The sequence below is a fragment of the Pogoniulus pusillus genome, chromosome 18 (assembly GCF_015220805.1).
Source record: "Pogoniulus pusillus isolate bPogPus1 chromosome 18, bPogPus1.pri, whole genome shotgun sequence".
Lineage (NCBI taxonomy): Eukaryota > Metazoa > Chordata > Aves > Piciformes > Lybiidae > Pogoniulus > Pogoniulus pusillus.
In genome coordinates, this window is record NC_087281.1 from 14,607,617 (window position 1) to 14,751,795 (window position 144,179).

General features: G+C 42.6%; 1 protein-coding gene across 1 annotated transcript; it reads right to left on the reverse strand.

Moving 5' to 3' along the window:
• Positions 1-12,106: 12,106 nt before the first annotated feature.
• On the reverse strand, positions 12,107-113,578 carry GALNT2 (polypeptide N-acetylgalactosaminyltransferase 2). Its single transcript, XM_064158507.1, has 16 exons — positions 113,382-113,578; positions 58,623-58,713; positions 53,107-53,260; positions 46,449-46,547; positions 45,783-45,850; positions 44,200-44,265; positions 40,448-40,569; positions 34,354-34,441; positions 30,388-30,475; positions 29,191-29,294; positions 28,115-28,241; positions 24,272-24,364; positions 24,004-24,087; positions 21,424-21,550; positions 16,933-17,052; positions 12,107-15,155 (listed from the first exon to the last, which is right to left on the reverse strand). The coding sequence occupies exons 1-16, from the start codon at positions 113,508-113,510 to the stop codon at positions 15,000-15,002; spliced, it is 1,716 nt and encodes a 571-aa protein (XP_064014577.1). The 5' UTR covers positions 113,511-113,578; the 3' UTR covers positions 12,107-14,999.
• Between the last annotated feature and the right edge of the window lie 30,601 nt (positions 113,579-144,179).

Consider the following 144,179-nt stretch of genomic DNA (forward strand, 5'->3'; position numbering starts at 1 on the left):
CTTGCCCTATTTACTGTCTCTATGGACCCAGTCTCTAGGTGCTGACAAGATACTTTAAGTTGCTCAGGTAATATCAAACAAGGGGAGGGTAGGAGATTCTGGCATGCCCAGCACTGACGAGCTCTCAGAAGTCTTTTCAACACACGGGTGGACAACCCTTGATGTTCTGATCTGAGAGACGTTTTAGAGTGATCTAAAAGACACTCAGGATCCTTCACACAATCGTTGTCTGCAATAAACAGGGTCTTTTTCTCCCATTCCTTGCATTGTCTAGAGGAACCCACAGGTTTCTACTTCAATAGGTCACATTCAAGATCAAAAATAGAGCAAATCATATTGCTTGCAGCACACAGCAGAGGCTGGAAACATTGAGGTGCATCATCAGCCTGATGGATTAGCATGAACACACCCTGGGTGGTTGCAGAGCTTCCCAAAACGCAGCCAGCTGTGTGCAGCAAGGCACCTGCACCCACAAGTGGCTCATACATCAGACAGAGGCAGGAGGGACCTAAGAAGATGATGACCTGCAGCGAGAGCAGCCACATCCCAGTCAAGATAATTAACTATGTCATAAATCAAAGGAGAATTTCTCTGAGTTCACTGCCATGGTTTGGGGGGGATCACCCCTAGCAGCACCCTTGTCCCTGGATGTGCTGTGACCAGCTAATGCTGTGTGTAATCAGGCTACATGGTCAGGAGTTGAGAGAAGCAGCACAAACCATCTTTAGCACACTAATTGAATGAAACAATGAATTTAATTTGTGAAATTAGGGAATCCAGGATCTGATTAACACCAAGACACCCACACACAGGCACACAACCTCAGCGCTGCCACTTAAAACAATGCCATCGATTCGAGCCAGGCCAGGGCATGCAGTAACTCAGCCTCCCAGGAAATTATTCTCAAGAGAATTTACAATTAATAATTCCAGCAACGAAGCCCTTCTTAATTAAGAAAAACTTAACATTCCACTTTGCAGTGTTTTCAACTTTCCCCTTCATCCCTGTGGAGGCACAGAGAGAAAACAGTGCCTAGTCACAGACACTGCAGAGAAGAATACACCCGGACATGACTAAGGCAAAGCACAGGCACTGATAAAGTGTCTTCATCCCAGACTTGAAAGAGCACTTCACAGGCAAGCAAGGAATGGCATCATCTCATCACACCCCTGCAAAGCAAAGCGTGGCAGCTCACTTCAGAAACTGTCCCTGCACTTGGGTCTCCTTAGATTTCAGCACAGGATTAGGTGCACAGCCAGCCACACTTTGAGAATGAGGGTTTAAGAAAACAAAAGGTGATATGAGAAGCCAGAGACCTCTCTCCCTCTTCTGCTCTTCCCACTTCCCCAGATGAGGGCTTGGACAAGACTCCCAAGGAATACCTGCACCAGAAATAATGGCACAGGATTCAGGTATTGTACCAGTTGCACTTAATTTTTTTTATTTCCTTGCTTCATTCCCCAGAAATCTGTTTCCTGTTACAGGTTTTGCCAAGGAACCTGCAGTCCTTCCTTCACTCAAGAAGCAAGAGCAGCAGCAAGGCAGGGTCTCATGCTCATGGGGAACTTAGAATCATAGAACAGAATCATAGAATCGGTCAGGGTTAGAAGAGACCACAAGAATCATCTAGTTCCAACCCCCCTGCCATGCCCAGGGACACCCTACTCTAGAGCAGGCTGCCCACAGCCTCATCCAGCCTGGCCTTAAACATCTCCAGGGATGGGGCTCAACCACCTCCCTGGGCAACCCATTCCAGACTCTCACCACTCTCATGATGAACAGCTTCCTCCTCACGTCCAGTCTGAACCTCCTCACCTCCAGCTTTGATGAACATTTCTCTGATTGCTTCCCAGCAGAGTAGCCTGCAAGAGTGAGGACAAGGCAAGCTCTGAGCAAGGGAAACCAGGTGCCTGTCAAAACTGGGCTCTAAAGGAGCTTGCCTGCTACATCCTGTGGTGCTGGAAATCCTGTCCTGCAGTTATGTAGTTAGGGATCCAACCTCATGCCTTCCTATCAGGCTTAGCCACCAATTATCTGTGCCGTCACAGCCAGACCCTACTCCTCTGTCCATGTGCTCACTCTGCCTGTTATCTCAGTTTTATGGCTGCTGGTCCTGCTTTCATGCTGCAAAAGTCCGAGACACTTTGATGCTACGCAAAAAGGAGACAACAAGAAAAAGAGAGGAAAGAAGAGGGAGAGAGGGAGGAAGGGAGTGGGAGAAAGAGGCAGGGAGAAAAGAAGAGGGAGGAAAAGGGAGGGAGGGAGAGGGAAGAAGGAGGGAGGGAGGAGAGAGGGATAAAAGAAGAGGGAGGAAGAGAGAAAGAGAGGAAGGGGAAGAAAGAATTTCCTCCTGCTGCTGCTTTCCAAACCACAAAGAGCTATTTATAACATGATTAAGTTCATTATTGCAAGACAGCAGTGCCCTTTCCCAGCTGACAGAGCTTCCCTAGCAATGACGGCCTCACGGCAGCCTGCAGGATTTTATTGCTTGAGGCTTAACCCAGTTTCTCATGTGATTAATGAAAATCAGCAGTGGATGAGACTTGCTATTGCTGCTTTTGTTCGGGACCCTACACAAAGGTTGAAGCACTCAAGAGCTCATGAGCAGCTCTTACCTTTTTAGAGCAGATTGACTTGAAAATGGGTGGTTGCAAAGTCATCTTCCTTCATTGAAAACAAAGCACAAAGTCTGATCCAGAGCTTAGGGGATTCACAATCAGGTTCAGAGGTTGCCCTTCCCTCCTTTTGGCACCCCGGAGCACTGAGGGGATTTGTGTGCTGCCTTCCCCCCCCCTTCCCATCAGTTAGAAGCTCCAGGATGCCTTCACCCTCAGTAGGCGCCCAGGGGCAGCCTCTCAGTTTGGAGCAACACAACTGAGGCAGCAGTAATGGGGCCAGTGTCACTTGTACCACAGGGATGCACATCAGCACAGTACAACTGGAGGGCTCACTTCTGCTCTGCCCAGATTTCCCTCCAGTGCTCTGCAAGTGCTTGCTTCAGCACACCTAGTGGATGCCTCTGGCCAAGCAGCTCATGTGTGGCCCAAGGAAGTGGGAAGAACGAGAACAGCAGTTTTCTAGGTCTCTAAGCTGCTCAGAACAGTGGGGAGAAGATGAAGGAGGAGCATTTTAGGAAAAAAAGTGATCCCTACCATGAGTCATTTTGGACCTTTGTACTAGTTTGAGCCTAGCTGGAATATTTTGATGAGAAGAATTAGATGATAGGCTGTGAAAAGGAAACAATGGTGATGTCTACTGCACTCACAGGCTTGCTGAGATGGATAACAAGAACACAAACATAGATAACAGAGTTGTTCTCTGGTTTGGCTGCCTGCACTTTTCTCCCTAACCCGCTGTCTATTCAACTAATCCTTCTGCTTTCTAAGGCCCCTGGCCAACTCTCCAAACTCACCTTGCATGTAAGGCAAAGTCTGAGATAAGGTAGAGGGGGTGGAAAGGAGGTGGAAGGGTGGTTGGGAGCCCCTCCAAGGGATTCTGGTTTCTGGGAGGGCTGTTGTGTTTCTGTATTACCTTTACCTTCTATATTCTGTCTATAGCTGTATATACTGTATATTCTGTAATATTAATGTAATAAATAATACAGGAATTATTTCTGTAACATTACTGTAATAATACTGAAATTAATCCTGTGGTATTAATGCAATAAATAATGCAGAAATGAATTCTGTTAATATTAATGTAATAATACAGAAATTACTTCTGTAATATTCTGTGTATTGTAAATAGCTGCTTGTATATTGTGCTAAGCTGTGAACATAAAACTTCATTCCTTAACTTCCAGCCAGCTGAGTCTAGTCTAGGTGATTTCTTAAGAGTGGGAAGGGTCAGCTAACACTCAAACCATCACAACCAGTGGCACCTTCACATGGGCCTTGAGTTTCACAGGAGTATCCCTGGATAGCCCTCGAGCCTTGATGGTGTAACTATGGCCAGAGAGCTTTGCTTCAGTTTTGTAGCACTGCTTGTTAAAAGCTGCACGAGTTGTTAGGCACAGCTGCCAAAAGTTAATTGAAACAGCAAAAATGAGCTTAAGGAGAGGGCTGTGCATATGACAGTAGCCATCAGTTGAATCAGGTAGAGCTTGTGCTTATTATATGCATCAGGGCAGATTCTCTGCAGTGAGGTTTCTTTACCTTTCCATCTCCTCGGGGCTAAATTTAAGAGCCCATTATAAGTCGGGGGGGGTGAAGGAAACTGGAACGAGGGAACCAGCAGGAAACTTTTCCCACTGCCATCTCTGGCTCCCTTACAGAGAAGTTGTGCTCCGGGGCACCCACTCAAAGTAAACAGCTGCCAGGCATCTGAGAGGCTCTGTCTGTAAGGAGAAAAACTGGGAGATGACAGAATCAAACTTTCAGAAGCTCTGATAAAAGAATAATATTTAAGGAATGAAAATTAATTAACAGATAAAATGTCTGGGAGGCAAAATTAGGCATTCACTCTGGAACCACTCACTAAAACAAACTTGTGTAGGAATGGCAGGCATGACCATGAGATCAGCTGAAGCCTATCTCCTAATTCTCAGATCCATTGCTTGCCCAGGATGTTTAACAGCCTAAACTGAGTGCTGGAAATCTGTCCTTAAGCACTTCTGGAAGCTTGTGCTGGTGTCGCGGATGGGTTTCTCAGTGCCTACGCCCGATTTGGCGGAGGGGGGAAATTAATTAATGCGAGAGGATTTATTAACTTCCAATATCTCAACTCTCGCCACCCCCAACCACTGAACTTTGATAGTACAGGGTTCTTACACCGTTATGAAGACATTCTAGGATACAAATCTACAGCAAGCTTATTAATAACTAGCGAACATTCAACTATGAACAGAGAGATTGTTTCCCCGTGGCTCAATGCCACCTGAGGTCTTATACTGTTTGCCCAGCAGAGCTGAACTGAAACTGCTCTCTGCTTTATAGCAGCGGCGATAGAAATGGCAGAGGCATCTACTCACAATGCTTATCAATCATCACTCACCCTCCGGGGCTGCGCCAGCCTATTGCAGGCGTCCAGTTCTTCAGAATCTGTCTGTGGACTGAGGCTGGAATCCTCCGGTGTCAGGGGAAATGGCAAGCTCTGCTCCTTGCTGCTGCTGGATCCTGCTGGCTGCTCTCGACCTCCAGGTGCAGAGGCAGGGCTCCGTGCAGGCTGGCTTCTCAGGCCGATCGAGCGCAGGCAGGTGGGTCTGCTCCCGGCAGCCCACGGCAGTGTGCACACAGGCACTCAGACAAAGGCAGGCAGGCATGTGGCAGAGCTGCAAGCCATGTGGAGAAAGCCTCCAGGTGGGCCCGTGCACCCCTATTCAGCAACTGCGGGCAGAGAGTTGATGGCCTCATTGGCCACTCGAATGAAGCAATCAGGTTGGCAGCCAGCCCAGCCCTACCGCACTGGGTAACACCCACAGGTCTGCACTCCAGGTATGGGAACCACATGGGTCCTGCAGACCATCCACAGCAGCTGGTTTGAGGGGTTCCTACGGATCACCACAGAGACAATGTCCCATCCCAGGGGACTGACCTGGTCATCCCCAGAAATCATAAATATTAGAATCATAGAATCAGTCAGGGCTGGAAGGGACCACGAGGATCGTCCAGTTCGAATCCCCCTGCCATGGGCAGGAACACCCTACCCTAGAGCAGGCTGCCCACAGCCTCAGCCAGCCTGGCTTTAACACCCCCAGGGATGGGGCCTCAACCACCTCCCTGGGCAACCCAGTCCAGGGTCTCACCACTCTCATGCTCAACAACTTCTTCATCGCAGCCACTCTGACTCTCCCCACCTCCAGCTTTGCTCCATTCCCCCCAGTCCTGTCACGCCCTGAGAGCCTACAAAGTCCTCCCCAGCGTTTTTGTAGGTCCCCTTTCAGATACTGGAAGGTCCCCTGGGAGCCTCCTCTTGTCCAGCCTGCACAGCCCCATCTGCTGCTATCACTTTGTAAGCGGGCAGCGAAGCCGAATCCTTCTCCTCTCTCTCCCTTTTGGCTCCGGCAGGGACTCTTACCTGGGCAGCTGCAGGGGGCCGCAGTGAATTTCCTGCTGCGCAATCAGGCCTGCTGGGGCCTCGCGGGGGATGGTGCCGGGGCCGGGGAGAAGGTGAGCGCTGGGGTCTGGGTGCTTGAGTCTGGCTGGGAGGAGGAGCTGGGGGGAATTCTCACGTGTTCCATGTCTGTGTTTGGTGTTAAGGATTCATCTGTGTCGTTTTTTTTTCCTTGCTGTACATCTGGTCTGGCTGGAGAGCAGCCCTGAGGAGAGGGACTTGGGGGTGCTGGTGGAGAGGCTCAACGTGAGCCAGCAGTGTGCACCTGCAGCCCAGAGAGCCAACCAGAGCCTGGGCTGCAGCAGGAGAAGTGTGGCCCTGCTACTGTGCTCTGGTGAGACCCTACCTGGAGTACTGCATCCAGTTCTGGAGCCCCCATTACAAGAGGGAGAAGGGCCACAGGGATGCTCAGAGGGCTGCAGCAGCTCTGCTGTGAGGACAGACTGAAGGAGTTGGGGCTGTGCAGGCTGGACAAGAGGAGGCTCCCAGGGGACCTTCCTGTGGTCTTCCAGGATCTGAAGGGGCCTCCAAAAAAGCTGGGGAGGGACTTTTTAGGCTCTCAGGGAGTGACAGGACTGGGGGGAATGGAGCAAAGCTGGAGGTGGGGAGAGTCAGAGTGGCTGCGATGAGGAAGTTGTTCAGCATGAGAGTGGTGAGAGCCTGGACTGGGTTGCCCAGGGAGGTGGTTGAGGCTCCATGGCTGGAGGTGTTTAAGGCCAGGCTGGCTGAGGCTGTGGGCAGCCTGCTCTAGGATAGGGCATCCCTGGGCATGGCAGGGGGGTTGGAACAGCCTGGCCCTAAACATCTCCATGGGCTGACCCATGTGGAAGCCCACACTGAAAGCGGGCTGGTGATTAGCTGTGTTTTTGTACCCAGTATAAATGGACAAGGGATAAATAGAGCAAGAGTTTCTGCCTTGAGGGTTCTGCCTTGATTAATTCCTGTCTTGAAGGCGCTTCTGCCTTAAGAGAGTGCCTGGCCAGATAGGCTCCTGCTGTGACTGGACTGTCCCTGCTTTTGGATGGCTCTTGGTTTTATCCTGTCCCTGCTTTGGGCAGTTCTCCCCACTTGTGCACCCTTTGTGCAAAGCGGCAGCCTTGTGAAGCCTGGGGTCCTTTGAGAGTCACCAGCAGACCTCCCTCAGATCCTAGCAGTGGCCAGCGTCCTGGCTGCCTCCCGGACTGGGGACCCTAGCAGTTTGGCTCTCCCCTGCTGTTGTGAAGGCAGCATCGTCCTGCAACCATCCCACTCAGGAAGAAGTGTTTGAGACATCTCCAAGTTGGCGGCTCTATGACTTGTCTTGGACTTCTGTGGCGTGGATCTCTATTATTGGATATTGGCTGCAACGTCAGAAGGCTGCTCCTGCAGAAGAATCCAGTAAGGGATCATTGCCCAGTGGCCATCTCACCTTTGTGAGTAGCTTTTCCCTTAATCTTCTACTCAGCCTGATTGGTAGTGGGGTAAAGCTGTGTTTGTAGTTTAGCCTTTTCTATTTGCTGACTTCCTAAATATCTAAAATTATCTATAATATATATATTTTTAAAAAGATATTCCCAATCAAACGGAATCTGCTATTAAACTGAATTAATTTTGTATATAGTTTTGGGGGCAGGGTTCCAGGAAAACAAAGTAATTATATTTTTAATATTTCCTGACTGGTTGTGATGGTTTGGGTGTCCCCCCCCACTTTGGGAATCACCCAGACTAGACTCAGCCAGCTCTGGAAATTTGAATGAAGCTTATATTTACATCTTAGCTCAATATACAAGCAGATATTTACAGTATATACAGTTATATACAGAAATATACAAGGTAAAAGGTAATACAGAAACACAACAGCCCTCCCAGAAACCAGAGTCTTCAGGAGGGGCTCTCAACCACCCTTCCACCTTCTCCCACCCCTCTCAACCTTACCCCAGTCCCAAGGAAGAATGGAGGTTCAGCCAGGGGGTTAGGAAGCAAAGTGGATTAATCAGAGAGACAGCAGAGAGGCTAGAGAGAAATGCAGCTCAGGCAATGCCCCAAGAAGAAGTGCCTTATCTACGTTTGGATTGTTGTTCTATATCTCAGCAAGCCTATGAGTGAAGTAGACATCACCCTTGTTTGTCTTTCACAGCCTGTAATCTAGTTCTTCTCACCAAAACTTTCTAGCTAGCTTCAACCTAGCACAATCAGCCACATTAATTCCCTGCCTCCACAACATACCTCCAGCTCCTTTTAAAAATGAAAACAGAAACAAAGCCCTCAAACAATGTTCCCCCAACCCACACTTCCGAAAAGAGACAAACCTAAAGCTAAACCACATCGACAAACAAAACCCACTAAAAACTGCACACACAACAAGCAAACAAAAAGTCCTCCCTCCCCTCCCCAAAGAAAAGAAACAAACCAACCCACAAAATACCCCAAACAACCCCTCTCCCTCCCCCCCTAAAAAAAACCCCAACAATCCTTGGATTAAAACCATCTGCTGGGTAGAAATAGGGACTTGAAATCAAACGTGTCCCACTTCTCACATACAGAGCAACAACACGCTGCTGTGCTGCAAGAAATCAAATCAAAAGGGTATTTTGCACTCATTCAGATGAGCTCTTGGAAGGCTGTACAGAGAGAACAGCTGTGGACTGACTTTATTCCCAGTTTTTTAAGCTTGATTACTAGCAGATCTTAAAATAGCTCCTAGATGTTAAGCTGTAAATAAAATGTGCAGGCTAACAAAAGATGCAACAGTGACATTTCTGCTCAGCCTGTAATCAGGGCTTATTATCCTAGACTGCTTTGTTTTTCAGTGGTTTCCATTCACTTGCAATCATTCTGCACAGGAAGAAGCCTCTTGCTAGAGCAGTTTATAACAAGATATTGCTCTGAAATGATTCATTGTACTGCAGGCTGGACGAGGGCACAGGTGGTGCACTCATGCAACCCAGGATCACAGAAATGTTATGCAGTATCTGCATTCAATACATGTAAGGCAAAGTAGAAGTTGTATACAAAAGTATAACACTGTAAAAGAACTGAGATTCTGGCAGGAACACCTGGGAGAGCTCAGTGACTCTATTGTCTTCAAATGACTTGTGACAGACCTGATCTGAATAGACAGCTTTGATGGAAATTAATAGCTCTGCTGGCACTTAATAGCTCTGCTGGCCTGGTGGAATGGCTTGACAATGGAAAGAGAATTTCTGCAGAGGCAGGAACTCCTCTTTCCTGATTTTAAAACCGCTGCAACAGCGCCACAGAAAGGCTAATGGCAGACATTGCACTGCAAGACCTTGTGAGGACCAAGGGTGGTGATATCTTTTGCTTCTTAACTTTCTTCACACTAGGTTTCCCTTTCCTTTTTATTCCCATTTTTCCTCTGCTCTGGTCCATTACCGAGAATTTTTACTGGCTGTAACAAACTCCTCTCTCCTGATTTTAAGACCACTGCAACAGCACCAAAGAAAGGCTAATGGCAGACATTTCACTGCAAGACCTTGTGAGGACCAAGAGTGGTGATATCTTTCTTTTGCTTAACTTCGTTCACTCTAAGTTTCCCTTTCCTTTTTATTCCCATTTTTCCTCTGCTCTGGTCCATTACCGAGAGTTTTTACTGGCTGTAACAAACCCAACTCATCAGCTGTTTGCTTTGCTTTACTCCAAAGAATTTTTGAATCTCAGCATGACCTCCCCTGCTGCCCAGGGTTGGCTACAGATGCCAGGACCCAACAACACCCCAGACGGGAACTGGACAATGCTCTGTAAGATCCATTTCAAACAGGACCACGGGCAGATTACAGCCATTTAATCTCTCCCAATATTCAGCTTTCACAGGCATCTTTGAATTTGATAATATGGTTTTGTTAACCTACAAAAGAGGAAAAGGTTAAACATTCCTTTATAAAAGGAGCATAAATATATCTGGTTTTACGCACAGTGATAGGCATTCTATAGAAACTGACTAAAAAGCATGACCTGAGATTCCAGAAGATGAACTACACTGAATGGGAATTTTTTTTTCATGCATATACTTGGGTATAAGGCAAAGGAAACAATGGAGCCATCATCAAAAGTAAAGCAAAATTTGCTAGCCAGTTCATTCAGTCACACTTCAGCTAAGAAGGCCGCCGAGAACAGCATGCACAGACAATGTGTGACCTTGGGGAGAGACATGAGACAAACCCCTGCAGTTAACACTGGGTTAGATTAAAAGCTTCTACTGCCAGAAGCTGTTGTAATTATCTTTAGCAGTACCTGTCTGCCTACAGGTGTTAAAGGGCATTTAAGATGGAGAATCCTCATTTGCCTTCTCAGATATAATCAGCAAGGTTGTTCTTTGTGTTTGCTGCAGTTTGTCAGGGTGTTTTTATTCTTGTGCACAGGGAGAGTAACTCTGCACCCATCAGCTCTCCTTTTCTACAATGTGAAAGCTTAATGGTACTGACAAGATTTTTTGAAGTGCAGATGTGCTTAAATTGTTCCTGTAAATGCTTCTCCAAGTTATGCTGGCTGATTGCATCCTTGGGACTGGCTGCAAAACTAAGTTTCTTAGACAAAGAAACTTACAGAGCGGGGAAAAAAGAACATGCCCCAAGAACATACTTGAGGTGTCTCTGAAGCTGACAAAATTTCACAGATGAGGGTTTTTTTACCTCATTTGTTCTCCCACGTTTGGCTTGCAGCCCACTTCTGCCAAGGTGACGCTGTAAATCAAACACCATGCTCTGGGTGCAGCCCCACTCACAGCAGTAGGACAATCTCACGCTTTCACAGCTATCCATCACCTACCGTGGACGATCTCCTCTCCCCAGCGGTGCTCATGCAAGTTCATTGGCAAGCTCTCTATACTAGTGAAGTGTTTGGCCCACAGAACACCTTTCTAAAACCAAAAACAAACAAAAAAATAAGAATAGGTGGAGTTTTTTGTTGCTTTAAATACGTAGTATTGATCTAGCTTCAAGTGCACCAGAGACATCAGAATTACTACCCCACACAATACAGAGCAGAAAGGCAACCTGAGCAGATCACAGAATCACAGAACTGTAGAGACTGGAAGCGACCTCCAGAGATCATCGAGTCCAATCACCCTGCCAAGGCAGGATCCCCAAGGGCAGTCCACACAGGAACACACCCAGGTGGGTTTTAAAAGTCTCCAGAGGAGACTCACAGCCTCTCTGGGCAGCCTGTTCAGTGCTCTGTCACCCTCACTGTAAAGAAGTTTCTCCTCATGTTGAGGCAAAACCTTCTGTGTTCCAGTTTGTAGCTGTTGCCCTTTGTCTTGTTGCTGCTGACCACCAAAAAGAGATTGACACCCACCCCTCAGATATTTGTATATATCGATTAGATCTCTTCTCAGTCTTCTCTTTTTCAGACTAAACAGCCCCAGGTTTTTTAGTCTCTCTTCATAGGGCAGATGCTCAAGTCCCCCACTTGTCCTCTTGGCTCTCCGCTGGACTCTTTCCAGCAGGTCCCTGTCTCTCTTGAAATGGGGAGCCCAAAACTGGACACAGCATTCCAGGTATGGTCTCAGCAGGGCAGAGCAGCGGGGGAGAACAACCTCCCTAGACCTGCTGACCACACTTTTCCTGACACATCTCAGGATGGCATTTGCTCTCTTGGCCACAAGGGGACATTGCAGGCCCATGTGGAACTTGCTGTCCACAGGCACCCTGACAAACTGAAAGCTGCTGCTGCAGTCACCCTGCAGGTCACAGGAGCCCTCTCAGACTTGGCATGATGGTTTCTGGCGGCAGAGACAGACAGTAGAAGAAGATTCAGCCTACGGGGGCAGAAGAGGGAGTGCCTTACAGCACTGACTGTAATGCTGGATTACAGTCAGCATTAACTCACTCCTAAATGTAAAGCAGCTTTTAAAAGAGGAGTTTCCTCAAATTCACCACATTAAATGCAAACAAACTGTCTTTTTGCAAATGCAGATACACACCCATGGACATACATTTTTAGAAGAGGAATTGTATGAAATAACCAAGGCAACACAAACATTTGAGAACTATTTCCACCTACAAGCTGAAGGCAGACTTCTTGCTTTCACTCAAGTTATATTAACCACCACACATTTATCTATAAAGCATTCTTCTTTATTTAAGTTAAAACAGGTTTTGGGTTTGTTTTTTTTTCAAGGATGGTTTCCATCTATAAAATGAACATAGTACAAGCTCTGTACAGCAGACTTTTCAAACCAACTGATAAAACAGTTTCCAAACTATGCTTTGAAAATCTGCAAAACAAATGACAACACCGTTCTGGCTTCGAAGACAGTAAGAAAAGTTCTCAGGAGACTCCACTGCAATTTGCTTCAAGGGCTCTTATTTTTTCTTTCAGCTGGGTGCATTTCCACATGAAAACCCCCTCAACATCACAGTAAGTAACTTTGGCACACCCTCATGTAAACTTAACCAATGGATACCACTTCTTGGCTGTTCTTTCAAGGAAAAACAAGGTACAGCTCCTATGTCAAACCCCCTATGCACAGCATGCAAAGGGGATCAGTGACAACATTCCTATTTCATATGCTAGCAGTTGACATGAAAGACTTAAAGAGACAGAATACCCTTTTTTTACTCTCAATTCTGATTGAGAGACAAGAAGTAGGCTGATACTCACCCAGAGCTGCAACTGCTGACTGCAGTCTGTGCTACCCTCACTGTAACAGATGTTGCAAATAGAAATACCTCCATGGCAGAAGCTGAGTGGTTAGGGTTTTTTTTTTTCTTTCAAAGTATGCTTTTCAAAACCTCAACCAATGGACATGCTGCTGAGCCCATATGACAGCATTTATTTTTCCAGGATATGAAGAAATCTACCATCTTTATGAACCACATTCTTCAAGTTCTCAGCTAGCTTAACAGGCTACAGATAGCGAAAGACTGAAAGGTGAAGAATACTTTATCCACTCTATGGCCTCTGAAACAGAAGTTTTGGAGGAAGTGGATTGTGAAGAAGCAAGGGAAAAAGCCCAACTATTATTTATTAATAAATAAAGTCAGTTGATGAATGGCAGAAACAGGATTTAATGCCCCCTTTGAAAAGGTATGCAGGTACTTGCAAGTCATAACTTCAGATGCACTAAGTATTTATGGGCACACTGATTGGCACAGCTGAAGCCATTTTGCCCAGAAGAGTACCACCTCTGCACCTAACATACAGATGCAGCCAAAAGGAAACTGAAAAACAACCCAAACCACCTACCCATGCCAAAAAAACTCCCCACAAAAAAACCCCAAAACATGAAAAAAACCCACACCACAAATCAAAAAAGAACCCAAACCCACCCCCAAACCCAGGAACTACTCCCAGGAGCAAAGGAGGAGGGGAACTGTACCAGCATACTGCAGTGTAGCAGAAGATTTTAATTTCCTTATGATCAACCCCCACATGTTTCTGAAATCCACCATCTTACCAAACCCACTTCCTGGCATCCCATGTCTGCCACTGATTTCTGTCAAGGCTGTCTAGCTTATTAGCACTTCTTTGCCTTCCCTTTTAATTTCAAAAGCCCGTTGAAGCATTTGCTCTTAATAAAAAAATTACATCATCTTTGCAAACATAATAAAGGACAGGTCAAAGTTTGGGTTGACTTTGACAGTATTATTATTTTAATACAAAAATAACATCAGCTGGACTGAAGCTGCAAAATGCATGGGTTCTGTGGGTAAAACCACGTAGGTCTGCTGGTATCCAGGCTGATTCCCAGAGCCAAGCCTGAATCCATTGCAAAGCTCCATTTGAAGAAACAACATGGAAGAATATTCCCCAATTACCAGACCTCTAAATTTAGCAAGTGCAATTCAGAGATATTACAGAGCTGCTCATCCTTGCAAATTAAAACTCAGATCTTGTGCTGCCAACAGTGATGTTACCATCTTATCTCTACAACTGAAAAGGGGAGTTATAGACAACTTTTCTCTCATTAAGGCCCAGATGAAACAGCGATGAACTGAAGATCTGTACATGGCTGTACCAAAGATCTGCACTGCTTATAAAATTTTGTAATGAAGGAAAAAGAAAGTTAAAGACAAAGTATCAGAGCAAAAATCAACCCAAGCATCAAGTTTAAGGATATCCAGAGCACATGTAACAAATTCCCAAGTCGCAACAACCAATCTGAGCAACCGCCTGTGCAGACACATGGGCTTATCCTGCTGTTTTCTTTCTCCTCCTGAGCTTCATGATCTCCAGAGAGGGCAAAGTGTTAAAAAGTAGATCCCGTTTGCAAAAGCAAAAGCATCCAGTGTGAGCATGGACGTCGTACTCAGCAGCACAAAACCCACATCTTCAGAAAGGTTTTGCTCTCTTAGCATTTCAATCCAATTTCTGGCTACGCATCTGTCAAATCACTTCTTGGATGACGAAGATGGATATAAATCATTGGGATCTGACAATACAGATGGTTTTATATATTTATATTTAGAGTCCATCATAGAAAAGTTCATTTTCAAATTACCAAGGACACATAGGAGGGAAGAAAAAAAAAAAAGAAAGAAACAAAACTTCAAAATGACAACTTCTGTTTCTGGAAACAACAAACCATAATTTCTAAGCAAATGGAGTTTTCATATGACCTTCTGCTAGTAATTTTTCCCACCCTCCCTCCCATGCCCTGTTCCCCACCCCACAAGTGTTTCTTCAGATCCATTTTTTCCATCACGCATCAGTTGTTCCTAGAGTTTGTTATCTGCTGTGCAAGTACATAACTGAAGACAGTATGGAACCGTTGATGCCTTCACTTGAAGAAGGAATTGTGCTGCAGTCATGTTCAGTGACATCTTTGCAGTGCTCCAAGTCCCCTGGGTCCCTGGTGTCTGCTCCAGCACTCTCCTACTTTCAGATAAAGGTGGAATACTGAGGTATATAAGTTCCGTGGAAAGTTTTAAGAAATACATCAGTAATTCAATCAAAACTTTGCCCAACGTCTATGAATCACAAGAGCTTTATGCATGAGAGTCCTTCTACTGCTGCAGATTGAGTGTGAATTTCCACTGTTGTGACAAAGAAGGACCGCAGATCTCCACGGTGAGACCACCGTTTTTGGCATTTCGGCTGTCCAGACAGAGGTTGCTGCCAACATGCCTCAGTTTAGAGTTGCTTTCAATTTGCTCCCATTTCTGGAAGAGAAAATACGATTATCAGTTGGAAAAACAGGAAAAGGATGAGTTCTTCTGAAGTCATAGAATCAACTATGTTGGAAGAGACCTCCAAGATCATCCAGTCCAATCTAGCACCCAGCCCTGTCCTATCAACTAGGTCATGGCACTAAAGTGCCTCATCCAGGCTTTTCTTAACACTTCCAGGCCCAATGACTCCACCACCTCCCTGGGCAGCCCATTCCAATGTCAAATCACTCTCTCTGTCCATAACTTCCTCCTAACATCCAGCCTGTACCTCTCCCTGCACAACTTGAGACTGTGTCCCCTTGTTCTGGCCTCCCTAGCACCCACTTGAGAAAGCTGTGAAAACTGCAATAATAGAACTCAGTTTAGATGATCCTTGAAAAAGGGTACTTATGGCAAGCACTACCAAAAGAACTGTTTATTCAGCTAGCATACTGCAATAGATAGAGAATATGCCAAATAATTTTCTTCTGCTTCAGCACTTCTCAAATATGGTGCCACACCATGTTACTTGTGTGAAACCTCCAGGCAAGGAAAAAAACCCATAAAAATCACAAATCACATCCACCTTACACTACAAAATCTGAACACCCAAGCAAGAAGCACAACCACTGAAGACAGCTTCACAGAAGTCCAGAAGTCTGTCACACAGATTTCTTTCCGCTATCCAGAAGAAAACCAATCAGTGCTGTCAAACCTCTCTGCCCAAGGTGATGCCAAGGATAGAGTACATCCCAGGACATTCATTTTTGTTGCTGCTGTTGTTGCATTTCTAACATATCGTGCCTTGGCAAGATTATGCTTTGTTCATCAAGGATAGCATTTCATAGAACCATAGAATGACAGGGGCTGGAAGTGACCTTGAAAGATCATCTGGTCCAGTCTCCCTGACAGAGCAGATCCTAGAGCAGATCGCACTGGAACGCATCCAGACAGTTCTTGAATATCTCCAGAGAGGGAGACTCCACAACCTCCCTGGGCAGCTGGTTCCAGCGCTCTGTCACCCTCACAGTGAAAATGTATGATTGCAATATAAAGCAGTATATACAGCTGCATGGGAAACTTTAAGAACACATATATATGGAGTCACTGCAAAGAGTTTCTGGAATCACAGAATCATTGATCTGTCTGCAGAAACTGATATGCAGAAGCAAGGAAACGGGCATATGATCAGAAATGATGACTTGGCAGACAGAGATGAATTGTTATAGGACTAGATCAGAAAGATGGTGACTGAGAATGTGATTCTCCTCAGGCATGGGAAATGATGAAGTCACCATCCTGTATTAATAAAAATTAATCGAAAGAGACTACTACTGTTATAAACAGGTCACAGTTGAAAAGAAGAAAGGAAAGCCAAGCCACACTATTCTGAGACACAGACTACATAATCTTCAAGCTTCACTATATATGACCTTTCAAAAGTACATTGTGAAATATCTATTCTGTATCAGAAAACAGGCATGGCAGCTGAAGAATGTTACACATCAATGCTCTTGTGTGAAACCTTTCATGAGGCCACTGCTGGGACAGAACCTCTTTGTTCATAAAAGATAGTCAGTGGCCTATGGAAAGGAAAGCTCAATAAACAAGCTTATTCCTGCTGCTCTGCCCAGCTATCACACATCCTAGCCTGACACACACGAACGACGGCGAGGCAGAGTGAACTGCAGCATGGACAGCAGATGTAATTACCAGTGCATGTTCGTGGCCCTCATTCACAACCTTAGCTTTCCCCACTGTTTGCAGAGTACTTTCATGCCATACCAACCTGTCTGCTGTCATTTTCCCTACAGCCCTGAAGTTTTATAAGTGAACCAGGCGCTCTGTCCACAACAGTAAGGCACAAATCCATGTGTTTGACTGACTTGTCCTTTGTTAAGGCCCATTCCTAGAAAAAGGAAAGAAAAGAGCATACAAAATTATGCACACTAAATACACACAACGTGCACATGCTATCCTTAAATACACAGCATAGAGTAAAGTCCTGTAGATAACTTGGTATGAGAATTAGAACAGCTCATTGCTTACCTTAGAGGAGGAGAGGAATAAAGGTCTTTTTGAACAGTAATGCCAATTGCGGCAGTAGCCACAAGCCAGCTCAGGGCTGGGCTGGCTGTTGGCTCCCTCTGCTGGCTTCACACAAGCACCGCAGGCAGTCACACAGCTCCTCGAGTCTGACCAAGCGCTTATCCAGCTATATTTTTCTCTCTCTCTTCCCCTGCATGTATTACATTCCCCTTCCACACGCACATACACTGCCTCCATACTTTCGATGTAGGACGGACTTTTATATATATACACATATACAATGCATATATATGTGCACGTATAATTATATAAATAACCCCCCTAAAAGCTTGGTCTGCAGCACCAGTGGCCACCCTACCCACCAGTAAACAAAGCGTTGCGATCACTGTTAGGAAACAGTAGTTATCATAGAATCAACCAAGATCATCCAGTCCAACCTAGCACCCAGCCCAGTTCAGTCAACTAGATCATGGCACTAAGTGCCTCAGCCAGGCTTTGCTTGAACACCTCTAGGCATGGCGAACTCCACCACCTCCTTGGGCAGCCCATTCCAATGCCAATCACTCTCTCTGCCAACAACTTCCTCCTAACATCCAGCCTAGACTTCCCCTGGCATAACTTGAGACTGTGTCCCCTTCTTCTGTTGCTGGTTGCCTGGCAGAAGAGACCAACCCCCACGTGGCTACAGCCTCCCTTCAAGTAGTTGCAGACAGCAATGAGGTCAGCCCTGAGCCTCCTCTTCTGCAGGCTGCACACCCCCAGCTCCCTCAGCCTCTCCTCATAGGGCTATGTTTCAGGTAGAGACCATCAGAAAGTAATATACAAGAGGGTCAAACTGAAGAGTACAGAGAGAAGGCTGCTTCAAATCCACAGCATGCTTTACAACAGAAGTTCCCTTCAATGCATTCAAATATACAACTCTTAAATAGAGAGCAAAGAAATGCTGCTCTCTGTGTACTGTTGCCCAGCTTGTTTGATCTCAGCATCCACCTATGAAATGTCTGGTCCTGCATTGATGTTCAAACTTCCTCCATGACTCTCTCCTCCCAGTTTGGTCTCCAGGATCCAGAGTGGACTTCAATTGTCTAATCATCCTTTGATGAAGGAAGCTGATTTATCAACTAAACTCTTGGTAATCATCCAAATCATGCTTGTATCTACTTAAATGGCATGATTAGCTTTTCTCCAGCAACTAAAGAGGATTCAGAGTTGTATAATATAAACGCCTAGGTACACAGGGCCAAGCCTGGCTGCATTTAAACATTATTTTTGCAAGTAATTAGTGTTTTGAAAAAAATCAAATGACTAATCCCATTCTATTCTTTTACTTTTTCATTTTCTAATACCATATCTGATTTTTTGGGTTGCATAATCACTTCTAAATTCGGAAGATTTAACAACAATTAAAGTCCTTTGAGAACAGATGCTCAGGCGACAGTCAGAACTTCTGACCTGTGTGATTACAAGTAATCACCAGTATATAGGTAGAAAGCCATTAGATGGACACCACATTAAGCAAGTACTAAAGACAGCTATGCAAAACAAAGCAAAGGTAGGGAACTCTGTGATTCACTTCATTTGCCTCCCAACCTCTGCAGATGAAAACTTTTCCTTTCAAGGCTGAGGGAGCTGGGCTTGTTTAGACTGGAGAAGAGGAGGCTCAGGGCTGACCTCATTGCTGTCTAAAACTACCTGAAGGGAGGTTGTAGCCAGGTGGGGGTTGGTCTCTTCTGCCAGGTAACCAGCAGCAGAACAAGGGGACACAGCCTCAAGTTGTGCTGGGGGAGGTGTAGGCTGGATGTTAGGAGGAAACTGTTGCCAGAGAGAGTGATTGGCATTGGAATGGGCTGCCCAGGGAGGTGGTGGAGTCACTGTCCCTGGAGGTGTTGAAGAACAGATTGGATGAGGCACTTAGTGCCATGGTCTAGTTGACTGGATAGGGCTGGGTGCTGGGTTGGGACTGGATGATCTTGGAGGTCTCTGCCAACCTGGTTGATTCTAATTCTATGTTAACCTTTGACCACAGCAAAACTGCCTTCTCAGTTCTGTCTAGCTCATAAGACATCAACAAAACTAATTAATAGCCACTTTTAACAACTTAAAAAGAATTAAGCAAATTATTTTCAGAGCTTATGCAGGAATCAGAAGTGCCCTTAAAACAGATGGCCTTCTTATCAGATATGTACTGAACAGTGACAGGTGAAAATATTAGCAGGAAAGTGGTAAAACCTGTCTTTGAGAACCCTGCAGCCAGAGAAAGTAACAGCTTTGAAAATACTGCTTTATACATCTTCATCCTTCCATCAAAAGGTTGCAAGAGCCCCAGACAACAGAAATGATGTGAGAAAAGGACACATTTAAAAGTCAAAGGTGATGCTTCACAAAAGCTCTGCTGCTGGATACATGTGTGTCAAGGCTCTTCATGGTATGAATGGAGATAAGATGAAGCAAGTCTAACTACACCAGAAGCAAGGATGAAAAGCAAGCATTGTATCTGCTTAGGACACAGGGTGGAGAGACAAATAGTTCTGTCTACCCATTTGAAAACCAGGGCACCTGGATAAAAAAAATCTGTGTCATAAATCAGAAATAAAAAGTTAGTTGAACATCACTAACCTGAAATCTCCCCCTTGCACCCAAATGCATTTGGCTTTACCTTTAGCTCCTTATCGTAACCCTACATGTTGCATATAATCATCAAATACATCACAAATTCTTCAGCCCCCTAGAGATGCACACTTATCTTTTTAATAAGTGAATTTTACCAGCCTGGAGAGTAGTCAGGTGCAGAATCCCATTTTTACTTTAATTCTGCATTTGAAGCTGTGTTGAGCATAAAACAGAGTACTCTCTTCAAATTCCCTGCCCAAACCTGCTAAGAGCAGGTGTGGAACACACAGCACAAAGATTGTGGCTTGTTTCTTATTCCTCTTCTCCCATGCTGTTTATTCCCTCCAATCCAATCTCTGCTTGGACAGTAAACCTGAAGTTGACCCATTCTGCCTCTTCATCTGTCTGAACATCCTTCCACAGGGACCTGTTCAGAGCTGGTTTGTACATTGGTCTCTCAAAGTCAGCCTTACAGAACAAAGCACGTGGAAGAGGGTCAGATGGAGGTGAGTGGATTCCAAAAGAGGAAGACGACTGTGTAGATACAGAGAACACACAACACCACCACCAGAAACTTCCCAGATTTGTGCACCAAGGCAATTCTGACACGTCCACCCTAATGGCTTCTCCTAAAACACACTGTGGTGTTTTGAAAAGCTGAGTGTGCTTTCACAAAGGTGATAGGAACTCCCCTCTATCACAGACACACTCTCTTTAACGACAGGGGTAAGATGTGACAGCAATCCCCTCAAATCCACACAATACACCTTCCAGGAGACAACCTCTTTATTTTAGGCTTTGTGTGATTTTGGCGTTTTCCCCTTCTAACTTAAATTAGAGTGAGCAAAATTCTTATACTCATTCAACAGCACATTTATAATTGGTCAGCCTTCTACTTTAACAAATGCCCTTCAAGTGTTAATCTTAACAATTTATCTTCAGCTTGATTCTGAAAAGAACTTAGTGACAAAGCAGCAGATGACAGTGAGCACATATGCATGTATTTCACAAATGATAACTCAGTCACTGCTGCATAGATTCTTTGAGATACTTAATGCTCTCCTTTACAAATCTGACACATTTGCAATTCGTTTAGGAGTAGGATTAGAAAGGAGTTGTTGAAACACTCCTCTTCCAGTGAGTGAGTCGGATATGACATGTAGGCACCTCTGTTTTTCAGAGGAGCAAAACAGGGATTTAAAGCAGATTTTTTTCTATACCCCACTACTGAAAATTGGAAGTGACTAAAGGCATCACAGCAAAGCTTCTTCCTGGGAAAGGAGTTACTGGCTTCTAGAGTAAAAGCAAATATTAGAGACAAGTGAAGGTGATAATCTGATGCACACTGAATGAATCTGTGGGCTCAGATTCTAATCCTGAGAATACAAATTCATATTTGAGAGAGAAATTATTTAGACAATCTGTTACAACAACTTGATCGGCTGATTTGGGTTCATCTTCCTATCAGCAGCATCAAGTACCTGCTCGAGCTAAACAGTTTCACTTTAAAACAAACCAACCAACCACAAAAAAGAAAAAAATCCAAATGAAACCAATCAATTGCTCACAAAAATAATCACATATTGTGGAAAAACAACAGTAGTATTAAAGGCATACAGACCTGGTTTCCCCCTGCGTTGTGACATTCATAAACTCCAACAACACCATCTGCAAAATGGCCCAATGTGTCAAGGCAATTGCTACCCTGCTGCAAAGCCCCAAAAGCTATATCTTGATGATCAGGCACCCTAAAACAAAACCAGAAATATATGCTGACTTCAGTTTCTTCATTTTTTATTTATCTCCTTGTCTTTACTAAGAATATTTTTAAGAAAATGGGTAAAAGATGAGTGATGGCAGGGGGTTGGAACTAGATGATCCTTGTGGTCCCTTCCAACCCTGACTGATCCCATGACTATTATCACGAAATCTCCATGATCTCTCGAGGAGGGAAGGCAATTATCTGATTATGAAGTGATTAAACTCAAGTAAACTTGCAAGCTTGGGACAGAATACAAAAAGACTTGTATCAGAGAAAGAGCATACAAACTCTGCTCAAAAAGCAAATTAGAGATGACTTAACATCATCTCTTAAGGTCACTGACGCTTAATGCTATCAGTTAAGATCATCAGGCCCTCTTGTTTTTTCAGCTAATCTAGCTTGTGGCAGAAACATGACATTTTACATTTGCTTCTTTTTATTAAGTGTTAGAAGAGGAGTTAGGAATTAAAAAAAACCTAACCAACCAAACCCACACCAATCCTTTCTTGATCCTACTTTTATAACAGTTGTTAGAACCACGGTATGAAAATACCCAGGCAAAACCCTTTGACAAAGTACCACTGTGGGGTGGAGTCCCTCTGTGATTGTCAAACAGTAAAGCAAGGAAGGGCACAGTAACTCCTTTGAAAACTTCAGACTATAGTATGAGCATACAAATTCAACCCAGGAGAATGAGTGTGTGAAAGATGACACAGAGTATCTTGGTTCTAATTTAAATTTCCCAGAGACTCCACTAGAGTTGATAGAACCAATAACAATTTATAGGATGCCCTTCCCTCTTCCCCCTTCTTTCCCAAAAGAAAAGGAATTAGAGGAAAGGTATGCAGACCCAAATAAAGAATCTCACTGCTATCTGGAAGTTAAAACAAGAAAAGTTTAACAAATAAAAGGTATATGAGGTAGGGGAAGTTACAAAGGCATAGGGAAGGGAAAATAAGATGCAAAACATGTAAATATACAACAACCAGATTTGATGGCAATGGGTTTTGTCTGCCTCGTGGGTGACAGCCACGTGGTAGGACAAAGAGCAGCAGGAAACAGGAATGGTGAATTCTGGCAAGCAGGAAGGCAGGAGAGAGAGTGCAAACACTAAGTCCTCCTGCTTTTATGGGTCTTAGACAGGAAGGGGGAGTGGGCTAACCACCATCACCTGGTAGTGTTCAGACCCACTCCTGGGGAGAGGTCAAGACCAGCCGAGGTCAGGTTCAAGCTCACTCCCCCCAGGAGGGTTAACTCTGTACACAGAGCAAAACAACACTGCACTTAATGCCTGCAGGAGCACATTTTCCAGGAAAGCTTGCAAGACATAATTTTACTGACAAATTAAATAAAAATGGGATATCCTCTGGCACTTTTAAGAGGAAATAAAGAATAACTTACTTCCTCAGCATTGTCCTGGTTTATGAGACTCTTTGGTATGTGTGGTTCTGCACACATTTCACTAGGGATGTAACGGCTGGTTGCTTTTGCATTCCAAGCCTTTATGACACCAGCAGTTACCTGACTCTACAGACATGAAATGGCCCCAGGGAGGAAAAAAAAATCCAAGTATTCTTATAAAGCACACACAATATCTTACCATTGTATTGCCAATATTGGGATGGCAGCAGACAAAACTAGTTTAGAGACTCAGACCTGACAGACGTATTTATTAATGGGTTATTGACTACAAATACTTATATTCTTTCAAAAAGTGCTTCCCTGAGGATTTTTCCACTAGTCTGGAAGCATTTGCATTGCAGAAACTGATAGTCATGCTACCTTTCATTTCCCTCTTCTCACTCTCTCCAAAAGTCAGTGATTATCTAGTGACAGAGAACAGGAGACAGAAAGAAGACTCAGCATCTGAAGAGTCTTAGGCATCTACTCTGTCGAACATGCAAGGCCCTTTTGTCTGGTGACTCCCACTACTTGTAATGCACTGAGGTTCTGCCTCTTCACTCAACTAGGCACATGCTTAGGCAAAGGCAAAAGCTTAAGGCACTTTTGAACAAACAACTTCAGGCCCAGGCAAGCAAAATCCTTTCTACACTGATGTCTAAAATACCTGCTACTGCAGCTGTATCATAAGAATCAACCAGGCTGGAACAAATCTCCAAGATCATCCAGTCCAACCTATCACCCAGCCTTATCCAGTCAACTAGACCATGCCGTGTAGTTGCAGCAAGGAGAAAAATGAAAGCAGGTTAATAGGGAGAAATGGATCCTTAAGGAACGGAATTTAGTAAAGAAAAACCACATACGAAACCCCAAAAGAAAAATCCTGACGACAAAAACAAACTGAATAACTGCATGAGGCATTGCTTGTGCAAATAAAACAAAACCTACATCTAAGGAAGAGGGAAGAGAAACTGATGATTTCTGGGGAGGGGGGAAAGAAAATCACTTCATATCATCAATGATTCAGTCAAAACTCACCGTAACTCAGGATAAACATTTTCAAGATACCACTTGAAGGGTTTGCAGCTAAGTCTCCTTCTGAGTTCCATTCGGCTCTGAATACTAGAGAGGAAAAAAAGGAGCAGTTTTCAAAGTCAGGCTGCTGTCTTCACGTATGTTAAGGAATACCCAGAAAACTCAAGAGCTGTACAACTAAAAGAGGTTAACATGTGAGAGCTAGCACTGCTTTCACCTCAGAAGGTGGTGAAGAATAATGGAACACAGTAAAGAAACACTTGAGACTTACTTGCCATAAGGTACATTCCTGGCTGAAGGCACTGCTGCGTAATAGAAGTTTTTATACTCATCCATCCAGACTTCTGCTGCCCTGCGTGTATTTCTAGAGACAAGCATAAGAAACAGAGGTTATATTTTATCTAGCTGTGATTAAGCCATGTCATTGACTGATTTTAATCCTTCCTAGGGCTACACAGTCAGTGGCCTCAAATCCAGACAGAAGGTTCCCTGCTAAAGACCCAAGGAATGGAAAACTGTCAAAGGGTAATACCAATTTCATTCTAAACACAATGATTTCAGTTATGTCTTTCCTACACTCATCAGTGCTTCAGATTTTCAGCCAGAATCTTCTGTAGCCTGCCCTAGGTGATTGTGCTAGTTTGAGTCTGGCTGGAGTATTTTGGTGAGAAGAATAAGATTACAAGCTGTGAAAAGGAAACAATGGCTATGTCCACTGCACTCACAGGCTTGCTGAGATGTATAAAAACAAGAACATAAATATAGATAACACAGTTGCTTGCTCTGGCTCTGGCTGCTTGCACTTTTCTCCCTAACCTGCTGTCTAACTAATACTTTTGCTTTCTAACCCCCTTGGCCAATTCTCCAAACTCACCTTGAACGTAAAGCAAGGTCTGGGATAAAGTAGAGGGATGGAAAGGACGTGGAAGGGTGGTTGGGAGCCCCTCCAGGGGATTCTGGCTTCTGAGAGGGCTGTTGTGTTTCTGCATTACTTTTTTCACCTTGGATATTTCTGTCTACAGCTGTATCTATTGTAAATATCTGCTTGTATATTGTGATAAACTGTAAATATAAAGCTTCATTCTAATTTCCAGCTCAGCTGAGTCCAGTCTGGGTGATTTCATAAGAGTGGGGTGCAGTTAACACCCAAACTATCACAGTGATCCTGCTTTGGCAGGAGGGTTGGACTCAATCTCCTGAGGTCCATTCCAACCCCTCCCATTCTGATTCTTTCTGCAAAACTTCATAGAAGTTGTTAGGGTGTTATTTTTTTTGTGTTGTGGGTTTTGTTGTTGTGGTGGGGTTTTTTGTTATTGTGTTTTTTTCCCCTCTTTTTATAACAGTAACTTCACAGAAGCCAAGTTCAGTGTGTGTTCAACTGGACAAGTGGGCTAACTGGAAACACACACCTCAACAACCTGCAATATTAAATCATGTCTCTTCCCTTTCTGAAAAGATATATGCTAACATATGGAAGACACTTTTAGTCTTCATCCTATTCCCAGCAGCAGAGCACTCAAAGTTCTCAAAAGACATGTTGTGACATTTAAGGCTATGAACTAAGCAAGTCTGCTGCAGCTGAGGTAACAGAGGCGAAACAGTAATTAGGAAACATTTTCAATGCTTTAAAATTTGAGAGAGGTTAATTATTGCAATAAATGTGAAAAAACACTAACTTAAATTCTTTTCTTCTGATCAAACTTACCTGTGACTAAAACTCCTTCATTTATGTAACTAATGTCTTTAGATCTCTTTTTGGACTACAAGAAGGTAATGCCTTTTTTTGATCTGCTGGCTTCCATGTAAAACTTGTTTACTTCTATTGTTTGTAATTTCATTCTAAGAAAATGAAGCCTTATTTCAGTTGCATGTGTCATGCTCTGAAGCTTACTTTATATCTGGCAGTAAATTCATCTAAAGCAACTAGAGTAAATTCAGTCAGCCAGTAACAACTTCAAACGAAAAAAAATACGCAAGATAGAATCATAAAATCAGTCAGGGTTGGAAGGGTCCACAAGGAACATCCACTTCCAACCCCCCTGCCATACCCAGGGACACCCTACCTTCCTTAGAGCAGGTTGCCCACAGCCTCATCCAGCCTGGTCTTTAACACCTTCAGCCATGGTGCCTCAACCACCTCTCTGGGCAACCCAGTCCAGGCTCTCACCACTCTCATGCTCAACAACTTCCTCCTCATGTCCAGTCTGAATCTCCCCATCTCCAGCTTTGCTCCATTCCCCCTAGTCCTGTCACTCCCTGATAGCCTGAAAAATCCCTCCCCAGCTCTTTTGTAGGCCCCCTTCAGATACTGGAAGGCCACAAGAAGGTCATCTGGGAGCCTCCTCTTGTCCAGACTGAACAGCCCCAACTCTTTCAGTCTGTCCTCATAGCAGAGCTGCTCCAGCCCTCTGATGGTCCTCGTGGCCCTTCTCTGGACACACTCCAGCATGTCCGCATCCCTCTTATAATAAGGGCTCCAGAACTGGATGCAGTAAAGTGAATTCTTGTAGGCTGCTGAGGAAAGCAGTTGCAAGACAGATCTCCATTTTTTTTAATTTAAGAACTGTTTTTCCTTGCAAAGATTCTTCAAATTTTTTTGCAAGCAAAATCCCATTCAATCCAGATTAGAGAGCTATTTCAGCTTGACTTCACTTACAGTCTCTCAGGCCTCTGTAAGTGTCAGCCAGCTACTCAGCACCTGCCCCCTCTTTCTTGCTCAGTAATCAGCTTGGCTGCCCACAGGCCAAACACACTTTGGCAACAACCAAAAGATGGAAAAGCTGCAGAAGAGTTGGGAAACTGCACAGTTGATGTATTTATTTTTATTAACCATGCTCCTTTTTATGACATTCTATTCTTAAAGCCTGCTGTGAAAATGAAACAATTGCATCCTAAGCCTACCTGCTGATGCACACTATAAATACAGGAATAGAGATGTGATTTTCATTGCTATATTTCTTTCTCAGAAGCACTACTATTAATTTTCCACTGTAGCATAAAATGGAGATCTCAAAGAACAGAGGACCAGCAAAATCCCTACTATAAATACTGAATGGAACAGGACACTATCTTTATTTTAGCAGACTATTAAACTGACTAGAGTCATCTTGGTGGTATAACAAGAATGCAAGACAAGAATGACACTCTAAGGAGGTGTCTCAATTTAAGATGAAACAGAAGTCCAACTATATTGGCAGCTTAGAACATTCTGAAGAGTTTAAAGACACCTGCACTCTGTATCTGCTTCATGTTAAGCAGAGTTTGAGCTTACCTTTCAAGGGTAAATAAAAAATACCATTTGCAGCTCTCAATCCACAGAACCTTTAGCTGAGACACATACTTCTTTAGCTCCCTGAGCATAAAAACCTACACCTACAAGTGATTCCTCTGTTGCAGCTGGTAAGCGTCTTGATCAAAATATCTGCCATGGACTGGTGCCATAGCTTTAATCACATTGCTTAATCACTATGGGCATGAACGAGAATTGCTTTTCTCATTCCATGTAGGAGAATTTCAGCTACTGCTATACGTTGTACTAACAGTAACATTAATCTAAGCTCTTCATGCTGCAGATTTCTTAGGTCTACAGCAAAAAAAAAAAACATTTTAAAACGCAGAACAGGAAAGGCAAATACGATCTAGAACCAAGCTGCCAACAGACTGACATGAATGCCAGAATCAGGCTATGTAATTGTTTGCTTATCACATTGATCATGGATTAACAAAAAGCAAGCAAAAGATATATTTAACTGAGTGCATTCTGGCTCTTACTGAATGATAAAGCTGTTTCTATAAAAGGAAGATTTATGAGATGGTTCTGAGAATGAAGCCTTCTCTAAAACCAAATAAACAAGTTTTCAAAACTGATAGAATGTCAAACTGAGCCTTTCCTTCTCTATCCAGATCCTCAGGTTGTGTTCTTCTAGACATTTCCTATTTTCACCTCAGGTTCCTTTCAGTCTGTGTAGCTGTCTCAAAGTCATTATTTTCCTTCTAATTAATATTTTTCACGCTAGATAATATCGCAAATACTTTAAAGGAAAAGATTGTTGAAACGAAGTTACTGCCACCTGCTGATCGTCTGAAGAAATCCCAGACCTTGCTATCCAGTTACCTTGCAAACACAGTACCACTCCCACCAGGAAATGTGTAAGGATGCTGCTTGCGGAATACATGACCCACTCTGCTGCAAGGGATGATTTCCAGGCTCCCACCACACTGCCACACTCTGAACGAGATCTCTGAAACAAAAACACGAATCAAGGACCAATATCACAAAACACTGTCATTTTGGAGCAGGCTATTTACAGAGGGCTTTTAAGTGATTACTGCTGAGAAAATCAGACTTTAGGATAAGGAAAAAGGCATAGCTAAGCATTTACTGTTCTCTAAACTCGAGAGAAATAAATCTTCTATCTGAGGTTACCAGCATTCCCCACGTTCATAAACCATCCTGCAATTGGATACAGCAATTTAGGTCTAACTGTACTATTGCAATGCTTTAGAAAACAGACTAGGCAACAGGGGATACAGGTAAATTAATGGTTAAGCCTATTAAAACCCAAACATTTTCAGCTAAAAATAGAATAGCACAGTGGGGAAAAAAATTAAATCAAGGTTTGAGCTGCTAAATTATTATGGCAGATAACCAAACATTCCCCAACACTGGAAGGAGTTCTATCGAGTCAGTCTTGATTTGAAGATGTGCATTCTGTAAAGTGAAGGTTAGGGACTGTAGAATTACTAGTCAATCTTGTGAGTAACCCAGGAGAGAAAAGATCAAGTAATAATGTACATCTTTCTCAACTTCGAACTTTGACAGATGAAGTCACCTAGTGCTGAAAGAGAATTTTTCCTCATTCGTTCCAAATAAACACAGTAGGAAGGATGCTTCCAGTAGCACTGTTTCAGTTTTGATTATTCCTCCTTTTATAGAATCATAGAATCAAGCAGGTTGGAAAAGACCTCCAAGATCATCCAGTCCAACCTAGCACCCAGCCCTGGCCAACCAACCAGACCATGGCACTAAGTGTCTCATCCAGGCTTTGCTTGAATATCTCCAGGGACAGTGACTCCACCACCTCCCTGGGCAGCCCATTCCAATGCCAATCACTCTCTCTGGGAAGAACAGGCCATGTGAAACCTGTTTTCTTTCAAGATGAATCTGAAGGTAAAAAACAATATACATACCTAAGTTTTCTCCACCCCAAACATCCATCATCATATCATACTTTCCCAGTTCTTCAAAATAGGATTTGTCCATCACAAACAGTCCACCAGCTATCATGGGTGTCCTAAACAGACAAGAAAATGTACTTACAGAACCATGAACAGGGAGGTAACTGTTTGCACCTCAAGGTTGACACCTCCTTGAAAAAATCTGCAATGCCACTGAATAATTTTGCATCTATCACTTCAGATGTTGTCTGTACACATGTCTGTGTGATGGGTAGTGCTCTGACCACCTTCTGAGGCAGCTTCCAAATCTCCATTTTTGCCTCACAAGTTCCTTATGCAAAGGGTGACAATTTCAGCCAAGAGCAAAACATTTAAACTGATGCTGTTTTTCAACCTTCAAAACCTTTCAACATCAAATAAAGTAACACCTACTTTTTTTCTTTTTAAGGTGTGCTAGTTTGAGCCTAGTTGGGATATTTTAGTGAGAGGAATTAGATTTTAGGCTGTGAAAAGGAAACAATGCTGATGTCTACTGCACTCACGGGCTTGCTGAGATGTATAAGAACAAGAACACAAACATAGGTAACAGAGTTGCTCTCTGGTCTGGCTGCCTGCACTTTTCTCCCTAACCTGCTGCCTATTCAACTAATCTTTCTGCTTTCTAACCCCCCATGCCAATTCTCCAAACTCATCTTGAATGTAAGGCAAGGTCTGGGATAAGGTAGGGGGGTGGAAAGGAGGTGGAAGGGTGGTTGGGAGCCCCTCCTGGGGACTCAGGTTTCTGTGAGGGCTGTTGTGTTTCTGTATTACTTCTTAACTTGTCTATTTCTGTCTATAGCTGTATATTCTGCAAATATCTGCTTGTATATTGTGCTAAGCTGTAAATATAAAGCTTCATTCCTTAATTTCCAGCTTGGCTGAGTCTAGTCTGGGTGATTTTCTTAAGCATGGGCAGGGCAGGTAACATCCAAACCATCACATAAGGTTGAATAGACTGCTAGTGTGCTTTAAAGCACTTTTTATATATATATAAATAAAATTGATAATTTATTTCTGAGAGTTTCATAATGCTATATATACATGAACAAAAATTCCGTATTAATGAAAGCTGTAGTAAAGATTCCCTTTCAGACTCCGAGAAGGTAACTTTAAACTTCCTTTAGTTACTAACTACAAACTGTAGAGGGCAAAGTGGTAATGCAGACATACTTTATGGGAGCAACTGGATTTCCTTGCCGTGCTCTTCTTTGCTCTGGTGTCATGTAGTCCCACTTGAATACTAGGTTCCAATCAAAGCCTTCAAGAAGAAAAACATCAAGAGTACAATGTTAAAAAGACTGAGGTCATCATTCAACTTGTAATAACACAATGTTGATTGAAAACACTCAGAACTGTAACTTAAATGAAGAATTTAAACTTGTACTAACTTAGGGGTAGGAAACAAACAAGCAGGATGCCAGATGAAAGGTGAAGACATTGACAGGACAAGTAATCTCAAATACAAAGTAACTTAGATTTCTCATTTCCACCTATCACACAGAACTGAGAAAGCCAATCAACAAATGACAAAAGCCTTATACAATAACCCCATGTCTCATGGCTTTACATCAAACAGAACATCATATGAAGGTCTTCCAGCCATTACAAATGTTTCCAACAGTCTTTACCATACAACTGCATTTCAACTCCTGCCACACAATCACATATTTCTATTCACATAGGCTTTGTTATACTCTTGGTGCTCCTCTAACAGTAGCAGCTCTCCACCATGAAGATCACATCAGGTTATACAGCTCCCACTTATCTTATTAACATTCATTCAACTTCCTTCTTTCCCACTGCATGCTTCTAAGGGCAACAGTTTTTTAACCCAAGGCAAATGCTAGAGCACCGACACCTTACTTCCCTCATGTGTGTACACAGCAACAGCTGGTCTGGTCCTTTTGTGGGTTAAGCAGAGAAGCACATAAAGATCACCAGAACAGGCAAGGTGAACCTTACAGCAGCTTTCAACCTGACAGTTATTTGAATTACCTCCTTGCAGCAATGATACACTAAGACAAACTTCCTACGGGGAATACTTTCATAGCAGTTTTTGAGCTCAAAAGCTTATGCTCATAAGTACGAACACCTATTAAATAACTACACAAGGTCCACAGTCCTCTCCCAGTACACCTAGCAAATCAGCCTGATACAGACTGTCTGCTGCCAAACACATTTAGATCCCATGAAGTCATGTAATGAGTAATTTCCAGATTTCTGGTGCACAGATGTCAATACTTTTCTTTCTCCAGCAGAAAAGATAAAGCAACTACTCTGTGGGGAAGTGGGGGAAAAGTACAGTAAACAGACAACAATTACAGTCCTATAAACAGTCTGTCTGCATCTGTAAACTTGCATAGTAATGACTGATGAGGAGAGCTGGAAACTACAGAGTTTTCGTTTTAACTCTCAAGATACTTATCACACACTCACACAACACAGACCTTTTCCTGAACAGCCTGTACAACCAGCATGCATGCCAACTCTCTCTCCACATTTCAGTTACTTCATGAAGTGCACTCTAAAATGAAAGCCTCTCTAACTGATCCAAAGCTCCCAAGTATCAAAACAGTAAAACGCCTACAATCAATAGCACTGCAAAGCCTCCAGCATGAGAAGTAAAACGAGCCTCAAATATTTCCAAGCAGCTCAAGAGCCACATTTCATCATCCATACCCAGCAAAATTACTTGCATCTGAGAGAGCTTGAAAAAAACCCAGAACACCACAACATACCAACCCTACTGTTCTGCAGCAGAAGTGATTGAGTTACAGATACTGCAGTGAACACAAGGGGTCTCTTTTGGAACACCACACTCGAATGAACTTCGAACAAGTGCATGAATTGTCTACCCACAAAAACTGGTTTGCCATCTCCATTTTCACTGACTCTGGGAAAAATATACACTCAATGAGATAATATCAGTAGCTCTGTAAAAGGAGTATTTTTAAACACAAGTGCATATTCAATATGAAATTCTATCCTGTGTAAACTGCATCACAGGCATACTCTAAATGACTAGATCTCAGTTAACCACGCTTTAGTCCAGTAATTAAAGGACTTCTCAGAGCAGCATAAACACTTTTGCAAATCCCCCCTTAAAAAGACCCACAATTGTACTATGAAGTGCATGGATTTAGTATTGGCCAGACTTTTGGAATTATTTCAGCCCTCTCCTCTTCAAAACGTTCGTAGCATTTGCAAGGTTGCTTGTCTTGGGTGATTAAGTCCTTTCAAAACAGATCAGGCAAAAATGCTGCCCCAGCTGTCTCAAGTCTCTATGCTTCAGACACGCAGATATTGTATCTAAGGTTGAAAGCATAGTTTGGTTTCCATGTTTAGATTTGGCCCCAGTGAAAGTGTCCCAGGATGCCAAATGCTGTAGCGCCTCTAAAATGGTAATCTGTCTCTGAGCACTGAAAAGAAATACGTTATTCACATTTGAACAGACCTCAGAATAGATTTCAACAGTGGTATGTGCAAAATTTGGATTCTTAACATTAAAAAAGAAAGATAAAGACAGCTTCTCACTGCTCTGTCCAGAAGTACAGAGTCTCCATGTAATCTTAAAAAAAAAAAATATCTACCCCTATTGTTTATGAGGTGAGAAAATGAGTACTGGAGAAAGAAAAAAAGAATTAAATCAGGAAACTTAGTTCCAAAGATGAAGCATGAAAAGAAGCAACAAGTTAAATGATCTCTTAATCTTCTCCTGCTTCACTTGGGAAGAATTACAAAGCATGAACCCTGAAGGAGCCAATCAAAGGTTTCAATGAAAGAATTCCTCCTCCTGCTGCTGACAACAATAAAAGCCACATAATGGTAGAGGGATTTCCATACTCGAGGTATAATGAATAGATTGGTTTTAATAGAGCTGGAACACAGAGAATAGCACAGAACTATACATTAGCATAAAGTGAATATATGCACTGTAGGTGTTATTCCAAAAGGTTAATTAAAAGGACATAGAACCTCTCACCTCCAGTTCACTGCATTTATTTTAGGTTACTAGAACAACACCTGGTGGCCAGTTAGAGACTGAAAGAACAGGCTTGAAACTGGCTTGTTTTTTTTTTCCTTATCTTTCTTGCTTAAGAAGATCTATTCAGATTCAGAAGAAAGCTGAAACACTTTGGAAACAGCACTGTGTAATTTCTATATCATGGCTCATTTATGTCTTTATGAGGACGCTTTCTAGGGTTGTGGAACAACTGCTTCAATTAAAAAGGGGGATGGAAAACAGGAGAATGGAGGGCAAAGCATAGCTATTTTAAATGCTAGATTCTTGCTCCCGGTGGAAACAAAATCATTTAAACCTTCTACTGAGTACAGTTTTTGGGTATGGTCACATTTCACCTCCTTGGAAAGGATAAGGGAGCATTTTTTTCCCCTCTATTTTTATTAGAGGGCTTCACAAGATTTTATATTTTCATGGACACTGTCATTTTTTTATATATGTGATATATGATAACATATATGACATATGTCATATACCTGTCATATATTACATATAAAATTACTTATGTCATTTTTATACTGTCAACAGTTTACACAAGATAGACATAGTGAAACTGTACCACTTCTAAACTCAGCTTAATAAGGAAGTTTGCAACAGCAAAATTAGGAATTGTACAAGTTTTCATGGTCGTTTGCTACTCTTGACAGTTACAGATCATGGCTAACAAAAGCAGTTCTTGTTTAAACAACTCCAAAGCTTTCTGCTTATTCAGAAGAGAAAACTGAAGGCACTGGATTGCTGATGGGCTTCTAAGGTAGCCTGTCTTATCTAAAAAGAGAATCATAATCTCTGTCCGTAATCTGCTTCTGACATTTACACAATCCTATAACACTGTAACGAGCCTTGCACATTGATAAAAGGTATCATGAGCTGTTAAGAACTTGTATAATAAAGATGAACTGGTTTAAAGCAGAAGACAATAAAGGCCCATTAAACTCCAAGCCCAGAAACAAGTGACCCACAGAACTTTAGAGCAGACACACCAAAGGAAACAACAGTAAATGAACCGTCCATTCCACAACTGCAGCAATTGTGAGGTTTGATTCTTGATGCCTTTTGAGAGGCAAAGCAAAACAAAAAAGCCAAACCATCTGTATTCCAGGTCAGTTACATACCGCCTTTTAAATCAGCTGACGCCCCCACATACTGGAAGTTGTCCATATTAATTACATCAATAATAGGAGACACAACTCTGGTCTTGTCCTAAAATAAATATTAGAAAGTAATATTGAAATGATGAAATCGATAAAGATAGATTCAGGCAGGATGAGATGTTGAACAGTTCAGCAGGCTTTCATTAGCACACCTCCCCCAGCTCCCCCCTTACTTCAGCTTATGTCTCTGAATAGCCAATGCTGTGAATAGCGTTGCTCTGCAGTGCTTCAGAAAGCAGAAACCACACTATATAGCTAAGAATCCTCTTTCTATTCTAGGCCATTCACATTCCATCTCCCTTCTTTGACTCGCTTTTGAAGAAAGCAGCAAACTTGTAGTTCTAAAGGCCATCGAGCAAACAGCACTTCCATTCTTACTCTTAAAACCAGATCAAAGGAAATAAATACATCCGGGCAGTTCATGTTTCCACAGCAAACCTGCAGCCACACAGTGTACTGTGTTCTTATTATTTCAACCTTTAACACACATGCAGGCCTTTCTGCAATCAGAAAAGTCTTAGGTTAATGCTAACCCATCTCACACTTGAATAATCACATTTCACAATCACACACTTAGATAAGAAGAACTTAAGAACCACCTCAAACTAATGGATGCTATTCATCTCCATCACACAAGATTCCAGTGGCAGATAGAACATTTCCTCTGTCCAGACATGGTCTTGTATACTACTCTGAGCAATGCTAATTACCTTAGCTAAACTATTTCGACAAAAACATTAAGAAAAAACCCAAATCTTTCTGCCAAGGCCACATACATCATTCAGCAGGATCACTGGACTTCAGTGTTCTGAAAAACATCTTAGAATACCATGGTTAAGCCAGTTTATCTCCATGACTCACTAGGGGGAGAGTCACATTTACACACTGAAATGTAGCTTTTATGGTAGTTTGATGGTACATTTTGTTTGAGTTCAACATAAAAGTCTGAGCTCCACAATTTGACATCATTCAGAGATCACAGATAACTTCAGAATCAGGTTAGCACCAAATCTGTAAATGCAAAAAAACCACCCCAAAACCATAAACCAAAACCCTTTAACAAATTCGAGATATTTTTGCAACTCTGTATAGAGAAACAGTTCTCATGGTTAAAAAACCCATACCAACCTAAACATCTCCATTTCAAGAATCTATTTCCTAAGTATACCTTCACACATGCATTTTGAACAGCGGATCAACAACGCACCCTCCCTGCTTATCAAAAGAGTGGAATTGAGCAAATATGCAAAAAGCTAGAGCTCAAAATGGACAACTTAAAAGCAACTCCTACTCAAACACTTGCCCATTAAGAACATTAGATGCCTGTTTTCATTTACTGAATCTTAACTATTTAATTTGTGCTGACTTTAATAAGGCCTAATTACATCATTGGCATTTACTAGGTCATTCTGCCTGAGCAAGCAAAAGGTCACTAACTTCTGTATCAGCTAAAAGCACAATTCAAGTGAACCCAAGAGAATCCAAGCTGAAGATTAAGCTAAAAGTTAAAGACTCATTATTGATTTCTGTATTACTTTTATGTATCACTGCAGCCATACCAACTGCACCAAACAGCTGTTTTTATGAGCGATGCAATATGACCATCTAATCAGGTCTGCTACTAAGCACTAATTAGCTTGGTCTAAAGCAAATCAGAAGCACAGGCAAAAAAGAGCAACTGTCCTATTTCTCCACTAATCACATCTTTAGCTCCTATTTCTGCCAGCACAGTAAGAGCATCTTCACTGCAAAACACTGGTTTTGTGTCCTCTTACACCACTAAAGCATTTCAGGTACACTCATGACCTTATTTTAGGCATTCTACATACAGTGAATAGAACTAGTAAATGCCTTTACTTAAAGACTGATGAGACAGAAGACGTTCAGTCTACCCATGCTCACAATACACCCAGCAGCATGAAATACAAAAATGAAACCAATGTTCTCCTCTTTCTCCTTCTTCCCTTAGCTGAAACTGAGACAGCTTAGACATCTATGCCCAACTGCCTTCTCTGCAAAAATGGTTCTACTCAGCACAGCTGAACCTGGTGGTAAAAGCTGTCCAAGCTATCAGGTATCACATTAGGCAGAGCTTCAGCTAGGCTCCAACTTCTCTCCACTGTGCAGGGTAAGCAGGTAATGCACTGTCTCTAGGCATATGGGATTTCCTCACACTTTTACTGATGATCTGATCAGTTCTTTCAGAATCAGTGTGACATCTCAACTGACATCACTCACCACACTTAACATAATATTTAAATAACTTACAGTTATTTGACATACATTGCTTCCCTCTCCTCTACAAAACTCTCAGGGCATTTCCAAGACTAATCCTTGCAATGCTCTTAAGAGAAAACACAAGCATTTTTCTTCCCAGCATTGTGCCTATTTAAAACTGATTCACAGCAACAGGGGAAAAAGGAATCCACATCTCATTTCTCAATCTCAGTTCCTTCTTCCTTTTACTTAAAAAGTCATAAGTTAAAAGTTTGAGTTTTACTTAAAGAACTTAAGTGAAGAAGAATCTTCCTAAAAATGATACTAGATTTATGGCTATGCTATTCTAACAGATTTTTTCAGTTCTGTATGTGAGGAAAAAAGGACAAAACAGAAAATTCTGATAAGTGAGGTATCATAAGAATGGAACAAAGAGATTGGACACTGGAAATGGAAAAAGCCAAACAGATAAATGTAGTTCATGAAATGCTAATGCTAGTTACCAACGTTTTCAAGGTTGTGTACACTTTTTACTGTTGACTTCTTTGGCAAATCAAACAATTAGGCTTCACTGGCTCCCTGTTTAATCTTCCTGAAACCAATGCACACATGCAAAAATCTAGAAGATGTAAACGATACCCTTAGGGAACCAGACAGAAAACCATTCTCTAAGAGGGAGCAAAGAGAAAATATCCCAGCTCCAAGTTACACAGATTTCTGTACATGTTCTGAAGTCTCAAACATTCACCTTGTATGTTGCTTAGAATCATAGAATCAGTCAGGGTTGGAAGGGACCACAAAGAGCATCTAGTTCCAACCCTCCTGCCACAGGCAGGGACACTCTACCCTAGAGCAGGCTGCCCACAGCCTTGTCCAGCCTGGCTTTAAGCACCTCCAGGGAAGGGACCTCAACCACCTCCCTGGGCAACCCAGTCCAGGCTCTTACCACTCTTATGCTCAACAACTTCCTCCTCATGTCTGGTCTGAATCTCCCCACCTCCAGCTTCGCTCCATTCCCCCTAGTCCTGTCACTCCCTTACAGCCTAGAAAGTCCCTGCCCATCTCTTTTGTAGTCCCCCTCGAGATATTTAAAGGCCACAAGAAGGTCACCTCAGAGCCTCCTCTTCTGCAGACTGAACAGCCCCGACTCTTCTGCCTTAAGCCTCTCCACAATCGCTGAAGAAAAACTAGCACTGTCAGGCTGCTCTAGGAATGTTAAGCAAGCCTGGCTAATAGACAAAGATACTCTAGCCAGGAAATCCATCTCAAAAAAGAAAACCATAGGACAGATCATCCTTCAACTGAAGAGGAGAGCTTGATGCCTCCATCGCTCCTAACTCAAGCAAGCTGTCGAAAGACAGCATCCTAATTACAGCACAACAGTACTGTAGAACTGACTCAATTCAGACTGTTTCTTGGAAGCTAGGGTTTTTTGTATTTAACACACACAGCTAATCCTCTAAAACTCAAACAGAATTAAATGTCAAGTGGGCAATTCTGGAAGAAAAAAGCAAAGACCTTTTACCACGTCTAAAATAGATGTAGCAGCACATCAGAAAATACTGCATTAATGCACAGTCGCCTTGACCTGAAAAAAGCTACTTTTGAGGCCAGAGCAGATGACAGTTCTCATCTATTCAGCTTCTTGTCACTGAGACCACCAAGAAAATGCATTCAATTAACTTCACTTAACATATCATCTGCACTATGAGCAAAATCATTGAATGGTTTAGGTTGGAAGGGACCTCAAGGATCATCCAGTTTCAATCCCGTGCCATAGGCAGAGACACCTCCCACTAGAGCAGGTTGCTCAAGACCTCATCCAACCTGGCCTTGAACACCTCCAGGGAGGGAGCAGCCACGATCTCCCTGGGCAACCTGTGCCAGTGTTTAATCACCCTCACTGTAAAGAACTTCTTCCTAACATCTAGTTGAAATCTCCCCTCTTTCAAGTTTAAACCCATTACCCCTTGTAATCTCTTTAAAGTAACAAAGAGCTATCATACACTATTCACTGTGTACACTATCCAGTGTAAATACATGGATAGTAAATACTCTCCATGCCTTAACTATTTGAACAAGCAGAAAGCTTAGAAGCTGCTTCGTGAAACCCAATCCTGTTGGCTGGGAATCTTACCAGATGAAAGCAAACTGGAACTCCACAAGAGTTATTTAAAGGTACATCAAGCTTTTAAGAACGGAAAAGTGTGTTCACACAGATGAAAACCATGCAATGGCACACATGATTAGCATGGAGCAGGTAACAATTGTGAGAAGCAAGTTTTGTTGATCTAATAACTCATGTGCTGCCATGAAGTGGCTGCTGCACACAGTACAATACACACCAGTTCCTTCTCCCACCAAGTACTCTGCATGTAATGCTAAATGTTCTCCAAATTGCTGGTAATGTAGTAAGAGGTTTTATATTCTATTACAACTGAAAGGTAGCACTTTTTCATACCCCATGAAATCTGAATGAGTATGTACTAGGACAAAGTGTCATAGACAAGAAAAAGGATAGATAGTATAACAGCTGCCTAACTAAAAGCAGAGGGGTTTGTTGGCCATACTACTACTTCTTTTCTGGCTCCTTGAATGGGTAGACACATCAAACTATTTACACAAAAAGTCTTAATAGTAGCCCCCACATTATAGAATCCATTAGTGCTTTAGATGCAAGCATTATCCACTTCCTTCTGAGATGTATTTAATGCCTTCAAGTTTATTTTCCCAGTTAATAATCACAAAGAAAACTCCCCTTATCCTTATGAGGCTACAACACATTACATGGGCACAAAACCAGAAGGAAGTGCTATATTGCTCAATGCTCAAGGGTTTTATAGGCTCTAGGTACTTTAATAGTTTGAGCTGATTAAAGTTACTTCTAGTCCAATGTAGGATTTTAACTGCTAGAGGTCTTAAGGAAGTTGGAGTATTTCTGCAATACACATCATAGAAACAAATAGAATAAGAAAAAAAATCAGTCATAGATTGATAGCTTCTCCAGTGGCATACTGAGTATGTGGGATTTACTTCTTTTTTTCTTCTTCTTCCTTTTTTGGGGTGAAATGCAGAGGAAAGCATAGGGAGAATAAGCAAACAAATGGGCATTAACAGGACAGGGTGGCCTTACCAAAATCATTTTGACCAGCAGCACCTCAAAAGAAAGCCTTTACTGGAAGGGGAGTTTACCAGAAAGGGAACATAATCAGGAATGAAGAAAAGCCCTGCTGTCTTGAGTGTTCCTCATTGCTCTCTGGGATCACATCTGATCGTCTTTTTGCTCAGAACAAGTTCCTCCTGAGTGAGTTAACAAGTACAACCAACCACAGGAGAAAATAATATACTTTCACACTCAATCCTCTCAGACAAAGCATTATTTTCCTAGATGCTGAGAATCTGCAGTCCTTACTAATTTCCATGAGAATATTAGTTTCACACCTCAATCTCCCTCCTATTATCCCACTGAATGTTAATGAAGCACAAACACTCACATAAACTAAATTACATTGAGATGATATTGGTTGAGGAGAACCATACTTTGCTCTGAAGATTTTCACTACTTACTGAGGAGCTCCCTAAAGGACGAAAGAAGCTTATATTTGAATTGCTTGTAAAGATAATAACAAATATTCACATTTCATGTTCCTGTGTTCACAGATTAAATGAACAAGAAGTGGGGTTTAATCACAGAACACTCCAATCATCTCCATCATCTCACTTCAGAGAAAAAGCTTCTTTAGAAAAATGCATAAAATTAATGTAGTATAAAATAGATGACTTTAAAATTTAAAAGCTACTCACTTGGGAAATTACTTTAAAAGAACTCTTTACTAACCTCAGCTACTCTTTCCAAAAGTGGTTCCAGCCAGTGTTCATTACATTCACAGTGACTGTCCAGGAAGGTCAGCACTTTGGCTTGTGCTGCATCTGCTCCTCTGACACGGGAACGCATCAAGCCTGAGAAGTGAAGATTTAAATTCATATTGAGGAAAACAATCAACAGCAGCAACAAACTACCACATTCTGGGTTAGTCATGAATTAAATTAGTCTCAGGCAGGACACACACACAAGTTCCATTACCAAAATGAGATGCTACTTAACAATTCAGTGAAATCACTTCATACCAAACAGTCCTCCAAGCTTCTAACTTACTGCACCCTGGTCTACAGGTTTCAATCTGATTTAGGCAGAACTGCAGTATCTTTGTATTAATGTGCTACATAAGAGCAGCTAGGTCTGCATTATAGTAAGTGATGCTCATACTGATGAACATAAAATATATTAATACTGATAAAAGTAAGTCTTGAAAAGAAATAACTTTCCTACAGTTCTATGATAGAACTGAGAAAAGTACCATCATTAACTTACCCTGCTCTTCTTTTTGCTACACTTCCATCCCATTTCTCACCATAGTCTGTACATTCTTCTATCAGCTTCTTCCACAGTTGATGAAGCCTCCACAATCATGCTTCATCAACTCATGTCTCAAGAGTTTTCCCACCACTTCTTCCCCCTGTCTTTCCCTTGTGTTTCTCACAGCTTTCCCATTTTGTGGTTTGGTGGGGGTTTTTTTGTTTGTTTTGTGATCTCACTAAAGGCAGTACCTTGCCTTCAATCTGCAAACAGCTTTTCTTTTCTGACATAGTAAAAGATCACATTTCATAGTCAGATATACCAAACTACATTTCCAAGTACGAAGGAAATCTCAATTCATTTGTACATGCATCATCCTATGACCCTATAAACATTGATTGTGAAGTGAGGTCCATTGGAGGTCTCTGGGATATCAGTAGGCCATGACTCAGTATATTCACAGGTTGGGATGTCCCTGTTTAACCATCTGTTGGTAAAGCAAACGAAGGAAAAAAGCATCCTGTTGTGATAAGCTGATGAAAGGAATCTCTATCTGAAACAAGAAAACTGTCTGCTTGCAATAAGCCAAGGAAGTGAGACCTGAGTATTCATGATCTCGAGGGTTTTGTGAAACATCCTAGGGATCCCAGGGTGCCCAAATTTATCACCACAAGACAGTATCTTCATTGCAAGTTAACTTCTGTACTTGTATATAGCTCTGTATGTGTATGTAATCTGTTTTTGTTTAGCAAGTTTTGTTAAATCTTATTGGAACTGAATTTACTATAATCAATTACTAATATTTACTGATTATAAGATCATAAGTTACCATAATATCTTCAAATGACTGCTCTCCATTTAAATTGCTGCTATTCCTTTAACTTGCTGCTACGTCGAGTTCACACGAAGCAGTGTTACATTAAAACACCACACTAGAGTCCTAATACTCACATTTGTTCAGTCATAAACCACTGATCAGGTCTGGGACTAAGTGTAGATCTGACCTTATTCTCCAAAGAAGCTCAGAGGGTAAGGTGGTGTATTCTGAAACTTAGACTGAACAGGTCATTTCGCTCTATCTTTAGTCATAAACCATTGACCAGTTCTAAGATTCCATCTGGCTGCACCTAGACTCCTCTACAAGCAGGATTTTAGAGAGCAAATGGGTGCATGCTGAAAACCTGGTAAGTCAATGGGAGGCCCACCCTTGGCTTTCTCTCAAACCCCTAATAATCACTCCAGCTCAACTCCAAGTCACTTTTTATTGCATATCTATTTGTACAAAATTTCATCTACTTGCTTTAATCAATTTTGCCTTATAGCAAGTAATGTAGTGACCTTGCTGTCAAATTGAGCCTCAAATAAGCTTTGCTAAGTTTAGCAAATTCGTTTAAGCTTGATCAAATTATGAACCTACCTCAATAGACTGCTGCAGAATGAGTGAATTGCATTTTACCTAATAAAGGCAGTAAGACAAAAGTGTCTTAAAGTAGGACTCTGTAACAAGTGATTTTAAGAGAACTTCTCAGTTACACCCACAACACTACTCTCTCCATTTTTAAGCACTATGCTGATTAGAGAGACGGTATCGACTTACTCAGAACCCTGCAACCACGACAAATTGTAAGAGGCCTGCTTTCCTAAAACCTTTTCTTCACAAGTATGCCCCAAACAAAATATTTAACACAATTTGCAATAAATAGTTTTGGGATACAGAGGTTTTGTGTACGTCATTTATAGATTGACAATGTAATGATTCAAACTCCTACCCAGGGCAGGCTGGCAACCTAGAAGACACAGTGCCCATAAAAACAAACAAGCACAGATCAGCTATCTCAGTCAGCTATTTCAGCCATCAACTCCCAGTTATTATTTCAAACAACTATAGAATAACAGTTGTCTGTATCTAAAATTCCAAGCTGTACAGCCAGGAAGCTGCTGACTGCAGGGCTCAGTGATAGGACACCGTAATCTACAAAGCAGCAAAGAGGCAAAGAAAAGTGCTGCACAAGTCTGTTACACACCATGCTTGCTTCAGCAAAACTGGCATACATACTCCCAGGACTCCTGGCTGCTAAAACCCTCTCAAGTTTGCCCAACAAACTGTTTGCCAGGTTGTCTATTAAATGGAACCTTAAAGTCATCTCTAAGAAAGGGGGCCATTTTTAAGCTGAATCTTTTCAATCATTCATACAGTTTAAAGTGAGACCTTAAACACAAAGGGAACATCTTACCTAAGGACTTGGTGAATTAAGAGAAAGGAGAAGTTGACAGTCAGTGGCAATTTGTCAAATCAGTAAAAGTTAACAATGAGCAACAGGACACACCACAGTACAAAAATAATCAGAATTAGTGTTTTGATTGCACAAATGCAGTTGTTTTTATTTGTCCCATTAATAAGCAGGCACACTGGAGGGAAGGGATGCCATGCAGAGGGACCTGGACAGGCTGGAGAGGTGAGCACAAGCCAGCCTCTTGAATTTCAACAGAACCAAGTGCAATGTCCTGCATCTGGATGGAGACAATCCCAAGCACAAATCCAGGCTGGGCAGTGAGTGGCTGGAGAGCAGCCCTGAGGAGAGGAACTTGGGAGTGCTGGTGGATGAGAAGCTCAACATGAGCCAGCAGTGTGCACTTGCAGCCCAGAGAGACAACCAGATGCTGGGCTGCACCAGGACAAGCGTGGCCAGCAGGGACAGGGAGACTGGAGCACCTCTGCAATGAGGACAGACTGAAAGAGTGGAGGCTGTTCAGGCTGCAGAAGAGGAGGCTCCCAGGTGACCTCACTGTGGCCTCCCAGTATCCGAAGGGAGCCTACAAAAACACTGGGCAGGGACTTTTTAGGCTATCAAGGAGTGACAGGACTAGGGGGAACGGAGCAAAGCTGGAGGTGAGGAGGTTCAGACTGGACATGAGGAGGAAGTTGTTCAGCATGAGAGTGGTGAGAGCCTGGAATGGGTTGCCCAGGGAGGTGGTTGAGGCCTCACGCCTGGAGGTGTTTAAGGCCAGGCTGGATGAGGCTGTGGGCAGCCTGCTCTAGGGTAGGTTGTCCCTGCCCATGGCAGGGGGGTTGGAACTAGATGATCCTTGTGGTCCCTTCCAACCCTGACTGATTCTATGATAAAGTGAAGATGCTCCTTGTGATAGAGAATGCACAGTAAAATGTTCCATTGGGAAGATTAACAGAGAGGGAGCGTAGAGAAAGCTGCATTTCCCCCTGGGACTAAGCCTACCTTCTCGGTGATCATTTCGAAGAACCCGCACCTTCTCAATTTTCCCCAAGAGAGCACCATCCTCAGCTTTAAGAAAAACAACAAATAATCAGATCCAATCCAGTGATGAGGAAGTTTGATATCCAACACTACACAGCATAAGAGAGGCTGTCTTCAAAGAAAAACAAAAACTGTGTAGTAAAACACTGATGGTCACAACCAGATAACAGATTTGATTAAAAACCCCAACAACCTACTTATCTCAGAGGAAATAAAGACGAGTTGCCTGGATAAGAAATTACTACCCTCAATAAATTATTTAAAGCCAATTTAATTTTGCACTTTTGAAACATTTTATTTAACTATATTCTATTTGCTTAGACATTTACTACACTGCATTACAACAAAAAAATACAACTGTTGACTTTGCATATAAGAAATTTCACTTTTTAACCAGTGTTAAGGCTTAAACCTATCCTAAACTAGCTATAAATTAACAATGGTAGATAATAAACTGAACATGAGCCAGCAGCGTGCTCAGGTGGCTAAGAGAGCCAATGGCGTCCTGGCCTGGATCAGGAACAGTGTGGCCAGCAGGACACGGGAGGTTATTCCCCCTCTGTACTCAACACTGCTCAGGCCACACCTGAGGCTGTGTCCAGTCCTGGGCTCCTCAATTCAAGAGAGATGATGAGATACTGGAAAGTGTCCAGGAAGGGCAACAAAGCTGGTGAGGGGCCTGGAACACAGCCCTGTGAGGAGAGGCTGAGGGAGCTGGAGGTGTGCAGCTTGGAGAAGAGGAGGCTCAAGAGTGACCTCATTGCTGAGGCTGTAGCCAGGTGGGGGTTGGTCTCTTCTGCTAAGCAACCAGCAACAGAACAAGGGGACACAGTCTTGAGTTGTGCCAGGGGAGGTCTAGGCTGGATGTTAGGAGGAAGGTCTTGACAGAGAGAGTGATTTGCCATTGGAATGGGCTGCCCAGGGAGGTGGTGGAGTCACCATCTCTGGAGGTGTTCAAAAAAAGACTGCATGGGGCACTTCATACCATAGTCTAATTGACTGGATAGGGCTGGGAGCTAGGTTGGACTGGATGATCTTGGAAGTCTTTTCCAACGTGGTTGATTCTATTCTAATGCAAATACAGACCTTAATTTCCTTTTAGAAATGTTCCTCAGAGGTGGGTTTCAATTGTTCCAGTTTATATTGTGTATGTATAGTTAGCCTAGTACATCCCAATCGCTGACTTTAGCATCAGTAGGATTTTATTCAAGAGACTGATGGAGACTAGCATTCATTTAAGGCTTTGTTATAACTATTTGGTGCAAGTGCCATGGGATTTATTTTTGCATCAGTCAGCATACTATGTAAAGGCTGTTTTCAATTATACATGCCACTCCTTCAGCTAGCAAGAAGTAATAAAGTATACCTGAAGCATTTAACAAAACTCTCCCCATCTCCACAATGGCAGATATAAAATTATTAAACTAGTTCTGAATTAGTCTCTGCAAACTCCTGTTCATTTAATCTATTCTTAACCAAGTCACTAACACCTACAGAAAGTCTTATCAGAATAAACAAAGCTAAAACCCTGTAAAATGACTTACGATCATTACTGTAGTCATCCACCAGTATGATTTCCTTAATAAGATGTGGTGGGCTTTTTTTAAGGACACTGAAACAGAAATAAAAGATTAATCATACTAAGCAGTCTTATTTTTCCACAATCATGTCATAAAAACAGTTACTTTGTTAATCCATATCCATAACAGACCTACAATAGGGATCCTATCTTCAATTTACTCTCACAGAAGCTTATTCAATTTATTCTCATAGAAACCATTTGTGAAAAGGGCCACATGTATGACCATTCCCTCCTAAAATTCCAGCCTCTGGAAATCAGACTGGATATTAGACAACTTGTAACAGGGAAGGTTTGCAGGTAGCTTTAAGTCACATATGGCCTGCAAATCCACCTTTTCTGAGTCTTTCTTGAAACCAGCTATGTAGTCAAACTCCAAACTCTAGTGACATGCTCCACATTTTCATGCATTTGTAGTTAAGGAGAGTTATTTTGTGTGTTTCATGCCACAATTTCAGAACATAAGAACTGGAGGCACGAATGACATTAAGGCTCATCATTCCCCCTTCAAATGTTTCAGAATAGCGTAACAGATTGTTACTTCCCTTCCTTATCATAAGATATCACTTGACTCAAGTGATTGGACTGCAGAGGGTCTGGAAGGGAAAAAAAATCAAGGTCTCAGGTATACCTGATAACAGTTCGAAGCAAAGCAGATCTTGCTTCATTATGAAAGGTGATCACCACACTAGTGGCTGGCAAATCTATCCGCCATTGTTTCCGCTGACACCTAGAAGACATAATACCCTCATTTAAACGTGGTTACTTACACCCCAGAATCAGCAGACATCTTTCATCAGGAAGCAGTTACCTGTTAAACTCATGTGCGCTCTACATCTACCTAGGAAGACTGAAACACCTTGTTTGCAGATGAAATGATTCATAGTGAGCAGTCTTAGTTTTCCATAACCAACTCCTTTTCCACCACTTTTGGTAGTGTGCTAGTTTGAGCCTAGCTGGGATATTTTGGTGAGCAGAATTATATTACAGGCTGTGAAAAGGAAACAATGGTGATGTCTACTTCACTCATAGGCTTGCTGAGATGTATCAAAACAAGAACATAAATATAGATAACACAGTTGCTCTTGGGCTCTGGCTGCATGCACTTCTCTCTCTTTAACCTGCTGTCTGCATAACTAATCTTTCTGCTTCCTAACTCCCCTGGCCAATTTTCCAAACTCACCTTGAATGCAAGGCAAAGTCTGGGATAAGTCAGAAGGGTGGAAAGGAGGTGGAAGGGTGGTTGTGGACCCCTCCTGGGGCCTCTGGTTTCTGGGAGGGCTGTTGTGTTTCTGTATTATTTTTTAATTTGCCTATTTCTGTATCTCTTGTAAATATCTGCTTGTATATTGTGGTGCTAAGCTGTAAATATAAAGCTTCATTCTTTAATTTCCAGATCAGCTGAGTCTAGTCTGAGTGATTTTCTTAAGTGTGGGGTGGGGGGGCAGGTAATACCCAAACCATCACAGAAGGTTAGTCTGCTAGTGTGCTTTAAAGCACTTTTAATATATATACATATATGTATGTATAAGTTATCTTAATACATAACAGGCTAAGAAGTCAGAATTAGATAGACAGATACTGAAAAGCTTCTGACTTTTACAGCAATGTCACAAATACCTTTCATACAACAAAGAATGAAAGCAGAGTGCTTGTTTTGCTTTAAAGCCATTCAAAAGTAAATCAGCCTATTTTCAATGGCAATGCACATGCTCACAGGCTAATGCATACCTCTTCTTTAGAATGCCATGTACCCACTTCTATTTTTAAAGCTACTGTAGCATCCTGACATTCCTCATAGACATAATTTCTCATTTAGAACAGAAAAATATAAGGATTGTAGTATTTGTACTTTGAAAAGCAAAGGGAGCTGTAACAACCTTGAGCCAAATAAACATGGAATCTCATCCAACCCACGCTGACAATGAAATATTTCAACTATGCCATCAGATTTTTCATCACCTCTAGCAGCCTGAAATTAATAAGCAAAAGTAAGCAAATCCAAGCAAACATCCTGCAAGACTACTGAAAGCTAAACTGCTCAAATCCACTGACAAACATAAAAATCCCAGTACTCTCCCTGTATTAGTCACTTGCAGTACTAGAAAACACCACATGTTTAGTTTCTGCTGATGAGTGATATATTTACTCACTTATTCTGTCTTTCAACACTAGTTTGAACAGGCCTAGCTGCCTTCAGGGCAGATAAACTCAGCTATTATACACCTCTTGCAAATTCAGGATGTAGTTGTGTACTCTGTGCAGCATTAACCAAACTAGCTTTTAAGAAGAGAGAGGCAAGTTACATTGCTACCTAAACATCTAAAATTAGGCCTCACAGGATCACAGGACGTTAGGGGTTGGAAGGGACCCAAGGAGATCATCGAGTCCAACCCCCCTGCCAGAGCAGGACAATACTAACACAGATCACAGAGGAACACATCCAGATAGGCCTTGAAAGGCTCCAGGGAAGGAGACCCCACAACCTCTCTGGGAAGCCTGTTCCATTGCTCTGTGACCCTTACAGTAAAGTAGTTCCCCCTTTGTGTTCCCCCCCTGTAGCTCCCCTCTTTTGCTGTAATTTACGCCCATTGCTCCTTGTCCTATCCCAGGCAGCAAGTGAGCAGAGCCTGTCTTCCCCATCCTGGCCAGCCCTCAGATATTTATAAACCTTTATCAAATCCCATCTAAGTCTTCTCTTCTCCAGACTAAAAAGCCCCAAGTCTCTCAGCCTCTCCTCATAAGCCATGCCCTCCAGTCCCCTAATCATCCTCATCACCCTCCACTGGACCCTCTCCAGCAGATCCCTGTCCCTCTTAAACTGGGGGTCCCAAAACTGAACACAGTACTCAAGATGAGGTCTCACCAGGGTAGAGTAGAGGGGGAGGAGAACCTCCCTTAATCTGCTGGACACACTCCTCCTAATACACCACAGGATCCCACTGGATCCCCTCCACCTTATATAAAAAGCTTCTATGATTGTGGTTAAAGATCTGTGACATGCATCATAAAATACACAATCTTCAACTTCTTGGAATCAGAGAGTAAGCAGAAATGTGCTTCTTGACCCTCTATAAAATCCCAAGGACCTGCAGCATTTTCAATAGAATATATTCACAATGCCACACACAGGAGTGTTTTTGCCATGAGATAAAACCTCGTGTTGTGGTGACCTCAGCATGCACTGAAGAAATTCACGCCAATCCTGCAGTTCATGGGTCAGATTAGCAAGGCCTTGTCTAGCTTTGTTTCTCAAAAGGTGGGAGTACCAGATGGTTTCATCACTAATATCCACTGCTGAAGCAATTGAGAGTGATTTGCCGTTAGAATGGGCTGCCCAGGGAGGTGGTGGAGTCAGCATCCTTGGAGGTGTTCAAGAAAAGCCTGGACGAGGCACTTAGTACCATGGTCTTGTTGATTGGACAAGGTTGGGCACTAGGTTGGACTGGATGATCTTGGAGGTCTCTTCCACCCTGGTTGTTTCTATAGTTCCATGATTCAATAAATCAAAAACCAGTATGTGTTCCTGAAAAGACTTGAGACCTTCTGGTGCAAGCACCTGGCAATTCATTTGGACAATTACAAGACATCCAGCTATTACACACCAAAGCCAATGGTGTCGAAAGAGGCATTTTTTTTCTGCTAACTTTAAACTGCCCACAGAGAATAAGCCTACTACTGTGCCTGCAGCTATCACATGAAGAACTCGCATCAGAATAATTTTTTGAAGTCACTTTTTGCACAGAGATTAAGCTTTCTTTCCCCAAGCAATTAAATTTTACATGTAGAATGAGAAAATACATTTGGATAAAAGGGAACTGAAAACCTCAATCTGGGCTTTAACTGCTTAGCAAAGGTCATTAAAATCAGTTGAAACATGACAAGTACGTTCTTTCCCTCAGAAATGTCAGTCACTGGACTAGTTCATACCACTAACAAATGTTCTGAAACCTTTGTGATATGCTGAAAATGTTTTTTGACAGAAATACCTACTTCAAGCACTGCAAGGAGTACATTCACCTCAACAGATATCTGGGTATGAAAGAGACAGAAAAGTTTGTTTCTTCTTTGCTAGAAACAGAACGTCAGCAACTATTAGAATCTTCCGACCTCATGCCAAATGAGATATGTATCATGAGACTAAACATAGTTAAGTTCAGCTCAAGTACTTACCAGTTATTCTTAAGAATCATGACAACACATCAGGTGAGAGATGTGGTCAGAAGCATCTGGTCCAAAGTAAGCATGGTGGACACTGGTGCACTAAAACCATGGAGTATTTCACCCTTCATCCCATTCACAGGAGGGCAGCCCTAGAAGCTTCCTACAACTATGACACTGACTTTCTATATCTCCAAAATCTACCATGACAGGAATAGCTCTCAGTCACACATCATAAACAGACTGCAACAGAAGGAAACCCAAAGCTGTTGTAAGTAGCACTTGTGAGCATCAGCTGGAATGAGAATCTGCATTCCTGTTCAAATCCCCTCTTCTGTTTGCTTTCTTATATTGTGTCTTCCCATCTCTTGCTTATCCCTTTTGCTTAAAATAAAAACAAGCAGCTACAAATGAGATAGAATCATAGAATCAGCCAGGTTGGAAGAGACCTCCAAGATCATCCAGTCCAACCTAGAACCCAGCCCTGGCCAGTCAACTAGACCATGGCACCAAGTGCCTCAGCCAGACACAATTTGCTGGAATGACTACTTCAGTTTGGGGTTGTTGGATATTTCAGGTTGTTTTCTATTTGGTTTCGTTGGGTTTTAGGTTTTGTTTCTTGTTTTTTTTAAAGATGACCATGTGTTGAGTCCAGCATCAGTAAGTTTGCAGATGACACCAAGCTAGCAGCAGGTGTCAATCTGTTGGAGGGCAGGAGAGCCCTGCACAGGGACTCTTGACAGGCTGGATAGGTGGGCAGAGGCCAATGGGATGAGATTCAACAAGGCCAAGTGCAGGGTTCTACACTTTGGACACAACAACCCCAAGCAGCACTACAGGCTGGGGATAGAGTGGCTGGAGAGCAGCCAGGCAGAAAGGGACCTGGGGGTACTGGTAGAGAGTAGCTGAAGATGAGCCAGCAGTGTGCCCAGGTGGCCAAGAGAGCCAGTGGCATCCTGGCTTGGATCAGGAATAGTGTGGCCAGTAGGACAAGGGAGGTTATTCTGTCCCTGGACTCACCACTGGTCAGGACACCATGACTGGTTCTGGGCCCCTCCTTTCAAGAGAGATGTTGAGATACTGGAACATGTCCAGAGAAGGGCAACAAAGCTGGTGAGAGGCCTGGAACACAGCCCTGTGAGGAGAGGCTGAGGGAGCTGAGGTTGGTTTAGCCTGGAGAAGAGGAAGCTCAGGGATGACCTCATTGCTGTTTACAACTACCTGAAGGGAGGATGTAGCCAGGTGGGGGATCGATCTCTTCTGCCAGGCAACCAGCAACAGAAGAAGGGGACACAGTCTCAAGTTGTGTCGGGGGAGGTCTAGGCTGGATGTCAGGAGGAAGTTGTTGGCAGAGAGAGTGATTGGCATTGGAATGGGCTGCCCAGGGAGGTGGTGGAGTTGCCGTCCCTGGAAGTGTTCAAGAAAAGACTGGCTGAGGTACTCAGTGCCATGGTCTAGTTGATTGGACAGGATGATCTCGGAGGTCTCTTTCAACCTGGTTGATTCTATGAGTGATAGGCCCTTTAATCTGCTCCAAGGCAAATTCTAAGTAATAACCACAGCACAGATACAGCTTTTTCCTCAGAAACATCTCTCTCTCTTTCTCCATTGCAGGGTTCTCCTGCAGCTCCATGCAGGCAGGTCAGCATACAATCAGAACACTGACAGTTAAAACAAATAAAGGCACTGCAATATGTCTCCTGCCGTCTCCCTTATTTAAGTTCTCAACAGAGAGCAGATGTTGTAACCATCAGAGGTTATTAAATATCCAGAAAAATTAAAAACTCAGAGTATCTGCATCAGAGAAGCTTCTAGATGTTGGTAGCTGTGCTTGGTTCTGATTGGAAAAGAATATCTGTTCTACAGACTCAGCCTGCATTTATTTTAAATGAAAGCTCATGTAATGAATGTAATGAAGAACATCCAAAAGTCATTTTATACTCCTCAGCATGCCACGGGCAACACGCTTTTCACTGTTTTCATGGCAACAAGAGAAGCATCAGATTCTTCCTACTTTGGCATTCAATTAAAGCAAGTCTTGTATAATTTGCCGTTATCTGAAAATCATCTGCTTAAAAGGAACCCAAAAAAAAAATATGGTATTATGCAACTGACTTAAAAATAACACAGTAAATGCTGTGAGTTTTCATAGAAACATCTTTCACTACACCATTTCTCTTTATGGGGAGAAAAACAGGTTTTATGGAGGAAAAAACAAACAGGCACTGTCCTTTTATCTCCCCCTCTGGAGTTTCCTCCAGCTTCGTCTACCTACTAAGCTGTGAATGTGCTTTCACCCTAGCTGCACAATTAGGCAAGTTACATATACACAGTTGAGTAATTTAATGCTTTGGGAATATGCCTGTCTAGTTATTAAAACCAAGTTCAACCTGTTTTTGTTATTTTTATTTCAGTTATAAAGTCCTAACAAGCAACTGTTATTTTAATATTAATCAATTCTGTTTAAAGCTAGATTAATCTAAATCACTGAAGCCCTTTTTTAAATGGAAGTCTTCTCAACCCACAAGCAAATATTAATTTTCCTTTCTCTGAAGTGTGATATTTCCTATTTGAGCACCTGAAATGTAATTCTGTCCTGTGTTCACTGGGGTATGCATTGGATTTCTTTAGGTCTGGAACTGGCAATCATCACACACTTAGAAAACCAAAATTCAAACAGCAACTGAGATCCAAAGCAGCCCCTGGAAATCTTTTCATCAAACTCCCTGCTCAAAGCTACAGCAGACTCTGCAGCAGGCTTTGAGTATCCCTAACTAAGCCTGGAGACTTCATATACTCTCTCTGGACAACCCACTCCACTCTTTGATCATCCCTCACAGTAAATCCTAAAAATATAGGAATGAATAAAAACCATTAGATAAACAGGAACAACGAGACTGAAATGCAGCACCAGTTTCAACATAGAACACACTGATGGAAGTCATGGAAACAGAAGATCCTGAATAAGACTTGTTGTTCTTTAGCTCCGTGTTTAAGGATCACATCACAGTTTAGTACTCCCATCAATTTGAAAGCTGGAGAGCTCTTGTTTATAATACACTTCTGGCTGCTCAAAAGTCATAAAGAAAGGTTAATCTAAGGCAAACATGGCTCAGTTTGGCACTTACTGATCATGCCTAGTGTCAGGAATGCTTCGGTCCATTCGCAGTTTGTCACTTTCTACCTGATTGAATTTATTGCGGGCATAGGGATCCTGACCAGATCGCACCATTGTAGCGCCAACATAAGCATCTTGATCAAAGTCTTGCCACCGAACTTTGCCTACAACAGAAAACCAGGAAAGCATGCAATTTCAAAGAACAGCACCCATCAATACCACCATAACTGAATAAGGAGCTTGGGTTTGCTCTGGGGATTTGGTTGCTTGGTTTTGGGGTTAATTTTTTTTTTGGGGGGTGTTGTTGTTGTTTTGGTTTTAGTTTTGCAACTAAGTGATTAAATCTCAGCAGTATTGTTAACAGTGTAACATCAGTAATCTTTCCATATTAAATTCCTCTAGAACCTCCTGTGAGTTAATATGAAAACAAACTGTTCCACTGATCTCAATTTAAACAAGCAATCACCAGGCCATGCTTCATCTTGTCTATTTTGTTTGGTGTTTTAACTCAGACCACCACAATTTCTATGTATTTAAAAAACCAACAAACCACAACCTACACATATTGACAGGCATTAATGTAGCAGATAACTTTATACCTGGGTATAAAGTTATCCAAGCAATACTTTTTTTCTAAGATGCAGTCCAAACTTCAAAGAAAATATAACTTGAGTTACTGTATCATAAATAAAAACACAGTCAGTTTTAATTGAATCAATTGAGAAACAGGACAATATTATTCTCAGAACCCAGCATTTCATGTAGGCAGACCACCAGATGACTCTCCACTCAGACTGCAATCTCCTTTAACAAACAGAATGTATTCACAGACTGACTTTCTTTTTAACAAGGATGCTGTTAGGTGACTGGTCATATCACTAAGACAGAAAGTGTACATCAGCATCCAGACATCAGGAACAAAATTTCAGGATCAAAGAAACATTCACGTTGGAATCATCAAGTCCAACCAATAATTGTACTCTACAAGGTTCACCCTAAACCATATCCCCAAGAACCACATCCAAATGACTTTTTAAACACATCCAGGCTTGGGGACCCAACCACCTCCCTGGGCAGCCCATTCCAATGCCTGACTGCTCTTGCTGTGAAAAAATGTTTCCTAATCTTCAGGAGTGAGCTAACAGTATGTTATTTACCAACTGTCTTAAAGCTACAAACTCTTAACTCCAGCTGAATGTTTATGGTTTTGCATACTGACAGCCAAACCCATGCTACCTACAGCAAATTTATAGCTCAAGTGGCAATGCAACTCTTGCTTTAACGTGGATATGTATTATAATCTCTCACAAGCACGTTGCAGTGAACGCAGCATGCTGTTAGCATAAAATCATACAGGGCAAAAGCTGGTTTGGGGGTTCACTATTATTACATATGAGAGGAGTTAATACTGTTTTCATAACTGACATAGAGAGTTTTTGAGGTACTTTAAATTAAGTTCAATAAAGTAGAAGATTGCAGAGATCACTCCATTCAAGCTCAGCTTTTAGACTGGCTCAGGCATATCCTAAACTACACTATGCATAGAGGAAATACTACTCTAAACAGTTATTAATGAGTCAGGTGTTGCTCAGATGCTTCCACTTCTGCCTTGGTTTCATAACTCAAGGTGAAGAGTATAGAAACTCAAGCAGGCCTCATGTAGAGCTTTCTAACCACAAGACATGCCTCAACTGTTGAGGAACACTTCTCCTAGTTAAGCAAAATGACTGTTGTATAAATTTGATGAAAAGTTCTGTCATCTCAGGAGCATTCAGGCAGCTCATCTACAAAAGCAGCTTGGACCCATGGTATGATTTGGTTCTCAGTAGTGGCCGTTGCAAGGCAGAAAAATCAAGTCTGGAGAGGGGGATCATTTTTGGTTCAAGAAGACTCCAACACCCAAGTAAAGTCACAGAGTAAAACAAAGTGTCCATACTTTTGGATTACTGGCTCAAGAGCCAGCTAGTTAATACTAAGCAATTATTTTTACATCTGAATCAGCATCCTATGGAAGTTAAAATGTGCACACACAGAGAGAATCCAGAAGAAGAGAGTTACACAAAAACTGATTGCAAAACATTTAACAGAAACTTAAAGCAGCGCGGAGGGGAAACTGGACAAAATAACTGTTAGAGAAGTAGAGATTTTCAGACTCTACTTACTGAAAGAACTCTACAGAGGAAACTTTCAAGTGGTTGTTCATAGCCCATAGATTTCCAAGAGTTTTTCTAAGCCTTTCAAATTCTTTCTTCAAAGCATTTCCAAGAACTCACTTTGGAAACAAGTTTACATCACAGTCAGCTACCACTGACTACAAATAACCTAATACAGAGTTGTTTATAAAGATTACACCAAACCTCAGAAGCAAGAAAAATGCAGAGTGGCTTGATTCAGGAAACTAGAAAAAACAGCACAGAGCACAAGATCATCTCTCCCTGAGCACTTGGCAATGCTTTTGCAACCTCTTTGGCACTGTAAAGGGTTAACCTTCCTGGGGAGTGGTCTTGAACCTGACCCTAGGTCCTCCTGACTCCTCCCCGGGGGTGAGTCTGAACCTGACCCCAGGTGTAGTGGTTAACCCACTCCAACTTAGAATCATAGAATCAGTCAGGGATGGAAGGGACCACAAAGACCACCTAGTTCCAACTCCCCTGCCATGGGCAGGGACACCCTACCCTAGATCAGGCTGGCCAGAGCCTCATCCAGCCTGGACTTAAAAACCTCCAGGGATGGGGCCTCAACCACGTCCCTGGGTAAATAAACTACAGAGACTAGTAGAAAAACAAACAATTAACACACTGAACAAAACCCCAAGCAACTCATAATAAAACTAAAAAACTCAGCAAAAAAAAAAATAAATCACTGAATCAGCTATAAATCTAGAACCAGAATGCCAAACTTGTTTTTTACAAAAAAGTGCTTGTTTTAGAGGCTCTTCCAAGCCTGAAAAGCTAAGTAGAAACAAAATGATATCTGTTAACGTTCTTCCTTTTTGCCCCTGTTGTTTCCCAACTCTCATGTCTTGGAGAAGAAAACAAGCAACAAAAGCAGTGCAATTCACTGCTATTATTTTCAGTAAGCTGCTTATTTGTAAACAGTAAGCACTTTTTTTAAAATCTGTAATAAGTAGCTGTATTTTAAAAATAGTCCTACTTTGGTAGAGTTTATTCCATTCCATTTTCCACCCAAGTGGAATATAGTCCAGACAGCATACAGTAATTTAGAGAAGATAGCAAATGCCACTGTACAGGGCTACATTTACTGGAAAGCAATGACAGTCACAGAATATAAGAAGTAAATTTGGCTTGCCAGGAAGGAGGCAAAGTCTGGCTCTGGCTCCAGCAAAAGGCCCTGTCAATCCTGTGCAATATGAATTAGATCTATTAGGGAAGAGTCAAGATAACAGTAAGAGCAGCTTGAAGTGAGATAGAAGAGAAGTAATAGCACAGCAGATAAATCTGCACACAACCGAGCAGCACGCAACAAAAAGATAGATAAAAAGAGTCCCTTAAATAGCTTTCACACTCTCACTGACTCAATACAGCTTTGAAAAAGCAGGGGGAGACTTGGTATAAATTATTTATTTTTACTTACAGCCGTTAAGAGATTCCAGATCTTCATTAACCAAGATAAAGAGCTGTTTGAAACTCCTGCCGTTACAGAGAACTGGTTCTGTAGTTTTGATTTGGTTCCTTATTGATACAATTCAGGGCTTGTCTTTCTAACACATAACCAATCAAAATTTTGCACCACTTAAGTCACCAAATAACAAAGGATTGGTATACTCTGATGTGTAGAAAGTAAAAAAACAGAAGAGTTGTTTTTTTAATGGCTTTCTATAAAGATTAATAATCCCTTAATTCTTAGAAGTTCTGAAAGATAATGTGATTCAGTAATGCTGAAACCTAAACTCCCAAGTCTCCTAACCTGAATGGAAAAGCAAGAAATCTTTGAACCAAAGCCCTCAGAAAAATGTGTTATAAAACAGTGCAAAGAATATGCAAGGAAGAACTCCAATCTTCATTGCCATAAGGATTCAAAGTTTGCCTACATGAATTGAAAATAATCAAAACAGTGATACAAGAGTGTGCAATTCTCTCAGCCCAGCCTTTGATGTTTCATTTGAGACTCTGTGCAGTAACGATTAACCTGCCTGTTAAATCAGGTTGTAAGAGATTACTAATCAACAGATAAATGAAAAAAGCCCTGACCTGTTCTACTTTCTACTTAATTTTATTTCTAGCTCCAACCCTTCCAGCTTCCAATCTCTCTCCCTTTCAACATATAACACTTCTCACTAATTTTAATACTCAGATAGCTACACAGGGCCACTGGGAAATGAAGGAAATGTTAGGACTAGAATGCATAAACAGTCAAGAAGGGGAAATAGGAAGAGTAGCTGGAAGGTGCAAAATTGGCTGATCTGTATAATCCCAGTAACAACATATAAAGAGAATTCTGGTAATGGGGAAAAGAAAATAGTTTAAAAGATCTGTCAAAAACCAAATTAAAGCTCTTTAAGTTTATGATTAATTTTCCAATTTATACACAAAATAAAAGTTTTGTCAAAAAATCATGGATACAAAACCAGAGTCTTGTTTCCCCTCTCCAGAAATCAGCTAAAACAAGGCAGGCCAAAGGCTAGACATACACACAAAAGAGCCACGAATATCAAACATCTTATACTGTATCAGGAGTTTAAGACTGTAAAACAAAAAGCATACCTCACATGATGTTGGGGATGGAAGCTTCCAGCTGCTTAAAGGAAAGTTTGCTTTAGTTATTAGCCCTTTCTGCAAGACCAAGTATTTCAAATGTTTGGCTATGATAAATTTGTAAGCCAAACATGAATAGCAGGAGAGTGAAATGTGTTGTGAAGGTATCTTAACACTTTCCGATACAGTGTGAAATATTCAAATCCCTTTTGCTATTTCTGTATTCCTTGAGCTATATTAAATTAAATCTCATTGATGTGAAACAGTTAAGCAGGAAAAGAAGTTTATGGAAGAAGTCACATGAAATGAAGACTCCTTTCTTTTCCTAGCTCATCCTCAGGACATGAGGTCATTTCACTCAAAACCCATGGTGCTCTGATATGATGTTGAGCAAGCATGAGAAAAACAAGGCACCCTACCCCAGCATAGTCAGGAGAACTTGCCACATCACAAGGTGGACAGAATCTTGGCTGAACCTCTGTCAGAAAAAGGCCCACAGTGACTTGTCTGTTGCCTATCAGCATTCTCCAACAAGAGAAATTGACTGCTTTTGTACCACAGGCTTTTACAGTACCTTCAAACCTGTTGTAGGACAATACAAACGTAACAGCATAGAGTCACTTGCTCTGTGGCTTAAATCCCAAAGGAACGGTGAAGAAGATTTAAGGAGGCTGAAGCTTTAAAAAAAGAGAAGCACACACTGCTAAAACAATCCTACCCCTTCCAACTATGAAGAATGATTAGAATCAGAACAACTGCTGTGTTTTATGCTTTCAAGAACAAATGCTAACAATAAATGTTACTGAAATACCTGGAGGTAGTGTCTCCACATTTTGTGATTTGTCCTCCCCATCACTGCCATGCAGGTCTTTTCTTTTGGGGTCAATATCATTTGGGTCCTCCTGAAAAAAGTACATAGTATTTAAAATAATCTTCTTAGCTGATTTAATTTTGCGCTTTCCAAGTAAACACCAATAAAGAAGTTCTGTGGATTTAAAACTTGTTCATCAAATCATAGAATCAACTAGGTTGGAAGAGACATCCAAGATCATCCAAGTCCAACCTAGCGCCCAGCCCAATCAACTAGACCATGGCACTAAGTGCCTCATGCAGGCTTCTTTTCAACACCTCCAGGGACAGTGACTCCACCACCTCCCTGGGCAGCCCATTCCAATGCCAATCACTCTCTCTGGCAACAACTTCCAGCCTATACCTCCCCCGGCACAACTTGAGACTGTCCCCCTTGTTCTGTTGTTGGTTGCCTGGCAGAAGAGCCCAACCCCCACCTGGCTACAGCCTGTTAAGCAGTTCAAGAGAGTTGACCCTGGATTTTACAAGGTATTCCCTCCATTCTAGAGAAACAAACAAACAAAAAACAGAATGAAAATTTAAGATAGGATTTAACATTTAAATGATGAAAAAGTAGCTTTCTTTTTTACAAATAAGAACTAAAGAAGGAAATGCACTAGGAAAGAGATGGAATAATTTTATTTGCTTGTTTTTCCCCTGGTAATAATACTCAAATGAACAAAGCAGGCAAAAATACTACACAAAATCTGAAGAAAGCCCTACTCTAATAAGAATTAAGTTATCTGAAAAAGAAAAGTCAAGTTATCCAGCAGTTATATCCAGAGTGGCAGCTTTCACATTGGAAAAAACACTGCCAAAATATCTTCAAGTTCCTATTTCCATGTGTTCTTTTCAGGGGAGCTTACTCTGTGCTATAAAACCAACTGTGCTGGATTTGTGTATCCAGTAGTATCGACAACATCCATTTAGAAGGTGGGGAAAAATATGAAGTTCAATTCCTCCACTCTTTCAGTTTCCAACATTTATTCTGAATCTGTAACTCTTGTTTTCCTTCAACAGAAAAAAAAACCCCAACACATTCTTGTATGCTAATTACCACAAAAATACAAGATGTGAAGCTGAATTATCCCATTATGCATTTGGAAGAAGCAGGGAAGAGGTAAGTTACTGTTTCTCTTAAGAAAAAGATAATTAGTGACTGTATGCCACTTGCAGACTACATTTAGACAACTTAAGTGGCTTCACCTTCTGTTGTTCTTGCTCACTTGCCAAAAGAAATTCAGTTTCCTTTTCTACATCTGCACTGAAGAGGTCCTAATTATATTATCAGTTTTATTTGCACAATCCTGATAAAGACAACACCTTTGGTACAGCATGCAAGATACAATACCACACCTATACCGATCAGTAAGTGCAACTAAATATTACCACACTGATGTCAAGCAGTGCACAACAGTTTGTATCTCTTCTAGGAATCTGTCACTCTCCAGAAAAGGGTGATGCTGTACAAACCTTATAGTGTAAACTGTCTCTGCCATCCCAGCTCCCAAGCCATGGCTGGGAATTCTTTGGTTAGAACAGAAAGTAGTTGGAACAGGCCCAATGATAGGGTGCATTTCAGCCACAAACTAAATGCTACATATGAAAATGCATGTTTTCCACAGCATCACAAATCCAGGCTGCCAGAGAGAAGGCTTTTATCCAGATTTCACTGAGTTGGTCCATGCTTTGGGCCACTGGGCCTTGTGGAGATCAATAATTTTGCTTAAAGATAGATTCAAAACAACAACAACAACACTCCCCCCCATACTTTCAAAAATCAAACAATCCATTTCAAGAAAATTATCATGGCTTATGCTGTAAGGGAAATTATCTGCCTTTGTGCACGTAGTCCCACCAGTACATTAGAACAGCAGGCTTCTGTGGTTTCTGCAAGTTGTATTTGCACTGGTTATATTGGTTTGTGCAATGTTTTAAAGATAGCAACAGTCCGGAAACCCTTAATAAGGGCAACTATCAACTGTAGGTGGAACAAAAATCCTTCCATTATAAATGTCAAGATTTGCATAATTCCATGAATCTCTCCACTCTTCTGGATTACTGTAATGAGTCTTAAAAAATACTTATGCAAATTGAAAAATAAATTCATCTATTTAGGAACAGAAGAAATTGCAAGGATTTCTCCTGCAATTAAAAACCACTGAGTGCTTTCTCCTCCCATGTCTTTAAGGAAAAACTCTGCCTAACGCTGCTAGCTGAAGAGTATGTCCCATGATAATTGTTTATCAAATCATTTCCACTTTGTGTTTGGTTGTAAAGTTTCAGATTTTTTAAATAACATAAATGACCAAAGGTAAAGTCAGATTTGGAGATCACAGAATCGACCAGGTTGGAAGAGACCTCTAAGATCATCCAGGCCAACCTATCCTCCAGCCCTATCCAGTCAACTAGACCATGGCACTAAGTGCCTCAGCCAGTCTTTTCTTGAACACAGCTAAATGCCATTTTGCATTATTACAAATCTGAGCCTTTTAGGAAACTCCAAGTTCAGCCTTCAGATATTCTGAGGTGAGCCCAGCTGTTAGGATGAAGCTCCTCAATGCAGACTGCTGGATTTTCAACTTGCCTTTCAGGTCTCCCTATAAAACAGTACAGTGATGGGAAAGTATGAGACATTAACCCTGAACCTTTGTGCCCTAGATTAGAGCTTTGCTGTATTTCCAAATTAACAACTGTTTTTAGAATAGACTGCTCAGTTAAAATGGATGTTCTGTCTTAAGCACAAACTTTCACCCAACAAAACATCTGGAAAGTGCATGTGGGAAAACAAAGCCTTTGAGGGACAAACAATATGTTATATCCTCTAGAAAAAAAAAAAAATGGAGTTCATAGAAGGAGAAGAAAGCAGATATTAAAACCATAGACATAAATACAAGTTTCTTCACATCTGACTTCAATTTGCTTCAACATGTTAATTTGGTGCAATACACAAATGAATCATATGGTCAAATGACATTCCTGTGTTGTCATCATCACAGGACAAAGTTGCTTTTTCAGCTTGCTTAGAGTGAAACAAAATCCCAGCTTCTACTGTGATCTTAAGAAGCCACTTGCATTTGATGAGTAATCTTCTTGGTAGATGGTAACAATGGCTACACTGACAAAAGTCATTCACACAAAAAGCTAAGCTTAAGAGAGGATTAAAAGCAACTGAAACCATTTAAGAAGAGGCAGAGCTCTTTAATCATGAGAGCACAAGAGGAAGATTTAATGAATAGAAACTAAAAATAATAGGATAATGCTTTTTTCTATATTCATACACTATTAATACTATTAGAACTTTATGCTTTAAAATACTATTTTCCTGACACACACAAAAAAAGCTGACAATATCAGGCTGTATATAAATGCTGTAAATATCCCTTGAAAAGTATTTTGAGCTTATTAAAACATAAAAGAGCAGCTGGTGAGTTAGCAAAGGCACTAAGCAAACATTACCTGCACACAGAATAATACATGTGGAGTCATTCATGCAGTTATGTTCTCAAACCAGGTCACATACAGCAACATCAAAATAAGTACATCAGCAATAATGCACATGTCACAGGGATTTGACACATGTTAACTTTACACAGCATGTCACTGCTTCCCATTAACTCCTGATTCAGTAGCAGATGTGCAAAGAAACAAGACACCAACCTTGCAACTACATTTAGTGGGAAATCTTACAACGCTATTGTAGTAGTACCAATAAAACATAAATTAAATGCAGTTTTAAAGTAGGTTATGCAATTCCTCCAAAGCTCAGAAGTTAAGATGATGTACATCTAAAGTGTTAAAATGTTCTTCCCAAACCATAAGCACAATTCATTATGTTTAAATTGAATAAACTGAGGGGAGAGGGGACTAGAGGTTGATTAGTGTGCTAGTTTGAAGCAAGCTGGAATGTTTTGGTAACAGAACTAGATAACGGGCAGTGAAATGAAAACAATTGATGTCAACTTCTCTCACAGTCTCGCTGAGAGCTCTGGGAAGAAGAAAGACTTTTTTCTCCATTTTGTCTTTTTCTTCTGCCTTTGCCTTCAGACCTGGTCACATCTCATTAACCTTGCTCCTACTAACCTTGCTCCCTAACCTCTTGACCGCACCTCTCTTCTTCCTGAGAACTGGGGTAAGGTTGAGAGGGGCCGGGGGAGGTGTTGGGGTGGTTTAAAAGCCCCTCCTGGGGACCTTGGTTTCTGGGAGGGGAGTTGTGCTTTTGTATTGTTTATCCTTTGTATATTTCTGTATATAATTGTATATAACTGTATATATTGTAAATAGCTGCTTGTAAATTCTGCTAGCTGTAAATAAATTGCTTCATCTATATTCCCAGGGTCCGTCTGAGTTAGCTGGGGCAAATACAAAGTGTGGGGGGGCAGGAAAGAGCCCAAACCATCACAATTAGTCACTGAAGAACAGCAACCTGTTCTTAGAGGATATGCTACTTTCTACACCTCAGAAAGTTCACAAACCTTGCTATAGCCTTTTCTTTTCCTGTTCAACTCATCTACTGCAATCTGTAGATTGAATCTGAGATGAGGCAAAGACGCAATATGAAACTCCAGTTTCAAGAAGTCGACTAGAAAAAAAGAGTTGTTTTATGAAATGATTAGTCATGCATTTGCAGCTGCTGCGGTGCAGGCAAAGGGAGGACAAAGTAGTGCAAATGCAAAGCAAGATTCCAACATTTTTAGGTCATTTCTACATATCTACAAGAAACGATCATATTCGACAAGCAATGTAAGACTAGAAAGGTGCAATTATACACATACATGCATAGTAGATAGCCTACCTTACTGTTACTTAGCTCTTCCAGGCCACTCACCCTCACACTTCTGTTACATTTCTTTGTACTGAACACTATATCCCTTACAAGCATTGCAATGCAATTCACATTTTGTTAATTATTAGTTCATCTGGCACAGAAAACAAACCAACTGACCCACACAATTAATACAAGTCCTGAGGTTTTGCACCCATGCAAAGAAACAACACAAACTAACACCACCAACCCTAAAACCGCAACACTTTAAGCTGCTACTGTTACTCGTTTCTGTCTTCCACTACAGTTTTTAATTAGAGTTTTAAGTTTCACATAATTGACATTTAACTCCTATGCATAAGATGTCATCACAGCAGAGATTTCTGTCCCACACTGGGTTCCCATCAACAAGAGAACAACTTATCACCCACTGATATATTTAAGTGGCCACTGTTGGGGAGGGGAAATTAATTGATGCGAGATGATATTTTTTCCAAAAGTAATATTTTCTATTAATTTTGCTACTCAGAGCTCTCACCACCACTAATGTTAATAACATTTTGGTTCTTACACAGTCATGGAAACATTCTATGGATAATATCTAGATCTAGTAATAACCAGCAAAATGTATAAACATTAAACTGGAGGGAAGATTCCCACGGTCAAACGCTGCTTGCGGTCAGTATGCTGCTTGCCCAGTAGATAGGCTCAAGGAGCTCTTTCTGCTCATGGCAGAAGGCAATGGAGAATTACAAAGAGGCATTTAAGCATTTACTCACAGATTATTATTACCTGACTCATGGGGCTTAGCCACAGTCCAGACAGTGCCCAAAGACTTTCAGGGGACTCGGTCTTATTGGACATTGAGACTTAATTCTTCCTGGCTTCTGGGGAAAGAGGCAATCTCTGACCTTGTTTCCTGGCTTCTCTAAGCAGGACTTTCAGGTGTAGAGGCAGATGTGGTGCAGCCTCAGCACGATGTCATGCTGGCCACACAGGCCAATCGCGTGCAGGCATCCAGGGTCTGCCCCTGGTAACTGGCAACAGTGGAGTTTACCAGCAAACAATAAGGCAGTAGGCAACTGCAGCAGGCAATGGCATGGCAGAGCACAGCAGAGAGCAGAAAACAAGGGAGCGAGCATATTGTTTACCTGTGTATCTCCTTTTATCTATGTGGGCTGAGATTAATTGCCCTTTGGACACAGAATAGCCAATCGGGATGGCAGTTAGCCAAACCTCACCATATCAGGCAAAGCCATAAGCTTGCTTTTCCCTAATTTGGGAAAAGCATAGGCCTTGCACTAGGCAGATTGTATCACACATGCCTAGCCAAGGCAGGACATGCAGAAGCCTATTTTGGGCCTATCAGGCCTACCCCAACAACCACACACCTTGCAAGTAGCAAGTCATCACAGATTTCAGCAAAGCTCCCATGGTTGAAAACAACTTAAGTGGGAGCAGAGTATGACTCCACACCAGCCCTTCCTCTCACAGACAACCCAGATGCTGTATCTGGGCCAGGAGACGGTTGAGAACTATGACTGAACCACATGCTCTCTGGACAGCTGTTCACTGTTTCCTCCATGGAAATAGCAGCAAGCAAGATGGAAACATCTCACAGGCTAACATACAGTGCTATATTCAGGGGCTAAAGCCATCCACTTGATGATGCTTTGCTCATCACCATGTGATATGGGAAAAAGGACAGAGAACATAGAGTGTAGAAACCTAGTTAAATCATTAACTTTGTGAGCACTGATATAAAGCATCATCCATCAGATAAACACAAAGGAGGTGGGTTAAGTTTGAGAACATCTTGAAACACTCTCATGGAGAAGAATACTGTATGCAAAGATGAGAACATTGGAGACTCCAGCCAAGAATGTAACCCACAACTGATGCCAGGTGGACAAAAATTAGAGATCAGAGTGAGGAAGACGTAGACCTTCCTCCCAAAGACCCCAAAAGGCGACCACCAGGTGGCAATGAGCATGAGTGAAGAGGTGGGACAGTATGGAAATGAGTTCCAGGAACTGACTCTAATAACTACACTTATTCCCAGAACTAACTGTAATAACCCTACCCCTGTACTGAATACGTATGATTTTGTAGTACAAACATTTCACCTGAACAAGGTGAAGTTGTGCAAGGGCTTTGGAGGATGACCTCCCCTTGTCAGCCAGCGCTGATTAAACATGCCTTACCTAATAGCGCTTTTTGTGTTGCGAGGTCTCATTTTCCGTAAGCCACGTGTACCCCCACGACTTTTTGAACAGTTCACACAGGTTACAAGTGGGGAATTACACAGAAGAATACAAAAGTTCTGCTTGCCTTGGTAGCATTCATTTAGATAGAATAATTGAGAAAGTGGCTTCATGGTTCAAAATACACGTTAGAGCATAGTATCTGGTTTGGTACTAGCTTTTAAGATGTTGGCCACGGGCCAGATGAAGACAGATTTTCTTCTACTGATGATTTTCTAAGAGGAGCTGAATGCTGGCAGCATCTTCAAAGAGCACCATTTGATCCATCTGGCCTAATACAAGGCTTTGCTGCATCATGCAGTACAGATCAGTCAAACCAGTTGATGATTTTAGAAGGGGGGCGCTTGCTGCAGACTCCTCTCAGCACTATATATATATATATTTCTGTTCTGATCATGTACTTGGGAGGCAGATACATAGAAGTACTTTGATGTTATATAGAGCAGCACTTGGCAACTCAAGAGTTTGAATGACTGTTACAATTCAGATGTCTACACCAAGCATGGACTCAAAGTCAAGCAGAGTCAGAGAGAGGCCTAAGCCACAGACTCAGCCAAAGCCAAATTTTCTGTACTGCTGCTGGCACTTAATTTCTGCCTTTTTTTCCCCCCTCAATTCACTTCATCTTTTTATCAGACTTCACTTTTGATGCTCCTAGAGTAGCTGAGTAGGTTCTGATGCACCTGTTTCTCCTAATCCAGGTGGACCTTAAGCACAAGACAGCATCCAGCACTTTTGGCTTGCTTCCGTGGAAGCAGGAAGGGGCAGGGGGGATGGAGGAGGTGGCACCATCCCGCACTATTCAGCTTCCCGCCTCGCTGCCTGGGTCTTGGAGAGAAGCCAGGCGTCATGGCCCTGCTTGGTGCTGCCTGCAGCCTAGAGAGAACCAAGTGGCATAGCCCTGCTCCCCACTGCTGCCAAGAAACTTGGAACTGCTCCTGCCACAATGCCACCATTTTCAAGCCAGGGAAATGGTGATATCCTTTCTCTTTCACATGCACTTCTCCCAAAGCTTTTCCCTCCCATTTTCCCTCTGTTCTGGCTCAGTCTAATAGACCCAGTTCATCAGCCACTTAGCATCATTTCGTCTTCATTTACTCCAAGGGAATTACTTGACCCTTGGCACAGCAACCCCCCCCAGCCCCTGCTAAACCAGAGTTGGTAAGGGCAGGACCAAGTCATGACATCTTTCAAATGTTTGAATATTCAAATCAAAAGCAACTTCATGTAATATTTCTAGGCATAATAAACTTATTCAATTGACAAGAACCAAAAAGCAATAGAAAACTCCAGGTAGGGCTATCCAGGCTGTGAGCTTTTATGTATTGGTAAGCTGTTAAATATGAAGATTTGCAATTCAGTGTATTTTAGGAAACCAATTAAATTTGAAGATAATCTAAAAGTAGCACAATGACATCCCCTAAATCCCCACATCCATTTAATATACACCGGATTAATTAATACACTCACAAATGCTATGTAGATTTAGACTATTTTACAGTAAAGATAAATGCTTTTGACATCATACAAGGTGATCCTAAACTGAAAAAAAAATACCCCATGCCACACTCACAGCTCCATGAAAATTCAAGTATCCAGCTCCAGGTGACCCCTAATAAATCATGTTCCAGTTTGCCTAGAGATTTCATACAGTCTAAACTAAGTGGCCAGCCTCATCACCTACCAAGAAAGCAGAAGTCAACAAAGTTATTTGCCCCAAAAAATGGGTAAGCTAGTGTATCACCAGAAAGAGGAAATAAAAGCCTCACAAAGCCCACAAACCTCAAGTTACAATACACTCTTTTTTTTCCTTCAGCTGCACCACAAAAAAAAGCTGTTTGTGCTGAAGTGGTCATCAGACAGAGAGGAAGAGTCAAGAGAGTGTGGTAAGACACACCTCTGTCCAGATAAAGCCAAAGGCTACTTCTAACTCAAGTTTAAAGATCAAGTTTTTGATTCTATGCTTCTACGCTGATTGGACAGGGCCGGGTGCTAGGTTGGACTGGATGATCTTGGAGGTCTCTTCCAACCTGATTGATTCTATGATTCTAAAGAAGCCTAACTAACCAAGCAAAACACTCCATAGAGGCTACCACAGACAGAAAAGGGACCAGCAACCACCACGAGGTGCCTGTGGACCAGAAAGCAAACCAGAATCTCACTCTCACTCCAGTGTGTGGGAGACACTGTTACCTCAAACCAGCAAAAGCAAGGGGCAAGTCTCACATACCAGAAAATACAAATGCAGCAGAAACACTGCAGAGGAGTATTAAAAGGCTCGGGAGTTTGTTTGTTTTTTGTGTCTGTGTGCTTTTTGTTGTGGTTGGCTTGTTTTGTTTGGTCTTTTGTGTGTTTTTTCTCCCCATGGTTATTCACTTCTCATGATTCATGAAGCTGTGTAAACATATCATGTCTCAAAAACAATCTCACTTATCTGTACTACCTGCTACAGACTATGGAAATAGAACATAAAACATCTGCAGGGAATACTTAAATTCAGGATAATTTCTAAGTCTATCAGTTTTAGTTCTCAAAGGGACAGATTGATGGAGAACAAAATATGTCTTTCAGTAGTTGATAGGGGAGGGTTTGAAGTAATGTTTAAAACACTCTTCTATTCTGAAATTACAATTTACAGAGTAAGTGCACACTCAGCAGCATTGGTGTTTACGTTGCTCTTTTAGTTGTGCTAGATTGAGAAAAAGAAATCTAATCATAAATCATCATCAAAAGAAGCTGAGTGATCTGATCTATTGTTCTACATATGCAAAGAAAAAAGCTTCAATGGCAAAGAAGAATCAGTAAGATGTCACAAATCTTCACCACTTGCAACTTTAAAGAAAGCATTTTATTGGTATGGCCACCTCCGGGAAGCACTGTCATCATATTTCCTATGGGTTAAGAAACATTTTGAGACACATAGGCAGCAGCTTTTATTTTAGCACTCCTCTCATACCTCCAGCTCTTACCATGCTGTATAACACTTGCAAAGAGTATTTTAAGTTTTCGTGTTTAAACTGAGCAGTTTCTGGAGTGGGACAGGATAGAAAAAGCAGCAACAGTTCCCAGAAGAGTAGGGCATGGCTTGATGAATAACAGGGCTTCTTTCGAGGTCCACAGTTCTTGTTTGAGAATTGTTGTGCATATTCATTTTCCTGCTTAAGTGTTTTCCCAGATATGAAATCCAAATGTTCAAGTATCTTAATAGCAGCATAGTCTCCAGTTTGGACCCAGACACAGTGGGAGCTTCAGTCATCCAAAAAATTAACCAACAGTGGTTTAGTCTAATCTTAGCAGCAGATGAAAGATCATAGAATCATTTAGTCTTTAGTCTTGAGAAGACTGAGAGGAGATCTCAATGCATATAAATATCTGTGGAGTGGGTGTCAAGTGGATGGGGCCAATCTCTTTTCAGTGGTGCACAGTAATAAGATAAAGAAAAATGGACATGAATTTGAACATAGAAAGTTTCACCTCAACGCAAGGAGACTTTTTTTACAGTGAGGGTGACTGAGCACTGGAACAGGCTTCCCAGGGAAGCTGTAGAGTCTCCTTCTCTAAAAGCTTTCAAGAGAAAGCTGGCTGCACTCCTGTGCAAACTACTCTAGGTGATCCTGCTTTGGCAGGGGGGGTTGGACTCAATCTCTGGTGGTCCCTTCCAACCTATGACTTTGTGATTTATGTAAGAAAAAAAGCTTTAAGGTAATCAAGTCCAACTACAAAAAGCACTGCCAAGTTTACCACTAAACCACATTCCAGAGCACCCCATCTAAACACCTCTTAAATACCTACAGGGATTGTGACTCCACTATTTCAGTGGGTAGCCCATTCCAACACTTTATAATCCTTTTGGTGATTTTTTTTTCCTCCTAATACCCAATTTAAACCTCCTCTGACACAACTTGAGACCATTTCCTCTAGCCTCCTTTTCTCCAGGCACAGTCCCAGCTCCCTCAGACATTCCTCATATGACCTGTGCTCCAGACCCTTCACCAGCTTTGCTGCCCTTCTTTGGACACGCTTCAGCACTTCAGTGCTCTTGTTGTGAGAGGCCCAAAAGGGAACATTATTTGAGGTGCAGCCTCACCAAGTAGGTGGAACATGGAACACCAGTTTCCACACAGCAGTAAGTCCAGTAAGCACAAGAAACTAGAAGGGCAGTATCATCTTAAAACTGCTCCAGTGCTTTGCAAAGCAAGCATGTAGCTGGTGCTGCTTGACTCGACAAGTCAGCTGCTTTAAAGGCCAGCTGCTGCTGAAAGGGGCTGTTCACACTTCGCTGCTGGACAGTCTCCAATTCTCTCCTTACAGACACTGGTATGGCAGATCAGGTGATTAAATTCATTCAGCTGACTTGATGTGTGGGTGTATTATTTCACTGGTGGAGCTTCTTTAAAAATAACAAGATCAACCACTAAATTATCCGAGGTATTTGATGCAGAGGAAGCAGCAATCAGGGTAGTAGGGGAAAAAAAGGGCTGAAAGGGGTGTTCTCATTACAAGTAAAGGATTTCAAGTTCAACTACAACATTAAACCACCCATCACTCAACCCCACTATATATATTTCTGCTTGAAAGAAGGCCATTACTTCAGCGAATGCTCAAGCATGATTTAATGCCATCTCCTGTTAATTCTACAGTATTAGAAGTGTCCGATGAATTAGCCTGCATTTCAAAGTGCTGTCCCTAATCCTCTTTAAATTTAACTCATTATTGCCTGCTCTCAGATCTAACATTGACTGTCTAACAAAAAAAAAAAAAAAAAAAAGAGTACCACAAAACCTGCACACCAACTGAAATAACCAACCAAACACCCACATCCCCCCAAAAAACCCCACCAAACAAAAACACAAATCCCTCCCAAACCCAACACTTTTCCACAGCAGGAACCTGGGGAAGCACAGTGAGTAAAAGGTATGGTTCTTTGTTTCAGTATTCATGCACACAAGAAAGTCTTGCATCTTCTGGAAGCCCAGGAAACTGGAGTTAAATAATTGAAAGAAAAATGAAGGATTCCATAAATCAACAGAACTCAACTTGAAATGTATGTATCCAATAGCTTAAGTATACTGAAATATTCTAATGGCACAGGTAGTCCAAATTCTCCACCTATATACTTCTGAAGAAAGCAGTAGGCAATCCTTCAGCTGCAATGCAAGAACCATCTGGATTAGAAGAATGGAAGAAAAAATGTCCATGCCTTCAAGCACACCTTCTAGAATCGCACAATCAACCAGGTTGGAAGAGACCTCCAAGATCATCCAGTCCAACCTAGCACCCAGCTAAGCCCAGTCAACTAGACCATGGCACTAAGTGCCTCAGCCAGTCTTTTCTTCAATGCCTCCAGGGATGGCAACTCCACCACATCCCTGGGAAGCCCATTCCAATGCCAATCACTCTCTCCGGCAACAACTTCCTCCTAACATCCAGCCTAGACTTCCCCCGGCAAAACCTGAGACTGTGTCCCCTTCTTCTGTTGCTGGTTGCCTGGCAGAAGAGACCAACCCCCACCTGGCTACATTCTCCCTTCAGGTAGTTGTAGACAGCAATGACCTCTGTCCTGAGCCTCCTCTTCTCCAGGCTAAACAACCCCAGCTCCCTCAGCCTCTCCTCACAGGGCTGTGTTCCAAGCCCCTCACCAGCTTTGTTGCCCTCAATGTTCCAGTATCTCAACATCTGTCTTGAATTGAGGAGCCCAGAACTGGACACAGGACTCAAGGTGTGGCCTGACCAGTGCTGAGTACAGAACAAGAATAACCTCTCTCATATTCACCTACTATCTACCAGTACCCCCAGGTCCCTTTCTTCCTGGCTGCTCTCCAGCCACTCTGTCCCCAGCCTGTAGTGCTGCTTGGGGTTGTTGTGTCCAAAGTGTAGAATCCTGCCCTTGGCCTTGTTCAATCTCATCCCATTGGCCTCTGCCCACCCATCCAGCCTGTTAGGATCCCTCTGCAGGGCTCTCCTACCCTCCAACGGAATCTGAAGTACAAAGAGCAGAAATGGAAGTTAGTAAGAACCTTCTTTTCAGCTTAATTTTTCAATAAATAAATTGTTACCAGCTGCAAATGGTACAGATCAACACAATACACATTTATCAGAAACACAAGTCCATGTAAAGGCAAAACTGCAGGGGCAATCATATCCACAGCTTGTTAGCATAGTGAACAAAGTAACTATTCTCCAATAAAACAACACAGAACAGGATCCAAGAAAGCTATCTTGTATGTGGGTAAATAAATAAAGCCAAGATGTGGTCAACAGGTTGAGTATTTTGTTGGATCAGATCTATAGCGTTATGTTGCAATGAAACAACACAGTATTGCATCACAGAAAGTTAAGGCAGGCATATAAGGAAACTGAAGATAGGTTAAGGCATGGGAATTAAAGTTGCTATGCCTTGGATCATTTCTGGAGTGTATAAAAGCAATGCTTTGTTCTCTGAGGAAAAGAAAACAGGAAAACGAAATGTGAGACTGACTTAATCTTTACCTCTTTAAAAAGGAGAAAAGGTTAATCATCAGAAACTGAACCACTGAAAACCAAGGGAATTATTTTCTTCTACCTCTTTAAAGGACATCTTTGAACATAACACTGATTTGAGAAATCACTGAGTAACTCCTTTAATTTAATAACCTTATGACAAGCTTGCATTTGATGTATTGGCAATTGCATATTGCCTTCAATGAGTCTCTATTTTCCCTTTCATCTCAACATCAGGATATATGGATAAATCTCTGCAGCTCCAGGCACATCACACAGTAGACAATATTACTACCTAACATTAGTGTTTACCTGCAGATTCTATTCTTTTAAATTAAAATCAAAGATACTGTCTACAGCAACTGTAGAGACTTAGTACAAAAATTAGTCCAAAAATGATGACAGTAAATTGTACCCACTAATGCGTTTGATCATTAAAGGCTGCATAGAGTGGAACTCACAGATAATTGCCAATAACCTAACCAGGTTCATCATTCAGCCCAGACTGTTCATCTGAAATACTTCAGAATACTAAATCAAAGCTCAATTCTATAATGAAACGAATATCTAGCACAAACCAGACAAGAAGCACAAAAGGCAGACCTCTACATCAGGAGTAAGAAATACTAACCACCACAGATAAAAGACATCTATGTTTCCTTCAAAGTCTTTCCACCAAAGTTTACTACTAGAAGTAGTACTGAAGTAGGCAATGCAGATATTTGTATCACTGCTCAACACAGATCAAAACTCTGCAACATTATACCTTTGAAAGATATTCTTCAATAAGGCATCAACTGGGGGAAAAAAGCTTCCTTTTTTGTCTACCAAGATTAACACCCAAACAGATGGTATTACAGGAAAGCAATGTCAGAGCACCCTATTAGCAAAATTTCAACCACACACAGACCCACAATTTCAAGGCAGGAAATCAGGCATTCTGCCTCACTGCTACACATTCTGTTCCTAGAGCACAGAACTGCTCATCCTCTGAGCTGCACTTCATCTGTTTGCCTGTACTTTCTGAGAAAGCACATTCCCGTAACTCGGGATCCCATTTGGTCAGCCCTGAGCAAAGGCAGACTGCAAGGTGCAAAGGGAAGCAGCAGCTTTATGCCACTAAAATTTATGCCAAATGTATAAATGGAAGCTTTAGATACGATTTAGGTCCTGCCTGTAAAACCTTCAAGACTTCTGCTGTGAATCAGATATATCTGATAGCACATAACCTTCAGTTGCTAATCTGATAGAACATAACCTTCAGTTCAGACAATGCTAACAGTACACAAACCTTGGTCACAGCAAAACAAGTTTTCAGGACTGGGCAGTCTACTACAGCATCCCAAGGAGCCTGCACTCTTACAAACAGTAACACTGTACAGGCACACTGGAGTTAATTGCATTCTAAGAGATGGAAAACCTTCTCCTGGATGTTAAGGCCTAGCAAGACAAGGATGGGGGTAAAGTCTGCTTGAGGTATGGCCTATTCATCTGCAGTTCTTCAGAGATGAAGTCACCAACTGTGCACCCTTCACAGAGCTCTCACACAACCCCCACAAAGAGCCCTTATCATAGAAGCTGACCGAAGAGGGTGAAAACCAGAACGAAAGGCTGATCCATGCATGACATCTAAACCAGGTGCAGCACAGAAAGCTTTTATGCTGCTCTCAAACTTACCAATAAGGAAAAGTTTTGGAATTTAGCTCAAAAGTCTCCAACAGGAAAGGACTCTGACTCAGACTCCACTGCCTAACTCAAGCTATTATAAATGCCTCAAAGTAAAAATTTAATCCTTCTGCAGGATTTTATGAGCTACCAGTCTCTAGAATTCATTAGTTCAAACAAGCTTTTTCACTCACAACCTGAAAATGGAATATTAGCCTTCATGCTGGAAAATTCCAGAAGATGACAAAAGCAACCATCTGCTTGGCAAGTCACGGATGTATACAAAAGAAGAGCAAAATGTCACTCTTGTCATCCACAATATGTATTACCCCACTATTTTCAACTGTGAACTATCTGCCTCCTCTCACTAGATACATCCAGATACTGACATTTAAGTAAGAAATGAACCCAAAGCATGGGAGAAAATAAAAGATCTGAGGAAAAAGAATCCTTATCTATGCATGCCATTCACATAAATTTATGTATACAAGCATGCACAAAACCACATACACACATATATACACACACAGAGAGAAGTACCATTTCCCATTATCAGCCAGAAGTGAACTCAAACCACAGACACACTCTGTGGTAGAAAGATTAGGGCAGGCATAGGGTGAGAAATCAAGTGCACTTTCAAAAGCCTAACAAATCCTAACAAGTAATTTGAGCTACCACTAGAAGACAGAAAAAAATGAACGTTTCATTGGTCTCTGGCAAGCGTGAGAAGAGTTGAAACTCTAATCACAGCACAAAAGCAAATAACAGAATTAAGAGATACATGACTCCAAGAAGAAAAAAAACAAAACACTTAAGGAGAAGCAACAAGATTCCACAAAAACAAGTAGTAATATCAACTGCCTTGAACCCAAGCCACAACAGCACTCTCAAATCTACTTGCTAGAATAGAAGAGTATGTTCAGCTTTCCAAAAAAAATACATTGCCATGCAGATTAGTGAAGCCCTTGAAGATGAGAGCCTAAAGATGACATGCTACTCAGGAAATACAGTGTTTGTGCAACAGAAAGCAGATCTACACCACAAATTAGCTCTAATAAGAACATGGTTATTAGTAGTGAACAGAACTCCTCATACTTAGAAAGATCAGCGCAGTGCTGCAAATATTACAGAAACACAGAATGGTGTCAGCTTGAAGTGATCCTTAAAAGGGTTGTCTGGTCCAATCACATTTCAGTGAGCTGGGACATCTTCAGCTAGATTGGGTTGCTTAGAGCCCCTTCCAACCTGACCATTAACCTCTGAAGGGATGGGAAATCTGTCAGTTCTCTGGGCAACCTCTTCCAGTTTTTCACTCCCCTCATGGTGAATTTCTTCCTTGTATCTTGTCTGAATTTACCCTCTTTTAGTTCAAAACCATTACCCCTTTAGCAGGCCCTGCTAAATAGATTGTCCCTATCTTTCTTATAGATACCCTTTTAAGCACTGAAAGGCCATAAAAAGGTCTCCTTTGAGCCTTTTTATTTTCTCTAACAGTTGAAACAGAGGCAGAACTGACAGAATGAACTAACCGTTGTGTCTAGGGGTGAGGATTATCTTAATATTGGCTACTCCACAAAATGCTCAGGAAAAACTACACCATTTGAGACAACAACATTCCTTTCCTTGCATCAGGGGTTTTATTTATGCCCTTGCATGCACAGCAGATGTGGGCTTTCATTTTGCACAGCAGTAACACCACTTCACACATGAAATCTGACTCATCTACGCTTCCAATTGTTAGCTAACTAGAACATCTCTACAGGACAGCAACCTTCTTTCTGGCTGAAAAGGTTCTGAAATCACACTCCATTATGGAATGTCACTGTGTTGACCAAATCTATTCTTGACAGGAAAATGTTCAGCACTGGACTGCCATCAGATTGCTATGGCTGTATTTTCCACTTTTTCCCCACTTGTGCTAATAGCAGAGACTGTTTAGACTCTCAATACAGAATCTCTTCTCATTTTGCACAGAACATTAAGCAGGTTCATCCTTTACAAACACACAAAACAGCTGCACAGCCTCAACAGTTCAGGTAACAAGGAGATGAAAGGAACATGTGGCAGTGTGAGATTTTTTTTTAAACTACTTCCTTCATCTTTCTGAGAGAAACTTGTTATAGCTGTAGATATCCATAGAATCAACCAGGCTGGAAGAGCCCTCCAAGATCATCCAGTCCAATCTATCACCCAGCCCTATCCAATCAACTAGACCATAGCACTAAGTGCCTCAGCCAGCCTTTTCTTGAACATTTTGAAGGATGGTGACTCCAGTATCTCAAACAAAACTTAGATCCTTCAAGACAAAACAAACCACAACAAAAAACAATACAAACAAAACTACCCAAACAAACACCCACCAAAAACCCACATACACAGGGGGTTAAATAAACAGAAAACACAAGACAAGACATCGCTCTCTTAGCTCATTTTCCTTGTATTTTGGAAAACAGCACCAAAATATCAATCTACTGCATACAAGTGAAACTGTGCTTCAGAGGTTCCATTTAGCACAGACATAATTCTTAGACTAATCATTCAAAAGCTATTTCTAGACTAATGAATAAATGTGATCTGTCAAATTCCTTCAATTCTGACTCACAGAGTCAGATTAATAGTCAAGCTTTACTATCATTAAGACTTTAGTAAGACTAAAATACATAAACAGAACTACACAAGCAGTAGCATTTATAAGCTAAGGGCTTTTATAAGACATTTATAAGCTAATGGGTTTATTCAAACATTTGCTAATGAATAAAGATGTAGTGTTTCAGGTGTGGAAAGGAAGAGGCAAGATTTGGGTAATAGGTTGGATGTGATGATCTCAAAGGCCTTTTCCAACCTGGTTAATTCTGTGATCCTAACCCACATGGAGCTACAAATATTTTAGTTGTCAACAGAGCTGCTCCTTCAGGAATGTCATAATCTGATCTGTCCTTATCTGCTACATTGTCTAGTTTCAAAGAACATGGCAAAGAGGAAATTTTGAAGTTTGTTTTTAAATGAACAACAGATTCAAAAGAGGAAAGAAACAGGAAGGAAAGAAACAGCCCATCAAAAGAGGTTTTTTTTTCCTAGAGGAGGTAGGCTAGAAACAGAGATGCAAAAAAAACCCTCCTAGAGACAAATGAAGAAGAACTTCAGAACCCATAAACCAAAGCATTTCTTTAATAATTCTCAGTACTAGAGACCTATGTTTCAGATACCAGCAACTTTAAAAGGTTTGTTATTAAAAGCATAGACCTCCTGAGAACTCATTTGTTTTGCACTTGCAGGAAAACACAGATGAAGACAGACAGACTAGGTCACCTCTGCTTAAAGCGTGTGCTGTTTTGTTGATGGATATTACTCACATGTCGAGATTGAAGTTAAAAAAATGAAGTGCTAAAGAAAACTTTGAAAGATAAACCCCCCTACATTTACAGAAGCAGCTGAAAGCAACATTCACAAATAATTTAAAAGGAGAAAGATGAGGGAGATGTTAACTTCTCCAGCTACTGAAGCACTGCCTTCTACTTTTCAGAAGCCAAATACCTGATACCTTTTGCTAGCACTGAACAATACTCCTTGGTGACTCCAACCTTTTCCACCTTTTTCCTTTCCCTCATGCACTCACACTTCTTTACTCTAAGAGGATGAATCAGCTCTTAAAACCAGAACTGAATTCTTTGATGTTCAGGCTGATCAGGTGTCACAGAATCAAGCTGCAACAAGAGCCAAGTTATAGCAGTGGTTTCATACATTGCTTCTGAGAGCCATCAGCACTAGTTCTATAATCCAACAGTGAAACTTATTCTGATCCTCTGTTTCACCAGCCTGCCATAGAATTATTGGATGTTCTGGATTAGAAGGGACCTCTTTACAGTTCATCCAGTCCAATCCATTTGCAGAGAGCAGGGACATCTTCACCTAGATCAGCCTACTCAGAGTCCCTTACAGCCTCAGTTGGAGTGATTTAAAATTAAAAAAAAGAGAGAGACTGCCCTCAGGACAGTCTTTATTTCATGTACACATCATTCTTTGCCATCCTCTCCAAAATAAAACATACAGTACCTCTTGAACATTTGGTGTATCAGATAGCAATTTTGGTGGACAGTTTTGGGGAACACCTACCACCTCTGTTAAAAACAACCACTTCACATCAAAGGATCTCGGTCCTATCAAGCAGGATGAGTGTATCAGGCAGGGCAATCTATACAAAATGTGACCTAGAGAACATCATCTATCAGCCTTCATGTGTGATCCCAAGAGTACTCTCTCCTGAATAAAAGACAATGCTTTTCACTTCAGCAAGGTTAGTCCTTTGTATCTGCTTGGATTTGTAAGTTAAAATTCCAGGAAACTGCAGTGAGAGCAGAGATAAAGGAATGTGAAGAAAAATGCAGACCCTGCAGAAGCAGAGATGCTATTTTTCAGAAGAAGGAGACTTATTTGGAACTCTCTAGAGGAGGAAAGGGGTAGAGGAGAAAAGATATACTGTTTACTTGTGAAATCCAAATACATACACCCAAGGACAAAAAATGAGGTTACATACTCAGAAAATCATCTTGAGATTATTTCTGCCATAACCTTATGATTTCTGCTGCCTTCCAAAAGGAATGGTTCTCCAAAATGAAAAGAAATATAGAGCTCTGCACCAGCAGGATCAGGAAAACAACAAATCTGAAGTCCAAATTTAATTTTAATCATGAATATCTACAAACTATATAACTATATGAATAATACATATTCCAGATGAGAAAGTAAATATTTATTCTCTTAATGAAATCATTCTTTTGGAAATGAAATAAAACACTGGTTATTTTTACTTTGAGTTCTTACATTTTCATCATCTTAAAAGGAGAGCTGCATCCCTGATGACAACAGATTTTGTTGGAGATCAGTATGAACTGCAGGGCTCTGACCTTCCTAGAAATTATACTGAAATGTTGTAACCTTTTGAAGAAAACAATGTCTTTATTGCCAACCATACACTAAAAGCATGAATTCCTGCAGCTAGGAAAAAAAAGAATTATTGGAAGCAGGAAATACACCCAAGTGTCAGGGAACTTGAATGAGAGCTACTGGAAGAACAGTATCACTGTCCTCCTCCACACTGTTGATCAACTGGATGTATCTGGCTTTCAGTGAAGGGCTAGATTCAAGTCTAGTGCTCTTGCACAAGCCTTTTGGCAATTTGCATTCCTAACCCTTTTTTTTCCATGTTGGCTCAGCACACAGGAGGATATGTTGCATGTGCACACTGACAATATCTTTGGTAAAAGTGAAAAACATTTCAAAAATCCCTTAGAGCTTATTCCAAAAGTGAGCTTTGGATATCTAGTTCTGAATACAGAGAAAAGGAAACCTGGTTTTATCACATGCACAATGCCACCAAAAGATTAGCCCATCCAAATTGTGATTGGCTCAACCAGCAAGAACTAAGGCTAGACATGAAATAAATGCAAAAGAGCAGAGCTGGCAGACACAAAAGACTGTGTCTGTCCAGGAGCTCTTCATCAGGGCTCTGACAGAACAGAGAACAGAAGAGAGCCCTGCTTTGATAGATACAGCTCTTTTAATAATGACCCAAAACTATTAGAGAAACCTTTCAAGCAGAGTTTTTTATGTCTTCCATCTAGGTATCTATTAATCTCTTACTGACTGCCAACAGAGCATCACTTTCCAGCTTTCAATTTCATTTTCCACTAAAAGGTCTGCTCAGACTCCTCCAAGTGACCTTAACATTACACTGTTAAGTGCACACTATACAGCTATGTTAGCTATGACTCAGGCAGAAGTTGTGAAGCTCAGGAGCGTGCAAGTACTGACATGTGAACCCAGACACTCAGTTATTCTATTAGACCAATTACACCAGTCCTCTGCACAACGAGTAGTTAGCATACCCTCCAGCAAACTTAGCACATTCATGGTAATGTATTGGGAAGACATGGTCCAGACAAGGTAGCAGGATCAAATCATCATAAGGGTCTGACCACAAGGAGAGTCCTCTTGACTGATCAGAGCTTAGCAATAAAGGAGTTTGTGCCCTGTGAAGTTTTTCTTTCTCTCCAGCCACTGCAGGAACAACTAAATCTCACCTATTAGGCTGACCCAGAAGATAGATGTGCAAAAACATTTTAAAAAGTACATAGTAAATTCACTTTTCTGGTACCAAATTAATTTGCATTTTAGTGATCACTACTGAATGTAAAGAGATGTGTTCTCTCAGCAGAATTTTACCTACTTCACAAAAATTGCTCCAATTGTTTTTAAAGAAGCTTTCATGCACGGAAAAGCAATGGAAACTGAAGGGTCTGGCAAAGCCAAAGCCACAATATATACTTAACCACTTATAAAAAGTACAAAACCTTGAACTATGCAATTTGTCTCAGTCACTTTCCAGGTGCCTACCACTTACAGGTAAAGCTTCAAACAGATCTTCCTTGTACAAGCAGTAAGTATTAAACTTCTGTAATAAAACAAGAACTTGTTGGAAAAAACATCATTGATGGATGGCCTCAATGGTCCCAGAGGTCTTTTCCAAGCAAAACAATTCTATGATGCCATCATTAAGATCTCTGCTTAAAAGGGAAAACAGGTTCCATCTCAGAAGCTTACCTTAGGGTAGTTTCATAAAGCCAAGTACTACAGCAAATGCATATGAAGTCCAGGGGTAACAAACATTTATTAGATGAACAGCTTTTTTTGTTGTACAGCTAGGAAACTGCAGGGTAATATATTTCTTTCTTAGGGATAAGAGTGACAGGGGAGAGAAGAGAAAACGAAATAGCTGTTCTGGCAGTCAGTACTTGCCTTATCCTAGAAAAACATACCACATGTCACACACTGTGAGAAATGCATTAATAAAAGTCATGAAAAGCAGAGAATTCTCAGGCTGCCAAGTCTGGCTGCAGTGCAAGAAAACCAAGTTTAGCTTCCTCTTAACTCCTACTCATGATCTTACCAAGTTCTTACATTAGTCTTCCAATGCCTCATATACAAACAAGCAAATGTTCATATTTTAAATTATTTAATTAGTACTTCCAAGATTTATACCGATGTAAACAAGAAGAAATCAAGTGCTTTATGAAAATGAAGTAGGGAAAATGCAAGAAACACGCCAACGCTAAAGCTCGTGTGAATGCTTATCTACGTATTGACTACATTCCTGTTCTGAATAATACCCTGTTTAAATTAAGATTGATTAGAAGTACACTAGATGTACTTCTCAGTATACCAATGCTGCTGTATAAATGGTTTAAGAGTAACTTGGCAAAATTGTCAGAGTTGTCCAATCTGATGCATACAAATATGACCTAGTAACATTCTTTTCCATCTCAAGAAGGTGACTTTAAAGAAAAGGTTGGACTTTTGTTTTTAAAACTCCTGGAGGAATGCATACTGTAGATATTACTCCAACTATCTACAAGATATAGCTAATAGAGTGCTACAGAGTTGTCAAATGTACACCAAAAACTACCTTTTTATGCCGTTAGTATACTCTAGCCCATCAATCTTTTTTGCACTATATCAAGCTACAACTACCTGAAGGGAGGCTGAAGCCAGGTAGGGGTTGGTCTCTTCTGCCAGGCAACCAGTAACAGAACAAGGGGACACAGTCTCAAGTTGTGCCAGGGGAGGTCTAGGCTGGATGTTGGAAGGAAGTTCTTGCCAGAGAGAGTGATTGGCATTGGAATGGGCTGCCCAGGGAGGTGGTGGAGTCGCCATTCCTGGAGGTGTTGAAACAAAGCCTGGCTGAGGCACTTAGTGCCATGGTCTAGATGACTGGATAGGGCTGGGTGCTAGGTTGGACTGGATGATCTTGTAAGTCTCTTCCAACCTGGTTGATTCTGTGATTCTGAGCATTTTTTAAAAGAAATATTTAAGTGTTCCAAACACTGAATCTCCACTCACAGATTTTATTACATTTAGAATTCATCTTGGCTTTTTAATGAGGAACAGATATGCCTAAGAGCTTTTTTTGCAAAAGAATGTAAGACTTCAGAATGAAGGTACAACAGCCACGTACTGCAATATGATTCATATCTTTCCTAGGCATTAACTGAAGAGTGAGTGCTGAATTAAATTGCTAGGCAAATCTGCCCGCAAGAACCTGAGTCAATGGTTATTTTCCTCTTAATTCAAAAGGCTGTGTTTTGAGCAGAATTCACTTCAGTGCCTCCACAAAGACCTGCAGAACTAGCCACAGAGTTCACAGCTCACTGCTTGGCCACAGGCCTTCCCCTGTGCCATACAGAAGTTGGCAATACATGTTTGCTCACAGATGCACTCTGCCAGGAAGCTATTACTCTGTGGACTCAAACAAGCTAATTGGCCAGAACAACTGATAAGCAGTTTCTCCTTTAAAATATCTTTAAGTGTAACAAACACTGTGGACTACATTGCTCTTCTCCAGTTGCATTTTCTACTATTAATGTCCTGCAGTCAGGAGAAGCACCAGCTTTTGCTCCACTGCTATCCTTAACCCACTTAAATCAATGATGTGTCCAGAGAAGGGCCATGAGGATGATCAGAGGGCTGAGGAACCTCTTCTACGAGGACAGCCTGAAAGAGTTAGAGCTGTTCAATCTGGAGAAGAGAAGGCTCCCAGGTGACCTTCCTGTGGCCTTTCAGGATCTGAAAGGGGCCTGCAAAAACGTTGGGGAGGAACTTTTTAGGCTATCAGGGAGTGACAGGACTGGGGGGAATGGAGCAAAGCTGGAGGTGGGGAGATTCAGACTGGACATGAGGAGGAAGTTGTTGAGCATGAGAGTGGTGAGAGCCTGGACTGGGTTGCCCAGGGAGGTAGTTGAGCCCCATCCCTGGAGGTGTCTAAGGCCAGGCTGGCTGAGGGCAGCCTGCTCTAGGGTAGGGTGTCCCTGGGCATGGCAGGGGGGTTGGAAGTGGATGTTCCTTGTGGTCCCTTCCAACCCTGACCGATTCTATGATTCTATGTGCAGTTTGTTTCAACACAGAAGCACCTGGATGTGCCTGTCCTAAGCACACTTACTCTTGTGAGGTTATTAATGAATAATACAACTTCATCTTCATCCTGATCTTTGATCAGCTCATGAGCCACATCAGCAATGAAGCAAAGGACAGAATCCTAGAAAAATATGCTCTTTAGTTGCAATCAGTGCAACTGAATAAACATGCCTAGAAACAGGTAACCCTTCACATCCCTTGTGATGCTCTGCATAACATGGCCTACAGACTCACCTGTTGACATCAAGAAGTTAAAATTACCCAACTGAATAGCATCAAAAGCAAAAGGCAGGCTGCCAGTTTCGTGATTCATCCTTGCACAGGGCTGTGGTCTTATCTCAAATAAGCAGCAAAGTACCATGTTAAATGGTTAGCTTTTTCTTACTGCTATGACATCCAAGGACATCACTGGGCCCTAAGCTCTGTGGAAATATTGTGATGTAAAGCTACTTTGCTAGTTTTCCAGTTAGATTCACAGCCAGCCTTGGTCTCATTTTTAATGAGGAAATCATTCCAGAAGCAGTGTGTGGACTACAAAAGCAGGCCCGGTTGTCAGGCATCCAAAATGATCATTTTGGAAACAAACAGATTAGGTGCAATTTAATTTGATTTCACTTAGCAAGTGCTAAAAGCCAAACATGATACTCATTAGCTCATGTTGACAATGAAATTCCCAATTAATCTAAGGATTACTTTTCTGAAGCTTACCTTTCCTGACACAGGCAAAAGTTTCTATACTTAGGAAGAAATACTTGACCAAAAGGTTAAAACTCTGCAGAACTGAGTTTCTACAAATGTAGAAAAAGTAACTACAAAGATAACCTTTGCATTACAGCACTTCTGTTACTACTTTTAGAGAAGACACTGATTTATGCAGCTTTTAGTTTCCTGCAATAATTAATGGTTTAGGGAGGGAGGGAAGGTTAGACTCATTTTCAGATACCTTGAATCTAAGAAGTGCTGTAACATTAGAAGAAAAATTGCTACACTACAAACCAATGTGATACATTCAAGGAAAGGAAGAATTCTGTCAGTAAAGATAACAGGTAGGTCCTCAGATAAAAAAAAGAATCAGTTAAGAACCTCTTTAACATTACACAGATGGAGACAAGTTAGCCAGGAGACAGTTTCTTCTCCTCCTAAACCAGCAATCCTCCCTGAACTGCCTTCCCTTCCCACCAACAGTTTGTCTGTACAAAACTGAAAGTCCTAATCAAGCTTTTTTTGATCAAGATTCAGTAAGAAATTTAATTTTTAAAGCTTAACTATTTGGCTTACTGTACCATACAAACACACACAAAATTAGATTACATTTAGTTTAAAAAGCAACAGTAACAATGCTTATGGGATCTGCTAGAGTTAGGCTCTTGATTAAGAGATGTCATTCAGGAAGGAAGCAGAGGTAAAAGCAGAGCTGTAACAATTATTCTGCTTTAAAATTACAAACAAATACTAGAATAATTTGTGGAGGGTAAGAAAATCAAAGCAACTCTGCTATGTAGTTACACAAACACACACAAAACCACCAGTGAATAATCTTTCTCAGTGCTATTTAAAAAAGAGATATCCAAATGGTGACACTCAAAAGAAAGAAAAAAAAAAAAAGAGAGAGATAGAGGCCTGGGACACAAACCCCATGAAGAGAGGCTGAGGGAGCTGGGGGTGTGCAGCCTGGAGAAGAGGAGGCTCAGGGCAGACCTCATTGCTGTCTACAACTACCTGAAGGGAGTCTGTAGCCAGGTGGGAGTAGGGCTCTTCTGCCAGGCAACCAGCAACAGAACAAGGGGACACAGTCTGCAGCTGTGACGGGGGAAATATAGGCTGGATGCTAGGAGGAAGTTGTTGGCAGAGAGAGTAATTGGCATTGGAATGGGCTGCCCAGGGAGGTGGTGGAGCTGCTGTCCCTGGAGGTGTTGAAGAAAAGCCTGACTGAGGAGGCACTTAGTGCCATGGTCTAGTTGATTGTCTAGGGCTGGGTTTTAGGTTGGACTGGATGATGTTGGAGGTCTTTTCCCACTTGGCTGATTCTATGATTCAGTATAAATATTGTTCAAATTTACCACAGATATTTATAAGCATTATATATAAAGTTAGATGTATATTTCCAGTCCAGAATGCTGAGCAGCAGTCTCATAAATTATTTAAACTCCAGGAAAAACTTTAAAGCATCCACCACTTATAAAGGCACAAAATACCTTAAATCAGTAATTATCATGCTTCTCAGAAGAGCTCAAAAGCCACTGGAATATTACAATCCTCACTATGCATTTCAGTGCAGACCTAAAAAGCCTGCTGAGATGCATGCAAAGAGGGAAATACCTTTTCACTTGCAACTGTCTTCACTTAGGCTTGAAGGAAAAAGGAAATTGTCTTTCAAGAAATATCTTTGCAAGAAGCTAACCAGAATTCCCAGAGAGACATTTTATACCAGTTAACCTAGCCCTTCTTCAAAAGTAACCACACTCCTTTCCTGCTTAAGCTGAAGAAGGAAGCTTTGTCTTCATTTATCAGTCATGCTCTGAACAAATGTTTTCATAGCCAGGAAACCAAAACGCTGCACATTTCAGAGCTTAAAACACCCTCCTAAACTTCAGAGATAGCTTTAATACTACTCCAAACAACTTTCAATAAAACAACAGCAAGAACCAAGACAGAAAAACTATTTTAAGTCAATTCTTGCTTAATAGAACATCTTAAAAAGTGAAGTCAAAACCCCAAAGGTTTCTTTGCGAAACAGTGTTCTGCTCTGAAAGTTTTTAAGTTTTCAAAATGAGGGAAGAAAGAGTTAAATCATTGAGTTCTAGTGATCTCAGGTTTGTCAAAGGGCACAGACAATGAACAGCCACACCTCAGTAGAAAGCATCAGTGAAGGAAGAACTCTTTGAAATATTGCACTAAGGAACCAAATAGTGCATTAAGGAACAAAACCCTTTTTTCTTCACCAAACTGTAAAGGAATAAGTCATTCATTTCCCTCACTGAGCTAACAGACTTGTGTGCATCTTTTCTCCTAATTATCTAACAACCTGGACTGTCAAGCTCTGTACTCAATAGAGGCTCTCCTTAGCCTGGAACATTACACAGACATGGTAGGAATAGGCTCACGTTTCTCACACATTTAGATTTGTGAAAGCCTCTTTCCATCTAAAATACCTGGCAGTGGTCAGAAGCCACATCTTTCATTATTCAGCTCATCTAAATTAATTTTCAAAACCATCCTTTTGCAGCTGACAGCTTTAAAAATACCTAATTTCTCTAGAGCATCATGGAAGTAGCATCCGTAGCATTCATATGACATTGTGGCCAGGAAGACCTGCATGTAATTTGTGGGAAATAAAGGAATATTAGGTATTATAGACAGCTGTATCTTTATGTTTAATAATCTTCATCAGGTATGTGTGATGGTTTGGGTGTTCCCCACCCCCCCACACACTTAGAATCACCCAGACTAGACTCAGCCAGCTCTGGAAATAGGAATGAAGCTTATATTTTACAGCTAGCACAACATACAAGCAGATATTTACAGTATATACAGTTATAGACAGAAATATACTATGTAAAAGGTAATACCATGCTTATTTCCCACAGTATAAGGGCAGAGAAGTGCAGATGAAGTGACTAAGTAGAAGAGTTAAGATAAAATGGAAGATGAAAATGCAAACACAGATGGTCAGAATATCAGAAGTGCAGTACTCCACCAACTAAAACTTACTTGAGTTCAGACATCCCAACCAAGAGGCTCGGCTGCATTTCCATCTAGACTATCAAGCCCTAACTCTTTCACCTAAGCTAAAGTTTTCAGAGCTCAGCACTCAAAGAAGATTAGTGCAGAGATGAAAACACAGCAGTCTACTTAAGCAACTGAAATCAAATTTTAATTGACAAAACAGTTTTGGGGAAATAGCACCACTGAGTCTAGTACATCACTAGACAAAGAAGCGCAGTTCTGAAACTGCAGAAACAAGATAGAACTTCTCATGCAAAACTAATCTGCCTAGAAGAACATTAGACAATGAAAACATTACTACCATTTGACACAGTTTTATGAGGAAGCCATTAAGAAATATGGAAGCAAGATGCTTTGAAAGCAAGGTATGGGAGGTGGAGAATTGCAGCAAAGCTTCAAAGGGCACACTTACACTGCCCATTTCCTGGGCAACACACAGAGAGCATTGTCAATGGCAGAGTTGGGAGGCTGCTCATAGCACAAACACTACAAGAACTCATTTAGAATAGACTCACAGATTTTATATAGTCATCATGGAGGCATGCAGCAAACTGCATCTCTAAATCAATTTCAAAACCAATCAATACTCCTCTAACACACCAGTCAGGTTAGATAAGTAAAGGTTTATTTTCATTTTTTTGTGAGTGTGCCTTATAGCATAACAACAAAAAAAGCCAAAAATCAAGATCTGCTTCAATACTGATAGTAATTTTTCTGTGGTCACTCTGCCATGAAATCATTGCAACCTCTGAGGCAGCTAAATAAGTACTATTGCAAAAAGTGCCAAGAATATTTTGCCTTATCTAAAATTATAGCCCTATATAGCCACAGCAAGTGAAGAAGCATCTTAAATCAGAAAGATCATACACAATTATATTTCAGAAATTGTTACAGAATCATAGAATCAGTCAGGGTTGGAAGGGACCACAAGGATCACCTAGTTCCAACATCCCTGCCATGCCCAGGGACATCCCACCCTAGAGCAGGCTGCCCACAGACTCAGCCAGCCTGGCCTTAAACACCTCCAGACATGGGGCCTCAACCACCTCCCTGGGCAACCCAGCCCAGGCTCTCACCACTCTCATGATGAACAACTTCCTCCTCACATCCAGTCTCAACCTACCCATCTCCAGCTCTGCTCCATTCCCTCTAGTCCTGTCACTCCTTTGTAGCCTAAAAAGTGCCTCCCCATCTTTTTTGTAGGCCCCCTTCCGATACTGAAAGGCCACAAGAAGGTCACCTTGGGGCATCCCCCTACAAAGGATTTTCTACAGCAATATTATGGGATATAGTTTGTACATGCCAAATTTGAAAAAGACATCCTAGTCTGCTAACTCACTGCATGTAAAATAGTGATGAATTAATTTCCATAAGGCCTTCTATTAGGAGAAGTAAAGATGTCCCTGGGGGTCTTCAAGAAAAGACTGGATGAGGCACTTAGTGCCGTGGTCTAGTTGATTGGATAGGGCTGGGTGCTAGGTTGGACTGGATGATCTTGGAGGTCTCTTCCAACCTGGTTGATTCTATGATTCTATGTGACTTGAACAGTTTGTATCTTACACCTTAACACATGTGCCAAGTTAACAAACATTACAGAGTGCATTGATAAAAGTGGAAAAAAAAAAAATCACTGCAAATGCCCTCAATTACTAATCAGTTTCCTGCAGTTTCCACAGGTAGCTGTGCAATAATGTGCTATGCTACCTTGCTAATTGACAACTAGGTATCTCATTTATGGCTGCTCCACATTGCAGCTTTGTGCCACACTAATTTGTATGCTGCTTTGTGAAAGGTACCTGAACTTTCCATCACTTGAATTCATTTAGTCAGTATGTACCCTGCAGAAAATTATCTCCAGCAGTAAAAAAAAGGTTCTCTAGAATTTCAAGAGCAGTGGTAGGAGATGTAGAAAAGGTTTGCCTAGTGTTTTGGGATGGCAGGGGACTGTAGCCAGGTGGGGGTCAGTCTCTTATGCCAGGCAACCAGCAACAGAACAAGGGGGGACAGTCTCAAGTTGTACCAGGGGAAGTATAAGCTGGATATTAGGAGGAAGTTCTTGCCAGAGAGAGTGATTGGCATTGGAATGGGCTGCCCAGGGAGGTGATGGAGTCACTGTCCCTGGAGGTATTAAAGAAAAGACTGGATGGGGCACTTAGTGCCATGGTCTAATTGATTGGACAGGGCAGGGTGCTAGGTTGGACTGGATGATCTTGGAGGTCTCTTCCAACCTGTTTGATTCTATGATATATGAACTTCTGTGAGGAAACACTGTCACACACCCACCCAATTACTGAAACTATGCTCTAGATCCCTTTTACAGAAATTAAAATGCACTTGCTCTGGCCCAATCCTTTGCTATCCTCGCCTTCATCAAAAGAAGAATAGAAGAGACTGGCAGATGTAAAAAGGACTGCTGTAGTGAAAGATGTGCCCAATAAATACCACCATTTCAAGGCAGCTAATTCTACAGCTTGCTGTAGTTCAGGGCAGCCAATTACGCTGCGATTCAGACTGCTTTCATTTTTGCTTAGTCTCCAAGTGATATATTTATGTTTTAAAATACAGGCTGAAAGAACATAACTATAATGGGAATTTGCACTTTCTAAAGCAGGTTTTTGTCAGCAAAAGTCTAAAGCACTATAATTAGCTAACATTTAATTATCCCTGACATACAAGAAATGAAGATGTCATCAAGATTGATCAGGAAAAAAAATCACAACGTCAAGTTGTGTAGCTTAATGCTGGTAGTACCTTACAGAAATCTGAGTGCTAGGACTTTCTCAAGATGCAAACAACCATCAAATAAAAAAGGCAATACTTGTCTCTTCATGTAAATTTGTAAGGCTTATACTCAAGTACACCCTGATGGCTGATGAAGGAATATACACATGTAGAGAAGTCACCACAAACATGGAAGATCTACACTGAGGGAATTTGTTAGTTACTGAGTTTGTGTTCTCCTTCTCCTGTCTAACCCCAGAAGCATTTTTCTATCCAACAAACTGAGTAGATTGGAGTAACTGAATATACATGAGTTCAGAACAGACTCAAGTTCTCAACCATGCCCTTTAATTCTGGCCAGGAACCAAATAAAACACATTTCCTGGGACTTTAATAAATTTATGTCATGCAATTGCCTTTCTAAGCTTATCTCAAGTAAGATGATTTGAAGAGATGAAATGATATAATAAAGGCAGATAGATTTCCAGCATGGTCAATATTAAGCAGTGGATTTGAATCCATGTTGTCATAGCAAAGAAGCAACAATGAAGCAACACCGCTGAAGCACCACGTTTTTGCTGACTACTCCAGGAGATCCTGACTGCCTGGATCACCTTTAAACTTTACAAGGAAAGGTGACACATGTGATCTTGTCAAGTACAAATTAGCATCACAACAATTTTCAACTTCTTCACATCCTCCCTGTCCTCCAGCTTTACTTATCTGGGGCATCTGCAGATGTTGTCTACTCATCTTTATCAAAGCTTCTGACACTGTTTCTGACAGCATTGCCCTGGGGAAACTGATTGCTTGTACCTTGGATGAGGTATACTCTTCACTGGGTGAAAATTCTGGGTGGGTGGTCAGCTCCAAAGGGTTGCAGTTAAATTCAGCTGGCAGCCAGTACCAAGTGGTGTTCCTCAGGACTCAGTATTGAGGCCAGTTTTCTCTGGTATCATAGACTGGTAGGGGTTGGAAAGGAGCTCTGCACTGAGCCCCACCCCCCACCGAAGACTACCTAGGGTAGGCCACTCAGGAAGGCATTCAAGCAGGTTTTGAATTTCTCTAGAGAAAGAGACTCCACAACCTCTCTGGGTAGTCTGTCTCACTGCTCTGTCACTGTCACAATAAGGAAACTTTTCCTTACGTTGAGATGGAACTTGCTGTGTTCCAGTCTGTCTCCACTGACTCTTGTTCTATCACAGAGCACCACTGAAAAGAGACTGGCCTCTTTTTCTTGATACCCACCATTTAGATCTCGGTAAAGATTAGTATCTCCTCTCACTTCTCCAGAGCAGCCCACGATCTCTCAGTCTTTCCTTATAAGACAGATGTTGAGTCCCTTAATCATCCTCACAGTCCTCTGTTGGACCCTCTAGTGTCTCTCTATCCCTCTTGATTCGGGGAGCCCAGAACTGGACACAGTACTCCAGATATGGCCTTACCAGGACAGAGCAGAGAGGGACGAGAACCTCCCTCAACCTGTTGGACACACTCTTCTTATTGCACCCCAGGATACCATTGGCCTTCCAGACCACTAAGGCACATTGCTGTTGCATAGATAATGTCTACCAGGACTCCAAGATCCTTCTTTGTGAAGCTGTTTTCCAGCAGGTCAGCCCTCAGTCTGCACTGGTGCATTGTGTTGTCCCTCCCCAGGCAAAGGACTCTATACTTATCCTTGTTGAACTTCATCAGGTTCCCCACTTCCCAACTCTCCAGTCTTTCCAGATCTTCTTGAATGGCCACATAGCCTTCTGGTGTGTCAGTCAATCCTTCTAGTTTCCTATCATCAGCCAACTCCCTAAGAGTGCCCTCAATCCCTTCATCCAGATGACTGATGAAGATAATGAACGAGACTGGACCCAGTAATTGATAATATATGCACTCAGTTATTGATAATATCTTTACCAACAATCTGGGCAGGGAGATAGAGGGCACTCTCAGTAGGTTTGCAAGTTGGATAGATGTATTGAGGACAGAAAGGCTGTACAAAGGGACCTAGACAGGCTGGATTGATGGGCTAAGGCAAATAGTAGTGTTCAACAAGGCCAAATGTTGGCTGAAAACTAATGGAAGTCCTACCCCAGGACTCTACCTGTAGTTCCCTATCTTTAACAGACACAAGAACCTGCACAACAGTTTGTTCTCTGTGCAAGCATGGTGTGCCTCAAGGACTGGCAGCTAAGGCAAACTCTCCTGTCAGGAGAAATGCAAAGGGGATGTGAAGTTTTAGAACCATAACAGAACACAGCAAACTGCCTCGTCTCACTGCACAGATCAGAGGTACACAGCCAACTTATATCAGTACTACACACATGGCAATACCAAAATCAGTTAAATAGTTCTTAACTCTTACACTTGTCCTACTTTATAGTAGGTTGTCAGTGTTGGGGCAGGGAGGGTGTTCAAACACCCAATGTTTTTCCCTCAAAATATCCCCTCTGTGTATGGAGCAAAGACTGCAGCAAGTATTTCACAAGTAAGCTGAGGTGAAGTTTTAGAAGTGAATGAACATTTAGGCTTATTTACATTTCCTAAAGAGTGGTGACAAAGAACAGGTGTTTGGTGTACCCACTGTCACTTTAAAGGCACACAAGATCAGAAATACCATGCATATATTCACTCTATTATCTACTTTCTTTTTGCTAAGACCCATCTGCTCCTTCAGCTCTGCAGTGCCCACTCCCTGTGCTCTGCCAACTCATTTCTCCTACGGCAGAGCAACTATTTCTACTGTGCTGTGTTGATGATATCCCTTTGGTATATGTCCCTTCAGATTTCCTTCTGCACTTCTTCAGCCCTAACTAGCTTTTCTTAGCTTCTTTCCTTCTCTTTCCCAGCTCTGCTTTCCTCCATCTTTGCCTTATGATTTGCAGAACAGCTGCTGTTCCCGAGCACTCCAAATTTCTTTCTTCTCCTCCCCCAACACCCATCAGGTTTGAATGAGGAGGAGAAGGTGGCACAAAAACTGTTTCCCCCCCTGCCCTACAGGCTTGAAAGGGAACAGCAGGAGACACCTTTCCACATATGTGCTGACCTGTGTGGAAGCCTGTGCTGGAGTCCGGCTGGTGGCTGGCTGGCTTTTTGTGCCCGGTATAAAATGGCAAATGGACACTTTGTCTAGAAAAGCACAAACAGAGCAAGGGAGAAGGTGCAAGGGGGTTCTCACCTTCAAAGAGCTCCCGACAGGACAGGTTCCTGCCCTGACAGAATCCCCATTTTGGACTGTCCCCGCTATTGGATGGCCTTTTGCACAGGTCTTGGTTTTACACCATCCCTACCTTTGGACGGTTCTCCCCACCTGGCACCATCCTGTGCAAACCTGGCAAGTCCTGGGGTCCTTTGAGAGAGCTGCCAGAGGCACCTGGACCAAGCTACTCCCAGACCATATCACAGCCAACTTCCTGGCTGCTGTCCCAAACTGGGGAGAGAGGTGACCCTAGGAGTTTGGCTTTCCCCTTCTGCTGCTGAGGCAGCATCACTTCCATGAATCCCTGTCTCGTGGCAGCCATGTCCAGAGACATTTCTAAGTCTGGTGGCTTTGCCACTCGCCTTGGGCTTGTGCCACATGGTCCAGACTACTGGATATTGCTTACAGTGTCAGGAGGCAGCTGTGCCACAGAGAAACCCAGCAAGGGAACAGTGCCCAATCACCTATCTCACCTCTGTGAGTAAAGCCTACTGTGCCCTTAATTCTCTGCTCAGCCTGATTGATAGTGGGGTAAAGCTGTGTTTATAGCTTAGCCTTTTCCATTTCCTGACTTCCTACATCTCTACATTCATCCAAAGCATTCCTAATCAAATTAGAATCTGTAAATAAACCCAAACTAGTCTTCTATATAGTTTGGGGGGGTGGGGGTTTTCAGGAAACTAATTCTATTTTTACAATTCCTGACTTGGCCACATTAATTCCCTGCTTCCATGACAGCTAGGTCTAGCGAGTCTCTTTTACTAGCCTAGTATCATAGAATCAACCAGTTTGGGAGAGATCTCCAAGATCATCCAGTCCAACCTAGCACCCAGCCCTAACCAATCAACTAGACCATGGCATTAAGTGCCTCATCCAGTCTTTTCTTGAACACCTTCAGGACTGGTGACTCCACCACCTTCTTGGGCAGCCCATTCCAATCCTAATCACTCTCTCTCCGGCAAGAACTTCCTCCTAACATCCAGCCTAATTCTTCCCTGGCACAACATGACATTGTGTCCCCTTGTTCTCTTGCTGCTTGCCTGGGAGAAGAGACCATCCCCCACCTGGCTACAGCCTCCCTTCAGATAATTGTAGACAGCAATGAGGTCTGTCCTGAGCTTCCTATTCTCCAGGCTAAACACCCCCAGCTCCCTCAGCCTCTCCTCACAGGCCACCTTCATCGCCCTTTTCTGGACACATTCCATTATCTCAACATCTCTCTTGAATTGAGGAGCCCAGAACTGGACACAGCACTCAAGCTGTGGCCTGACCAGTGCTGAGTACAGAGGAAGAATAACCTCCCTCATCCTACTGGCCACACTGTTCCTGATACAGGCCAGGATGCCACACTGAAATATCTGTTCTTGTTAAGTAGTAATTGAGATCACATTAACCTATTAATGTTAATAAGCTGATTAAGAGAATTCCTGCAGAAGCCCAGAGCAGTCAGCTCAGAGCTGAGCTGGACTGCTTTCGGTTAGATTGACAGTCACAAGGTAAACATCAAATTGTTTCCTCTTCACTATTGCTTTGCTTCCAAACAATGTGTTGCCTTACCAGAATTTACAGACAAAAATAAAGTGCACTGGCTCAAAATTCTGCAGAAACTGTGTAAGAGTAACACAGGCTGTAAGGCAACCAAATTTTAACAGCAGCAAGGTAGGGGTACAGCCACTTAACACCATCTTCCACCACTGTCTAACAACCCAGTTATGACACAACAGGCCTCACACATGCTTATTGGACCTCCAGCAAGAGTTGTAACTTTGATGCCAATAGTGCACTTATTTCCTCAAATGTAGGAGTAAGCAGATATGTTTGCATTTCACATACACACAAACTGCTCTGATTAGCATTGCTGTTTCATTCAGCAATCTACATCTTTTAAACACAAGCCTATACCATCTGCAATTAAAAATCACAGAATCATAGAACCAACCAGGTCAGAAGAGACCTCCAAGATCATCCAGTCCAACCTAGCACCCAGCCCTGTCCAATCAACTAGACCATGGCACAAAGTGCCTCAGCCAGCTGTCAGAGATCTGTGGTCACAATATAAATAATACAGAAGTTCCTTACCCCTCAGTTGAAGTTCCTGTGTCCAAGACAATCTTGCACATTTTAATACACTGTAAACATGCATATGAACTGTGCACTGGAGTTGCTGACTGCTCTCTTGTCATACTATGCTCCTATGTTTTTCAGTTATGTTGTGAGTTTCTACTCACTTAAGAGTTGGAGAAGCAGAAAATTAAAAATCAACTGAGTTTTACAGTACTCTTATATGACAAACGAAAGAGAGTAGAAGAGTTGGGATCCTGAGAAGGGAATGGTGTAGAACAGTGGTTTTAGTTTTTGTTACTATTTCTCATTATCCTACTCTGTTATTAATTGGCCATGAAATAATTTCCTTGAGTGTTTTGCAAATGACAGTAATTGTTGCACGATCTTAACACAAGCTGTCCAGTCAAGGAAGGGGAGTGTCAAAGGAGCTTGAGAGGTACCTTGTGGCCAGCCAAGGTTAACACAACACACTAAGCACAACTGAACTAAGAGTTGTAGCCACTTGCTGGACTCAAAAATAGCAGCCCTCAAACATCCTTGTTGCTTCCAGAACTGCCTTTCTGCCCAGTGTTGTTTTGTTCTACAACAGGCTTACGCAAATGCTGTCATTTATCATGGACTAGAGTTGTGTCTTTCTGGCAGCATAAGCCACATCTCAAAACCCACTCTGACGTGGTGGTGACGAACAAAACCCTCTCACCTCAGAAAGCCAAGGCTGACAGTATTGGTCATTCATAAGCAGGAAGAGCAGGACTAATGTCCATTGCAACACACTCCACTGTTACATTTCCAAGGTGTAGCTATGTCTGCTGCAGCAGTTCTGTGGGCTTGCACTCTGCTGTAGTCATGGATTTGTCCCATAGTCCTTCTGTCAGCAGAAACACAGAGCCAAACTTGCAAGCAAAAGCAATTATTGTGACTTATTACCATCTGTATCAGCCTCTCTCAATGGCACTCACTAGGACATTTGCAGGTACGAGCAAGAGGGACTTCAGTCTATCCATATTCCAGCACAGACACAAGAATGGAAAATTGCCACACTGCTAGAGGAAGGATTTTTACAGCAAGTAGGAGCTAAGTAAATAGCAGAATAAGCTATGCTTATTTCCTGTACAATAAAGCAAAGTTCAAGAAGAAAGGGCTTTTGTATGCCTGGCTGTGATGTTTTCTTCTTCACTACTTGCCTTCTTAGAGTCAAAGCAAAAACACTTCCAACATAATACACATCACAGGACTGTTCATAGGCTTGCTCTATGGAGTCTAAGCAGACAGACTAAAACAAGAGATTCAAGATGCTACTGATCACAATGCATAACCTCAAAGAAGAAAGGAAATGGAAAACTAAATTGCTTAGGAAGAAAGTCCTTGTACTTTTAGAGGTACTGATATATCTTAAGCATCAGTTGACAGATTCAGCCCTTGAATTTTGAAGTTCACTACTTGGATTTAAAATAATGACAATACTATTGTGCTGTAATAGCTAAAACTCTGTTCAAGAAATAAGGAATTAAATCTACCTCAAATAAGGGAGGAAGGAGGTATGAGGAAATACTGGTGACTGGATATGTGCACTCGTAAAGCTTCAGACATATCCTATGCTTAAAGGTCAGCTGTTTTTACCCTCCTACAAAGGACAATACTGAGCAAAGAGAAATTTAAATAATAGTGAAAGCTCTCAGCCTCGTAACAATTGTGAACAATTGATCAGCTCATCCAAGCACATCTTCAAAAACATAAAAGCTAAAACTACCCACAAAATTCATTTATTTAACACATGAGCACCAATACTGTGGTCAATAATAGAATTCCACTCCCTTCAGTGCATCCATTTCCTGAAAAAATAAATTCTGAAATAGGGCAGGAAAAGTCTTTTGGGTTTTCCTTTATGTACTTCTATGAAAGTTCATGCACAGTTGCAAAACTTCAGGTTTACAAACCTTTTCCTCCTGAAAGACTGCTTTTGGAGTCTGTGGCAGCTTGACAAGTTCTGTCCTGTTTCCCAAAACTTCAAGATCACAACCATTCCATCAGCAGTCTGAAGTTACCAGCTGCACCTTCTGCAGAAGGGGACGATTACTGAGCTATGCCATTAGTAATTACAGTGAAGGGGGCACGTTTAAAATCTGTCCCTACACAAAAGAATTACGCTGACTTCCTTTCTGCACAAACCAAGATCTCTTATTCACCCATTTAACAGATGAGGGCCCAGACTGCACTTTGTAAGACCCGAGGAAGTGGTAATCAAAATGAAAGACTGCTTGAAACATCTGACCTTTCCACTGGAAAACCACATCAGACTGACAGAAATCCTTAAGAGCACCCATATGGATAAAAGGAGCAATGGTGTGGCCGTTTGAGTTGAGACACAGGGGAGAGGTGAGTATTCTAGGGACAGGCCATATAATGGCAACAATGGAAAAGTTAACATCATTTCATTGGAACATCAAGAGCTTTATGTCTAGAAGCACAGCCTGTACCTTCCCCTTGGCTGCTTCTGCCACTTCAGCTGCACCAACTGCTATCTTCCCTCACTGCTCTTTTGGCTGCAGCTGCTTTTGCTGCTTCGCTGCTGCTTGACCCCTTCCCCACCTTCGCTAAGATTATATTTCTCTAGTAGTTTATTTCTCCTTATACTGTTATATTTAAACCATAAGAAATACAATTTCATTTTTCCCTAACTTTCAAAAAAAAAACCAAACCTGTGTTGTGGTGAGTTTATTCTACTGGGGGAGGGATCCACCCTAACCCAGGACAAATGGCAGGCAAGAATTCTGTGCACTGCTGTTCAAACAGAGAAAGCCACTGAGACGATTGGTTATCCTGGTTTCACTAAAGAGAAGTACAACAAAGGTATAGCTTACAGTCAAAGATGTTAAAACATTATTAAAAGCCAGAAACCACTCTCAGCTACTTATAATAAACAAGCAACGTTTCAACTTCTGATTCATAGAATCAACCAGGTTGGAAGAGACCTCCAAGATCATCCAGGCCAACCTAGCACCCAGCCCTAGACAATCACCTAGACCATGGCATGAAGTGCCTCAGACAGGCTCTTCCTGAACACCTCCAGGGACAGTGACTCCACCACCTCCCTGGGCAGCCCATTCCAATGCCAATCACTCTCTCTGGCAACAACTTCCTCCTAACATCCAGCCTATACTTCCCCTCACACAACTTGAGACTGTGTCCCCTTGTTCTTTTTCAGGAGGAATATTTGAGGAAGTTTCTGAATTGTGGTGATTTCTGCCTATACATCTGTGTTAATAATCTGCACCAACAGAGCATATTTCTCTGCAGTCCACATACTGTACTCTTCTCATCTTTAGCTGCTACGGACAGAGCTCAGACGCAAAAAGCAGAAATGCTAAGTTTTGTATCCCTCTCAGTAAATAGAAACTCCTGGGCTTGAAAACCAGTTCAAGTCAATCAACTGAAAATGTCACAAAGGCAAGAGAAGAGTCAAGGAAAAGATACTGCAATACTGGGTTATATCTGTTTCATGGAATGAATACATTAGAATGAGCAGAAGAAAGATGTTTGATTTCATATGCAACTAGAATAAAGAAATAGCTACATCATCACTCTTGAAAAACAAATTCCCAAGCCTTTGGAGTCAAGCCATGCCACACAGATACTTCAAGACTGCTATAGTTTTCTTTGCAAGAAGAAAGCCCACAATGACAAATTACTTCACATTTGTTTTTCAAAGTGTCTTTTTGAGGTCATCTGAAGTCAAATCTTCATTCAAAAACTTCCCTATAAATTCATACTTGATCCTGGTTTGAAACATTAAATTACCTGATGGAGTAGACCCATCCACCTTTCCACCACCCAAGATGCACACTTCCATTCTGAAGAACTGCTCTTTGCCACAGGATCATTGTATTACTCAGGCTCTGGTTATGATCAGCACAACACTGTCACACTTTCACTCCAGCAGGAAAACAACTGCTTACTCAAGGACTTCCAGGAGCTACTTGTTGTCCCAAAGGTTATCACTTCCCTTAAGTCTCAAGGAAGAAAATAATTGTGTATATTAAGCTGTTTTTATTAGTTAACACTACACACAACAAAAAAGGAGGAGGTGAAAAAAGGACTGCCACGTTTTTAATTAAGTATTAATCATGACCATACGGTCATAGTATCATGCCATGAGAGAGTTTAGTAACAATGCATTCCTTCCTACAGGCAAAAATAAAGTACAAATTACTTGTTTGCACAAATTTTACTCTGCCTCATCAGTCTTCTGTAGAGGAAGCTATTAGAATGCCCTTAGCTTTGTTACATTTCAAGTCAGTATTTCCCCAGTTTGGAAAACAAGTTCAACTGCAACTGCAGAGCTCTAGAAAATATGGTGTTGCATTTCCCCAGTGTTTCTGCTCTTGTTCTTATACATCTCAGCAAGCCTATGAGTCAAGTAGACATCACCACTGTCTCTTTTTCATAGCCTGTAATCTAGTTCTTCTCACCAAAACATTCTAGCTAGCTTCAAACTAGCACACCTTCCAACCCACACCATTCTATGATTCTATATTCTTTATTCTGTGCCAGGGATCCTGTCAAGTTATTGTCAGTGCCTTTTAGCTCTTGCAGGGAAAAGAACATGCAATTTACACAGTATATCTTTTCCAAGTAAGACATAAAGAGTGCAGCCACTTGAGATTCAAACACAAACCCAAGAGCACATCACAGAGACTGGGCAAATAGAACTAACACAGCTACTGATGTACACATTCAGATCTTTAAGGAGTAAGAGGGTCATGTATGCTACAAGTCAGTCCTATTATAGGAGTGGGCATAAGAGCAAGGATTGCTCTTCCAGAAAGAACACACAGAATCATGTTAACAGTTCAAAAATCTACCTGGTGCCATGCATGAGACAGATTATACTAGGAAAAGTAAACATAGAAACTGTGATTAGTAATAGCATGGTAGGGACTAATTACTCCCACTATAAAATGCTAAAAGCCATCTGCATTTTTACTAGATGTGAGCCAGTAATTACCATTTTCTTCAACAGCAAACAAGAACACTCTTGGATAAAGTATTTATGGGATTCAAGTTAATGTGGACAAATTATGACCACAAGTTTTGGCATGCTAGCACTCAAAGGAACAGTGGAAATACTGTGCTGTGCACTTATTCAAACAGCTCAAACGGGGCAATTCCTATTTTAACAGTAGTTCTATCTACACTAACATCATTGCATTAACTGCCAAGCACTGCTGTTTACTGGCAAAGCTGGGAAAGTTCTGTTTTCCTGGCAAAATCCGGGATTCAAGCAGAGAAGAGGAGAATCAACTGCTTGATCTTTGAACTATGGGCGAAAAATAGCATTCAAGCACGTGATAACCACTGTAACTTCTAAAAGAGAAGTGAACCCAGTACTAGTGCACTCTATCATTTCATTGATTCCCCTCCCCCCTTTTATATAATGCCAAAAGAACAAGAAAAATCTCTTTAATTATTCTGATAAAGTATTTATGTGAAAGTACCCTTCTAGACTGACCATTTAATGTTCCCTGTCTACCACCCTCCTCCCAGAAAAAGAAAGAGCACATTAATCTACAGATGAAAGCAGACAAACTTCAACTCAGTTGAAACTGCAGAGAGTAAGCTGCACCCTTGCAAAGTTCACACTTCTAGGCAAAAAGAAGAAAGTCAGATTTGTTCAAATATTGCAGGAGAAAAAGCAGCAAAGTATCAGGATCTACAAAAAGGCCACAGCCTTCAGTTAAAGAAAAGAACCAAACCACACACATTTTGCCAAAACCAGTTTTACATCTACCTTCATTTCTGTAATAAAATAGAATTCCTACCTACAAAACTGCCTTACCTAGAAACAACTGTTTGAAAATACAAAACCAAAAAAAACAAACCCATCATGTACCCTGATGTTCTGATGAGGATTGTGACAGTACAAGAGGAAAGCGACAGCCATACAGCTAAGGGGAATTAGGGATAAACTCAAAACAAGATGGATTATAACCAAAGAGAGAAAGTATTAATAGCCAAGCAAACTTCAGACACTTATGAGCTGTTCTTCATACATAAAAAAGCGCTCAGAACCTTACAGAATTGACAGTTGAGATACTGGAACACGTCCAGAGAAGGGTGACAAAGCTGTTGAGAAGCCTGGAGCACAGCCCTGTGAGGAGAGGCTGAGGGAGCTGGGGATGTGCAGCCTGGAGAAGAGGAGGCTCAGGGCTGACCTCATTGCTGTCTACAACTACCTGAAGGGAGGCTGCAGCCAGGTGGGGGTTGGTCTCTTCTCCCAGGCAACCAGCAACAGAACAGGGGGACACAGTCTCAGGTTGTGCCAGGGGAGGTCTAGGCTGGATGTTAGGAGGAAGTTGCTGCCAGAGAGAGTGATTGGCATTGGAATGGGCTGCCCAGGGAGGTGGTGGAGTCGCTGTCCCTGGAGGTGTTGAAGCAAAGCCTGGATGAGGCACTTAGTGCCATGGTCTAGTTGATTATCTAGGGCTGGGTGCTAGGTTGGCCTGGATGAGCTTGGAGGTCTCTTCCCACCCGGTTGATTCTATAATTCTATTCTATGACATCGTTATGTTATTTTTGTGTATTATTTTAACAGAAATTACTATCTGAAGTACAGGGTTTCTCTGTAAGTTCTACCAGTCACGAGTCCTTCTTAAAAAAGGGATAACAGCTTGGAAGACTTATCACATACGTATATTAAATAATATCCAACACCTTGTTTTTAATCACAACTGGTGTACTAAAACCTGAGTTTTTTCACATAGTTTTAGAAGTCTTCACAAGACATTACCAAAACACTCACACAGCAGTTCTCTAAAAATAAAAATAAATAAATATTCAAAGCAATTCTACAATTGAAAAGCAATCAGTTCAGGCATTGTAAAGCATTCAAAGGAGGTAACATCCATAGTACTTCTTTACTCAAAGACTCAACCATCTCTAAATTGCCTGTTCCTTTTTTTTTTCTTTTGTAAATACACTTTCTTGGAACACTAAAAACATTTATTAGAGGATACATAACATTAATTGAGTAGAAGACTTTTTTTTCATGTACTTATCCAGATCTGTCACCGGAAACTTTTCTTTGCAGCTGGGACAACATCATGAGATGAATGCCATAATCAGAGTAAATATGAACAAATGCCATGGTGTTTCCAGACTGCTGTCTGCATCTGAGCTGTAGCTGCTCTTGGAAATAAGTATTGTAGTATCACAATTCTATGCAGAGTTGAACATTCCTGAACTAGGAGGTTTCAAAACTGGTCAGCATCAACCACACTAGATACTAAAAGCAGTTCACTGCATAGCTTAACTACCATTATTAGATCCAGACCTACATTCTAGTAAGCTTAGTAGCACAAGGTCCCATCACACTTCAGTGCTGAAGACAGAAATGTCTGACCTACCTTCTCCATACAATGAATAGCTTGAGACTTTGTAATTTCTTGAAGTCTGGTCAGTTACTGAGGTCTAATCTATACAAGCCAATCACTTATTATAGCTTGTTGAGATACACATCCATAAAAACGTTTGGATTTGAGCGAAAGACCACATCAAGAGAAGACCACATTAAAATTTCTACCATAAGACCATGGATAATTTTCACCCACAGATAAAAAAGCCCCTTAAGTTCATGAGGTAAAAAAAATACTTGCCAAGACCATTCAGGTTTTTTTGCACAACAGAACCAGGACTCCAGAGAGAGCTACAATGCAAACAGCTAAAAGTGTCCTGAACAAGCAGTGGTGGTATCTTCTCACCAGTTCCCAGTGCTGCCACACACTGTTTAAAACAGCCAAGTTTGTGAAGATAAGGAACTACTTTGGCATATCATTGAAGGCAGGCATAATCACAGCCAAATCTGAAACATTTGCAACCATTAAGGAATAATACTGACCAAAGAAAAGTCACATTTCAAGAGAATACATGTGTATAAATCCAGGTTTTACCTGACTTTCCAGCTCTTGTGATTGCAAGCATACATGGCTGAGAACATTAAATGATTGCAGGCTGATTTTACAATCCTTACTTTCTAACTGTTGTCCCCAGGACGTAAGAAATATTTTTCCTAGAAGAGCACTATGATTTGCATTAGTTATCTCAGTAGGTAACCAAAATGAGCTAGTACACAAATAGGTTCAATTGAACATCAAGATCAATCTCTTGCTGATTTTTGCTAGAGAATATTCAGAAAGTATTGGGAGTAACTGAACAACTACACCTTAATGAGGTGTACTGCATTCCTACCATAAATCAGTCACTGCACACAAGTCTTTCAATTTTTTTTCCTCTTCTCTGAGTGCAATGTTTTGCCCTAATGCATTTCTAAGTCTTGGGATAACTCAGGGATGGCATCAACAATCTTCCACTCAGTTTAGTCTCCCGGCTAAGCAGCTACCAAGCTAAACAACTTGTGCACCTTGTGATGGTTTGGGTGTTACCCATTCTCCCCACACACTTAAGAAAATCACCCAGACTAGACTCAGCTGAGCTGGAAAGTAAGGAAGGAAGCTATACTTACATCTTAGCACAATATACAAGCAGATATTTACCATACATACAGCTATAGACAGAAATAGACAAGTTAAAAAGTAATACAGAAACACAACAGCCCTCCCAGAAACCTGAGTGCCCAGGAGGGGCTCCCAACCACCCTTCTACCTTCTCCCCACCCCTCTACATTACCCCAGACTTTGCCTTACGTTCAAGGCGAGTTTGGAGGATCAGCCAGGGGGGTTAGGAAGCAGAAGGATTAGTCACACAGACAGCAGGTTAGAGAGAGAGAGAAGTGCAGCCCAAAGCCAGAAGAGCAAACTGCATTATCTATATTTATGTTGTTTTAATACATCTCAGCAAGCCTATGAGTGAAGTAGACATCATCACTGTTGGCTTTTAATAGCCTATAATCTAATTCCCCTTACCAAAATATCCCTTCTAGGCTCAAACTAGCAACACCTATGCTTCTACAAAGAGATTTTTTTTAAAGTTCCCTGAAAAAATGTGTAGGCACAATTTTTAGAGTTCTTTTTGGTGATGGATGGTCTGCTGTGGTAACCAGGAGGACAGGTGTATTCCACCATGACAGAAGACACACCCAGTAGCCATAACAAGAACTTATTGTGCTACCTGGACAAAATACCCAAACCTACATTTCCAACACACTCCAGAAAATACATACTGTAATTCAGCTGCCCACACATTTTTGGTAGTTCTGCCTGCCACAGTAATGGTGATACAGACATTTCCCAGAGGCTGAGCTGCAAGTATACAGGCTGGCACACCATTAGTTGGTAGCAGTTTGCCATCAAACAAACTAACAAGAAGGCAATTTTCCTTACCAAGATCTGAGTGTACCTGAGTGAACAGGCTTCTTCATTTCACTTCAGAGAGCAAGAAAAAGAGAAACCAAGCTAGATGAAATCAAAACCCCACAACATCCACTGAAGTATATATCCCTATATACACCAATATATTTATTGACCATTCTTAAACCAACAGGGCAGCTAGAGTAAATTTAGTCTAGTCAGTGAAACTCATTTCAGCTGTGCTGATTACTTCCAGTGCAGCTAAACATTTGGAAATCCATACATGGAGAAAACATTCTCTTCTCATCAAGTCATAGCTCTTTGAGAGTTTGTACACAATAGCATTAGCTTTGTGCCAATTCTTTGTATAATCTTGCCTTGGCTAAAGCCTTTTTATTTCAAGTAGATCAGTTACTGAATACAGTCAGTGTACTTCATTTTGCTAATGCCTGAACTCAGCAGAATCCATAGATATGCTCTGTTTTCTTTAAAAAACTGCCCAGGCTTTATGACAATTTTACAGCTTCAGAAAAGATATTTAACAACTGAACTTGCAGCCTTCTCAATAGGCTCCTTTTTTCCATTCAGAGACAAGCATTATAAAGAAGACAAATCCGAATTACTGCTTTGATGTGAAGTGCACAGCAGTTTGGGGGGATATTTGGAATGTTCTAAATATCCAGACTTTCCATTCTTTTACTGCCTCATTCCTTTCAAATTGGAATTTCATAAGCAGAGCTCAAAACTAACATCTGCCTGGATAGTCTCTTTACACAGATGTGCTCTGTCAGGTAGAACTATTTGAACTAGCACGGTTAACTTGTTTAAATGACAACAAAAGCAGCATGGGCAATTTACAAAACCAGTGTATATTAAAAAAAAAAAGATATACAGTGGGCAAAATAAACAGTTTAGATAGATAAGAAGGCAACTGGGGGTAATAAAAAAAGGTGCTGACAGCAATCTGCACAGTCTACATTGGAAGGGTATCATATAGAATCAACCATGTTGGAAGAGACCTCCAAGATCACCCAGTCCAACCTAGTACCCAGCCCTATCCAGTCATCTAGACCATGGAACTAAATGCCTCATCCAGTCTTTTCTTGAAAGAATCTCACAGATGCAGAGAGAACACGAAATGGTTCCATTTCTAGTGTTATCTGGACTATTTTATGCTAGGTCTTTAGATTTCCAAACACATTAACTGAACATTTTCATGCTGACATTTAGCTTTTGCCTTTTTTTCCCCCCGCCCCAAACAAGCTTCCCTCTACAGTCCAGCCCTTATTTCTTTGAAAGGGAATAAAGGAAAAACAGAAAGCAAAGACAAGCACCTACTAATTTCAAAATGTACTGTATGAAAACACGTATCCAGGTTTTAAAACTTATACAGCTTAAGATAACACCACCTTGCATTACCTGCTGGCAATAAAGCAACCCACTTAGTGTTTCCTTCTGTGGCACCCACGCTGATACTCCATTTCCACACTATACACATGCTGATGCATTTGGGCAATGACATTCAGCCACATATTCCTTACAAAAAAAACCAGGCAAATGTCTCACTGCTTCCTGCAGATTCATTATGAGAATTCAAATACATTGCCAACACATAGCATTGCCCACATATTAGCAATGCACAGCCTCTCCACTAATTTCTAATAAAAATGACATTTACTAAAAAATTAACAACAGCCAAGGATTTTTTTGGTACAAAAACTGTTTGTACAACATCTGGATGCAAGTTGATTTCTACCACTATAGCTGTCAAGAGCAGGTTATTGAGGAAAATATTTCTGTCAACTAAATTGGTTTAAATAACAGTTTATAATTTGCATTGACTTAAATTAGTAGTACCCAAGTTTCTCAGGATCAACTGTGTCAAAGTTCTCTTTTCAAATAGATTTTACTTCAAAGTACTGTATATTCAATTATTCATAAATGATAAGTAGTTATCAAAAAGCCAACAAACCCCATTTCCTAGGCCATCTGCTGGAACTCTTATTTTCAAACAATTTCTAGGCAAGCAACAAAGGCTACTGTCTTGTATACCCAGTACTAATACAATGGTCTCTTTTCTATTCAGTAGTAGAGTATCATTGTGAGAGACACTATCACATCTCTCCTCTGATCAACAATCATCTCAACAAAAACAGTTGTACACAAGCACTTGGATACCACAAAGCAACAAAGCATTGTAAACCAATGAGAAAATCATCACGAGGACAAGCAGAAGAGAAAAAACAGTCAGAATTTCTAAGGGGAAAAAAAAGCGGGGGGGGGGGAATTATGTAATTTTGAAGACCATTTACATTTAAATGGTTTGCATTTTGCTTTTCTAGGTTGATCTAACGGTCTAGTGATGAAAATTTCATTTTGATAAACACCACAGAGATGGAACTTTAATATCCTTCATGTGAAGTTGTGCCAGGGTAGGTATAGGCTGGATATTAGGAAGAAGTTCTTCACAGAGAGAGTGATTTCCCATTGGAATGGGCTGCCCAGGGAGGTGATGGAGGCACCGTCCTTGGGGGTCTTCAAGAAAAGACTGGATGAGGCACTTAATGCCATGGTCTAGTTGATTGGTTAGGGCTGGGTGCTAGGTTGGACTGGATGATCTTGGAGGTCTCTTCCAACCTGGTTGATTCTATGAACAGTATACTTCTATGCACAGTAAGTAATATTGCATCTTCTATAAATTAGAAAAAACAGACTTCAAAAGTGTAACATGTAAAGTGACAGCATCTAGAATACATGGAAAGAACAACCAGCTTTCCTTTGCAACATACTGCAATACACAAGACTGACAAGACAGAACTGGTAGGGTAATGGCACACTTCTTTAGCACTCTGCTTAATTTTTATCTGCGTCTATCAAAGGACAGCACTATAACTTACAAACTTTGTAAATCAGAGCAGTGAGCAGCAAGCCACAGCAGCAAGAGAATAAGGTGGAGTACAAACTACTACAAAACCCACAGGAAAGAGACAAACTGGGAGGAAATTCAGTTAACTACCTTGTTTAATATCAAACTACTGAAGAAGTCATTCTTGTTATCTCAGCCTTTTCTGCTATCACCACAGCTCTGCTCTACTTCCCCATTTATGATACAAATAGCTATCAGTAATTCATGAGCAATAGGATCTGAACCAAAGGCAGTCATCAGTTTTTAATCTGGCAGAGGACATGGCCATTTTCTAGCTAAGAACTAAATCTCTCACTACCCCTCTGTATCAACAGGAAAAAAACCAGAAACCTAAACAGATTGCATGAAATTTGCATTTGACTGCCTTTTCATTGCACTCACAGTTGAATTTTATGAAGTAATCCACGAAAATAAGTGAGCAAATTGCCAAAACTAATTTTGTTAAGTAACAAGTTAGAGTCAGGAAAAATACATGTATGACAAATTTCAGAGATTCATCTTTACATGCTAGGGAGGGGAGCACAGCTTTACTACTGGAGAGCCTGGGCTCTTCTTTCCTGTTTATTACAGAATCGTACAGAAGAAAGGCATCTATTAGCAGAAACTGTTACCTGTTACACACAGGAACCTCCTTTTCTATCTCCTTCCACTTTCTAGGAAGTGAATGCCACAGAAAGGACCCATGTAATTTGACATTTTTTTAAACATCAGTATCTTCACTGCTCTAAAGACCAAGATCAGAATGCTCAGAGGCCTGGAGTACCTCTCACTATGAGGACAGACTGAAAGAGTTGGGGCTGTTCAGTCTGCAGAAGAGGAGGCTCCCAGGTGACCTCACTGTGGCCTCCCAGTATCTGAATGAGGCCTACAAAAAAGCTGGAGAAGGACTTTTCAGGCTATCAGGGAGTGACAGGACTAGGGGGAGTGGAGCAAAGCTGGAGATGGGGAGAGTCAGAGCGGCTGTGAGGAGGAAGTTGTTCAGCATGAGAGTGGTGAGAGCCTGGAATGGGTTGCCCAGGGAGGTGGTTTGAGGCCCCATGCCTGGAGGTGTTTAAGGCCAGGCTGGCTGAGGCTGTGGCCAGGCTGCTCTAGGGTAGGTGTCCCTGGGCATGGCAGGGGGGTGAGAACTAGGTGATCTCTGTGGTCTCTTCCAACCCTGACTGATTCTATGATCATATGAGGGGCTGAAGTTACATTTTAAAATGATGTGGCAAACTAAACTTAGTATTTAGCAATTAGAATAGTTGATACCTTCCTCAGATGAAACAGAATAGGGGAGGTCATTTTTAATCCCCTTCCAAAAAATAAGCTCTACTACACTTTAAAAGAAACAGTCAAAGGAAGTTACACTCTGCAGCTTCGTTCTCTGATAAAAATTGCTTAATGTACCTGAATTTAAAACACATTTCCTTTTTCCTCCAGCTCAAACCTTCAAAACAAATCTAGATAGACCAAATATGTTGCATATGTAGCACTCCTCTGTATGCCACCGTGTATAACAGCAATAAGAGCCCCATTTAATCAGGACTGGAGTAGTTCAGGGGGTCCAAAAAACAACAAAAAAGAGAAAACAGAATAACTATTTTCAGCATGTACAAAGCTTTCTTAAGTTTTATGTTTGCAGATCAAGATCTTCCAAACCTTGCCTTGTTTTTTATTCCCTGTTTTTCCCAAAATGAATGAGTCACTTTTAATCAGTCACATACTCAAGGCAAAGCATCACCTTTTACCTTTGGATGCATTTCATCTCAGCTAGCGCCACAGTACAGTCACCTATCAGAAGCCTGCTTCAAAACAAAATAAAACTTTACAAAACCAAAACAACAAAACAAAACCGGAGTAAGTGAAAGAAAAACAGCACTCTACACACAGCAACAGCCTGTTCTACAGAATAAGTCTGCCTCCTTGTGGCTCAGCTAACTGTAAATTAGACCTCTCCTGTTTGTTCCATTAAACCCATCACATCTGGTGAGCCAAAAGAGCAACACGCTTCTAGCTCAATGTGGTTTGGTTTTGCTGGGGCTTGTCTTTTTGTTGGCTTTTCAGGTGTTCAAGGGGGGGTCTGGGAGGAGGGGTAGCTGATGGAAAACAAAGACGTTTCTAAGATTTTTGTCTCTCAGCCTAGAGAAGACTCTGGAGGGAATCTTACAGCTGCCTTCCAACACCTGAAGGGAACCTACAGGAAGGCTTCAGAGGAAGTTTTTATAAGGGTGTCTAGCAATAGGACCAGGAGGAATGGTTTCAAGCTGAGGGAGAGCAGGTTTAGACTGGATCATAGGAGAAGTTCATCAGTATGAGAGTAGTGAGACTCTGGCAAAGGTTACCCAGGGAGGTTGTGGATGTTCAAGGCCAGGTTGGATGAGGCCTTAAGCAGCCCAGTTTAGCTGAAAGGTATCCCTGCCCATGGCAGGGAGGTTGGAGTAGATGATCTCTAAGGCCCTTTCCAACCCAAGCCATTGTATGATTCACTTTTAAGAAGCACTGACAGAATTCATCCGTTTCTCATTACCGCAATACTGCTTTCAGCCTCCTCCTCTAGATAGCAAAGATAGAGTGGGGAAGGACAAATGTCCAGCTTAGAAGCAATTGATGTTCTTTATGTGGCAGTAAAAGCAAAAGCTTGTCAGGACTCTGGCACCTAAATCCAGAAGGCTCCAAACCTTAGTCCATCTGTGACTTAGCACAGAAGGTCTCTCTTGATGACTTAGTTATCAGTGGTAAACCCCCTTTCTGCCCTACAGGTCTTCTTTTACTCTTGACAGCAGTGAAGCCTTTGGTGATTTCAAATTTCTTTGCCCCACTTGAAGGGCTCAATGGCATGAGGTTACTTTCTTAATGACTAGAAAGGTATATTCTTTAGAAAACATACAGGAGTTTTGGCTGGGTTTTTTTGTTTTCTGTCCAGTCACTCCATTGTAAAAGAACTTAGTGGTTAAGGAACTCAAAACCTGTATGACAATGTACAGATTCAAATACACACTACTCTTACAGATCACATCATCAGGATGATTTTGGCTTAAAAGAGTATGAGTAGCTTTCTAAACAGCTTGTAAAAGCTGCTCCATTTTGTACAAGTCTATGACGTGGAGCATAAAGCAATTTTACAATGGGTTAGAGAAGTTTCAGTCCAAAACACTTTTTAATATAAAACACATTAAGTGAGCACAAAGTAGTCCACTGTTGGGCTTGCAACTTCCTTTCTTCTGTGTCAGTCTCTCTTTCAAGAGCTATTTCTCTAACCTTTAAACAAGTGAATCAGATTCACTCTCTTTCCAACCTACAAGCCAGTAATCCATCTGCAAAAGGAGTCAGATGAATTCATGGTGCCCGTAAGCTTATAATCATTTTACTTAGAGATTCAATGGAGTGGAGAAGAAGAAAAAAAAATATATGACATTTCTGCCCCCTCCAAGCACATTTTGAATGGAAGGCTTCAACTCTTGCCTTTTCTTCTTTTCTTTTCAAAAAGGAAAAGGTTGTTACACCCTAAAATGCAGACCTCAAAGACAAGACTTATTCCTGCTACAGATTTTATGCTAAGACCCAGAAAAACATTGCCTCTTCCTAACTCTTTCTGTTAAATGTGTAAATACTATTTTGTGTGCTTTAGATGCCAAACAGGTGTCTAAACAGGCCACAACAGTGTACACAGGTCTGTGGATGCCATCACTTTTGCCAGAGGCATAAAACTTGGACAAGGCTGTACCACACAACAGCTCCATAGACTCTATCAAGAGGTTGTACATGAAGAATAAGTCAAAGCTTACATTAACTCTGACACTACTGTAAATGAAAAAAAACCAATCCAACAAACCCCAAACAACCCAAATGAAAACCAACAAAAAGCCTCCCTTTCTCTTACTCAGGTGCAATCCTGCTGGAAAAATGCAAACACCTTCAGCTCTGCTGAAGAGAAAGGTAATCAGTAGTGCTCCTCTTATCACAGACTGGCTGCCATACCAAACAAGTTCAATGCATCTGGATAAGGTCAGGTCTGTGTACAGAAGACAAAAAAAACCCATTCTTGTGGGAAAAAGCATTCTGTTTGTAAAATCAGACCTGTAATTACCATGCAAATTACTTGCACAAATGAAGAGCTATCCCCTCCTGGCTTTTGTGACTTTATAGACTGAACATGGCAGAGATTTCAATTTATTGAAAGTTAAGCTCTTCTATAAGCAACAGTTTCCATTTTATTGAAAAAGTGGGCAAATCATAAGGACTACATGAAGTCATACATACCAAGAAATATATTACAACAGGGTTTCTGTTCCTAAGTTTGAGACAGTTTGTGGTTTTGCTTTATATCAGAGTCTGACACTAAGTTAATAAGCCTTTTTCATTGAAATTCAAAAGCTATTACATTACACACATCTTCTTCTACTTACATTTGCTAACCTATGCTGAGGCCTAGGATTAAATTTTACACTTCACTGACAGAAAATAGAATCCTAAATCACCTATCCACACATAATTGTTAATATGTCCACATGTTTCTACCTACTTTCTTCATTACCATGGCCTTAAACTTTTACATTTGTAAAACTAGCACTGAACTTCAGCTCCGACCTATGAACTGTCTCAGTTTCTTTCCAGTTATCTCTACTAAACTCTCTGTAAGCAGACCAGCAAGGTTTATTAAATTTTGCACAGAAAAAACCCAAAAAATGATACTATCAAAGCAAGTATCATGATCATCGATCTCTTAAAACCACAATACAGACTCCTACTAATAATCAATAATAAACAGCAGCAGGTTCTAGCAGATTAGGTACCAGACTTGTTTCTTCTCTATTTTATTCTTATCTAGTCTTCTGGGTGACCTTGGGCAAATCACTGTCCCCATACTCCAGTTTCCTCAGCAGTAAAAAATGAATTGAATGGAGATGCAAATCTGTCTGGAAACTCAAAATGAAACACGCCACAAGAGTTAAAAATGTATTTCCCTATCTGCAAATAAATTCGCCTTGATAGATTTTCTTCATCCCCATTATAAACCAGCAGCAGCAAAAGATGGCTTTTACTTTCTAAATACACTCTGGTGGCTCTCCCAGAAAGGCTTTAGGCTACTGCCTTACTTTTTATCACATGCTTGATCTATTTCTGGTACTCTATCTACTTTGAAGGACCAAGAGCTTGTATTTAGCAAGACATACTTCACACTTTGATAAATTATGTGAAAAGCTGCTGCTGTACACATTCCTAAGCTACAGGGAAAAAACAAAACAAGACGTATCAGAACTAAAAGCCAATCATCAAAGAGCAGTGAGCTCCTTCTCTAGACCCTTGTTCACACACATAATCTTGTAGTCATTCAAGTATTTGCTTCCACGACTTTCCAGGGGAACGAGTCATCAGCAGACTCTCACCAGGAATACATCCACTGATGAACTGAGCTGCATCAAAGCAACATAAAACGGTTCCTCTTCGAGTACACTGCTTGACTTAAAACACATTTCTCATTTAACAGAAGACTCCCATTTATTATCAAATAACTAACTAACTGTGGTGCACTTCACTCACTTGCCCTCTTCCCATTTCTGGGTCTCTGTGGGTTTGTTGTTTTTTCTTAAAACTGTTGTTTTAAGAAACATTATGAGATGCATTTTCACTTTTGCTATTCCAGAATGTAAGGTTTAAATGACAGCTCATGGATTTGCCCCTCTTCAGAGGAAAAAATGCCCATTAAAAAAAAAAAAAGGGGGGGGGCACTTACTCATAATTCATTTTTCTAAACAGAGTTGGTGGATAAACCTGGCACTTCCCACATCATGCCACAAAAAACCTGTTTTGACTGACAGAAACGTGAACTGTGACGTACTTAACAGCCAGCTATTCTCCTGGTCAGTGAATTACTACCGAGCTGATGGACGGAACAATGAAAAATCACTCATGTGCTGTCAGTAGGCAACTGCTTAAATATCAGTAGCCGAGCTGCGTGAAACGTGACAAATCCGGCTATTTCCTGAAAGCTTGCCAAACCGATCAGAAAGCGTTATCTTTTCAGGCGCAGTGCTAAGGAGAAGCGAAATCACAGTGCACCCAGGAGGCAAAAGAGGGGGGAGCGCATTTGCAGCCTGGGTCCTCGCGTGTTCTTCAGGTGAGAACACGAGCCCAAACGACTCCCGTGCCAGCTGATGAAGGAAGGAGGAAGAAAAGAAGAAATGAAGGAAGGGGCAGACGTTATCTGCGGGAGGGGAGTAGACAGGCGCCGCGGTGGGGTCCTCCCGCCCCGGAGTGCAGCCCTGGCCCCCTCCCGCCGTCCGCCTCACTCTCCCCTCCCACACCAACTTCCCCTGGCCCAGGACGTGGCCGGCTGTAGTTGGATAGTGGGAGACGTGACGACGCTGAAACCGGTCTGAAGTCCACGAAGAAGCCATCTGCCTCCGGGAAAGGAGCTAGGAAAGGGCGGGCAGGAGACAGGATGGATGGGTTATGGGGGTGGAAGGTGATGCCCGGGGGAGTTTCACCAAGCCTGAAGCGAGCAACCCCCACACCCCGTGGGAGTGAGAAATTCCTTATTGCCCCCGCCCCAGGGATCTGGCAGCGCCGCCCCAAACCCGTCCCGAGCCGCCCCGCCGCTGGGACAGGGAGCGGGCGCACCTTCAACCAAGCACCCCGTGGCAAGGCTCCGAGATGGACACTCACCTTCCTCCCGCTGCTGCTGCCACCGCCGCCACCAGCCAGCGCAGCGCTGCCGCCCGAATACATGTAGTAGGCGATGCCCAACACCCAGAGGAAGGCGAAGCACAGGAGCAGCCGAGATCTACGCCGCATCCTCCCTCCCGCGCCGCTGCCAGGCCACCAGGAAACGGCCAGCAGCAGCCGCCGCCTCCACTCCTGCCGCCGCCGCGCAGGGTCAGGGGGCAGAGGGCGAACGCCCGCCCCCTGGCCAATCCTGCGCCGTCCAGCCCCGCGGGGGGCGGAGCGGGGCGGAGCGGGCCTACCGGCGTCGCCATGGTTGCAGCACGCCGGGCCGCCGGCCGCGTCGCCGCCCGCTGCCCGCTGCCTCCCGGGCCGGGGGCTCCGCGTCTCCGCGGCGGCACGGCGGTGACCGGCGCGGCTCGACACCGCCCACGCGCCCTGCAGCCGGCGCCTCCAGCCCCGCCCTACAGGCTGCCGCCGGACTCCCCAGCGGTGGCCCGAGGGGTGCACTGTTGCCAACTCGTGAGGTTGGAGCTGCACGCCGGATTTCCATCGCCCCCCTGCTCTGAGGCGGCGTGGTGGCCCTCCCGGCTGCGCTCTCCCTGGCTGCGCTTTCCCTGGGCGGGAGAGGGGAGCAGGCAGCCCGTGCCCTGAGCGGCGCCCGGTGAGCGCGGCGCCGCGACGTGGCCTCGTGTCGCTTCTTTCTGGGGGCCGCCTGGCGGGCGCGGTGAGCTCCGAGCCCCCGCCCGCCAGCTCCCAGCCCCTGCCGCCCTGGAGCCGAAAGCGGCGACGTGTCCGCGACCGAGCTCCTCTGGAGTGGCTTGCAGGGTCTTTGTAGCGCCGGGGCACGGGGTGCGCCGGGCCTTCTGCCAAGAGCGGTGCTGGCAGCCCGCGGGGTTTGCTGGTGGCACCCTCTCTCCGTGCAGTCTCTCAGCGACACAGTAGAGTACCGATATAGATCACAGAATCATAGAATTGTCAGGGCTTGAAGGCACGCCAACCGTCATCCAGTTCCATCCCCCCTGCCATGGGCAAGGCCACCTCACACTAGATCGGGTTGCCCAGAGCCCCATCCAGCCTGGACTTAAAAACATCCAGGGATGAGGTTTCCACCGCCTCCCTGGGGAACCTGTTCCAGTCGCTTGCCACCCTCACGGTGAAGAACGTCTTCCTAACATCCAATCTGAATCTACCCACTTCTAGTTTGCTCCCCTAGTATTATCACTACCTGACATCCTAAAAAGTCCCACACCAGCTTTCCTGTAGACCCCCTTCAGATACCGGTGGGCCACAGCAGGGTCTCCTTGGAGCCTTTTCTCCAGGCTGAACAGCCCTAATTCTCTCAGTCTGTCTTCACAGGAGAGGTGTTTCAGCCCTCTGATCATCCCCGTGGCCCTCCTCTGCACACGTTCCAGCATGCCCAGATCTTTCTTGCAATAGCGGTTCCAGAGCTGGATGCAGTACTCCAGGTGGGGTCTCACCAGAGTGGTGTTGATCAACTGCGTTGGGTTGTCGCAGTCCCACCATATTGGCTGATTATGTGGAGACTTCCCAGGTCCACCGAAACTCCAGGCAGGCCATCACTCTCCCTGCTGTTCCCAGTGGGTATTTCTTAAGTCCTAGAACTTTGTTTCATAGAGTCATAAAATCAACCAGGTTGGAAGAGACCTCTAAGATCATCCAGCCCAATCCATCACCCAGCCCTGGCCAGTCAAATAGACCATGACACTGAGTGCCTCAGCCAGGCTTCTCTTCAACGCCTCCAGGCATGGAGACTCCACCACCTCCCTAGGCAGCCCATTCCAATGCCAATCACTCTCTCTGCCAACAACTTCCTCCTAACATCCAGCCTAGACCTCCCCTGGCACAACTTGAGACTGTGTCCCCTTGTTCTGTTGCTGGTTGCCTGGCAGAAGAGACCAATCCCCACCTGGCTACAGCCTCCCTTCAGGTAGTTGTAGGCAGCAATGAGGTCCCCCCTGAGTCTCCTCTTCTCCAGGCTAAACAATCCCAGCTCCCTCAGCCTCTCTTCATAGGGTTTGTGTTCCAGACCCCTCACCAGCTTTATCGCACACATTCCAGCACCTCAACATCTCTCTTGAATTGAGGAGCCCAGAACTGGACACAGCACTCAAGGTGTGGCCTGACCAGTGCCGGGTACAGGGGAAGAATAACCTCCCTTGTCCTGCTGGCCACACTCTTCCTGATCCAGGCCAGTATGCCGTTGACTCTCTTGGCCACCTGGCCACACTGCTGCCTCATGTTCAGCTACTATTTACCAGTGTTCCCATGTCCTTTTCTTCCTGGCTGCTCTCCAGCTACTCTGTCCCCAGCCTGTAGCTGCTTGGGGTTGTTGTGGCCAAAGTGTAGAATCTTGCCTTGTTAAATCTCATCCCACTGGCCTCTGCCTACCCATCCAGCCTGACAAGGTCCCTCTACAGGGCTCTAGTTGATCGGATAGGGCTGGGTGATGATTGGACTGGACGATCTTGGATGTCTCTTCCAACCTGGTTGATCCTATGATTCTATGATTCTTAAACACTTCAAGACAGATGCTACACTGCTACTAAATCTCACTGTGGGTCGCTGATGTATGTGCACTGCTCATGCTGCTGTTTTTCCATGCCACTGAGTTTCCTGTTGATTGGCATTTGCTGCTATCTCATCCTGCTGTGAGACATTATGAATCGAGAATGCAAAACTAAGAAGGGACTAGATATGCTCCCTAACAATTAAGAAGCACCTCTAATTCAGAGCCATGGTACCTATCCAAAGCAGAACATTCCTGAATTTTAAAGGTTTTCATTGTCATCTCACTTTTTCTTTCAGTAAGTTGTTCTACTGCTGCCCATTATGACTGTAACACACATTTGTGTCCTCTTTCTGTCTCTACTGGTGTCAGACTTCTTCGAGTCCAGCTGCATCAGTGCTACAGAGCTTCTACAGAGCACTGCTCACCAAGCTGTGCCAGGATGTGGTAGGGCTTTGACAGAAATGCTGTTGTATGAAGAGGAAAAGATCAACAGCCAAAAGAAATTACATCAAAAGCTCACCTGCTCACCAGCACAGTCACTCTGCTGACAGTCTTGTCAAGAAGGTGATTCATGTCAGTGTTAGCACTGCCTGGGCTGAAGTTGTCTGGCATGCGAAGATTCCAGTGGATAACTGAACACCTTCCCACCTGTCAGAGTGGGAGAGATAGGATAAGTGAAAACACAAAGGAAGAAATCCCAAATAACTATTTGCTCAGAGATTGTAGTAAGATCTTTTACTTCAGATTAAATGGTTCTTTCTATAAACTCAGCATTATGATTCTTGGTTTTGGAGGGATCTAGAGAGCGACACTCAATTTGCACAAAATACAAATCTTGGCATCTATATACAATAGCATCTATTGAAGTGAGGTACGCCAAAGTGTTTGGCCTTCCAGCAGGCATGTAGATGGTCCATATGAAAGGTTCTGATTTATCCAAAGTGTGTTTGATGCAAGTGAGAGCAGTTCCTGCAAAAGCACTGATCATGCCTGCATCTAAAAATACACACACCACCCCAAAGGCTAAATGTTAATTAGCAAAATTTCCTGTACAATTCAGAGCACTCCCAGCAGACCAAGATTGTGAGTGTCTCGATAAACTCCTGCCATTTAAGCTCTGCACTCAGCTAGATATGAGATGAGCAAGAGGTTTCCTTGCCATTTAAGCTCTGCACTCAGCTAGATATGAGATGAGCAAGAGGTTTCCCTGCTGCAGGGCGATTCCTTCACCGGGCAGGTCTGCTGAGGGAGAGTGTGCTGTGCATGACATGCTTCCCCGCAGAAACCAGCATGCACTAACGTGTCTGAAGTGCTCAATTCTGAAGCCATAATCCCATTTAACTTCACAAAATCTGCAGGCCACTTATTCTTTAAACACCTTACAAAGCCTGCAGAACCTTTTCTTGCCCTTTCCACAGTCTGGAAGATCTTGAGATGATCTTCAAAGGTCTCCCTGCAGCCCCAGCTATTTCCACTGATTTTAGCAATGTGCTTAGATAGATTTTTTTTTCCCTTTACAGCAAAATTAGCCAGCCATGCATGTACAGAAAATCCTTCTGTAGCTCCATGCTTCACAGGCTTACTGAAATAATCCACTGCACATGCTCAATCACAGTTTTCAAAGGTTTATAACTCAGTCAAATAAAAAAGTAATGTCTTCTCAAACAAGGAAATGCATGTCTATTTCAAGGGAGGCTATCTCCATGACAAGGTTCATTGTTCAGCCTTCTTCTGGTAAAGTTACAGTAGTGCTCAAAAAAAGCTTTAAAAACCTTTTTAGCTCAATAATTACTTTATTTATTTATTTGGTTAGTTTGGTTGTTTGGTTTTTTTTAAATGATTTATTTTGGTTTATATATTTATTCAGTCTCCTGATATTCTGAACTGGCTGAGCCAGTTTTATTCCAATCTTTCCAAAATATTCACATTTGGACAAAGTCCCAATCCGGCAGATTTCATCCTGAATCATTTATATTTCAGAGACCATGGGAAACACAGAGGTTTACAATGGAAAATGTTGCATCGCTTTAACTCTAGGAAAAGCTATTACAACACATTTGCACGCTCATACCTCTTTGCCTCAGAAGTCCTAATGTCAGCAAAGCAGAACCCAAAAAAACAAACACTTCAATTACAGCAAAGAATTCAAGAAAAAAATGTAAGATATTTCAAAATTATTTTTCCAGTGCATTTCAAAAGCAAGTATTAGCATATTTTAAAAGCAGCATTGCTAGAGTGATTCACAGAATATAAATGCTTCTGTATCAACAACATCCCTTTAAACAAAAGAGAGATCAAGCATCTGAGAGTACAAATACAAGTGAAATTTGCAGAAGGAATCATCGAAAGTTTGTCTTTGATCTGTAAAGCAGACGCCTAGATTCGATGGGACAAATTCTGATCCAGTTATCTGGGGTGTAAACCAACAAGAGTGTCACCAAATTCATTTGAAGGCAGGTATAAAACCATGACCAGACTCTGGCTCAGAGCAATCGTGAAAGTTGCTCATCCCTTTCTGGAGTTAAATGAACCAATCTTCTGACAGTGTGAATGAAAAGCAGTCCTCACCTTTACAGGAACAAGTGAGTCAATCTCTTACTCATGCAAACAATATAGTCTTTGCAAATACAGGGAGGAAGATTTTCAGATCAGCCTAAAACATAAAAACTAGTTCTTAAAATCTTTAAAAGCACAAAAACCCAAACAAGATTCCCAAACCTCTATAATACATGGAAGCTAATATGTAGTTGATCCAGTTCAGATTACACTATTTTCAAACCTGTGCAGCGATGTCAGAAAGTGTACCATTCCTCCTCTCTTGTCCACCTAATGTAAGATGCTTATAACACAGAAATCACACATTAAAGTGAAATTTCAAATGCATCTGCAGAGGATGTATGTCTGTTAATGTCCTGAGAGCTTGAGCTGAGTACTCAACCCAAGCCGAGTTTGTATTTGTAGTGCAAGAGCTGTGTTTGTAGTGAAAGATCCTGATCCTGCAAACATTTATGCAAATGTTTAACTTCATTCAGTGCATATTCCCACTGGAGTCAGCTGGACTACTCAAACGTTTAAAATTATATGCTCATGGCTGAGTACTTGCAGGATTAAAGGTTAAGTGCAGCTAGCAGGTCTGAAAATCTGTGTGGGTGTTTTGCAATCCCTCACTGCACAGTGATAACAATGAGAAACAGACTTATCTCCTCAGCTAAAGACTTGGGAGTCAACATGTCCTTTCCATCTGTTTAGATGCCAAGAACTATGTTTGTTTAATTTTTCAGCACAGTTTCTGACACTACCCAGAGTAGGCAGACATGCTGGCAGTAACATTCTAAAGTGGCTCACTTCCAGAAAATCTTGTTACCCTCCAAGAGTGTTTTTTGAGCTGTTAAAACCCTAGGTAGCAAATGTTGTACCGTGTACATTTTACCTTGAAAACGGTGTGTCACCTTGCCTGACCAAAAGGTTTGCCCTGCAATGTCCAAAAGCATTCAGGCATTTTAGAACTAAAGCTCTCTCCTCCTAGACTGATATCAGGAAGGTAGTATCTTCACTTTTAAAGCACAGAGCGTGGCTATTCCTCTGATAGCAAATTTTTCACTCTCTTTCCTCATTGGAGATTGAGCAACACAATACCTCGTGCAATGCTGCATTTTCTCACACAGGTGAGCTCAAGCCCTCATGCTTCCAAAACAAATGATTCTGATCTGGAAGCCTTTTCTTTCTATTAAATGGGATTACCTTGAAGTAATTCAGTTCTACAAAGAGAGGAAGCAGGTTACTTTCCCATGGGTGTTGAAGACAAAGAAAGAGCAACTCAGCCTTTGGTAGGCCTCCCGCTAAAGATGGCAGAATCCACTACAAACTGCAGCCCCACTGCCAACTATTCCTCCTAAGCCAAATCCCTTAGCATATTGCACCAAACTTCAGCAGCATAAAGCAAACCTCTTAAAGCATTCTGTAGGCTGATGATCAGATATCAAAATGTGATACAGCTCAGAAACATCTCTCATAGGAGAGTGATGACAGATGGAAGAGAGAATCAGCCATGGAGAGAAACTTGCAGAAACAATGGCCACACCTTTGACTGAAGTAACTTGATCCCACTTCATTGCATTTCTCTGAATTCTAAGGGTCATGCTGGATTCTTCATAGCTGCCAGAAGTGGTAAAGATTGATGATCTACTGTCTGAGAAAGGGCAGGAAATTCCATCCTTTCCTCTCGAGCAAGACAGAGTTACAGTGGCATGCAGCTGTTATAAGTCATTTGAGGCTAGGAGTAAACACTGCACGCTAATGCATAATACAAAAGACAAATGTGAACACATCATCCAATAAGTGTTCTAATTTCAACTGGTACTTTGTCTATTCAAACTCGTAATCCAGATCAGTAAGGCTACAGCCAAGTAATTTAAGGCCATCAATCCATGATACAGCTTTGCTACAGCAAAGCATAGAAAATGCATCTAAATTACCCAACAATAAGATTCCTGGAGATCAAGAGAAAGCTTTCCCTGAGTCAAAAGTTTTCTACCAGTTGCTTATCTCTTTACGTAAATTCTTTCCTAGCTGATTGCACCAGCAGCAGCTCACTGCAGGGAATGTGAAAGAATAAAGGGTAAGGAGGACTGAAAGAGGCTTCCTAGGAGTAGAGGTGAAAGTACAAGGAAGTAACATAGGCCTTTTCCTTCCAAAGTTCCTACACCATGTTCAGACTCTTTCTCTGCAGTATCTGAATTAAAAATACCTATAAGTGATACAGATCACCAGCTGTTGAGGAGATCATACCCTGGCTTTTCATATGGACTGCAAGGGAGAAGCTGATGCTTAGTGAGTGCTCAACTCAGGCACTGCAAATGCGTCTCTTTGCTGACTGCAGACAGAGGGGCAGACAGAGAAAACCTTTACTTTCTATACAACCTTTTTACTTCAGCTGTATAGCTGAAAATATCACCTTATTTCTTCAACTCTTCCCCTCTAATGGAAATTAAGGAAAATACTCTCAGTCTAAGACATGAAAAGCAAGTCTCCAGTTTTCTGGAAAAGCTTCCTGATCACTGACAAGTTGCTTCCAGAGGTGAAATAGCAGGCACGCTGAATACAGATCAGAGCAATGTGTTTGGTTTTGTTTGGGTTTTTTCAGAGTTTTTTTCCTTTCAAATGTCATTCTCCATGTTCATACTGTTAGTTCTCACTCAAATGCACACAGTGGAGCCCATGCCTCAAAAGTATTATGCTGCCCATAGCAACCTACTCACACAATTGCTCTTGGACATAGTGACAGTCAGCAGTGCTCTGCACCCCCAGAGACTCCTCTGTACCAGGTGAAGAACACCACTCCTCACTTGCAAGAGCACCATGTCTACTTTTTGCATTACAAGTGTGGCTAAACAAATAAACCCCAGTGATGTACTTCTGTCAGTGCAATAGATTGTACTCCCAAATACTGACCAATAATATTTTGTGCTGTGCAATTAAAAACAGCCTTTCCACACAGTACGTGGGCAGAGCCTAATGGGATGAGATTTAACAAGGCCAAGTGCAGGGTTCTACGCTTTGGCCACAACAACCGCAAGCAGTGCTGCAGGCTGGGGGCAAAGTGACTGGAGAGCAGCCAGTAAGAAAAGGACCTGGAAACACTGGTAAATAGTAGCTGAAGATGAGCCAGCAGTGTGCCCAGGTGGCCAAGAGAGCCAACAGCATCCTGGCCTGGATCAGGAACAGTGTGGCCAGCAGGACAAGGGAGGTTATTCTTACTCTGTACTCACAGTATCACAGTATTATCAGGGTTGGAAGAGACCTCACAGATCATCAAGTCCAACCATTTACCAGAGAGCTCAAGGCTAGACCATGGCACCAAGTGCCACGTCCAACCTTGCCTTGAACAGCTCCAGGGACAGCGACTCCACCACCTCCCTGGGCAGCCCATTCCAGTGTCCAATGACTCTCTCAGTGAAGAACTTTCTCAGCACTGGTCAGACCACACCTTGAGTGCTGTGTCCAGTTCTGGGCTCCTCAATTCAAGAGAGATGTTGAGATACTGGAACATGTCCAGAGAAGGGCAACAAAGCTGGTGAGGGGCCTGGAATACAGCCCTGTGAGGAGAGGCTGAGGGAGCTGGGGGTGTGCAGCCTGGAGAAGAGGAGGCTCAGGGATCACCTCATTGCTGTCTACAACTACCTGAAGGGAGGCTGTAGCCAGGTGGGGATTGGTCTCTTCTGCCAGGCAACCACCAAGAGAACAAGGGGACACAGTCTCAAGTTGGTGGTGGAGGAGGTCTAGGCTGGATGTGAGGAGGAAGTTGTTGCCAGAGAGAGTGATTGGCATTGGAATGGGCTGCCCAGGGAGGTGGTGGAGTCTCCATGCCTGGAGCTGTTCTAGAAAAGCCTGTCTGGGGCACTTAGTGCCATGGTCTAGTTGACTGGCCAGGGCTGGGTGCTGGATTGGACTGGATGATCTTGGAGGTCTCTTCCAACCTGGTTGATTCTATGATTCTATGATCAGTGAGTGCATTACTTTATCATGTTCATGTTCATATTTGCCAATTTGCAAAACTTGGTGTTTGGATTCCACAATCATTATAAGAAATTACACAGGTCTTCCGTTTCACACTCAAAAGCATATTTTGTGTCAGAGGGAAAAGAGACACTCTCAGCAATTTAGTGCTCATACCCTCTGGAAGTCACATATTGATTTCTCCCAAATTTAATCTTCCAGTACTTTGGAACACACAGTAAATAAGCTCACTTACAACGGGGGTTGGAAATTGACCCCATCTGTAGCCTTCATGACCCTTTTGGCTTCAAACCTTTTTCATCATCTATCGAAATCATGAAAGGAATTGTTTCTGAAACCAGGGCCAAAACCAGCAAACCTGGATAGATCAGTTTTAAGCTATTTCTCTTCCAACAGAGGTAGCTGAGTCCACCCTCTGTGTAACATGACTGAAACACAATGAATTTGGCCCTGGCACCTATTATCCAAACAAAGTAATTTGAAAAAGAATCTGGGATTGCCCTGCAGAGATCATATGCTTTCCACTTGCTTTGTTCTTTCAAAAGTTTCAAACAGAAGAGCAAGTGTTTTCTTCCAAAAGCTAAATGACAAATAGAAGAACTTTTAATCCTCTTTCTGTAAGCTGTGTCTATGAGTTTGCTCACTGAGGTTAAGATCATTTTTCCTTTCTGATTCTATCTGAGTATAACTTTCTGCATTCTCTAGCTTTCAAAATTAGTTCTGAGCTCAGAGAGGTATGCACCTCATGAAGAGATGGTCAAATCACAACTTTGCTTTTACTTGCAAATTAGATTCTTCAAGCATATAGAGGTGTAAATGAGGCCTTCCCCATTGAAATAATACTTTTGGCCTCAGGAATTACGGCAACGAAGCTGGTGAGAGGCCTGGAACACAGCCCTGTGAGGAGAGGCTGAGGGAGCTGGGGGTGTGCATCCTGGAGAAGAGAAGGCTCAGGGGGGACCTCATTGCTGTCTACAACTACCTGAAGGGAGGTTGTAGCCAGGTGGGGGTTGGTCTCTTCTCCCAGGCAACCAGCAAGAGAACAAGGGGACACAGTCTCAAGTTGTGCCAGGGATGGTCTAGGCTGGATGTTAGGAGGCAATTTTTGCCAGAGAGTGATTGGCATTGGAATGGGCTGCCCAGGGAGGTGGTGGAGTTGCTGTGCCTGGAGGTGTTGAAGAAAAGCCTGGATGAGGCACTTAATGCCATGGTCTAGTTGACTGGCCAGGGCTGGGTGCTAGGTTGGACTGGATGATCTTGGAGGTCTCTTCCAACCTGGTTGATTCTGTGATTCTATTCTATGAATTCTCCAGCAAAGTCATTCCTGCTGTAAGTCCAAGAGAAAGACACTTTGTCCGATTGTCATCTCACATGGACTGGTGTAAATTTGGAATGACTCTGTAGAAGGCTATGTCACAGAATCACAGAACATTAAAAGTTGGAAGAGATCTCCAGAGATCATGGAGTCCAGCCCTTCTGCTAAAGCAGGATCATCTAGAGTAGTCCACACAGGAATGCATCCAGGTAAGTTTTGAAAGTCTCCAGAGAAGAAGACTCCACAACCTCTCTGGGCAGCCAATTCTAGTGCTCTGTCACTCTCACTCTAAAGAAGTTTCTCCTTGTGTTGAGGCAAAATCTCTCATGTTTGTACCTGTTGCTCCTTGTCTTATTACTGTGGACCACCAAAAAGGCATTTGTCCCACCCACTTGATACCCATCCCTCAGATGTTTGTACATAGCGATGAGATCTCCTCTCAGTCTTCTCTTCTCCAGACTAAAGAGCCTCAGATCTCTCAGTGTCTCCCCACAGGGGAGATGCTCAAGGCCCCAAATCATCAATGGGGAAAAACTGATATAAGTTGAGAAAAAGAATCAGATTTACTACACAGCTCCTTCACTCACTGAAAAGTGGTAATGTACAGCAGAGGGTGAAAGGGCATTTGCACAGAGTATTGCATTTCTGTGTATAGTTCCCCACAGAACAGTCCTGAAAACCATCACCACAGGAAACCTTGTGAATGAAAATGCTCATGGGGCCACTGTCAGCCCTAAAGCTTGTGTGCAGGGCAGCAGAGTGGCAGCAGAAGTGATGGAAAGAAGGGCAGGAGAAAAAGAAAAGAAATAGAGGGGAAAATCTGTAAAGAAAGTACATGTCCTCTGCTTAGTTATGGATAGGCTGCTTGTGCCAGGAAGCCCAACACGAGAGGCATGCTCTGCAGCCTCTCACACATAACCTGTGATGGAGAGAAACTCCCCCTATTTTAAGAAATGCTTCCTGCTGTGATACACTGAGCAGAAAACTCTGATACCGAGCAAGAAAAACACTATGTCTGGTATCATGTCTTTGCAAGAAACACTTTTGTTGTACACTTATTTTTCTTTCATACACTTCAAGTCAACCCCTCTAGATGGATGCCCCAGAACAATCTTACAGGAGAAAACATACTTGGCTGTACTGCACAGTATCAAACATTTATCAGCCATTCTGTGTGTGTCCTTGTCAAAGAAAGGGCCACTAGGTACTTGCCTATGGACACAGATGTACCCACAGAGGTAACAGAGACAGTGGTGAGACAAACGTGCATATACAATATTGACCTTGACAGTTGTACATCATATGGAGCACCAGCAGAAACCCTTGTAGTCCACCAGCAGAAATCCTACCTTTAACCAATACAGCCCCCACAAACCTTAGCAGTGCTTCACCTTAACCATTGTTTATCTGAGCCATCTGCTCTTTCAGGATCCCACATATTACATGCCCTGGAGCAGTCAAGATGCAGAGCTCTTGAAGAGGAGAGTGCAAGGTGGATGGCAGCTCAATGCTACAGCCATCTTCACACCTGAAGGCAAGGATCTCATGAGGAAGAGGGCCATGTCACTGCATTCTAGCCAGCCACGCATCAACATGCTGCAGAGAAACATCTCCTTGTGCACCCACACTTTCCTAGGACTCTGTCAGTGCCCCCAAACCCTCAACAAACAGTTCTCAGTTGTCATGGTTTTCCTTGCTCTCTGATGGGATTCTGCTAGAGTGAATGCAATGGGAAGCCTCACCTGCTGAAGGACCACTGTCAACTCTTCTTGTTCTCTTTCTTGCTTCTGTTCCAGTTTATCAACTTCACATATTTTGTCTTTCTTCCTGGCAGGCAAACTTCTTGTAAATTTGGTGAAGACAGTGCATTTTCTTGTTGCAATTAATCACATCTCCTAGCATGTGACTAAATAACAACAATTAACCCAGCAGCTAGAGCTTTACTGGGTTAGATCATGATGCTCTGTGCTGGCTCACCATAGTGTTTGCTTACTGTCTACACCTAGGTTAATTTCAAGCATACTATGTGCTTGAGTAATAATAATAATAAACAGGAAAAATGAGACAGTTCATAAGATTACCATTTTAGTTAGATTCTGTGTTTTAAAAGCCAAAACCCAACCAACCAAACACACAAGTAGGCCAAATACACCCAGTATACTTATTTTTTCCCCTCTACTCAACATTGAGCTGTTGTAAAGCTATATCAGTGAATTTGATGGGACACTGAATTGGCTCACAATCCCACTGGTACTCAACTGTTGAATTTGATCAGTTGTGAGCTCATATCATTGATCATTAAGAAAGAGAGAAAGGAAAGCTGGTGAGTTTGTGTTTGAAAGACTTGAGCAAATTCAGAGTTCCAGTGCTTGTCAGAGTCAGTTAGCACACATCATTCTTTCAGTCCTTGAAAAATTGTACCATGTACTGTGCTGCTCAACAAGAAAAAGGAAAAAAACAAAACCTAAAACAACCAGCTTGGAACAAGGGGCCTCCAAGAGTCACAAGAGACCTCAATAGGACTTTCACACCTCACCTTTTCAGCCAAGAAAGCAGGGTCTTAGTGGGAACTTGAAGCAGTAGCTGGTAGTTGTCTGCGTGGAGTCAACATGCTTCTGACATCCCAAGAAATGCAGAACCAAATGGCTTGCACCTGCAAACACAACAGAAGTCTGCAATTGTGATTTACCAGGTGGAAAAGTCTCTCTTTCCAGGAGGAATAATGATTTCAGAGAGACTCTGTTTCAGTGCAGGAAGCACTGCCAGAGCTGTGCTTTTGTTCTGCACACCCCACGGGGTGTAATATTACCTAGAGCTGAGAAAAGTTTGAACAAGTGTATCAGCTGGGCCAAGGCCTCTTTTCAGTGTTTAGCTGGTTACCCTTTTCCCATGTAAATCTTGCTGCCAAGATTTCCCTTTGCTTCCTTGAGAAAAGACCAGAAGCATTCAGACTGATCCTGCCACAAGCAGGCTCTTCACACGTCTGCTGGGAGAACTGGCAGCCTCAGGCAGCTGGTAAGAATACACAGAGCTCCCAGTCTCTATCAGGAAGAACAGGCCAGGCAGCTCAGTGCCCTAAAGTCATTCAATAGCTGTCTGTGGAAAGTCCTCTCAATGGATCAGAGTCCATGTGTCACAGTGTGATCAGCATTTGCACTTGTTATAGGTCCCTGAGTTGTGAGTTGTTGCAGGGACCACAGTCAAGTGAGTTCACTGTTGTTAGTCCTACTGGACTGAGAATATATCCCAGTCAGGAAGCCTTAGTAAAGCCATACTGATCCTGTACCTGCTCTGCAGAAAAGAAAGGGAACATGGTACAGAGGCTGTTGATCTGGCACCACTCAGAACCATTAAATTCGTTAAACCAATCTAACAAAGAGAACAGATACAATTGGAGTTTCCTCTCTTTTCAGTGTATTGATCCTATCAGATCTCCAGGCATGAAAACTATGCTATACAGAAAAAATATCTTCAAGTGAAAGCAGGAGATGAACACCTTCTGGAAGGGAAAAAAAAAGAAAAAGGAAAAAAAGTATTGTCAGTAACACAGGTGGAAAAATCATATAAGCAGTGGCAAAGTTGACAGCAGTTTGGGAGAACTGGCAACAACCCAAAGGCTACAAAAAACTGTCCTTTTTGCCCAGTGCTCAACATTTCTTCAGAGACCAAATTCACAAATCATGCGTTTCTAAGTTCAGACAGAACCTTCCAAGCTTGTCAAGAGTATAGATGCTGCAATTGCCAACCCAGAGCTGTAAGACCTCTATAGGTGTTGCCATTTCTCTTTTTCTTCTTCTTCTTTTTTTTTTTTTCTTTGCTAGAAATGGGTCTTGTAACATCTTGACTCCTGAGGCACAATGAATTCTGCCACTGTGCCAATTCGAAGCACCAGGCAATGGAGGGCAAAGATAAGGCTTCAGATGCGCCCCACTTACATGTCAAAACACTGCAACACTGACAAGAGTTTCAGTGCTGTACATTGTCTGAATACTAAACTTCTTCCTACTACTATCTTGAGCTATACAATATGTTTCTTTTTATACTTCAGTTTGCCAGTGTCCCTTTTCACTTGTAGTTAGGCTGGTACAGGAAGAAAGCCCCCCCCAAAAAATTAGGAATGTATTATTCCAGTCTTCACTCAATTATGTATCACATGCAAGCTATTCACACACACCAGGATTACAAGTCCCAGACCTAAATTACATGCACACATTTTTAATCCTGAAGTGTTCTTTATCAGAATTTAACTCACTATTTATCTTCACAAGGTTTAAAAAGAATGTTTTATTACCTAGCTCAGTATCTTCTTGCCATCCTGAGAGATGATGGAGTGGAGAGTGCACTTAGGAAATTTGCAGATGAAACTGAGGTGGGAGTGGATGGAAGCACTTCAGCTGATGGGATCAGAATTCAAAATTATCATAGAATATTGGAGAAATAGTCTGAAACTATCAAGATGGGATTTGGTAGTGTCCTGGAGTCCTGTACCCCTAAATTCCTCTCCTGCCCGGACTTCGGGGGGGAAGGGGAAAAGCCGCCTGGTTTCCCCCCCCCTCGCCTGCCCTGCAGCCGAGAAGGGGGCGGGGACTGCCCCGTGAGTTCCCGCGCTGGAGCCGGGCTGGGATTGGCCGTGCGCTTTCGCGCCTAAAGTGTGGTAACTCTGCCCTTTGTCTAGCGAAGGGTATAAATATTGGGGGTCTTCCCGCCTTTGGGGTTCCCGCTTTGGATTTTGCCTGTGCCTGGACGAGTTCGCTCACTCTCCTGTGCCTGGACTGCGGAGAGACCAAAGGACTTGCCTTGGTGTTAGGCACACCTTTGTCTGCCTAACGACCCTTAACGACTCTTAACGACTCCTGTAGCCGCTGGAGGAGGAAGACCGACTGCACGAGCCAGCCTGAGTGAGTTATTTGGCTTAGCTTAATTTAGTAAGAAACCGCTATTAATTAATAGCTAAAGCCTTTTCCAAAAACTGACTTCCAAATATATATAGTCAGATTATTAATGGTATCCTCGTAGAATTCTCATGCAACTTAACCTGTTTATCAAACGAAATTAATCTTTGTATATATAGTTGTGGGGGCGGGTTTTGTAAAAATAAAAAATATCTATTTTTGATAAATTTCCTTCTCGGCCACGAATTATTACTGCCCTCCGCAACATTATGGCGCAGTGTATGCTGGGTAGTTCAATCATAGAATTTCTACAAGAAAAGGGATGCCTAATCACAGGGCTTGATTTAATTTGGGCTCAGAAAAATTGTAAAAATCCGGAGAAAATCCTGGAGAAATTAGCTGAGCGCTCAGACCCTGTGATTTCTGAGTCTCCAACGGAGCATTTCTCTGTTGTTCTGGGGTCAGTCGTGACCCAGACTCTGGCCGAATTTGAAAATTATGAAAAAAGAATTCAGGCCTTGGAAAAGGATTTATTAGCCGAAAAAGCTAAATGCCAAAGTATCTGGGAAAGCATGCTGGCGCAGACAAAGAGCCTGACCGCGGCACTGACTGCCCGGATGAAAGAAAGGCTTGTAACGCCTGCAGACACCACCTCTTCGGTCTCCGTGTCTGAATTTGAATGGAGTGATTCGCGGGAATCGGGGAGAAAGGCAGAGAATGCCCCGAGGGGCTCTTCGGGGGAGAGAAGTTCCCCGAAACCAGGCACAAAAGACTCTGCCAGAGACTCAGAGAATTCCTCTGCACATGCCTCTGCGCGGCAGAAAGCCTCAAAGCCACGCAGAAAGCGCAGGTCCCGACCGGACTCTCCCGTAGCTAGCGGAGAAGAGAGCTCCGGTGAGGAGGGCGCCACGGTGCAGAGGCACGTGTTGCCTGTTACAAGAATTGAGTCCGTGAAGGGCAGAAAAGGCGGTGCAGGGACCACCGTGATCAAAAAGCAGTTCACAGATGCACAGCTCAGTGACTTACAAGTCAAATATGCGAGAGATCCTGGAGACTCAGTCGCTGACTATGTGTATCGAGTGTCCCGAGCCGGTGGGGACCGGGTCCTTCTAGACTCGCAGGAAGCTGCTGGAGACTGGGGGGACGATGTGTTCCTGACACGTGAACCCGAGGGGACACACAGCCTCACCGCCCGGATAGCATACTGGGCAAGCAGTGTCCGCCCAGCCTACCGGGGGGAGCCGACGGAACTAAAGGTCACCAGCTCCTCTGAGCTCATCACTGCTCTCCGCAGACTTGCGTGTGTCCAGGCTATCTATGATAAGGGACATTATGATTGCCCATTTTATGCCCCTGTGGACCCGGAGAGACTGCACCCTATTATGAAGGGTTTGCCAGCAACTCTGCAAATCCAACTAATGAAGAATGTTGAGAAAATTGAACGTGTGCTTGGAGAAAATGCAGAGAACGATGGTGCTAAAGAGCACGTAATGACTTGGGCTGAACTGTTAACTGACTTGAATGCCCACGGGCTGCAGTTTGGGTTTGGGTCTCCTGAAGGAAAAGGGGCTGGGGAGAGACAGTCTCGTGCTTCTCCCCCAGAAAATCCCAGGACTCTGCGCAGGCAGGTCCGGCCAGTGCAGGACTGCCCCCCCAGGGGGACGGGTCTTGCAGGCTTCTCCCCGAGGGGAAGGGGCAGAGACCCACAGAGTGACTGGAGACCCAGAGAAAAGAACAGTTGGTATAGACAAGCCCTGACTTTAGGGGTACCAAAAACTGTTTTAAGGCAGCTGGCAGACTGGCAGCTGAAGGATCTAGTGCGGTGCCTTCAGAAATCGGCTGCAAAATCCAGAGGCAGCCGCGCCAGGGCCAGCGGCAGCGGCTCGCCCAGCGGTGGTTCCCAGAGCGGCTCGCCCAGAAGCGGCAGCCCCCCCGCTGGGAACTGCAGCTCGTCCCCAGACAGAAAGGTTAACCCTTTCTCGTCTCCCACACGGGAGGCTAAACACTGAATTACTGTAATAGTGGCTCGGCAGCTTTTAATGGTCAGCAGTCACGGGGAGAGCTACAGAAGCCCCCAGAATAAAGACCTGCTGCCTAGGTGAGCCACGTGGTCACTGACCACCTGCCCCAGTACAAAAGGCCACCGGATCAGTGCACGGTGGATCGTCCCCAACTATTAATTGCTAAGCCTGGCCTTTATAGGCCGAGGCAGATTTTGTCTCCTTACAGGTTAAGGTCGAGGCAGAGGACCAGTTCCTGACCACCTGACCAGCACCTGGGAAAGGAGAACCAGCTACACGAGAGATGGAGTCATATCACCGGGGTGGCCAGTGGATGATGGCATCCGGACCCACGGACTGTGACCTCCAGCCATGGACTCAGAGCATCTAAGGCTCTGCCATGAACTTGGTTGCTCTACCAGGAACAGAGCAATCTTCAAATTGACTGTGTAGCTTTATTTAATACTGTTTGGGCTATTGTTAAGCCTTGTTAAGTATTGTTAAATATTGTTGGGGCGATTAATGTATTACCTATTGTTAATGTTGGAAAAGGCTAAGCCATATATATATATTAATAGGTTCCTAAATTGAAGGGGGATCACCTCTCACTCAAGTTCTAGACAAAGATGCTCATTACCACCGGGGTGGGATGTCCTGGAGTCCTGTACCCCTAAATTCCTCTCCTGCCCGGACTTCGGGGGGGAAGGGGAAAAGCCGCCTGGTTTCCCCCCCCCTCGCCTGCCCTGCAGCCGAGAAGGGGGCGGGGACTGCCCCGTGAGTTCCCGCGCTGGAGCCAGGCTGGGATTGGCCGTGCGCTTTCGCGCCTAAAGTGTGGTAACTCTGCCCTTTGTCTAGCGAAGGGTATAAATATTGGGGGTCTTCCCGCCTTTGGGGTTCCCGCTTTGGATTTTGCCTGTGCCTGGACGAGTTCGCTCACTCTCCTGTGCCTGGACTGCGGAGAGACCAAAGGACTTGCCTTGGTGTTAGGCACACCTTTGTCTGCCTAACGACCCTTAACGACTCTTAACGACTCCTGTAGCCGCTGGAGGAGGAAGACCGACTGCACGAGCCAGCCTGAGTGAGTTATTTGGCTTAGCTTAATTTAGTAAGAAACCGCTATTAATTAATAGCAGAATCCTTTTCCAAAAACTGACTTCCAAATATATATAGTCAGATTATTAATGGTATCCTCGTAGAATTCTCATGCAACTTAACCTGTTTATCAAACGAAATTAATCTTTGTATATATAGTTGTGGGGGCGGGTTTTTGTAAAAATAAAAAATATCTATTTTTGATAAATTTCCTTCTCGGCCACGAATTATTACTGCCCTCCGCAACAGGTAGCAATGCATACAAAGCACTGCATGAAGAAATGCAAGATCAAATGCACAAACACAAAAGAAGGAAACACAGAAGAGGAGGATGGACTGAAAGAAAGCAAGCAAGAGCTACAGTAAAACTCAAAGCAAATATGAACAAAGTAGGTAAATCTCCTGAAAAGCAAATCTCATACTGAGATATATTATTCCAGGAGTGTCATATGCAATGGGGAATTATTCTACTCTGCAAGGCATTGGTGACAGCCCAGCTGGCATACTGGATCTAATTCTGTGTGGCATTTAAAAGGAACAAGAATATAAAACATTTAAAGAGTGTAACCTATCAGAAACACCTCAGATAATTAGGCTGGTCACTTTCACAGCTCCCAAGGGAGATTTGAAGATAGCTTTCCAGTGTGTAAAAGACTGCCCAAGAAAGGACAGCAAACATTTTGCCCACTTTTCAGGAAAGAATCCACTAGATCCTGCAGAAAGATGCTTAGATATTACAGGGAAATTCAAAGCTGGATAATAATCCTTAGGGAGGCTCAGGACTCTATGGTAGCAGATGATTTTAGGAACAGATTTGGCAGTGCTACAGGTATATTTGATCTCACTTGCAGCTGAGAAATTATCCCAGTGGTTTAATATATCTTCTCAACATTCTCAGTCCTATTTTATTAACATCTCCATCCGATTCCTTCCTGTTTGCTAAGCTGCAGGTGCTTTTCATTCTCCTCCTTACTTTGGTAGCTGCAAACTCAGAACCAACTATCTTTCTGTGTCATGCTTTTGTTGGACAAGCAGGGCTTGTTCTCATCATATAACTCTGCTCTCTGCTTGCATATATATGGGTTTTTCAGTAGCAAGAATCCTGAGGGGGTTGCCTTTCCTCTTCTCACCTCAGCTCACTAAGTGTGGTCCTAGCTACATAGTGTGGGTATGCTCGAGTAGTCATCTCTAGACCCTTTCCAGCCACCCCTAGATCTTGTTCTGACAAGGAGTCTACTTACAGTATTTTTTAGATCGCCCTGAAAGTGGAGGTTTAATCAGGGGTCATCATTCCATGAAAATAACTCAGGCTCCAATGTCTACCCCAGGATCAGCCCCACTGAAGGTAAAGTCTGATCTGTGGGATGCTGCAGCCCTCCAGCTTGACATGTAGGCTGCTGTGCAGGTGTTGTGTGAGCCTTGAAGTGCTGTGAGTCACGTATCCCTGCATGCCAGGGCCCAGAAATCCACGGCATTGTTCCAGTTTACCTCCTGCATACAGCTTCCGAGGGAGTCCCATAAAACAAAGGTCTCTGTCAGAGACTGAAAGCCCAACAACCCTCATAAATCTCCCCTCTTCGAGTGCACTGTAGATCTGTAACAGGTTTACGATCCAGAAATCGGGAGGAATGGACCAGACTCTTTCCTCCATGTAGGTTTGTAATAGAAGGGAGTGCCTGTGCAGCAAGAAAATGAAGATAAAAACACTGCCTCACCTGCTCCCTGTCTTAGTGGGGAGTCCTTTGTGCAGGTCTCGGCTCTGCTGTGTGCTGCAGACTATGGTGCAGTATTCAGTGCGTGTGAGAGAACTTCAAATTATAAGAAGTGGTTTAGCTGCAGGAGAATGGAGCAGCACACACTGATTTACCCTGCTCCGCAGTGGTTTTTACAAATTATTTTGTTCACAGCCTGAAAACCCTAGCAATGCAATTAGCACAGAGAGCAGAACTGAATGGAAACCTGAGAGCTGAGAACTGTGCAGGTAAACAAGCTGAAAATCACCCCTGTATCACCCTGCACTGCTTTCATTGTGGCTAGAGAAAATCCTCCTGCTCCCTGCTCCAACAGACAACCAAACTTGTGTGAATAAAGCTTTCATGCAAGTAATTATGTTCTTGGAAAGCATCAAAAATGTGCATTTGCTTCTATTGCCAGAATACTTTATTTTTGCTCAAAGGAAGATTTTAAGGCAGGACAAAGGAAGGCTCCTAGTGGAACTCTAACTTGCCCGTAACAAGCTGTTGTGCTTCTGATACAACGTTGTGCACCAAGTCACTGTGTGAATGTACTCAGCTGAGTCCCAGCCATCACAAAAAAGGTCAAGAAAAAATCTGAAGAGATTCACAGTTGCACCCAAAATGCAGGGGCTCACACGCACACGTTTCAGCTGCCACCACACCTGCCCAGTTGTTCTACTGCCTCGTAGCAGCAATGCAATGCAGAAAGTGAAAAACCAGGATTTGTGTACACAATATTCTGGCATCAGCCTTTTCACAGTAGCAATTTTTTTCTTTTGTCCTGTACACATTCTCAGCCATCCAATTCTTTACCTCACCCTCCTGCTAGATTTTGACCCCTTCTCTCAAGCAGACGCACCCTTTGCTGCGCAAAGCATCCTTCTGGGTTGTCACTGCCCTAATCACAATGAACATATCTCCTGTGATGGACCACCTCTCCTATGGAGACAGACTGAGAGGGTTGGGGTTGTTCAGTCTGGAGAAGAGAAGGGCTCCAAGGAGACCCTGTTGTGGCCCACCAATATCTGAAGAACTTAGTACCTGATGAACTCTTGTGAAACTCTATGAGGAGAGGCTGAGGGAGCTGGAGTTGTTTAGCCTGGAGAAGAGGAGGCTCAGGGGTGACCTCTTTGCTGTCCAAAACTACCTGAAGGGACATTGTAGTCAGGTGGGGGGTGGCCTCTTCTGCCAGGCAACCAGCAACAGAACAAGGGGACACAGTCTCAAGTTGTGCCGGAGAAAGTATAGGCTGGATGTTAGGAGGAAGTTCTTCACAGAAAGAGTGATTGGCATTGGAATGGGCTGCCCAGGGAGGTGGTGGAGGCACCATCCCTGGGGGTCTTCAAGAAAAGACTCGATGAAGCACTTAGTGCCATGGTCTAGTTGATTGGCCAGGGCTGGGGGATAGGTTGGACTGGATGAGCTTGGAGGTCTCTTCCAACCTGGTTGATTCTATGATTCTATGATTCTATGATGGTAAACCCTGAAGATAATGGACTGAAAGCCAGACTTGCCAGAGCACAACATGACAGTTTAACTTGGCTCAGAGTCAAACTCTGTGTGCTCTTCCTACACAGTGCACAAAACTGAGCCCATTGGCAACGTTCAATAAATAAATAATGATAACAAAATTTGAAGCATAACCAAAAGGATGCACATAAATTACCTGTGTGGGGGATTCCCTTAGACAGGGCATGTTGCCTTCAACACAGGGAAATATACTTCCATTGGAAGCTTACAGTAAAGTAACTGCTACTTTTCACCAGTGCTGTGGTTTAGCCCAGCAGGCAGCTAAGCACCACACGGCCATTCACTCACTACCCCCACAGCTGGGGGAGAGAAGTGGAGAAAAGGTAGAACTTGTAGCTTGAGATAGAGACAGCTTAATGGGACAGAAAAGGAAGGGGAAATAATAATGATAAAAGAATATACAAAGCAATTGATGTACAATGCAGTTGTTCACCACTCACTACCAGTGCCCAGTTAATTCCCATGTAGTGGGACACCACCTCCCCAGTCAGCTCCCACAAGTTTATTTACTGGGCATGACAACATATGGAATATTCCTTTCATCCATTTAGGTCAGCTGTCTTGGCTGTGTACCCTCCCAGATTCTTGGGCACTCCTAGCCCAGCTGATGACAAGGCAGCATGAGAAGCTGAAATGTCCTTGACTCTGTGTAAGCACCACTCAGCAACAACTAAAACATCAGTGTGTAACCAACATTATTTTCACACTAAATCCAAAACACAGCACTGCGTCAGGTACTAGGAAGACAATTAACTCTACCCCATGCAAAACCAATATACACCAGTTATTTCAGGGTGATAAAAACAGTAATCTCAGACTCTGGTAGGTCAAAAAGTGTGTAAATTATCAAGCTGATTATAGTGCAGGTCCATAAACTCGCATATGTATTCTGGGAGTAATGTCTGAGACATTAAAGATGTTCTAGTTTGAAGCTAGCTGGAATATTTTGGTGAGAAGAATTAGGTTATAGGCTGTGAAAAGGAAACAGTGGTGATGTCTACTGCACTCAGGTTTGCTGAGATGTATAAGAACAAGAACACAAACATAGATAACAGAGTTGCTCTCTGGCTCTGGCTGCCTGCACTTTTCTCCCTAACCTGCTGTCTAACTAATCCTTTTGCTTTCTAATCCATCTGGTGGATTCTCAAAACTCACTTTGAATGTAAGGCAAGGTCTGGGACAAGGTAAAGGGGTGGAAAGGACGTGGAAGGGTGGTTGGGAGCCCCTTCTGAGGACTCTGGTTTCTGGGAGGGCTGTTGTGTTGCTGTATTACTTTTTAACTTGTGTATCTCTGTCTATAGCTGTATGTATTGTAAATATCTGCTTGTATATTGTGTTAAGCTGTAAATATAAAGCTTCGTCTTAATTTCCAGATCAGCTGAGTCTAGTCTGGGTGATTTCATAAGAGTAGGGGGGCAGGTAACACCCAAACTGTCACAAAAGATATCTGAGTTTGTCTCTTAACACAAAGTCTAACTTTTGCATCTTGGTGACCTGCCAGACTTATCTATGGTGCATCAATTGTTATTTGTGAGAGAAGACTGGGGGAAAAGAAAAAGGTTGGATGAGTGCAGAAGGCACAAAGGCATATGCTGATGGAGCAGAATCTATCTCAGAAATTGTCTTCTCTTCTCATGCTGTTAAAAGCAGCTGCAGTGAAATGAAATGAGGGATTTCTGGTCACAGGGTACTGACATAGGATATTTTCCTGTGGAAAATACAGAGTGTTATTTTCAGAATGAGTGCAAAGCACAAATGCTGTGCAGCATTTATGCTGCAGCAATAACTGCTGCGCAATGGGTAACAGATAAATAATTCAGGGCCATGGACAAACAGAAGAACACCAGCTGGTTCAAGCTGGTATTAACTGCAACTCATACTGCAAATCTGTGTCTTGGAATGAAAGATACTCACTGTTGATAGACATCTCAGATATTCACATCCAGGCACTTCAGGCAAACATTTAAGAGACAGTGCTTGACTTAGCACAACCAGAGGCACTGCTGCATTTGATCAAGTAACCAGACACTCCTCTAGCTCAGCTTCTGGTTTCCAGCTGTGGCTGGACAAATCACAAGACATCCCTGTAAATTCGTCCAGGCAGCTGAGCTCTGCCCTGAGCCTTCAGGACCTCTAAGCCCCCTGGTATACTGATGTGATACTGATCACTTGGAATTGCAATGGACTTATGCTTGCTCCTGCTATACATAAGGGTGATCCTCTACAAAATTCAGCTGAGAACAGGACAAAAACACAGGATCACATGTTCTCTGTTGTGATGACAAGAAAATATTGTGTGATTTTTATTAACACTATAGCTAGACAAGAATCATGCTGTCACATGAGCAAGGGGGGAGAGAAATCTCTAAATCAAAGACATTTAAATAAGATCGAAGGCATATCAACAAGTGCCAGAAGAAAACCCATAAGGAAGGAATGGAGAAATTAAGAGAAGGATTAGAAATGATAAGATACTTGTGTTCTGGGCACACGTAGCACAGTTTTATTCTTCAGAAGATACAATTAGAAAATACCAAATCATGTTATTAACATCTAATAAATACTTACTCAGAACAATTGACTGCTCTCCACAGCTGAAGAGAATTGCTGAGGACAAAGCAACATTTTTATGAATGAGAGAATTTTATCCTGTATATATCAGAGAGCAAAGAGAAAGTGCAAAGTCTGTCTGCTAAGATGAAATACCACTCATTATGCAGTCTTTTCTTCAATCACTCTATAGAGAGGAATGTTTGCCTTATACTGCTTTTGATGGTTTGGTTGTTACCTGCCCCTCAATACTTAAGAAAGTCACCCAGACTAGACTCAGTTGAGCTGGGAATTAAAAATGAAGCTTTATAGTTACAGCTTAGCACAACATACAAGCAGATATTTGCAGTATATACAGCTATAGACAGAAATAGACAAGTTAAAAAGGTAATACAGAAATACAACAGCCCTCTCAGAAACCTGAGTTCCCAGGAGGGGCTGCCAACCACCCTTCCACCTCCTTTCCACCCCTCTACCTTATCCCAGACTTTGCCTTATGTTCAAGGTGAGTTTGGAGAATCGGCATGGGGAGCTAGGAAGCAGAGGGATTAGTTACACAGACAGCAGGTTAGAGAGAAAAGGGAAGCAGCCAAAGCCAGAGAGCAACTCTGTTATCTATGTTTGTGTTCTTGTTTTTATACATCTCAGCAAGCCTATGAGTGCAGTAGACATCACCACTGTTTCCTTTTCACAGCCTATCATCTAATTCTTCTCACTAAAATAGCCCAGCTAGGCTCAAACTAGCACTTGCTTATAATGCAAATTTCCTTTATGTGATTTCTGACCTGCACAAGCTCAAAGTATTAAAAAAATCTATGTTTCTATCAAATGTGACTGAAATTCATCAATACCTTGGTTGCCTTGCATACATTCTATTTGTTTATGAATGAACATGTACTGCTTCTTCAAAGAAGTTCACATCCTCATATCTGCAGTCATTCTTACCCTTTGTGTACCACACAGAGGCTTGCAACATATACTTCCTGGGGACTACAAAGATGGTTGTCAGATGCCTCACTGTTCTGCCCTGTGATGTGAAGGTAGTGACTTTTCACTGGATGGTCCTAAAATGACACTTTCAAACAAACATTTAATTTAAAATCACTTAAAATATGATACAGAAGCCCTGCTTTGATTTTGAAGATGTATTGTGTCCAACAGCAAAACTGTCAATTTTTTACCACCCTTCTAACACTCTGCAATGCTTTCCTCTGTCCAAATTGGCTTGGTTTGGCTCTTATAGCCAGGTGGGGGTCACTCTCTTCTGTCAGGCAACCAGCAACAGAACAAGGGGACACAGTCTCAAATTGTCCCAGGGGAGGCATAGGCTGGATGTTAGGGGGAAGTTCTTCCCAGAGAGAGAGAGATTGGCATTGGAATGGGCTGCCCAGGGAGGTGGTGGAGTCGCCATCCCTGGAGGTGTTGAAGAAAAGCCTGGCTGAGGCATGGTCTAGTTGATTGGACAGGGTTGGGTGATAGGTTGGGCTGGATGAGCTTAGAGGTCTCTTCCAACTTGGTTGATTCTATTATTCTCCAAATAGCAACACAGCAGTAATGAACACCATATTCTCATTGCCATTCTATCTCAAGAAAGCAAATGCAAGGTTGTCAGCTTTCCATCAGGATTGATATACATCTATATTTTACCAAAATCTGCACAGTTCTTTTAGAACTGAATTTGAGTTGGGTTTTTTTTATGCTTCCTGGTCACCATGTCTCTGAGGAGATTCATTAAAATGCTACTTACTATGCTGACAGTCTGCCTCATCATACTTATAAAATATTCTGATCTAGAGGTTTAAGTACTTAAAACCTGCAAGAAGAAGCAAACCAAGAAACTTTCCTTGTTAAACAATACCTGGTTTAGCTTAAAATTTCCTGCAGCTGGAAGCAATGTGGGCAAGAGAATGTGGCTTTGGTCATGGTGTTGCCATCAGCTGGAGGAACATAATCCTGGCATGCAAAGTGATGGAGCTGAGCATGAGCCAGCACCCACAGGCTTCTGGCTTTTGCTTCTGTGCAGAAGTCAACAAACACCTCTGCTGACAGGAGCCTTTGCAGAGAAGTCTTCACAGGACTTTCAGAAAGTAGATTACTGCTATAGTTTATGTCTGCCTTGGGTCATCACAGCATCAGATTTCCTTGGACTTGGCATCTATTAGGCATGGAAAACAGTTTTTATCTCAGTCACATTCAGTTCTTGTTGATATGGGGACACTCATCAGAATTAAATTGATTTAACTTTGAAAGTGGATTAGGTGCTAAAACATAAAACAACCTCATTCGAAAACAGAGAGCCTCTAATTCAGTTTCTCTTAATTGAATCTGGAAGTAAATTAGAGCTGTGACTGAAGCACAGGGAAGGCAGGCAGCGGCTGTGCTGCCCTAGCTCTCCCCCAGATGCTTAGAAAGGATTGTCAGGCCATGCAAAGTATTGGAGGAGGAGGGGTGGGAGAAAGCAAGCTCCTCTCCTTCACCATCCCAGCTCACAGCCCACATCTCAGAGTGCTGTCCTATGCAGGATGATTTGAGGTCTCAGGGGTCCTCCCACCAGTGCACACCATGCTTTGGCCTGGTTGATGAGTTCTCTTATCTACCTTCAGAAATCCTCCTGTCTCCATCCTCTTTAGATATGTCCAGATCTGAGGTTCTGGTTACGTCAAAGTCCAACTACCAGATGAATTGGTATTGAGAACAAAACACAAGGATTTGGTTGGCATAAAAGCACCAAGGCTTGTGAAAGTTTGCCAATATAATACTGACACCACAACAGAACAACAAACTCTGCAACCTTTTCAGGTGCCAACTAATTCTGTTGCACAACTCACAGGAGTCATTTTCTGCTCACCTTCAAGTGTGCCCATCTCCTAGAATTGACAAACATTTGTTACTAGAACCCAAGCTGTTGTGTTTTATTGACTCCGCAATACATACAAGGAAATAAAACAAGTTGGAGGGAGTTACCCTTCTTCAGCAGGCCTGGATGTAGCACACATACAGCCTTCTCCTGGGTGGAAACAGCTAGGGACACAGAGTGGTAAGATCTCTCTATGAACCCGGGCTGGCAGCCATGAGAGGCCTGGAACACAGCCCTATGAGGAGAGGCTGTTTAGCCTGGAGAAGAGGAGGCTCAAGGCAGATCTCATTGCTGTCTGCAACTACCTGAAGGGAGGCTGTAGCCAGGCAGGAGTCGGTCTCTTCTGGCAGGCAACCAGCAACAGAACAAGGGGACACAGTCTCAAGTTGTGCCGAGGGAGGTCTAGGCTGGATGTTAGGAAGAAGTTGTTGCCAGAGAGAGTGATTGGCATTGGAATGGGCTGCCCAGGGTGGTGGTGGAGTCACTGTCTCTGGAAGTGTTGAAGAAAAGCCTGGCTGAGTCACTTGCAGTGGTCTTGTTGATTGGACAGGGTTGGGTGCTAGGTTGGACTGGATGATCTTGGAGGTCTCTTCCAGCCTAGTTGATTCTATGATAAAAGCATTCCCTTCATCCTGAGACACCTCAGCACCCTTAGCTAAAGCAGTTTCTCTTTTCCATTTGAAATCCCATGACCTGCCATAAATAACCTCTCTAGCTCAGCTGGTGCCAACCAAGTGTTACACAGAAAGCAGCTCACAGATCTGGAGCATGGTCTCACAAACAGCATTTCATGTTCATTTAATGTCTCTAGTTTGGGCTTGCTTTGCCCAAATGAAAAAGCAGTTACTTTGCTTTCAGGCACCTGCCCATACTCCTAGCAGAGGAGCAGCTCATCCCCTGCCCTGCCTTTTCCAAATGCTCACAGCAGTGCATTATGCTGAATAGTGGAAACCTTATAAAAAATTGGAATCTTTTCAGACTTCAATTGGCCTTAAATATAGGTTCTGTTTCTAAAATGACTTCCTCAGCAAAAGTGGATGTCTGGGAGAATGGGTAATGGAATACAGAGGATTGCTGCCTCTCACTGTGCTTGGCAATTACCGAAATTGATGGCAACCTCTGTGCAATTGTAGCCCCGTAGCAGTGACAGTGTGCACACCTATTCCATGCTTTCTACTAAGATGCTGCTAGTTAGCTGCTAATACTTCATGCTCCTTCACTACAGCTCACCCAAGCAAAACAGCAGTTGAGTGCAGGTAAGTATTTTACAGCCTGGGAACTGACAGTTTATTATCAGGCAAGTTTTCATACAGATCCCAGCTACAGTCACACATGGCAACACCATCCATAACTACTCACAGATCGTTCCTGAGACAGGAATTTTTCTGTTTGCTAACAGTAGAATTACTGACAGAAAGATAGAGAATGAACAGATGACTTAGGACCATCTGCTTGCACTACAGACACTTAGAATCATAGAATCATAGAATCAGCCAGGTTGGAAGACACCTCCAAGCTCATCCAGTTCAACCTAGCACCCAGCCCTAGCCAATCAACTAGACCATGGCACCAAGTGCCTCAGACAGGCTTTTCTTCAACACCTCCAGGTATGGTGACTCCACCACCTCCCTGAGCAGCCCATTCCAATGCCAATCACTCTCTCTGCCAACAACTTCCTCCTAACATCCAGCCTAGACCTCCCCTGGCACAACTTGAGACTGTGTCCCCTTGTTCTGTTGCTGGTTGCCTGGCAGAAGAGGCCGATCCGCACCTGGCTACAGCCTCCCTTCAGGTAGTTGCAGACAGCAATGAGGTCATCCCTGAGCCTACTCTTCTTCAGGCTGCACACCCCCAGCTCCCTCAGCCTCTCCTCATAGGGTTTGTGTTCCAGGCCCTTCACCAGCTTTGTTGCCCTTCTCTGGACACATTCCAGCACCTCAGCATCTCTCTTGAATTGAGGGATAGCAGACTTATGGAAACAGTTTCCTGTGTCCACCCCCTGGACTCTAGTCCCCAGAGGATTTTGAGCTCTATGGTTCCCAACCTAGGACAGCTTGGTAACCCTTCTGGTGAAAAAATTCTTCCTAAGATCCAATCTAAAGTTTTCCTGATGCAACTTGAGGCTGTTTCTTCTGATGCTATCACTTCTTACATGGCAAAAGAGACCAATGCCCCTTTCAGGTAGCTGTAGAGAGCAATAAGGTCTCCCCTCAAGCTTCCTCTTCTCCAGACTAAACAATTCAATTTCCCTTAACTGCTGCTCATAATACTTGCTCTCCAGACCTCTCAACAGCTTCATTGCCCTTCTATGGGCTCATTCCAGCACCTCAGTGTCTTTCTTGGTAGTAAGTGTCTCAAAACCGAGTAGAGTATTTGAGGTACAGCCTCATCAGCGCCAAGTATAGGGAGACAATCACTTCCCTGGCCCTGCTTGTGACACTATTTCTGATCCAAGCCAGGATGATATTGGCCTTTTTGCCCACCTGGGCACACTGCTGGCTGAAACTATTTGATAAATCTGAAAAGGTTAAGCATATGCCTGAAGTTCAGTAAAACAAGTATTTTCATACCAGCCTATTCAACAACACTATGTACTCTGTCTAAATGCATATAGAATGCTTAGAGAGAAATGTTCACACTTATATGTGTATAGAGACAGACAGCAAGATGGGGTTTACATATATATATATATATATACATATAACATATCTATATTAAGAAGAGTGTGTCCAGCAGATCAAGGGAGCAGATCAAGGTTCTCCTCCCCCTCTACTCTGCCCTGCTGAGATCCCATCTTGAATACTATGTTCAGTTTTGGGCTCTCCAGTTTAAGAGGGACAGGGATCTGCTGGAGAGAGTCCAGCGAAGGTCTACAAGGATGATTAGGGGAACGGAGGGCATGGCTTATGAGGAGAGGCTGAGAAACTTGGGACTTTTAAGGCTGGAAAAGAGAAGACTGAGAGGGGATTTGATAAATGTTTATAAATATCTGAGGGTTGGCTTGGGTGAGGGACAGGCTCTGCTCACTGCTCCCTGGGATAGGACAAGGAGCAATGGGTGTAAATTGCAGCACAAGAGGTTCTGCCTCAACACAAGGGGGAACTTCTTTACTGTAAGGGTCACAGAGCACTGAAACAGGCTCCCCAGAAAGGTTGTGGAGTCTTCTTCTCTGGAGCCTTTCAAGGCCTGTCTGGATGTGTTCCTCTGTGATCTGTGTTAGACAGTATTGCCCTGCTCTGGCAGGGAGGTTGGACTCAATGGTCTCCTTGGGTCCCTTCCAACCCCTAGCATCCTGTGATCCTGTGATATACATGCATGTATGTGTGTGTATATATATATATATAAACATTTCAGAAGTGAAAAGGAGATTCAGTCACACAGCTTTTTGTTGCTAACAGCTACTGCATGTCTATCTGCATACACACATGTGCGCACAGGGCTGGCACTCAGAAAACCATCTGCCCTGTATAGTAATTTCAGTTATATTTCCCAGTGAAACAATGATTTTTAAAATCGTTCTACTTCTGCCTGCTTTCTTTCCTTGCAATCCCAGGCATTTTTAGGAGCTCAAAACATAATTGGAGACAAACAATCAATGAAAGTGTCCATCTAGCCAGAGGAGAAAGCCTCGATCAGTACTGCAACTGAAGTAAAGGCCATAACATGGACTTAATCTTCACTTTAACCCACTCAGACTCTGAGAGACAGCAAATGTGCAAGTCTAGCAACCTTAGGATAATTTAAATGGCAGCTTTCACTCAGCCACCAGACCTGAGGCAC

Excerpts from the sequence above, each read along its gene's own strand:
- GALNT2 (XM_064158507.1), bottom strand. The coding sequence starts at position 113,510 with ATGCGGCGTAGATCTCGGCTGCTCCTGTGCTTCGCCTTCCTCTGGGTG. Across the intron at positions 29,295-30,387 it reads AATCCAGTTGCTCCCATAAA|GACACCCATGATAGCTGGTG; the intron begins GTATGTCTGCAT and ends TTGTCTGTTTAG. Across the intron at positions 24,365-28,114 it reads AGTGGTACTGTGTTTGCAAG|AAATACACGCAGGGCAGCAG; the intron begins GTAACTGGATAG and ends GCTTGTCTCTAG.